The 121,896-nt window shown below is 39.0% G+C and overlaps 2 protein-coding genes across 4 annotated transcripts; one reads left to right on the top strand and one right to left on the bottom strand.

The window, feature by feature from the left end:
• Positions 1-1,001: 1,001 nt before the first annotated feature.
• Positions 1,002-76,370, top strand: KIDINS220 (kinase D interacting substrate 220). Of its 3 annotated transcripts, XM_053938516.1 has the most exons (30): positions 1,002-1,062; positions 8,171-8,324; positions 12,632-12,730; positions 14,139-14,237; positions 15,674-15,772; positions 16,709-16,810; positions 17,240-17,338; positions 18,257-18,454; positions 20,068-20,166; positions 22,440-22,538; positions 23,202-23,300; positions 24,342-24,519; positions 25,038-25,202; positions 26,572-26,751; positions 27,101-27,266; positions 28,163-28,314; positions 30,698-30,987; positions 34,701-34,841; positions 35,453-35,696; positions 35,864-35,952; positions 36,923-37,067; positions 38,653-38,815; positions 53,679-53,857; positions 56,933-57,159; positions 61,306-61,416; positions 62,261-62,317; positions 68,606-68,746; positions 70,515-70,613; positions 71,467-71,715; positions 73,975-76,370. In XM_053938516.1, the coding sequence occupies exons 2-30, from the start codon at positions 8,217-8,219 to the stop codon at positions 75,241-75,243; spliced, it is 5,346 nt and encodes a 1,781-aa protein (XP_053794491.1). In that variant the 5' UTR covers positions 1,002-1,062; positions 8,171-8,216; the 3' UTR covers positions 75,244-76,370. The 3 variants fall into 3 exon arrangements, with proteins under 3 accessions (XP_053794491.1, XP_053794492.1, XP_053794493.1); XM_053938517.1 differs by lacking the exon at positions 62,261-62,317; XM_053938518.1 differs by lacking the exons at positions 61,306-61,416; positions 62,261-62,317.
• A 20,649-nt stretch (positions 76,371-97,019) lies between these two features.
• Positions 97,020-99,077, bottom strand: ID2 (inhibitor of DNA binding 2). The gene is made up of 3 exons (XM_053939632.1): positions 98,640-99,077; positions 98,335-98,399; positions 97,020-97,663 (listed from the first exon to the last, which is right to left on the bottom strand). Exons 1-2 carry the CDS (start codon positions 98,985-98,987, stop codon positions 98,343-98,345), a joined length of 405 nt encoding a protein of 134 aa, XP_053795607.1. The 5' UTR covers positions 98,988-99,077; the 3' UTR covers positions 97,020-97,663; positions 98,335-98,342.
• Positions 99,078-121,896: the final 22,819 nt, after the last annotated feature.

The following is a 121,896-nucleotide window of genomic DNA, read 5'->3' as shown; positions in this document are numbered from 1 at the left end:
TGCATGAAAATTACAACCCAGCCATAAAGGAGAAGCTGCACTTGGGAGGTTATGGACACAGCTTCTATGAATAAACCACAGAAACATAAAATATTCTGAGTTGGAAGGGACCCGTCGGAATTATCAAGTCCAACTCCTGGCCATGCACAGTACAACCCCAAGAGTCACACCATGGACCTCAGAGCATTGTCCAAACGCTTCTTGAACTCTGTCAGCCTTGGTGCTGACAAGTTCCCTGGAGAGCTGGTTCCAGTGCCAACCACCTTCTGTGTGAAGAATCTTTTTCAAACATTCAGCCTCAACCTCCCGACTCAGCTTGTTGTTATTCTCTTAGGTCCTGTCACTAGTCACCACAGAGAAGAGAAAGATCAGTGCCTGCCCCTCCTCTTTCCCACACGTGGAAGTTGTAACTGCAATGAGCCCTCTCCTCACTCTCTTCGACTGACTGAATAAGACAAGTGACCTCAGCCACTCCTCGTATTTCCTCGGCTCAAGGCCCTTCACACAATCTTCTTTGCCCTTCTTTGGACGCTCTCTAACAGCTCAATGTCTTTCTTATATTGTGGTGCCCAAAACTGCCCCCAGGGCTCAAGGTGAGGTCCCTTTCCACGGCGCTGCTTTCCAGCCTCTCGTTCCCCAGTCCGTCCGTACAGCAGGCACCAATTGTTTACTACCCTGTCCCCCCTTCTCTTCTATCAGAAAGCAGCCGGGAGTGACTGCGGGCTCTCCAGGGCGGTGCCATCCTCTGGGCTGCCCAGCGCTGCGCTCCGGCTCAGCCATGCCCACTGTGCGCCGCCCCGCGCCGGGCCGGCGGTGCCGCGGCGCTCCCGGGCAGGGCAGTGCCCGCGCCCGCTGTTGCCGCCGCCCGCGGCGATGGGCGCGGCCGGAGCCGGGCGGAGCCGCCCCGCGCGTCACGGCCCGGGCGGGCGGAGTGCAGTGGCGGAAGATGGCGGGCGCCGCCGGGCCCAGCTGAGCAGCGCTCGGGGCCGCCGCCTCCCTCCGTGTCAGGCTCCTGCTGGGCCCGGGCAGCCGCCGCAGGGGCCGAGTCCGCCCGCCTGTGGGGTGAGTAGCGGCGGGAGGGCGGGGGCACGGGCCGGCCGCGGAAGGGCAGGGGAAGGGCACGGGCTGTGGGGGAGGCGGCGCTCCCGCTGCCAAACAAAGGCCGCCGCGGGGCCGCTCCCGGCGGGGTCCCGGGGAAGCGCTGGGCTCGGGCGGTTCATGGCCGCCGTGGCTCGCGGGCCCGGTCCCCTCACGCCCCGGTCCCCTCCGTGCAGGGCCGCTGGTCGGGAGCGGCGGCGCGCCCGCTCCGCTCTGCCCTGCACTGGGCATCCCGGGGCTCCGGCGGCGACGTGTGCGGGGGGGACCGGGCTCGGTGTGCGGGTGTCGGGGGCACCGCCCCATGGGTGAAGCGTCCCGCGGGTGCGCGGGCATGGCTTGGGGTCCCTGTCACCCCTGTCCTGGGGTGGAGGAGCCTCTTGTACCGTCTTTCTTTCTTGTTGACTCGGAAAGGTAGATAAGGGTTCGACTCGTCAGGAAAGTTTTTGGCGTCTAGTTTCGAAGGTAAAGAATAACAGAACGACTGAGGATGGGAGGGACCTCCCCAGGTCATAGGGTCCAGTCCTTCTCCTCGGATGGGGACAGCAAGAGTGGATCTCCCGGACCGAGGGAGTGCTGGGGGTGTTTGGCCTGGAAGAGAAGGAGGCTTGGGGGTGACAGTATCACTCTCTACAACTACCTGAAAGGAGGTTGTAGCCAAGTGGGAATCAGCCTCTTCTCCCAGGTAACAAGTGATAGGACAAGAGAATGTAGCCTCAAGCTATGGGGAAGGACGTTTAGCTTGGATATTAGGAACAATTTCTTCTCAGAAGGAATGGTTAAACATTGCAGTGGGCTGCCCAGGGAGATGCTGGAGTCACTGACCCTGGAGGTGGTTAAGGAAAGACCGCTTAGTGCCATGGTCTAGGTGACATAATGGTGTTCAATCGCAGGTTAGACTCAGTCATTTCTCAGAGGTCCTTTCCAGCTTAATTGATTCTGTGTTTCAGTTTCTGTCCATTGCCTCAGGTCCTGCCAGAGGACATCACTGGAAGAGTAGCAAAATGTCTTAAAGGTAGTGGGGACTTTGCCACTTTGCATATATGCTTAAAAAATTGGTTGGAAAAGTGATTTCCTCTCTATAACTTTTGGTAAAGGATTAATGGTGGAATAATGCAGTAATATGTCTTTTGCTGGAATAGTGTTTGAGTTGTTAACTGATTAATTACCTGACATCCCCCCCCCCCGCATTAAATAGTAAAGAAATGGACAGAAAAACAGAAGATCTTTTTCTGAGATCAGAACGTGTAAGAAAACCCATCTTTTTGTCTACTGCATAGGCATCTATTCTTTGTTCTGCCACAGTGTTTATTTAAAATAAATTGGTTATTAGGTAATTAATATCTGCTTGAAATTGTGTGACCACAGTTTATGAAATGGTGCCATGTTAGTTTAAAGTTCTACATCACACTGTTCACTCTTTTTAAGTGGAAGCACTCCAAAAGTTAGATTTTTTTTGTCATATAACATGTGTCTGTGACTAACAAACCCTTGATTTTATGATACAGAGAAACGTGTTGGCCATATGAGAATGTAAGATGACATTGCAGACTTTCTTGTGCTTTTGTATATTTTGTACAGGTTTTGACAATTGGTTTGTGTTGGTTGGTATACTTTTAAGAAACCCCTTAATATTGGTAACTTTCTGATTGCTTTCTTTTATCTGATGTATTTAAAACCTGAAATAGTGATTTGTAGGACTGAGCACTTTGTATTTTGTTTAGGAAGTGAATTTTGTCTTAGAATTCAGATGTTCTTAGCAATATATTACTGTTTATTGACCATATTTAAATTTTGTCTCGAAGGTGGACAGATTTCTCTGATAAAGCATAAATCCTGATGTCAGCTACTTCACACATTATTTTAACTGATTTTTTTAACCAGGGTGGAACATAGACATGTCTGATACTTGCTATCATCTGAAAACCAGCCCTGCATTTTAAATATAGATTTACATTTTTCCAGTCTTTTATATGTAATCCCCAGCCTCTTTTGTTTTATTAAAACTAACAAAAAATCCATCACTACAATATTTGGAAATGGTTGTTGCCTTGAATGCATAAGGTAGAAAAGAAGGATTTGTGTATTTCCAATTTCCCCTACTTCTTACTGTGTGCAGTTTTGATGGTTACAGTAGAGACCTCCTTTTGTGCAATTTTTTTTAGTTATATTGGTTTGAGGTTTCAAGAGAAGAATGTCTGTGTGTCTAACTGTAGTTCACTTTTTGTGTCTTTTGATATTTTAGAGATACCCAATTTTGTTCTTTGTGATAAAGTAACAAAAAATAAGGTAATTAAAAAAAATCTTCTCACCTGGATAACAGAAATATGGTTAAGAGAAGTAGAATAAATATTCCCAGATAAATAGGGAAAAGCAGAAATGCAGCATAAGGTCATTAGTCATACTGGAATTTCAGACACTGGAGAAGTGTGGGTGTAGACTACTTATGGAAACTTAGATTTGTTATTTCTCTCTGTCTCTGGATACCAGAAATTAATATTTTTAGAGACTCATTTCAGCTGTTCTGAAAATTTCTTCTTTAAACAGAATCCTGATTGACTCAGTCCCAATAGAAAGAATATTTTAAGATATTTGCCACTTCGTGTGATGCCTGACTTTTGATTTGTTCATGTGTAGGAAGTACATCAGTTTAGGAAGGGATTACAATAAGGTGTCATAATGGCTGGGCAATGCTTGTTTTAGTAAGATTCTGTGTGCTATAAGTAAAGGTGATGTTTCAGCATGTTTTTAATTTCTTTATGCCATCATAAAGCATAAAAACATGTGAGAATATGAAACTGGCTTATGTTAGTCTTCTATAATAAATTTCAAGTGTACAATTCTTATGTTTCACCTTTTTTAAATTTTAATTTGAAATGATGGCACTTCCAGTTCTTAAGGGTGAAATGCTGTGCATTTACACATTTGAGTTGTACGTGCTCAGATTTCAGCAGCATAGTAATTATTTCCTTTTATAGTTAGCTGAAAGATCTGCCACAGTGTTGCATGTTGGGAAGGTGGCTTTTGTGTCTGGAAAAGGAAGGAGGCATTAAAAAGTAGGCAACAGTTTTTTCATTGTATGATGAAAAGTATGAATTTAATGTCATTACTATCTTGACTTTTTTATTTTTTTGTTTTCAGTAGGTATTCTCAATAATGCTAGAGTTGTTGACCAGTTTTGATATTTATTCATAGAAGGTTGCTGTTTGCACAATAAAAAAAGACATGCAGAAAATGTATGTAAAAATTGTGATAGTTGGAAAATTTAGTAATATTTCTTATATAGTTAGGAACTCATAAGAGGTTCCGAGAATACATAAAATAGCTGCAGATTTGGGTTATCAGGACCTCTGCTGTCAATACTAGTGTTGTTGAGAGAAACTGGTTTTTTTAAACTGACAAAATTTTTGCAGTCTTTCCAAAACAGTGATAATGTTTGTCTGCTTCAGCTCAGGATGCAAGAGCCTTACAAAACCAGGTTAATCCCTGTGCAAACATTGCCTTCACCTGAGCATTTGTGCACTTTATATGATTTCATAGTTCTTGGTGTGTTGTTAGTTTCGTAAAATAGCAGGATTTGCTGCCCAAGGGCATTGTGAGATTTCCAAATTTGAAAGTTTGGATGAAAAGCAGGTTTTTTGAACTCACTTAGGTGGGAGAGAAAAAAAAAAAAAAACAGCATTAATCTTTATTGGAAAGGGGATTGGTTTCCACATAGAATCCTGGTTTTAATTGAAATTTTTGTTATAGGTTGTGAAAATATTTCTGCTGTGTCAAAGAAACAAAATGTATTAATTGAGCAATTAAGGACCATTTATGTATGGGATGTTCTTGAATGATACTGGTTTTGCACTTTTATTTATAAAATTTGGCAGGGATGAAGTTCTCATCCTTTAATTTGGTCAAGGGTAAGTCTTAGAGTTTTCTTTTTATTCCAGGGTTGTTTGAAAACTGTATGAATATATATTTCAGGAGCTTTTTTCATTAGAGGGACCAGAGTAGAATTACTTCTATAGCCAGAGACTGTTCCTCAGAGTCTTGCTTCAGTTTTTATGATTATTTAAAAGAAATCTGAAGCATTGGAAGAAATCACACTTTAGTGAACAGCACCCCTTTGAGTACAATGCCTAATTTTCATAAAATAATAGTATACATTTTATTTAATAAAAAGGTGGACTGTGACTGTATTCAGCTGATGTTGAGTTGGTGTCCTGAGTGTATCATGAACAGACCCAGTCTGGCTTATTTTGGGCATGTTCTTTGTTCTTGTTGGGGAAGAAATAAAGCAAAGTTTCCAAAAACCTTAATACCACTATTTTTTTATTTATCTTTTTTTCTGGAGTGGTGGGTAGAGTTTTGTTTGTTTGGTGATGGTTGTCCCTAAACTGTGCTTTCCTAATGCCCTCCAGTGATGTTAATCTTTAGGATGCTCCAAGAAGCTTGCCTAAAAAAGGGAAAATAAAAGCATGAGGATATAAATGCATAATTATAGTATTTGATCTTGTGATTCTTGTTTTTATAAAATAGACTATTATTAATTCTAAGAAGGGGATGTTATGTGACAGTGAAACATAGGGGACAGGAAATATTAGTATTCTTGGACATGTTTCACCGGTGCCAATCTTTTATGATTTATAAAAGTAACATTACCATGGAGTTTACAAACACATCTCTAGACGTGTTCATTGGCATCAGGTGTTTTGCTGTCAGTTAGAGGTTTAAGCTGTCCCTAAGGATTCAGCTCTGCGTGAAGGCAGAAGCTGCACTGTTGCCAACTGGGATTTCTGAAGCAAGCAGGATGCTTATCTACAGTGCAGCAGGGCTGCCTCTGCCTTTTGGAGATATGCCCACAGGGAACATCAAGTGAGGAATCTTACTTTGAGGAAACAGCAATGCTGAATACTTTCCTTCTTTCCACACTAGCTAAGAATTAATTGGTGAAGTTTTGATGGCAACTGCAGAGTATAAATCATTTGGTGAGACATTTTTAGTCATGTTTTGGGGATGTTCTTAATGCAGTTCTCAGTTTAGTATTTGGTATGGAAAATAGCATGGGGATTGATGGTACAGCTACAGGAGAAAAGCTGGGAGATAGCGCAGAAAAAGCAAAAAATGCCTGTGATAGCAGTGGAGGTAGCAGCAAATGACATTTTGTGGATTTCTGTTGTCATATATAAAAAATAAGGGAGGAATACAGGTGTATGTGAATATCTAATGTCATTTTAAGTGCTTGAGAATATCTGAGACACCTGCATAGGGCTATAAGATGCTGCTGAAGGCTGTAAGGGAGGAGGGTTGTCCTGGACTGGCAGCTGGATGCCAGGCAAGATGCTAATTTTCCTGGTATTTTTAGTGTCTGGAATGGCAGTAAGAGCCAGTGTGTCCACACTGAGTCAGTAAAATTGCCATTTCTTTTCAAAGCTTTCATATTTTGGATGGATTAGTGGGTTTTCTGTTTTTAAGTTGCAACCTCTCAATTGGCTCTTCCTCCTACTGAAAAAAAAATGGAGACAAACATATACCACCACTGTTGTGCTGCTCACTCCCATTGATGGTAATTTAACTGTACAGTAAACGTGACAGACCTTTTGTGTTCTTAGTTTATTTATAGCTTTCTTGTGGGATAGACAGTTTATTTATAGCTTTCTTGTGGGACAGACAAAACTGCTACTGGGCTTTATGTATCAAATCTAGATTTTTTTTTTTTTTTACTGGTTTTAGGTGTGGATTTTAGTGTCTGTAGTTTCTTTTGCCACTAGACATTCATGTGCACCTGAATTTCATTTGCATGTACAGAGAGCTGCTGTGATCTTACCTGAGTATTAACTGGCCTTATTTTAAACAAGACATTTCTGTATGTGGGTCATCTGATGGTTGCAGTGCTCGAGATGAGCTCAGGTAGTATCTAACATACCCTGACAACAGCATGTATAACTATATTTACTTAACTTGGTAAAGGAGAAACTATGGTATTACAGACTATGTAAGCAATTTAAAGTGGAGCTGGATTATTTGATTTAAATTTCCAAATCTAGACTAACTTCTCTGTGCTAAGCACAGTGAAGTTCTTGCTGACTTCCTCTCATCTCTTTTTTTCCACTTCAGTTGGAAGCACAGAAAAATTCATTGTCTGCTTTGATTTGAGAATAAAAGTAAGAATATTTGCCTGGGAAAGCCACTAGTCTTTGGCTTTTCCCTGGGAGAGAATAGCCTAAGAGGTAGGCTTTAGTTAACACTAAACTGGAAGTTTTCCTCTGCTGTTACAAGAAAAAACCAGAGAGCATGATCATGTCAGCCACTGGTAAGGAGAAAGGTGTGAAGGGGTGGTGGAGTCTTGTATTTAGCCCCATGACCTATTCTGCATCCAGTGAAACTTAATTTTGGTGCAGTGAGTGACTCAGCTTTTGTCACTACGTGTGTATATTGGGCACAGCTGTTTAGGAAGTCTGAAATGGTTCTTAGTGGTCTGCCTCAAGAAAGAAAAACCTGCTGTCTTGCATATTAGAGGTTAAAAACATAATCAGTTAACAGAAGCCATGTTATGTTTGACTGTCGAGTTAACAACATGCCATCACATGCAGGCATGTCTGCATAAAGTTGGTGATAACTGATTTAGTAAATTGTGTTTCTCAGAGTTCCATATGGCTGCAGTTTAGATAACATCACTTTATTTTGTAATGCTGATTAGTCTCAATGCTCTGATTATACACATCAAGGATAAGGGTTATATTGTAAATAATTAGTATATATAAAATATGTAACATATACAGATATTCCTATAATGTTGTATATAAATATATACATTCCATATATGCATTCCATTTATTTAGACAACATATAACAGTAAGAATAATTTCTGTAATTTTCTAAGAACTAGGGAGAGTTAAGACTTTCCATGGAAATGTAGTGCCTTTTAATGCATATCTCCAAAGTGTTTTGTTGGGGAGAATGGCAGACATGGTGTTTGTACCCAGCCAATAACTTATTAGCATATACAATTCATGCTTTCTAATGTCAAATGTCATAGCTGTTACTTATGCTTTGCTGTTTTTTCTTTTTCTTTCCTGAAACACAGGTAAGCTTTCTTTGTTATCTAGCAGCCCTTTAAATAGTGTGTGAAGATGGCGAGTCTGATGAGTCAGAGTCTGTTGACCTACGTAGAAGAAGGAAATGTTCCTGCTCTGAAGGCACTTCTTGAGAAATGTAGGGATGTTGATGAGAGAAATGAGGTAAGATGATTTTTGAAAAGGTCAGTTTCACATTGCAGCTTATTAGTTACAGAATGAATAATTAGTGGGATCACACTGGTTATTTAATATACAAATTTCAGTTTTGTTTTGAAGTGATTGCTTACCTTTGCATAACCTGAACACTGTGTCTTCAGTCTCTGACAGCACCTCAAGCATCTTTCATAGTATTTGCTTTCTAGAGTGTTCTTCTGAGCTGGAGAATGCAGCTCTATCCTTACTTTGTGAATAGAGTTTATACCTGTATTTCTGTGGCTAAGAATTGTTTCTTAGTTCACAGATCCAACTGCGTAAGCCCTGTTCATGTTGTGTTGAAACCTGGTATGATGATAACCCTTGCCTCACATCATCATGCTTTTCAGTCAAGAGATACTTTGTTATAGAATCCAAATAAGAGCATGTATTGCAATTTACATGAGCATATGCTCATCTAGATGAAAAAAATAGGCATCCAAGAGGTAAGTCTAGAGTTTACCAGGAGTACAAAGTCTTGATACATAGTAGGGAGTTTATATGACAATTATTCAGAATCTGTTATTTTGATCACTATTACAAAACTGCATAAGATGGAAAAAGTATTTTTTGGAAGGAAGTCCAACAGCATATATTACTCAACCCAAAAAGCATCATGCAAATGTGAAAACAATGTGCAGAATTGAGCCTTACTGTAGTTATTAGATCTGGTTTCAATTAAGACAGTTTTCTTTCATTGTTGGCACATTCATTCTGTGCTGTGTATGCACATATGCTGAGGTATTTCAGATGGGAGAATTTTTAAGTTTCAGAGCATACACATGAACCTCACCACCTGGCATGCAGCATATCTGAGAAAGGGAATGTCTGTTTCCTCTGCCGGCAGTTCCTTTCAACAACATGGCTGAAATCAGACATATCCTGTTGATTTTATCAAGTGTCACTGCCTTCACCTTCTTTTCTAAATTTTTATTCACTTATTGGTGGGACTAAATGTAGTCCTGGGTCTCATTAACTGCATTTTTTGCAGAGATCATTTCCCTGATACCTGTTGTTTTCAGTATTCTTGTCTGTTGCATTGGAGAAGGTCATTTCTGCAGACAGACGTGTGTGGTTTGCATCAGTTTCAAACCCGTTGTGGGGATGCTCTGTATGTATAAAGATAGGAGTTTTGTTTAAATGATAGCTCTTCCTTGGAATTCAGTGGCTTTGAGTGCAGTTCAGTTTCCAGTTTTGGACCTGCCAAGGCAACTTTTCTTCTTGGGTAAAAAGAAAATACCAAAAGGAGAGTGTCTTTGGAGATCTAAAAAGATTTCTGGAAAGCTAAGGTTTGCTAATGCCAGGACCTCCCAGGCTGCAGTGACTTGTGACTTGGTTGGATCACCCACATTATTACCAACCCTTTGTACCAACCCTTTTTATCTTGACTGTGGTCAGTTGCCAGAAAAGCTGTGATGTCCCAGTCAGTATGGATGGCTTTATTGCATTAACACTGTCAGCTTCAGTTAAGTGGGGCAAGTCTCAGCCTATCTGCTTTTTCTCTGCACATCCTTCCGCTTGTGTGATTTTTTCTCTCTCATACCAGGCACATGAATTAACAGCTAATGATAGATTCTTGCTTTGTGTGATGCAGTTTGATCCTAACAGCCTCCACTTTCCCTTGATGTGCCTTTCTTTCTGCTCTTGGTACTGAAGGAGCTTCTGCATGTTCAGTTCTGAATCTTCTGTTCTCTCATGGGCTACGAGAGCACTAATCTGTAAGGTGACACTACTAATTGATTTCCCTGAAAAGATGCAGGTGTGCTCCTTTATAATTTGGTTATTCCAATACTTACACTGAGCTGTGATGTACAGATAGACAGTACTTGATGTGTGTGTGAGAAATATGGGCTTTTAGTTGTTGTGGGGTTTCTAGACTCTTGGACAACTTTAGAGACTTAATCTGGAGGTCACCGCTATAGTAATTATCTTTTGTTTCTGTGTTGGTGAAATCTTTATGATGGTTGCTAAAACATTATAACTTTATACTTACGTTTGAGAGTCTTCTAACAAAAAGGGAAGGATGTTTTCAGTATCCCTATAGAAAATTTTACATCTCAGAAAACTAAAGCCATTTTGCAGCTGTATGACACTTTTTACAGAAGGGAATAATTTTACCATCCACAGCCTCTTCTTATCCAGACGTACTTTTATTTGGAATGTATTATCCTTTTGTGTTACCCACTTGTGGAAGACAATCAGACTGATAACAATAGTAACTGTTCAGAAGGAGGTGAGAAGAATGGTCAGGCTAAAATAGCGAGTTTCATTTGTTTTACTAAAGCACTGCTTGGAAGGGATCCCTGGAGATTATCTAGTTCTGTGTCCTGAGCTGGGTTGGTTGGAGCCAGCTGGAATTGCCTGTGTCTGGTGCAGGGCAGTCCCAGCCTCTCTTCACAAAGATTCAGTGCAGGTCCCTCTGAACATCCCAACCAGACACCTGTACTCAGTGCAGTAAGGTTCCTGTCTGCCCAGCCTGTCAGTGCTCTCTGGATAGCAGCACAAGCCTCAGGTGCACCAGCCACTCCTCCCAACTTTGTCCAGGCTGCGAGGGTGCTGCGGGTGCACTCTGTGCCATTGCCCCAGTCCTTCATGAAAGGGTTAAGTAGGATCCCAATATTGATTCTCTGCACTGGTGAGTGCCCTCCAGCTGGACTTTGTACTGTTGATCCCAGTGCTCTGAGCCCAGCACTGCAGCCAGTTTCAATCCACCTCACTGTCCATTTGTCTAGCTTGTACTTCATTAGTGTCCCTGGTTATTGTGGGAGACAGTGTTGAAATCCTTGCTAGCTATGGCATAAACTATGTCTCAGCTCTGCATCCACTGCCCAGTGTCATCTCAGAAGGGAGAGTGGTCAGTCAGGATTTCTGAAATCACTTGGCATGTGTATTCCCAACTTATTAGCTTGCATATCTTAAAGAGCAGAAGTTATGACTGTTTTCTTCTCCAAAGAGAGCTGTTCTTTTCTAAAAAGTAGCATTTTATTTTCTCTTGATTTTTTGAGCATTTTAATTCCTTTTTTTTTTTGACCAGACCTAAAACTACTTCTTGTTCATACAAAATATACTTTAGGATCTAGAAGCAATGGTGTCCTTTTGAATGTATATAATGTACAGTTATACCAACATAAACTTACATGAAGGCATTATTTTTCTTTGTGAAAAATTACCTTATAAATGTAGTTACATAAGGAACAGCTGATGGGCCAGAAAGCATTTTGAAAGAATCCATGCAATTCTGTGATTCTGTGTGTGTAAAGAGCAGAAAGAGTCATCAAGTATCTTTAGTAATTGTATTATTAAGAGTTTCAATTATAGAGATTAGTGATATTACTGCATTCTGATACTGCACTGATTTTTATTCTTTCCAGGGAAATTGCTGGTGTATAGCTCCTAACATGTAGCTTTTACATTATTAAGAAACCAGTTAATTTCAGTTTTCTGTATGGTGGAGAGGAAAAACAGAAGCGAGGTCAGGAAAAATTATCTTAATTTTTTAAACTTGTAATTAATAAATTTAATGTAAAATTTAGCAAGTTGTACTTTTCAGCTTACAGAACAATTGTATCTCAGAAATTTGCTGACACAAAAGTAGGCTGATGGAAGGGTGACAGATTCTAACTGACTTTTAAAATACTTCTGAAGGAAAATAAACCAGCTTTTCTATCTTTCATCTTCCCTGAGATGAGACTGTCTGCTAAGAACCCATATTGAAGAGGACAGGAGTGATGTCTGTATTTCCTGTGCTGTGAGATAAAAGTGGGGTATATAACCTGACTGTTTTTTCCAAGGCTTTAGCAACTGTTCTTCTGAATCAGTGTGCATGTTTTAATGGCCATTGTGGTTCCTAAGGTAGATATATTTCTTTATTAATTTTTTTACAATGTGAATGAGTTACTCCAAGTTGTAGAGATATAACCCGTACTGGAGATGTCTTCAGTGAGGAAATAATTCAAAAAGGTAGATACTTAATAATGTAAGTTTGTTTTTGTAATAATGTAAGTTTTTTTTTTTTTTTAGTAGCCCTTTTTAATGTCTGAAATGTTTGGAGTTTTTTGTGTTTGTTTTTTAATCTCCTATGGGATTTAATACCATAGTCTCCATTTTTATTGTAAGTTTGCGGTGTGGTTTCAACACCACTCCTTCCTACTACTTCTCAGTGGCAATTAAAAATGGAAACAACGTTGCTCTATAGTTTCTGGGTTTTTAATGTGTGGGTATGTGTGTCATTGTTATCATTTCCCAATGCATCTGTTTTCCTGTCACTTTGATTTCAGAATGGCCAGACTCCACTTATGTTGGCTGCTGAGCAAGGCAATTTAGAAATTGTCCAGGAGCTTCTCAAGAAGGGAGCTAATTGCAACTTAGAAGATGCAGTAAGTATTAGTGTTTTATGTGATGGCACCTTACAGTGGAAGAACGAGAAATTTCAAGGGGCAGGTGAAGAGAGAGAATTTAGGTTACTGTTGAGCTCAGGGGGGAAAAAAGCAGGTGAAAAACGATGACATATAAGAGAAATTTTATACAAAATTGCTTGGCTTTTGTATTCTCTGAGCCCTCATGAAGAGTAGGGATATTCCTCAGATGTTTAAAACATCTTGATCTCTGCTGAATTTGCTGGTGTTTCTTCTGGGAAATCAGAATAGAGAAATACAGCATCAAAGATGAGGTCCAAGTCATTTTGCTCATCTCAGTGTTGTTGAGGTATGTCAGTGGGTTGAATTTTTGTTTATTTGTTTGGGGTTTTTAAATTTGGTTTGGGGTTTTTAAATTTGGTTTTGGTGTTTTTCCAGTAAATACCTAGAGAGAATTTAGGTTAAAGGATTATTTCAGATAATCCCTCTCTGCCCAAACAGTGGCAGAGAGGGGTTTCAAATTTATGAATTGTCTTTGTGCCTCAGCAAAGGAAGTTGACTCCAGATGAAAGGTGCCCAAAAGGGATGCATAGAACAGAGATATTGTTAGAAAGTTTTGAAAGGTCTGTATATTCCAGTGAAGAGTGATAACCCAGAAAAGGATATCACTTGTTTTTTTTTTCTTTTGTACTTAGTTTAACTGTAGTGGTATGGACATCCAGGAAAGGTCTTCTGTGGAATCTGTCACCTTAAAAATTCCAAAACAACCAAAACTACCAACCAACCAAGTCTGTATTGTTTTGAGACATTTTATTACAGTTGCTATAAATGCCACAATTTCTGTACTTCTAGGAAGGACAGCTACCTTATAAACTGTTGCTCATCCACACCTGGATGAGCTTTGAGCAGTGGGGGAAAAATAAGCATAATGCAAAGGGAAATGTATCTTCTTGAAGTGATCAGAAGTGTGAAAAGCTGTGATCGAGCTTACCTTGCATATCTGAATATGTCCCTTGAGTGCTGTCACACACTATATGTTGAGACTCACTGCCACTGTTTTCTGTGGTCTTGGTTAGCATCTCGTTCCCTCTCAGCAGTTTTTAATACCTTGACCTCATTTTCTAATCCTTTGTAGGTGCTGCTTCCTCTATATATTTATTAAGATAACCTACAGTGAACTGAGGAGTGGAAAGGGCTAGATATTGGGTAGGTTAGCACATAACTGGAGAGGAGATTTAGAGTAGTTGCTCTATATATCCATGTGTATAACTGGCACACTGTGGGTTTATTAGTACTTTTTTTTTTTTTAAGAACAGCTATTTTAAAGCTATTTATGCATTTCTGGTTGTGGATTAAAAATTTTAAAAACAAGGTTACTTGTATTGAAATATTGAATATTACTTTACAACATTTTTTCCTTTTTATCTAGGATAACTGGACAGCTCTTATTTCAGCAGCTAAAGAAGGACATGCAGCTATTGTAGCAGAGCTACTCAATTATAATGTCAGTTTGGAGCATCGGGATTTGGTATGTGTTGGCTTAGTGTAAAAATAAAATAGAAAAACAGTTTTGTGAGTTGGAGATTTTCAATTCCATAAAACTAAGGAAAGATATTTCATTTTTACATTATGTTACCAGTGCTGCTGAAATTAAAAAGAATATGTAGTTAAATATTTCTTCTTACACCTGTCAAATGATTGCTTTAGTGTTAATAATGGCAGCTGGTTTACTAGGGCTGCTATTCTCCCATTCATTTGCTTTGGATAAAAGCTAAACTGAAGAACAGTTTGATTTTTGGGTGTGTTTTGGGTGGTGAGAGTTTTTTGCAGGAGGAGGGTTGGTTTGTGGTTTTTTTTTTGTTGTTGTTGGAGGTTTTTTTGGGTGGCAGTGGTTTTTTGTTTTTTTTTTTTTTAAAGTATTGTGGTAAAATAAACATTATCTTTCCCAGAAGATACCTGTCTGCATTTACTTTTACTCTGGGCAGCTGTGATTGTTCATACAACAGTCCTTGTTTTCAGTCTCCTAACACTTGCTTTTATTCATCTTGCTAAATTTTTATATGGCAAAGTGGGCACTACAGTCCAGCCCATCTAAAGAGTTATATAAGCTGCTGACTTATGAGTCTAAGGTGAGATGGCCCGGAAGAGCTATAAACTGTCCCCATTGACAGGAGATGGAATTAGGTACCTGCAAGGACTGATTTTGTTCTCCTTAAGTTTAAATGTGGAGTGAGTTCAAGTGCTTCCTTTAATTGGAGTTCCACTCTGTCTGAAAGCTAAGGCATCTTCACTAATCGAGATTTTTTTGTTTAACGTTAAGCAGATTCACATGGCCAAGTGCTTGATTTCTAGACCTCTGCCAGTCAAAGGCATCTTTCACATCTCCAAAAGTGTGTTATAAATAAATAAAAAAACCCTGTGCTTACAGTTATTGGAGGCATACTGTTATTTTAAAATAATAGTTGTTTACCTGACCTGTCAAATGCCTTAGGCAGTGAAACCTCATTGTCTCCTAGCTTACAAACTTAAATGAACACACCAGTGTAGTTTGAAATTAATTGCTCTTATTACTCTCTGATACAGAAATCAAAAGTAAACTTACCAAGTTAATTGATTTTGAATCTAGACTTTGTTTTAAGATAGTAGTGTGTTTCTTGGTTTGTTTTTTTTTTTATTTAATCCAGTGGTTGGATTTGTATGCATTTGAAATTTGAATTCAGTGTTCAGCAACATTGAGAACATGATGTTTTCCCAAGTTTTGCATATAACAGGAAATTAGTACTTCCATACAGGAGCTTATTATTTATTCTGAATAAATAGGATTACAACATTGTATGGTCAGTCCTTAACTATATTTTGAATTTGCAGAATTGTCTTAGGACAAATACAGAATGAAATAAAAGTAATTAGTTACATTTCTAAGTATTTTTCAGTTTTTACAATTCTTTGAATTGTGTTTGCTAGGGAGGATGGACTGCCCTGATGTGGGCATCATACAAAGGCCGTACTGAAGTGGCTAAACTGCTGCTTGAGAAGGGAGCAAATCCAAACATCACAGGCATGGTAAGATTTAGTCTTAAACATCTCCTCCTCCCAAGTGTTTAAGTCTTGAGTTGTATGCTCGTCTTATTATCTTGATCGAACATTTTGCATTTTTTGCAGTATGACATTTTTTACTCTACTTTATAAAGGGCTTGCTTTAATAACCTGTGTGATTCCCACTGGCTTTTTTAATAACTTTGAATTTTTTTAAATTGAAGCAAATGGGTGTATAGCTTATACTAAGATTCAGATTATCAGGAGAGGAAATAATAGAAAAGATAAGTAGTGTATCTAATGTTGCTTGTGTAACAACTGCCATTTTTCTGCATCTGTAGAAGTGAATGGAGTAGCTAATGTGTGCAGTGTAGAAACCATAATTTGCTTTAATTGTTTCATAATAGTTTAGATTATATGAACATATACCATTTCATGTTGGAGAATAAAAAAACCCCTAAGATTCTGAGATTTAGTTAATTTGTAAGTGTTTTCTACAAAAGTGTAGGTTCTGAACAGTTTGTTTATACTAACAGTTCTCTGCTGTTTGAGGCAATGAACAATGAAGGAAGAAGCCCAGTGGCCAGAACAACCTTTGTGGTGGTTGATTTTCTCTGGTTTATATATGCAGTGTCTGTGTGCATGGCACAACTCCTCTGCCGTCCTGATTCCTTAGGGCTATTACATAGCTGTCTGTTGCTTCCTTTCTACCTTACAACTGTTCCTATTAGGATGAGGATGTGAATTTACAAACCTTGTTTAAAGAGTAATAAATCAAAACTGGTTTAAACAGTGGACATCTTCCTAGATATCCTCTAAGTAATATACTTGATAACAATTGTTGAAAATGTAGTTGGATTTCTTTCTGTATATTCATTCTTCTGTGGGTTTAACTTGTTTTGTTGATGTAAAATAATGAAAATACATAATACTATAATTATTTATTTGTTTTTTAATTCTAAGCAATACAGTGTTTATCCAATTATTTGGGCAGCAGGACGTGGCCACTCAGATATAGTCCATCTCTTACTGCAGCATGGAGCTAAAGTGAACTGCTCTGACAAAGTAAGTTATACCTATATAACACTTAATTTCTGTAATGTCTGATGAATTTCTTGTGAAAGGAAATCTATGAGTTCTTGATTAGAAAAAAACTTGCTGTTATATTTTACCCATGAGATGAGAATTAGCGTGCTAGAGTAAGTTATGCTTGAAAGAGGTTTTTCCATAGTATGCTCAAGATGGTTGTGAACATATTTCTATTTTCAGAGCTATTGGAAACCTTGCTATCCTAGGTTGTATAGAAAAATTATTCTTAGAGCTGTCTACAAAAGAAAAAATTGAAGTGACTTTTCAAATGCTTGTTCAAAAGACCAAAAGACCAAATTATACTTTTGTAAAAACTAAAGCAATGAAGTATAGGATAAATGGTAGATTGTATGGGATACTAAATACAGAAAGCAATATGATAAAATGTTGTGAATGTTTTTTCAGTATGGAACCACCCCACTGGTTTGGGCAGCAAGGAAAGGGCATTTGGAGTGTGTGAAATACCTGCTGCAGATGGGAGCTGATGTTGACCAAGAAGGAGCTGTAAGTAACTGCATTTTCCAGTGATAAGTACATCTGTGTGTCCCGTTTGGTTTTTTTTATAAAACAAATACCAAGAAATACATGAGACAAGATGAAATGTTGGTGTTGGAGTGTTTTGCTTTCCAGCTATTTGCAGATTGCATATGAGAGTTACTGAAACTTCTTTGTGCCTTTTAATAAAACTGTGATGTAACTAGGGAGTTGTATTGACAGTGTACACACCAGTATGTTAAGTGTAAATTTTAATGACTATAAATTAATTTAGGTAATTGTTATCTGAAAGTTAATGCTATCAGAATTCATTCAGTATCCATGCCTGATACATCAAATGTCTTATTCCTCAGTGCCATTTGAAAAGTAAATCAAACACAAATCATCTTTTGAAAATAATAATGTTGATGCAACTTTTCAGAAATTGAATTTTTTCAGAAGTTTCAGCTGCGTATTGTTTATAAATAAAGTATTGTTTTTAAAATTGTTTTTTACATTACATTTAAATTGCTTGTTAAAAAAAACAAAGTCCATTTTAAGTTAAGTGGAAGATTGGAAAAACTTTTGGTATTCATATGATTATTTCTGAAGTTCTTAAAAAATCCTCTTTGTGAACAGTATTGGTAGACCTGGGTGCTTTGATAACACTATGTTTCCATAGGACAAGAAAATTATCATATGTGTGGAATTCAGGAGATAGAATAAACTGGTCCAAGCTTTACTTTTTGCATTTGAAGTGTGTACTAATGCTCTTTGTTTATTTCTTTGTTTTTAAAAAGTGTGATTTTTGGTGCACTTTAAATCACAAAACTGAAGTAGCATTTGGATGATTGAGTGACGTCAGTGAGTGTTCTCTTATTTGAACTGCTGATGTAACAATGATTGATATATCCACTGTACAATAAAATCTTTTGGTTTTATTTAAAGAATTCTATGACTGCACTTATTGTAGCAGTGAAGGGTGGCTATACTGACTCAGTAAAAGAAATACTGAAAAGGAACCCAAATGTAAACCTAACAGATAAAGATGGCAATACAGCTTTGATGATTGCATCAAAGGAGGGACATACTGAAATTGTGCAGGATCTTCTTGATGCTGGAACTTACGTGAACATTCCTGACAGAGTGAGTCAATTTTCATCATAATTATAATTTTTTATATATATAGTTTATGTTTAAGTACCAGTATATGCAGATTTGTAAATATGTGATTTTTCTGGCTTTCTAATTTTTCTGCCATCTAGGGGTATTTTTGTGTATTGCTCTTTTACAAGTACGTTAAGTGGTAAATGTTGCTTTGTGACGGTAAAGGATAAACAATACTGCCCACAATGTGAATCTGCTTGCTGGCAGCTCAGGATTTTATTTGGTTACTCATACAGGTGCTTTGGACTGTCTGCAGTGCCCTCTTGATAGGGAGGTGTTTCTGAAGTGTCAGAGACAGGTCAAGCACTGCAGCCTTGAGGCTGTAGTTGGTTAGATACCTAAACTTAGACGTCTCTATCAGGGTCAGTGACTTAGTTCAGAGAGGTAATATGTTTTTGATGCTGCTTAAGTTGGATTGCATGGGGTTGCAGAAAATAGAGGAAAACTTCCTAATACTTGCTTCATAAATCTAAAATGATTTTTGGATGCATTTTCCTGTATTTCAAATGTCAGTGCATTTCTTAGATGGCAGTGTACTGAGCTACAATCATGTCACAACAAATTTGACCTCAGGCACATATGAAAGCAAACTTAAAATATTTAAGAAAATACATTGCAATCCCTCTTAACACCTCTTTTGCCACAATTTTCTACATCAGTCTACATTTCTGTGCTTTCAGGAAGGAGAAATTACAACTTTCAGCACAGCTGACTGCGTTCCAAAAACACACCAAACAATGAGTACTCTTAGTTTCAGATGCTAGAGTAGGTTTTGATAAAGAAAGTTTCTTGGTTTGCAGCGAAGTATGTAATGACTGATTGATGGGGCATTTCCTACTGCTGAGTTCTCTGAGTTCCACACCTGTGATTTTGCTATACTTTCATTTATTTTTCTTGTTTCATCCTAAAAGGAATACTAGGCAGTTTCAGGAGTAAAAGGTAATTTCTGAAATTCTGGCATGTCCTTAAGTGTGTTAAAATCAGAAGCGTTAAGCACAACTGTATAACTTGTTTTATATATATGCAACTCCATTTACCACACCAAAATAGTTTTTATTTTGATCTGAGATGAAATCAGCCTTTTTCTTTTTTTCTTTATAATAGCATAGTGTATGTAAACAAGATAGCAGTCAAATATGCAGAAAAAAAACCCCCATAAATTTATTTAAAATTCTTGAGGAGCTTTTGTCAGCTGTGAAACATCTCAGAGAGACAGACAATATTCTTGTTCGATTGTAAGTAGGTTATTACTATGAGTGTTTGGTCTTCCTGGTTGGCTTTTTTCATATTTATTGTTAATTTATGCTGGGTTTTTTAAGATAGTGATTTACGCTAGACCTATTTATGGAATGTTTATTTTCCTGAAAAAATTGAATAATTGAAAAAAAATAAAGTCAAGAATTTTTTCTATTATATACCCATTTTTTCAGAGATAGTTCTATTTTCTGTATCTTTCTTTTTTAAAATGAGTGGAGATTTCTTAATGTAAATAGGTATCGTGCATATTTGGAAGCTATAATTCATTCTCTATTGCACTTCTTGTTGGTAAATAATGTTAATTCATGTTCAATATTATTTCACAATTTTTTTAGAGTGGAGATACAGTGTTGATTGGGGCTGTTAGAGGTGGTCACGTTGAAATTGTGAGGGCCCTGCTCCATAAATACGCTGATATAGATATCAGAGGTCAGGTAAGTACAACAATGTAAATGTTACAGTACTTCTTAAATAGGATGTGAACTTTATACCAAACAATTATACTGTGTTCCTGAAAAATGAGCTTTAAAGTTTGCTCTGTCTACTCTGTAGGAAATTCAAATTCTATCAAGCAGTAAAATACATCATGTTGCTGTGCAGGTTATAAAATATAAGATACATGTAATTGTAATGGCTTGTTAAGCACAGTTTTTTCACTTAATTGCATAATGGTTGAAAAGTAAAAGATGTAAACTGAACTTCATCTGCACTACTGAACAATTTAGAATAATGACATACTTTAAAAGATGCAATATAATGATTTTAATCATATTTTAAGTAGAATATCAATGAAATTTTATGCACCAGAGATTATATCTGTTGTCAGAGTAATTCGGTCACTGTGCTTGGTTGGTTCATCTCCACCAATTTTCTGTGTTGCTTTCTGTTAAAAAAATTGTTAGTGATTTCCATGTTTTCTACCTACCCCTTGTTTCTTTTTTGTCCTTTGATTAAGGTATTAGTTTTACTCTTCTACTGGAAGCTCTCTCATTCAGCATGGTACTTGTTTTTGTTACATTCAACTTGCTTTCTTTTGCTTGAAGCTATTCAAATCACTCTGCTTTGTTGGCACATGGGTTCTGCCAAGTTGGTACATGAAATTAACTAGTCACTGAGAGCTGCAAAGGTTCAGTGCCTGTTGCTGCTGCAGAGTGTCTCTGAGAAGCCAACAAGTTTATATTCTCAAAAAAAAGTAGCATTTGGATCTCTTCCTCTAACCTGACATTGGCAACCTGTGTGTCTTGGCTTCTGGCTGTGACATGGGTTTGAAAATCTGAAGCTTTTCAACATCTCGCTATGACTGAAGCAAAACAGAAACAGCAGGAGGGTGCAATGTCTTTGGTAGCAGGGAAGCTTGTGACTTCTGGCAGTGTGAGGTTGCTTGAGTGGCAATTTGCAGTGGTTGATCTAGAGAATACTTCTGTGGCCTTACAGGCGGCACAGCAGGAGTCACTATCATCAGAGCAACAATTTTGGCTCTGCGCTTCAGATCATAGTTTAGGACTAGCAGTATCAAAATTGGAGATGAATGCTCCTTCCCTGTTGGGAGCAACTTCCCTGCTGTTCGGCACTGCAGCACCTGCGTGCTGGCCTGTTCTGGGGAGATCTGTTGACTGCCCAAATTCGTGATGTTTCAGGAATATTGCTGAGTCTTGACCCAGCCTTCCAGTGATCGTGTTCCTTGCTGATCATTCATTGATATGGTTGCTAGCCGGCGGATGCCTTCAGCAGAAAGAACATGACTAAAAGGCCCTTGACACTGGGTATTGGGGCAGGTGAGGGCTCAGGTGGTGTTTCCCTCAACTCTTCAGGGAGGGGGAAGAACCCAGCTGGAGCACCTGGCTGTGTAGCTGATTTACAGCTCAGGCTGATGTCTTGGAAGCCAGCTCACTGAAGGACAGAGAAGATGAAACTCAAGTGATTGGAGAGGAAAGAAATCTTAGTGACTGGGCTTAAACTGTTGAGAAAGGTTTTAAACTCAGTTTGCTGTGAAGCCCATGAGTGGAAGAGAAAGAACTGCAAATGAAAGAAGCAGGCAAGATAGAAGGCTGCAAGGGACACTTTGACATTCCTGCTTAGAAGCTGGTGTGTGTTCAGAGGCTATTCTTAAATGTCTCTACACAAATATGCATCAAACAGAAAGAGTCACAGTGCAGTCACTAGGCTACAGAAAGATTGACTTTCTGGGGTAGCACACATCACTGGGGGGAAAAAAAGATGAGAGAAGCAGATTTGTGGCTGTGAACCTTCCCCTAAGTTTACTGATAAAATGTCTGCCTGATCAGCATTCTGGAACTTTGTGTTGACTTTCTTGTCCATCTACTTTTACAGCTTCCCAGCTTCCACAGCCTCTGAAAAAAAGTTGGTTTATTTCATTAGATAATTTCTATATTTGAGTTAGAACTGAATATTTACATGCAGTTTCAGAAACTTTTTCAAGACAGGTTGAGTCCACTTGGATTGTTAAAGCTCTTAATATATTTCGCACAGGTTTTCAAAATAGATTTATATTCCCTAGCCAAATTTGCATCCTCTGCTCTAAATTCTTCTGTTGTGCCAATTAGATTTACTGAACTTTCCCTTTGCCTTTAAAAATTGCTGTATTATATGCAATTTTCAGTATATAGCGGTTGTACATTAAATACTGTTTTTGAAATTAATCCAACTAAATGAAAATACTGTTTGTGTTTAATACTGTTTTTTTTAGGACAATAAAACTGCCTTATATTGGGCAGTTGAGAAGGGAAATGCTACAATGGTGAGGGATATCTTGCAATGCAACCCTGATACTGAGACATGTACCAAGGTAACAATTAGAATTTTAATTGAATTGCTTTTTTTAACATCTGTTCTTTTCTCAGCTCTTGTGTGATGTGAAGATCATACCACATTCAGTTTTTGTGAAGTGTTGGTACCTTGAACACTTAAATTTTTTTTGTGAAATAAGGCTTCTCAGCAATAGTAGTGTTCCCTCTGTTGATAAATATAATTTGCTGTTAAATAGCAAATAGGGATAGCAGGGGACATGTGGATTCTTTACCTCAGCATCGTTGACATGACCAGGAATAAGGAGTAAAGAGCAGGTGCTACTGGAAACTGAGGAAAGAGGTTTCTGATACTACTAGGCGTGAGTTCAGGCATGTGCAACAGTAAGGAAAAAAATAAGAGAAATAGTTGGCACATCATTGAAATATTTTCAGATATCTTGTATTATATCTGAATTTTGTCTTTCTCTATTTGACACTGTTATTGACAGAAATGTATTTTGTTCTTTGATTCTAGTCAATCTGGAAAACTGGGTCTGGGATACTTTTTCACAGACATAGGTGCTAAAGTGTTGTTGCTTGCACAGTAGCACATTTAATTATCTTAATTTTTTTTTGTTTTAATTTGTTACCCAATCATTGTTTTTTCTTCTTGGTTTTGGGGGTATGGAGATCTTTATATTAGTTCTACTTTTCCATTTTAGGATGGAGAAACACCACTTATAAAGGCAACCAAGATGAGAAATATTGAAATAGTAGAGCTTCTTCTGGATAAAGGAGCTAAGGTCTCTGCTGTAGACAAGGTAAAGAATATTTGTTTGTTTACTTTAGTATATTTAATCATTTTAGTTTTGCAGCAGGATTTTGGAGAGAGCTGTCGAACTTAATACAGAATGCTAATACAGAAGCAGAATGACAATTTCCCATATGCTTAAATAGATAATTAAATTAAATAGACTAATTAAATAGACAATAAGACTTAAATGCTTAGTCTCATATGTTTAATAATTCAATAGATAAGAACACTTAAGTGTATATTTGTTTCCACCATTAGTATATTGTTGGGTTTTGGTTTGCTCTTAATTACTTGAAAAAAGAATCCAGGCGAGGAATAAAACTTCAACAGATAAAACAGCTAATTCTTAGTACACTTGAAGAAGACCAAAGAGAATGGTTGTAATTTGTCACTAATGTTAGTTTTTGATTAATAGACATTAAACTAAAGGATGCCAAGGACAAATACAGCTGGTTATTGCTGTCTTCTTATGAATTACCTACTTTGACTGCAAACCTCTTAAATACAGGAACATTTATTTGGTGCTTTTTTAATCTCTTATTTAGGGTGAATAAGTAATTATATTGATTTGATGCAATAAGAAAGCTTTTTCTGGGAAGTTTTTGGGGAAGTCTGAGCAGACATTGAAACAATTCTAACAAACACTAGCTCTTGTTCCAAACAAGTCTCCTGTTTTTCCCTGAGTTTGCCTGGAGACATCTGTTTCTACACAGGATGTCAGGATGTAGACATCCTGAGTTTGCCTGTAGACATTTGTTTCTACACAGAGACTACAGTTTTCATGAACTTCAGGATATTAATAAGCATTTAAGAAAGAAGGCAGTGTCTGAGGTTTAGCATTCTAAGATCTGCTTTTTCACATGTCTTCTCTGAAACATTTGTAATGCTTTTTCAAGGGGAAAAATGCTTGCTGTAAGGCACTGATGCTTTTGAAAGTGCCCTAAGATTTATTTCAAGGAAATAATGCTTCTGAAGTGTTGAACATATAGTCTGTCTATAATCTTAGGAATTCATGTTAGATATTACTAGCTTTATTACTTAATTGCAGAAAGGAGATACTCCACTTCACATTGCTATTCGTGGAAGAAGCCGTAAACTTGCTGAATTACTCTTAAGAAATCCAAAAGATGGTCGATTGCTTTATAGACCCAACAAGACAGGAGAAACTCCTTACAATATTGACTGTAGTCACCAGAAGAGTATTTTAACACAGATATTTGGTGCCAGTAAGTATAAGTATTTTTTTGTAAATCACTCGTATATTGATGATCCAGTTTATTCAATTATGTATTGAAAGGTGACTACCGATTTTTTAATGTTTTAATGTTGCACCTAACTGGAAGGCTTAAAAATAATCAGTTGGGGGAAAACCCCATCACTCTAAAAGTGTGGCAAAGGTAAAATAACCTTTTATTTTGACTTTAGATGTTGGATGCTACATGACTTCTGTTGATCATTTTGTTTTTATTTTGATCTTGCTTGTGTGGGAATTACTTTCTTTGACATCCTCTAGTTTGGGGTTTTGAATCTTGTAGTAGACTTTAATAGTTGTGATAATTATATATAATTTATGTGGATGATTTAAAATTCCTTTGAACAGGAATGTACAAAGAATAACAGCTGTTATATGGCAGGAGTATATATACAAATATGGGTGAACATGTAATTACTTTATGTATGAAAATTGTTATACTGAAGAGCTTTCTTAGAGCAAAGTTGTGTAGCACAAGTACTTGTGTTGCAGGACACTTGTCTCCCACTGAATCTGATGGTGACATGCTGGGCTATGATCTGTACAGCAGCGCTTTGGCTGATATTCTGAGTGAACCAACCATGCAGCCACCCATCTGTGTAGGCTTGTATGCACAGTGGGGAAGTGGAAAATCTTTCCTGCTTAAGAAACTGGAAGGTAAAAGCTTGATTTAGTCTTTTCAGTACTTACAATCTATCTATGAAAAGCATCACATTGGAGTTACTAGTTTTTGTGAGGGTCCCTGTAAAGTTGTACCTGGTCTCTGTTTCTGTGATGAAAGGATTTAAATTTTACTGTGGTCAGTTCATCCATAGATTGTTTTGTTCATTATACAATGTCAAGACAGCCTTTCAGTGCATCTGTCTATTTTTCTGTGAATTTCCTGCACCAGCGAATCTACCCTTTAGGTACTGCAGAAAGTCTGGCTGCCAAAATATGCCTTGCTGGGCTTGTATGTGTATCAGATCAGGTTCAGACCTCTTCTGCTGCAGCATTTATTTATTGTGCATCCTATGTGTCTTTTTCTTTTTAATGCTTAAGAACAATTATCAGGCTATTAATATTTTATTCTCTGTAGTGTATGTTCTTTGCATCTAGTTTTCTTCCCCTTTCCTGTTTCTTATTTTGAGTTTTTTTGAACTTCCTGAAATGACCGAGGAAAGCAAATGTGGTACATGAAATGAATCAATATTTTTCCTGGTGGATATAGGCATCTTATTTAGTTTTAGCATTTTCTTATGAAGGGTGGTTTTCTGAGATGTTTCAATATAATTCAAAATAGTTCTACCAAATCTTGGTGTTTCTTACTTTCTGTGATTTCTCTATTAGCCAAAATGGCATCTCTGCATTCATTTTTTTCACCTGCTGTTCCATGTCATAAACAAAAAGCGTATGTATTTTGACTGTGATATTTGTTGCTGATGAGCTCTTACATTTCTAAAACACTTTCTCAGTGTTTTCTTCCTGTTCCTCATTCCTGTTTTTATTCTGGACAGTGTGTCTATTATTACATATCCCGTAGAGCCAAGATAAGTTCCTTCAGGAATTCCTGTTTTAGTAAATAAAAATCAACAAAGAGAAATAATACTACAGCTTTCACATTATACTCTTATATCTGACTGTTTGAGGAACACAGTCCATGTTTCAGTGATGGAGATTTTGGGGGTTGGCTGAGGTTTTTTGACAGATATGGTGGATTTATTTTTCTTAGTGTCATAAAATACATTTTACACTTTTGCAGAAGGATTGGAAATGGCATGACTTTTAATATGCTTTCAAAAGTAGAAAATCTGCAGCAAGGAGTCTGGGTATTGTGTATTTAAATATTGTATGAAATATTTTCATTCATTGCACAGATGAGAACTTAAGGTTTTGTACTGATGTTTGAAGAAGAATTCAAGTATCATTGTCTTTTTTTTGATCAATAATTGGGATAAGTTATACAGTCGGATGAAAAAGTTCTTTTCAAAATGATCTGTTCTTTAGTGACTTAATATGTTAACTTATCTTTGTGTTTTTGTTTTAGATGAAATGAAAACTTTTGCAGGACAACAGATTGAACCTCTGTTTCAGTTCTCCTGGCTTGTTGTATTCCTCACGCTTTTGCTGTGTGGAGGTTTGGGTTTATTGCTTGCTTTCACTGTGGACGCAAAGCTTGGAATAGCAGTGTCACTCAGCTTATTAGCTGCTCTCTACATTTTCTTTAGTAAGTCTTACATGGAATTCATTAAGGTTTTTATCTATTTTTGGGATTAAATATTGCTTTGTAGATATGCTTTGCCATTCAGAAAAAATACTAAATGGTTGTGTAGACAATATGGCCCCTTCGGACCTTTTGTTTTGTGTGTAATTTGTGAGAGGGCATTCTTGAGAACAAAGAAGGATTTTGTTTATTAATTTCATTGTGTTACTCTTACCTTCTCATTTTTAGCCTAACTGCTGAAAGTTTATAACTTCTTTTACAGAACTCCATACTTTATTTGTTCAAACTTTGTGATTTTTTCAGCTGTCAATGTTGACTAAATTAAAACCATGATATCTTTTTAATATTTTAGCTGTAATTTACTTTGGTGGCCGGAGAGAAGGGGAGAGATGGAACTGGGCCTGGGTGTTAAGTACAAGGTTGGCAAGACATGTTGGATATTTAGAGTTGCTTCTCAAACTCATGTTTGTGAACCCACCAGAACTACCAGAGCAAACCACTAAAGCTTTACCTGTCAGGTTAGCTATTTCATTTATTTACTCTTGAATAAATCAGTTGGGCTCACTCTGATACTTCTCAAACTGTGCGTATTAATGTGCGCGTTTAGCTTCATATGAAAAGTTATTGAGATTCTTGTTAGAAAAACAGTAGCTCTAGAAGATCATAAACTTTTCAGTGTGAAGAAGATAGGAGTGTTTTCAAGGAAAACTATCTGCCAAAGTTGGTGAAAGTGCTTTTTAGAATTAGGGGTTTTGGCTATTGTACTAATGAAAATTCATACCAGATAAAATAAGAATTTATGTATGTTGTATATTATCTATGTTTAATGCTTGTTCCATTGATTGCTTCTGCTAAGGTTTGGGGTTTTTTTCCTCCCTGTAAGTAGAGCATCAGACTGTTCAAAGATTCTAGTTTACCTGAAAACAAGAAAATTTATGCTGTGTGTTTGAAAATTTAATTTACTTCTATTGCTTAAAGACTTATATTTTAGCCTCTTGGTGCTTTTATGTGATCTATTGTTTCTGTATTTTTTCTAATCCTCTATAAATATTTGAAAATAGATCAGAATGCAGTTTTGAAAATATTTGTCAGTATTATGGTTTGGCATCATAAAGATATTTTCATGTTTTTACTGTCATCTGAGGTACTATTAGTTATGTGACAATTTTTATCTTTTAAAGAAATCAGTAGTATAGGAAATCAGTTTAGTATAGGAAGTGGGGCAAAGAAGAGGTTGATAAATGGGGAAGTAGTTAAATTCCATGTAGATTTTAAAAAAAATTAAAGTATTTTACATTTTGTACCACTTAAAAAAACTTTTAACTACAGAGATGCAGCAAGACTTTTGTTTTAGTTGCCAGAAAATATTTAAAGTTTTCTGAAGTATACAAAATACATGTTTTTTCTCTTTCAGATTTTTGTTTACAGACTACAATAGACTGTCCAGTGTAGGTGGAGAGACTTCACTGGCTGAGATGATTGCTACCCTCTCTGATGCATGTGAAAGGGAATTTGGTTTCCTAGCAACAAGGCTATTTCGAGTTTTCAAGACAGAAGATACACAAGGTTGTTGGTTTTTTTTTTACCTGAATGACAATTCCAATTATTGCATTTCAGTGCACTGTTACCAGGGCTTGTGTTTTTTTGCATTATAAGCTCTTTTTAGAAACTGTTGTAGCCATGCAGAAATTTGTAGAGAAGGGGAAACTCTTTGTTTGGAAGAGAAAAAATGCCCCATTTTATTTGCTAATCTTGATTTTATTAATATAATAAAGGAATATCTCCTGTGAAGTATGGTTTTTGAGAAATGTCAATGGAAATGTATATGTATATTACATCCTTATAGATGCAGCATATTTCCATAGCAATTAAGTCTATGTGTCTGAGTCAGATAAAGGGAAATGTACGTTTTTGTGTATTGCTATGAGAGGTTTGTTTAGTTTATTAGATTTTAATTTAGAGCTTTTATGAGTGGCCACTACTTATTATTGGAAATAATAAAAGTATAGGACATGTTGATCCAATCCTATAAATTGCTGTGATTAGTACTAGTAAGATGGGATGAAATGTACCTTGATCCTACAAGCTTTTTCATTCTGTTTCATCTGTAGGTTTCTAGAAAAAGAAATACGCAGAGTAGAGTATGATATTGTGAAGGAGTACTAGAGCTTAACTTTCAATTAATTGAGGATTTATTTGTACTTTAAGTTTAGTATGTGTCAGTTATTTCTCATTTCTTTTTGTCCACAAATTGAGGAATCTGTCACCTCTTACAAAGGTGTTTAGTCTCTTAGGTGTTTCGAAATATTTAGATTCTTGTGTCCTGCAGAGGCTGGAAATAACACAGTATGTTTGCTATGTTCAGCTGTGTGCTGAACACAACTTATTCCTCATCGTTCTTTTTCAAATTCACTAAGTGTTCTTTATGAAAGAGATGTGTGGATTTTTTCACTCTTCTTTTCCATGTTAGGTTCTGCAGTTCCTCTCCTTAATCTCAGTGAAACAGCTTTCATGATGCTGTAATCTCTCCTGAAGTTGTCTTGGGAATGGCTGTCTTCTTGTGATTATTTGCAGTAATCATATTTTCCCTTTCATTTGTAATTTTGTATTCACTTGTATTATTTGCTCTGTTGCCTTCCTGTGCTGTGTCTAATTATTTAATTGATTTTTAAAATATATTTTATCTATTTGATGATTTTGCACATTCTCTCCCTTTCTTGAGTTGTTTACAGGTCCAGGGTCATAGGTTTATTACCTCTAGATGTTCACAGAAATTCCATAGAGGTTTATTTTTAGCCTTCTGTATCTTAATTTTTGTTATGTCTGTAAACTTGCAGACACACCTCTTTCAATTGTCATGTCATTGTTCATGATATTTAAGTGTCTCTCTAATCCAGTTCTGTCTCTTTCTAGTAAGAGGATGCTTACATTTCTGCTTATGTCTAGAACTGAATCTAATTATATCTGAGCCATTCCCCTTCATTTCTTCTCTCTCACTTCTGTCATTATGCATTTCTGTTGCTTTGTCCTGCAGCACAATCCAGTGAGTCACTTATGTCAGCAATGTGACAAACCTTTGCAGCTCATACCTTGGTACAGAGAATGGTATGGGCCACATATAAACCTTGGGTATTTTTTCTACTTAGCATATTAAAAATTTTATTTTCCCGCTGCAGTTCAAATACTGATGTTTAGCTGTCATAATTTTACTTTAGATCATTGCTATTCTGTTCTTTGTTATCAACAAATGTGTCCAGAAGATAGCAATCTTCTAGATGTACCACTGGATCTGTATAGGTCCTAAAGGCAGAGACTGCTGCTTTGGAAAATGCTGTTTCTTTGGTCACTGATTTAACTGTATTAAGCTCCAACTGCAGTATTTGGTTCTTTCTTATCAGTGCACTTGAATTCAGGAGCTCTGTACTCTCCTGTGAGGCCCTTGTGAACTGCCCAAACCATATTTGCTGCAGTTTTCCTGTTCATGTGTGTTTTAGCATGCAAGAAAGGATGGCCTGAGGTTGCAGCTTGCAACTTTGGTTTAGTTCTTCAATGGTACTATTACTATTAGGTTATGTAAGTAACAGGTTCCAGTTTAAAACTGAGTAGTTCCTGTACTGTTGTCCTACAATTTATTTACATAAATAGACTTTACAAAGAGATGCTACAAAAGGGGTGATAGCACTGATACAAAATTGTCAATTCTATCTAGTGTGGATTTCTTGAAATGATGGAAATAAACTAAAGATTAAAGGAATATCTCTGCTTCGTAATTTCCAAGAATTTTGGCAAATAATAGATTTTTTTCTCCACTGGTTTCTGACTAGGTGGTAACACTGCAGTAAGCTTTTGTGCCAGTTAGTGTTTTATGAGATGTATGCAAGTTAATAGATTTTGCACTCACCTGTCATTACATTGTACATTAATTCTAACAGCAATACTTGTTTCCTAGGTAAAAAGAAATGGAAGAAAACTTGCTGCCTCCCATCCTTTGTGATTTTCCTGTTCATCTTGTCTTGCGTTGTTTCTGCGATCACCCTGTTGGCGATTTTTAATGTGGAGTCAGCCAACATGACAGTGAATGTTATTCTCATAACAGTGACCTGTATTGTTGGTTTGGCCTTTTTCTTGAATTGCCGCACATGGTGGCAGGTGATGGACTCAGTTTTGAATTCTCAGAGAAAACGTCTTCACAGTGCTGCCTCCAAGCTTCACAAGTTGAAAAGTGAGGGGTTCATGAAGGTGAGAGTTTATATGAATTGGACCTTAAAAGGAATGAAACAAACCCCCAAACATGGAGCATTATTAAATTGGGGCACCATTAATTTAATCAGGCCAAGTCTCACAACAGGAGAATGAGACTTGGTGAGTTTTTACTGAATGGAACACTTCTGTGCCAGTGGTAATTGTGCTTAGCATGTGAAATCCATCTGCTTGACGAATGTTGCATTTGGGGTTCCCGTTTTCAGATTTAGTTTTTGCTGGGAAGAAGATACTTAGAAAACAATTCTCAGTTACCATTATTTCGTAAAAGCTTACTTTAGATCATAAGATGAGAAAGAATAACTTTGAGAATCTTCTAAAGGTGTAAAAACAAGCCTAACTTTGTCTACAAGACCTCTTTGCCAAGAAAGGAATTATAGCACTGAAAGGGCATTCCAAAACACTCTATGTATTTAATGAAAAATGGTAGAAAAAACTATTGTTTCGCTGGCCTGTATCTATAAACTGATAATATACTCTTAGACTGTCATCAGATAATGCTATATGCTCCTATTTGAAAGTGAAATGTAGCGTCATGATTGTTAACTTTGTAGATTACAGCCAATGTGTTGTATAAAAATCTGTTGCACAAATACTTTTCATACGGTCATAGAATAGTTTGAGTTGAAAGGGACCTTTTAAAGGTCAGCCAGTGCAGCCTGACCTTGAATGTTTCCAAGGATGGGCATCCACAATTTCTCTGGGCAATCTGTACCAGTGTTTTACCATCTCATTTTAAACAAACTTCTTTCTTATATCTAACCTAAATTGACTATCTTTCAGTTTTTAAAACCATTCCCCCTTGTCCTCTTGCAAAAGGCCCTGCTAAAAAGTTTGTCTTACTGTTAACTTACAGGCCTCTTTAGGTACTAGAAAGCCACAATAAACATCTCCCCAGAATCTTATCATCTTCAGGCTCAATAATCCAAATTCTCTCAGCCTTTGATCACAGCAGAGGTGCTCCATCCCTCTAATCATCTTTGTGGCCTCCTCTGGACTTGCTCCAATACATTGGCGTCATTCCTGTGCTGAGAGGAGTGGAGAACTGGATGCAGGACTGCAAGTGGCGTCTCACTAGAGTGGAGCAGAGAGACAGAATCCCCTCCCTCACCTGCTGCCCACACTGCCTTTGATGCAGCCCAGGACATGTTTGGCTTTCTGGGCTGCAAGGACACATGGCTGGGTCATGTCCAGCCTCTCACCCAGAGCATCCCCCAAGTCCTTCTTGGCAGAGCTCCTCTGCATCTCTTCATCCCCCAGCCTGGATTGATACCGGGGATTCAGTACACAGGTGCAGGACCTTGCACTTGGCCTTGTTGAACCTCATGAACCCCCTTCTTGAGCTTGTCCAGGTCCCTCTGGATGGCATCCCATCCCTCAGGTGTCTCAACTGCAGCACTTACCTTGGTGTCATCTGCAAACTTGTTGAGGATGCATTTGATCCCTTCATTCATGTCATTAATGCAGATATTAAATAACACTGGTCCCAGTGTGGACCTCTGAGAGACAGCACTTATCACTGATGTTCGTTGGGACACTGAGCCATTGACCTTTGTTATTTTATGCATCTCTTGACAAGCTGGGTTCCAGCTGTGCCTTGGCCTTCCTCACCACATCCCATCACCATCCCTATACTCTTCCTAGCACACCTGTGTTTGCTTCCACTGCCTGTGCATTTACTTCTTGGTCTTTGGTTTGACCAGCAGGTCTCTACTCAGTGCAGCCAGCTTTTAGTCTTCCTTGCCAATTTTCTTGTAGCTGGGGATTACAGGCTTTTGTGTTCCATGGAAAGCATCCTTAAAAGATCTGCTGGCTGTGTTGTCCCTGTGAGCAGTTTTTCAGGGGATCTGGTCTCTTTGAAGAGCTAAAAGTTCACTTTCCTAAAATGCAGTGTGCTGAATTTACTTCTTACCTGATCCATATCCCTCAGGACTGCAAACTCCACCAGTGTGTGATCACTGCAGCCCAGGCTGCCTCCAAGCTTGACATCCCCAGTTAGCTCACTTACACTAATGACCATCAGGTCCAGTGTTGCTCCCCTTCTGGTAGGGCTTGTCTATTACCTAGCTGAATTCCAGCAATCTCCTGGATTGCTGACAGCTCCTGGGGCTACATTTCCAGTTGTTGGGGTCATCTAAGTTCCCCAGGAGGATGCAAGCCCATGAACATGATGCCTCCTGTAGCTGGGACACAAAGCCTTTGTCAGTGGGCCCCCCTTGATCAGACCTGTTACAGACACAAAACCCAAGGTGTCATTTATTGGTCTGGTCCTCACAAATTTTTATGCACTGGCTGCTTTTCAGAGGCATCTCTTTGTGATCACTCCATCTCTTGATGTAGAGGGCAACCTCTCCTCCCCTCCTTCCTCTCTTGTCCCATTTGAACAGCCTGCAGCCATCAATAGTTGCACTCCAGTCACAGGATTCATCCACCAAGTTTCTGGAATGGCAGCTAGGTCACAGCTTTCTAGCAGCACGGTGGCTTCCAGCCCCTCCTGTTAGTTGCCCAGTCTGTGTGCACTGAGGAAGAGGCACCTGAGCTGGGCTGTCAGCTGTGTCACCTTCTTAGAGGAACACCCTTTAATTCCTTTGAAGTATTTCAGTGGTGTTTCCCTGTTGGCTTCTGTTACCTCAGGACCCTCTGCCTCATCTCCATAAGACTTCCAAGTGTGCTCCAGTGTGGCCAGCACATCTCAGATGAGGGCCTTCACTAGCCCTGCATCCCTCTTACCTTGGTGTGTCATACCACAGTTTGTTGTGGGCAAGCCTGATATTATCCTCCTCCCTTGTCATATCTTGTTTAAAGCTGTGTCAATTAACCCTGCTGGCTCCTAGTCAAAGGCTCTCTTTGCCCTTTGAGAAAAGTGAATCCCTTCTGATGCCAGCATGCCTAGTGCCATGTTTTTGCAGCACAGAAGACCTGATTGTGTCTTGGTACTGTGTTTCTTGACAGTTGTTTGTTGAGCAGTATTTATCTGACATAGCTTCAGCCTTTAGGAGTTAGGTTCACCCTTTGCCATCAAAGGAGAGAAGTAGGTATTTCAGGAGAGTTGTTCATCTCATGTTTTATGTCATCTTATTGTGCACATTCTAATGAATCTACTGGTTAAGAGATCAGATTTTAATGTCTACCTGTTATCTGCTGAAGTTAGGAAAGGCAAATTCCACCTTTGTTTCTATGTTATGGTTTCTTGTTACATGTGTAACAATGTTGAAAAGCTTAACAAATCTTCAGACTGCATATCTTGAATAGCAATGACTGAATATTAGAGTAATGGCATAATGTGCTTGGCTGGAAGGCAGATAGAAAATCTTGCTGTACATTTTATGCAGAGCAATGTTTGAGGACTAGCTGAAGCTACAAATGCTCTTTTACTTACTTCTGAAATAATGCTTTACTGTGTATAAATATTATTTTCTTAAATAGCATTGTAATGGATTTTAAACAAGGATAGTTTGTTATATCAAAGCGGATTATATGTTTCTGCTGTACATCTTTGTTCAAATGGGATATTAATATGTTGGAAGTGACATTAGGACTTTTCACTTTGAATATTCGTAAGTTTATTCTTGTAATCTTACTGAAGTATTTTTGGGACAAATAGCAATCTGCAAAAGGAAATACATGTATTTTTATCAGTTTTAAGTATTATAGACGTGTCTTTTCCTTCTTTATTTTTTTCTTTTTTATAGGTTTTGAAATGTGAAGTGGAACTGATGGCCAAAATGGCAAAAACCATTGACAGCTTCACTCAGAATCAGACAAGGCTTGTTGTAATTATTGATGGACTGGATGCTTGTGAGCAGGACAAGGTTTTACAGATGCTTGATACTGTGAGTTGGATCATTTTATAAAGATAACCTCTGGATTATATGCATGATCTCTTCCACAAATGAGCTCAGATACATACAGTTATTGTGTGTTTTCTGTAGAAAGAAAGCTATGTTCTGGTAATTAATATTTCTGTACATTGGCATAGCTATAATGCTAAGATTGATGACTTTTAAAAATTGAAAATAGAATTGTTAGTACTTTTGAAAAGGTTTGAAAGAATCAAATATAAACCATGGAAAATAATTATTCTGTTGAAACAAACTTAAAATGTTTGGAGAGTTTTTCATATTTTTACCACTGAAGTACTTTAGATGAAAAATACTTAAATGCTAAGTATTTCTGGGGAACTGGAACATTGCATGATACATCCTTGGTGATGACTTCCACTGCAATTCTGCTGTTAAATTGTTGAGTGTGCTTATTTCTAGCTGTGGATAAGTTGCTAATGTGAGATACCTCATATAGAAGAAGCTGACATCTCCATACATCTCTTGGCCTCTCAGGTTTATTGCTTGAACAGAATGAATACAAAATGTTGAGCCAAATGTTCAAATGATCTGCAGCTGCAGTTAGTTGTTATTAACAAGGTTTACTGTCTACTTTCTTACAGGTGCGAGTCTTGTTTTCAAAAGGCCCGTTCATTGCAATTTTTGCAAGTGACCCACACATTATTATAAAGGCAATTAACCAGAATCTGAACAGTGTTCTACGTGATTCAAACATAAATGGCCATGATTACATGCGCAATATTGTCCATTTGCCCGTTTTTCTGAACAGCCGAGGGCTCAGTAACGCAAAAAAGCTGATGGTGGCTTCAACAACCAATGGGGATATTCCTTATGCAGATAATGCTGGTAAGGTTCTGCAGGAGGGTGATATGAACATTACAAATCCAGTGATCCAAAATCTGTGTTTTGGAAGAAATTGTTTAAATATTAGATAGATCATTAGTATTATTTTTATAGGTCAGTCAAATGTATACAACTGGAGAAAATACCTACCTTTGTTTTCCTTTCCACAGGATTGCATGAAGAGGTTGACAGGAGAGTTTCTCAGAACAGTCTTGGAGACATGACCAAGCTTGGTAGCAAAACTGCTCTCAACAGGAGGGTGAGAAGGATTTTTAGTCTAAATAGAGATAATGGTAAAACCCTTTTTCTTTTCTGTTTTTTTTTTCTTTGACATTTTCAGTCATATCAACTTGGAAGACTTATCAAACCATTCTTATGAATTTTTTATAAATGATTCGTGTAAGAAAAGTCCATTCTTACATCAGTAGATTGATGCTGTGTCGAAGAGGAAGAAGTTTGCTTGGTCATCAAAGTAATCCTTTCCACAAAAAATTAAATACAGCTCTCTCTGAATGCTGAGATGATACAGCAGGTCTGGTAGGAGCTATAGTCTGGGTGTGTATTTTGATTTTTTTTTTCTTTTTGTGTAAGCCTGGCATCAGTTGCAGGATGTTGCAACAAGAGACAGTAATTGAGTTAATCAAAGAAATATTAAGTACTAGACTTGTACTGCAGTGTCTACCACATTTTTTTCCTGCTTTTTCTCTTCTGTCATAATTACATAAAATCACAAACTGGTTGAATAAAAGGTATCTAGAAAGTTGTGAAAAGCAACACAGAGTCTGAGGATACTGAGATTTTTGAGCTGCCTTTGGTAGAGACTTTGGGAGTTTTGTAGCAGAGGAACCTGATGGTCACTTTAATCTTTACATGTAGTTAGTAAATGGATGGTAATTAACTCTTTGGAGAGATGGTAGGAAGCAATGATGAAAATACTGAAAGTAGTAATCTTTTTAGAAAATACTTTGCTATGTCACTCGATTTTGCCCTCTCAGAATTGATGTGGAAATAAAATGTCTCTTACCACTTCTTGGCTTCTGTGGAAATAATGTTTAGCTTTTACACAGGTAAATCAGAATTAAATTCTTGTACGTTTGATATTACCTGTGAGCTTCACAGACTTGCTCACAAAGACTCTAATTTGATTATCAAATAAAATTGAAGTATTTGAAATACACAAAAGCTTTTGATACTAATCAGTATTCCTTGGGTTTTTGTTTCATTATCAGGATACTTACCGAAGGCGCCAGATGCAGAGGACCATTACCCGCCAAATGTCATTTGATTTGACCAAGCTGTTGGTAACAGAGGATTGGTTCAGTGATATCAGCCCTCAGACCATGAGGAGGTTGCTAAATATTGTTTCAGTAACGGGTAAGCATGACATGCTGGTGTGCAGTAGACTGAATTGTGTTTTGGCTGCTTGTAGTTACACTCAGACTTTGAAATGTGTAAACTAAATTGAACAAGTCAGTCCATGTGTTGCTTTTGAAAGTCCTTCTGAAGCAAACTCTTCCAGAATGTAAGAAAAAAATTATTGACCATTCTGTGTGGAATTCGGAAGATATGTAATATTTGTTGTTTCATTGACTTCAGTTGGGAGGCAAATGATTCTAGTCTGCATTTTTAGGAAATTTTGTATTTTTTGATTTTGAAATGGGATAAGAAAATTACATTTTTCAATTTCATAATACTGTGGTGTGAACAAAGATTGTAGTAATGACATGTGAGAAGGTAAGTTCTGAGGGGAAAACCAAATATATATCCTGTTCATTTTTGCTATGAGGATTTGTAGTTGTTTTTCCCTAAATGATTGTGTGAGGCTGATGAAAGCATTTTCTCACCTGTTTTTCTTCAGTAAAACACAGTCAAGACATTGGTATCTCTGAAGTCTAAAAAGAAATAACTGGAAAAGGGCTTACAGAGCTTTAATAAAAATGTGTTTCATGTAGTAAATTAATGAGGAGTGATTATTTAGTGTCTTTCCTATTACAGACACTAGAAGGCACTGGGTAGCCCTACAGCTACCCAGAGCAAAGAAATTGAGTTACTTTTCACACTGTGTATAGTTAAGAGCATAAATCTGCAACCGACGTCAAATTCTGGGCTAATAAGTGTGCTCTCTTAACTTGTTACTGCAATTTGTAGCATGTAACCTGTCTTGTTTTGGCAAACTATAGTACAGTTATGAAAGTATAATAAAATCACAAAATGTTAGATGTAAAATCAAACTAAAAAAAAGACCTTGCAAGAACACTTTTAGTGTAGTATAATCTGTGGTTAGGCATGATGATTTCATAAACAGCTTTATGAACAGAGCCTTCAGGCTGTAGGTTACATGTAATTACAGATATTAATAAAGGACTTACAGAAAATTTGCTGAAACTTCAAATGCCTAAATTGTAGCATTAACTTTTTCTGATTTTTAAAATAATCTTATTTGTAATTTATACCTTGTCTTACTAACTTAAAACGGTCTTTTTCATAGCTTTGAATTTTATTGTATTGGCTATTGAAGTTGGCAGTTGTATGCTTAATTTGTTTTGACCACTTTTCACATGCCAGTGCATAGAAAATCTGTCAGAGTATTAGCATGAAATTCTGTGTTTAGATGGAGAAATTAATGCTGTGTGAAATTCTTTATTGAATTTGGTTGAAGTAAGTTAAGGTTCACCAGTAGCAGGATGATAGTAATTAGTTTAAACTGGGACTGAAGTTGACAGTTTTGGAGAGTTTCATATTTTGACCAGTATTTGCAAGGATTTTTATTAGACCGTAAAATTATATTTTTAGGTGCAGCTTGCAGTAATTTTGAATTTACTGAGCTAAAATGTAATAGCAGGAAGTTCACAGATCCGATAATAACAAAGTAACATAGTTGTTACTTTAAGGGGAAAAAATGTATCTTTCAAAAGGGAGAAAAAAATGGTCTATGTTTTCTCCTTCCTTGTTCTTTTAGGTCGTTTATTGAGAGCCAATCAAATCACATTCAACTGGGACAGACTGGCAAGTTGGATCAATCTCACAGAGCAGTGGCCATATAGAACATCATGGCTCATCCTGCATCTTGAAGAGACTGAAGGTGTTCCAGATCACCTGACTTTAAAAACCATCTATGAGAGGTAGTCATTATTCTGGTAATAGTGTGCAATTTCAGTGATTAAAATAGAGATAATTATTAATGATCACTAGAAAAACATGGCTTTCAAACATTTATCAGATTGTAATCTAAAATTCCCACAATCTTACCCTCTTCTGCTGACTTCTGAAAACTTCTAAGTGAGTTTCATTGCTATTTGATGCACCATGTATGAATGAGTGCTTTGTATTTAAACCACAGAGAACTGTACAGGTATTCTTTCACAGGCAGCTAACTGTACTTTTGTCTCTTGATATCCTTTTCATCTTTACCTTGGCCAAGCTACAAGTTGGGTATTTTTTCCACCTCTTTGTTAATCTGAAATAAGCTCAGCAGAAACTGGCCCTACTGATAAAAATCTTTGAAGGTTTTGTGCTTAGCAGGTATGCTATAGCAATGCCATGTGCTGCAGTTAGGGATGTGAAAAAGAAGCATGACTTTCTCCATTTCTGCTACAATTTGCTTTCCAACAGCGCTGTCTAGGTATTGCTACTGAGAACAAATTGCCCTGTGTTGCCAGTGAACATCTCTCTCCAGAATCCTCTGCTTGTAAGAAAGGATTTGTGGGTTGTGACCTGATGACAGTGGGAGGAACGGAAGAGAGAGATATGACTGAGAGTGGGGCCTATAGAAGAAAATCAGAATCTGAGAATCAGAGTCAGGGAGAAGAAAGAAAGGTTTGATTTGGATAAAATATAATTGAGATCAGATGAAAAGAACAGCTGAGGTAAAGAGAGAAGATGGTGACTGATTGAACAAGTTACCAGAAAATCTAGAGATTTTGCAGGGTCCAGGGAAATGAATTTGGAGAGAAAATACTGGAAGTGTGCTCTGCAGTGAAAGGCAAGGAGTAGGAGATGATCTGTGTAAGGGTCTGGGGTGGGCTGAGAATGGTTGAAGTGTTGAGAATGGAATTAGGATTGTTTGAGAAAGATTGAATGAGTTGTATTAGGAAAGAAAAGTTGAAGTGCTGTTAGGATCTGAACACAGCAATCTCAGAAGGCAGAGGGATAAGGGTAGATTGGGCATGATGAGGCTGAGGATTGAAGACAGATGAAGAGAGCGAGTAGTAGACTGAAGTAGCTGACTGGCTTTAAGCTGGAAGATGGTTTTAGAAATACCTGACTTCACTGGTAAATTAAGTGCATGATTAGAAAACACTCTCCTCTAGAGTGTGAATGCAGTTTTTGAGTTTTGCATTTCCTCTGTGAGTATAATATATACCTGTGAAATCAAAGGTAAAGCACAGGGAACCCATCTTTCCACTGTGCGTTCACACAATTAGCGTCACAAATGTTTATGTGATCAGCTAAGTACAGAAATTCAGAATCATCAGGATTTCCCTTTCCTGTCATGCTTTTCATTCAAACTTCTCTTTATTTAGATTTCTGTATAGCATGTTTCACAATTTTACATTTTCAGTATTTACCCAATGAACTCATTACAGTTTTCTGATTATTGGCATCCAGAGTAATAAATCACTTCGGGGTGATTGACGTCCAAAGCTGTCTTCAAGACATAACAATGTTTGTCTTCTGATAAACCAGAGGAGGTATTAGAGACCTGATTTATTTTCATAAATGGATGCTAGTAATTCCAGTATTCATGGATGTTAAATCCTAGTAAACCAACATAAATAAAAGGACATTCACAAATGAATATGAGTGACTTGATTGGGTTCTGGATTGTTTGTTGTTAGCACAAACACTTGAGCTGTTGATGCTTAGTGCTAGCTGGAGCATGTCATGGTTTATTAGTTCAGGTGTGGAGGAGATTCATGAGTGCTGCTGTGTTGTACCTCTTGCTGTGCAGGTTGTTTGGAAGTGATATAGCTACTTGAGTAGACTGCTAGTTCATAACTGACAATTACAAGTGTGTCTGTAGTTTTTTAGTATTTAAAACCAGAGTATATAATGGGAAGAAACAGTGAAGAACCCTGTACAAGGTATTGGAAAAGGCAAGGTGATAATCATCTTTTAAGGAAAGCTGTTTGTATTCTATCTGCAATACCAGAAAAAAAAGGAAAAGGAAAACAAACCAATATTCAGAATTTTCTCTTGAGCAAAAAAATAGCAACAGGATTATTTGATATGAAAATGATAAAGCTAAAAGACTTAGTTTCTTTAGCTTCTTAACAATTAAAGAAAAAAGTTTTCTAACAATAATGTTGCTGAGTGCTCAGGAAGAGAATTGATGTCCCTCAGTCCCTTCTGTTGAACCGGTGTAAGGAACTAAATATATAATTCTCCTGAAGTATTGACAAAGCTGAGGTCTCATCTCTCTGGTGATTTGGGTGATCATCTTTACCATATGCTGAATGTGAAAAGGTCTGTGAACTCTTCTCTGGGATTATTTAGATCTCTAAAAATTCTGTTTTATCCAAAGTAATCCTTTCAGTGTCATTACTATTTTTTTTATCTACAACTGTTTAAAGTAACTTGACTCAAATAACTGTTTCACTATAATTTCAAAGTTAGTTCCTCTTTTAAAACTTCAGTTTCAGTTTTCTAAGTTTTATTAGTTTATAGAGCAGCTTTCCCATTTGGAGTATCATAAATAGATACTAGATCTTGGTAATTATGTAGCTTGTTCCTGTACTGAGTTTGTTACTTGTTCTCTGCTTTTATTCTTCAAGGGTTTTTTTAATGTTTTGATATTTTACATCATAATTAAGAATATAGTTTTTCAAGTATTGAATAGATTTTTTTCAAACTACTTTTTATTGTGACGCTGCAGTTTTAGGGTTGCTGCTTGGACATCTCTTTGCTGAAAGGAATCTTGTAGGTTCTAATGTTAAATGTAAGAGTTTCACAGTTGATCGCGTTCCCTGTGTAAAGAGAATCCTTTGATATTACAGTTGCTTTTCCAAATTTTAAAATATCATGTATTAAAAAGCTTTTGAGTCACCAGGATTCCCTTGCAGTGAGAACTCTCCATTGCCTTCCCCTCCACTGCAGACAGTGTGGAGCAGAGGGTGACCACACTGGACTGACCAGTTACAGCTCCCTTCAGTGGAGGAGTAGATGATCCGGTGTGTTTGGTGTGTTCACTGGGGGTGCAACAGGGGCAGTTAATCCCGTGCTGCCCTACAGCTGTGCCCTCCCTCCTGGGGCGGGCTGTCCCCAGCTGTGTCCCCCGGGGCGGGCTGTCCCCAGCTGTGTCCCCGAGGTGGGCTGTCCCCAGCTGTGTCCCCGAGGCGGGCTGTCCCCAGCTGTGTCCCCCGAGGTGGGCTGTCCCCAGCTGTGTCCCCGAGGTGGGCTGTCCCCAGCTGTGTCCCCGAGGTGGGCTGTCCCCAGCTGTGTCCCCCGGGGCGGGCTGTCCCCAGCTGTGTCCCCCGGGGCGGGCTGTCCCCAGCTGTGTCCCCCGGCAGCCCTGGCGCCGCTGGGATTGTGCAGCACGGCGCGGTGCCGGCAGGTGGCGCTCCCGGCTCGGCACAGCCGCGGGGAGCGCTGGCGCCCGCGCCTTGGCTTTCAGTGTTTCCAGGAGAAAGCGATACCTTCACAACATACAAATCATACAGGAAAACGAAAAGAATCGGGTAGTCAAGCACTAAGAAGCAAAAGAATAAATACAGTCTTTAGTTAATTCCCCTCTATGCAGGCACAATGACATATGATTTACATGATTATATGCTATTTTGCCTCCATGAGATTCCCATCTTGTAATGTCCAGAATTTAATTTTGCAAACTTAAGTAAAGGAGAGGGCCATTTTCTGCCACATTGCAGTGCTATCTGTTGGAGTTTAATGCAACAGCTAAAGTAAGACTGTGAAACGCTGTTCCACAGCTATTAGTCAGTGTTTGTGTGATGCTGGACTAATCACCTCTATAGTACCTTTCAATTGGATAATATTTGTGCCTCTGTGGGGAGGTGGTGTACAGCTTATGGTTCTGTAGGCTGATATTGCTAAGTACTCAGTGTTCAGAGCTATATCTGGAGCTACTGGGAGCTCTGCTTTCACTTGGTGGAGTATTCTGAAAAAAATGGATACCTTAATTTGGTAACTAAATAAGTATACCTGTATCTCTGTGTTTCAATTTGTCATTAAAAATAAAGCTAACTAATATATTCTTATTATGAAGGCGTGTTGGGGAAAGTAAATTTGTCTTTTTCTATAGATACTGTGAAGAATATCGAAGACTAAATTGATGTATGAAACCAGGTTTGTCAGGAGAAGTGTATCTTTCCTGTTTCATACTATGCAGAGATGAAAAACCTACTGAATATCATATTGGGAACTTTCTTCCAGGGTCTATAACAAAAAACCCAACAAACAGAAAAACCACCCTTGCAAAAAACCCCACCAAAACCAAAAGAACACAGACTTCCCCCCTGCCCCAAAACAATAACCAAAAACAACAACAATGAGAACAACAACAACAACAACAAAAAAACCCTAAAAAAAAAAACCAAAAAAAAAAAACAACAAAAAAAAAAAAACAACCAAACACAAACCACAAAACCAATTAGGAAACCACAAAAAAACCCAACCCAAAACTGAACTACCCCCTCCCCCCAACTCTCTAAAGAAAATTAGGCTTCAGTTTGTGACACAGGCACACCTCTGTGAAGAACCTTTATGAGCTGGAGTCACTTAAAATCTCTTATAGTAACAGGTAGAGACTCTATGCTCTCAATCTTTTTTAGAGGGGAACAAGCCCATGCTTTGTCACTGTGGCAAATTTTGAAAAGAAAATGCTTTGTTGGCTTTCAGTTTATATGCTCAAAAAATATATCTTTACTCTTTTTACTTCCGTAAAGTGACCTGCTGTATCATCTCTATCTCATCTTCTATCCTCTCATTTCAGCCTCTCTCTACTTGTCTAGTTGGTCTTGCTTTCCATCTGGTATATTTATTAGTAGTAATATTTACTCCTTCAGGTAATGTGTTGCCTTTTCTCATCGTCAGGATTTTCATGTAGTCTCTCTCGTTACCAGGTTAAGCTCTTAATTCTGATTTTTCACTCCTTCCTTCCCCTTTTGTGTTTAGGTTCTTTGGTGGTCAATCTCACTGTTGTCATTACCCATCTCTCCATACTGGTCTAACTTAATTATCTTTGCCATTTTATTTATAACTGTGACATAGAGTTAATATTTCTCTACATTTATGTTGTGCTGCATTCTCTTCTATATTACTGTAAAGAGTTGATTTTGTGTAATGTCAAAGTGGTTTGCAGAAGTTGCAAAAGGCAAATTTTTAAAGCTCTGAAGTGAAATAAAATATGTGGGCTTTCTGCAAATAAATTTCTTAGAGAATTAAGTTGTCAGATTAAAGCAAGTTTTAGTTGAATGTTTGCAACTGAGACTTCTCAGACTTGTAAATTAGCCAGCTATGGGAATGCGCTCTCTTGTGAAGGCAAGTAAAGCATCCATGACACCAGAATAAATGACAGTGTCAGATCTAAATAAATGATATCTTGGGAAAAGTCACTGTGGCTTTTGTAGAAAAAAGATACAGTTCAAGAAACTGAATTCTCAACAGATTCAACAGAACATAGGAAGAAGACGAGGAAGTATTTTGAAATCTAAGACATTTTAAGCAAGATCTTAATCTAGAAACATCTAAATATATTAAAATCTAAGATAATAACAGGCACGATTGCCCCAGGAAAACAAAAGAAGGAAGCAAAAGATAAGAGTATCTGTCTTGTGAGAAACTTGCAGGTGAGATTTCCAAAGATAATTCTTGTGCTATTTGACATAGCTGTGAATGGTCTGACAGAGGGAGGAAATGCCATGTGGGCATATAACCAGGATAACTGTTTTACAGAGGGTTGTGGAAGTAGCTGTGAGTAAGTTGCAGATTGAGTTATTGTGGATATAAGTATCATACCCTACTGGGGAAAATAATCTCATCTATAATCCTGCTAACGCAGTGATGGGCAGTAAATCTGCAGTAAGGAAAGGAATTAATAAATTGTTGCTGATTTCTCTGATTTTCTCTTTGTACCCTATTTATCATGGCAGAAATCAAAGCCCGCAGTACTTTGTCAATTGGAAAATGTTCCTAGAAATCATTAAAGTAATTGTGTAACTTTCTTGCCTGTCCTTCTGGAGGCTTTTGTCCTTCCAGAGGCATTAGGGAGAGTTTCTGTATTTATGAGCTAACCATTTCTTTTCTAGATATGGCAGATTTACCAGTCTGCCACTTAGAGCTACTAGTAGCTGGACTGTAAGATTTATACAATTGAAAGTGAAATTTCAGGCATGCATATGCCTCTTGAGTTCAAGAATGTCTTGTATGGCATTTCAGAAAATGATTGTAAATTTCTAGACACTTGAAAAACTATGAACAGTCTGAATTTTTACCCCTGAAGGTCCTGTGAAATCAATGGTTCTGTTGTGAATGCACAGAATTGCTAAAGCAAAGCCTACCTTGCACCTAGAACCTATTCAGTCAGTAACTGAAGCCCTTACAGAGCCAAGTAAAGGACAAAAAAAAATGTGGTTTGAGCATGTTTGCAGCAGGAGGATAAAATGAGGTTCAGCACAAAGCACAGCAGCAAAGGTTACTTTAATTCTAAGATAAATGTGTCTAAATTAGTTATACCAAGTGCTGGGACAGGATGTGTGACAAGTTGCAGGAACCTTCTGGTGCTGTTGAACAAGATGTGTTGTCCAGGCAGGCAAGAAAAGGCGACTATAGGAAAGTCCAGTTGACCTTTGGAAAGAAAATGGCAAGGAATGCACTGCAGGCTTCCAGAGCAATTTAATGATCTGCCTGTTAGAGAGGGCCCTTTGGAAAGAAAAAAGTCAGTATGAAGTTGATGACAATCCATGAGAATTTCCTCATGGATACCAGACATAGGTAGAACATTCACCCAGGCATTAGGCAGATGTGTGGTAAATATTGTCCTCTCTCTTACAGCGTCTTTCTGAATAAAATTCTAGCTGAACCTGCTGAAACTGTGAGAAGTATAAGGCTGGTGTATCTGAGGAGATAGTCCTAAGAGAGAGCATGAGATCAGTGCTTAAAGATTCTGGGGAGGGGAGGGTGCTTGTCCCCCAGGACTGAATATACAATTTATTTAATGCTACAGAATTCAGGTATTCACACAACCTTCTGTTCAGGTGTTTCCTACTGGCTGCTTTGGATGTTAATCTGCTTTTTGTCATGGCGTGATGTCATGAGGGACAGTCCTACCTGTCATTCTTTGCCTGAACTTTGACCAAACTGGGGTGTTAAGACATGGGCTTTGAGCAAACAGGAATATTAAGACAGAACTTTCTGATTTTTTATAAGGATATTTGCAAATAGCTGATGGTCCCTAAATTCCTGTGACTATTTTTATATATTTATTAAAAATATTAGAACAGAAGAGCTTGGCTCAGGATAGAAGAAGAAACTTATGAGCCATCTGTTCAGATTATGATCTCCACCCTTCCTTAATCTCCTTGAAAATATGCTTTCTGGGAAGCTGAGGGAAACTATGGAAATCAAGAACTGTTTGATTTTGAAAAAAAGAGATTTCTCAGGACAAGAAAATGGTTATACTTTCCTCAGAGTTGTAGGTAACCATTATTTAAAACTTAGCAACATGTAATTCATCCATCACTTGGGCTTAATTTAACCTCTGTGATAAAGTCTTTGTGCACATATGTGTGCATGCCTACCTATGATGGATGGCAAATTGGATGGTAGTACCACATGCCAAGGCAGAACACACCAAATTTAGAGGAACGGTATAACAGCTTTCTTCAATTCAGCATCTTTTCCTTTTCCTTTTCCTTTTCCTTTTCCTTTTCCTTTTCCTTTTCCTTTTCCTTTTCCTTTTCCTTTTCCTTTTCCTTTTCCTTTTCCTTTTCCTTTTCCTTTTCCTTTTCCTTTTCCTTTTCCTTTTCCTTTTCCTTTTCCTTTTCCTTTTCCTTTTCCTTTTCCTTTTCCTTTTCCTTTTCCTTTTCCTTTTCCTTTTCCTTTTCCTTTTCCTTTTCCCTTTCCCTTTCCATTTTCTTGGGGGTAGTGGGGGGGTTGCAGGGATGAAGGGAGCCAAAGGATCTAAGTGAGCCATAGCTCATTATTACTTTCATTTTAATGTTTTTGCAACTGTTACAGCATTCCAAGGGATGAATTGTAGAATATACATGCTTTGTCTAATTTATCAATAGTAGAAGGATTTATTTTTTCTTAGTTCTTTCAGTTCAAGTCTAGTTTCAGCACTGGTATATGATTTTGCTTGGGTTTTTTCCAGTCTTTACTGAAGTTACCCCTTCTTGAAATCAACCACAGAATGTTTTCTCTTTTATTTTTTTTTCCTTTTTTTTTGAAATTAAACTGGTAGAAACAAATTTAGTTATAAGTGAAACAGTTCGTTATTATAGATTTGGAGTTCTATAACATGGTTTCACTGGTGCCATGTTTTCCTGATAGATTCAGATCTCTTGTGTAATACACCCATGGTAATCAAATTAAGAAATCACTTAGTCAGGTTAAAACATTTTTCTGTTTCATGTACGATGGAATATTTCTCCTTGATTGTTTACTACTTCAATTTAAGAAAGTATATTTATAGCATACTAAAAATATCACCATGATATAAATGATATGAAATTATTTTATTAAAGAATTTGATTTCATAAAAAAATAGTATTCTGTAGCACTAGTAGTAAAATTTATTTTTCTCCATATAAAGGCTCATTTATTTTTATAGCAATTTGATGACACATCTGCTTGCTTTATTCAGCTGAAAAGAAAATGTTGGTTCTTGGTGTTTTGTAAAATTGCTTTGTTAAATTATTTTCAAAATCGTTCAACTTTTAACAAATGACATTTGATACTAACATTGGAAAGCAATTTCAGCTAATTAAGTAGATCCTTCTATAAACCATTGGAACATTAAGATGACAAACTGTTCATTCAGGATTATTTTAATTGGTACAATTATTGTAATTTTGTTGCAATTATGTGTTGAGCTAAAAGCTTTTGTTTAAATCATTTGAGGTTTTTTTGTTAATATACATAAGTAAGAAGAAAAGAAGTAAAATAAAAATGGAAGATAAGCATTATCTGTTTACTTTTTCATTACAGTGCTTTAGACAAATATCTATTGAATTATTATTTTAGAAAAGTATGTTATATGCTTTCAGCAATTCTGTAGAAATTTTAAATGTTAAAATTGAGTAAGATCCTTGAAATGTAACTTTTCTGGAAGGTTATTATGTTAATTCCAGTTTTGACACTGTTTAAATACCTTTTAAGAAAAAGGGTGAAATGAACTTCTGAGGGATTTGTGAGTAGCTTAATGCCTATTGATGTATTAATTTAAGAAGTGTAGCTATTTAGTGATTACAGAAATTAAAAATGAAAAAGCCGTGGAAGGTGCCACATTCATCACTCTGATGATAATGTTCTCTGCAATCATCTTTGCCCAGGCCATGTTTAAATAAATCACTTCCTTTAAGTAGACAATTTAGTATTGTAGACCTCACAGTGAGGCATTACTTCTAAAATATTTAACCTGCTTTTTGTTTTTCTGTTTCCTTTTATTGCCTCTTACTTAAAATGCAGGGCATGTAAAAGTTATTATGTTTCTTACTGTGCTAATAGTGTGGTCTCAGTGTTAAAAGGCAGTGTAACAGTTGAGTAGTAGGTGGTTGATGCCCACCTTTTTTAAAATTCTTTTGCCTTTTGTAATTCAAATAGCACTGCAAAGCTGTGAATGAATCCGGGCATTTGTAACTGCTTTAACACTTTATTTTAATCATAAAGTATGCCAGAGAGTTGTTCAAAGAACTGAACTTTTTAATATGGTTCAGTGACAGTGTGTCATACTGGGTGTGGGAGATTAGTTTAATAAATATCAATCTTTTAAGCATCAGAATTTTTTTTTGTTTGTTTGTTTGTTTTTTCTGAAATAATGAAAAGCAGGAACACTGAGGAGAGGTGGTTTATCTGCTGGTACTTGAATTGAATAGAGTCAGTTCTGCAAAGCAAGCTTTCCTGAATACCTATGGTAATAGGAGTTTTTAAATAGCTATTGCATCTGTTCAGTGAAGTCTCTTGTGCTTAATATGCGCTGAGGAGACTTGAATTTTTGTCTACATAGATATGTCAAACTATAGCTTTCTCTTTTTTTGGTCTTTATAAAGATAAAGCATTTGTTCCCTTATGTTATATTATTGAGTGTGTGATGACTTTTTATTCCTGTCTTTGTACGAATGGGCGTATAAGTGAATGTTCTTTTTCAGTGTCCAAGTGACCTGTCGCAGTTTTCAGTTTGAGAGAATATTTGTAGCACAGTTGCTGATACTTTGCTAGTACTGCAAAGTTCCTGGAGCGATTTGTGTGAGAGGTTTTAACACTGTCATTATATTGACCAGACATAAGAGGAGTAGGATAAGTAAGTTCAGTGCAAAGCATAGGATTTGATTATTAGGAATTAGAGATCAGACATCTAATTAGCAGACTGTTAAGCATCAAAATTTCATATTGCATTCCATTGCAGCCAAGATTTTCTAGTTTTGTGTTTCTCAGTATCAAACATGTAGAAATTTTTTTTTCTCATTTTTAAAGACAAATTATGTCATTATTTTAAGCAACATTTTTGACTTGTACTGTCTTGAGAGGAAAAAATTTAAAAGCCCATGATAGATAAAACATGGCATGCCTTCATGCTCATGCCTTCTGTTGCTCTATTATTTAATAGCAATTAATTAAGTAATTTGCTTTTTATGGAGTGAGAAAGTTAAATTACTCTTGTCCATGCAGTTGCTTGCTCCTGTGAAACACATGAGGAAAAAAAACTAGGTGTGCAAAGATCAATTTGAAGCATCTCTTTGTTTTTACCTTCGGGGAGAGAGGTTTGGAAAGAGAAGAGAGAACAGCCCTTCATGCTATGAGGGCTTGTAAAGAAGTCAACTTCCCACCAGTGTGGGAACAGCAGGGTTCTGCTCCATGAGCGAGGGTGAGCTGGGAGCTGAGGAGGGCTGCAAGGCAGGCACGGCCCTGTGAGCAAGGGCCCTCAGTAGCCAAATGGGCAGAGCGGAGCAGGTTCAGTGACAGTACCCAGGGACAGCAAACAGCCCTGTGGTGTGTAGCCACAAGGCACAGGTCAAGGCAGGATGTTAAGCCACTGGTAAAGGTCAAGACCAAAGGTACACAGATGTAGCTCGGAGGAGGACCGAGGGCAGAGGTCTGAGCTTAAAAGCTGTTCTTAGCTCAGGCAGGAGAGCTCTGCAGTGAGGCTCCTCACAGCTCTTGTCACCACAGCCTGGTTACTCAGCTACACTGTGTCAGAGCCAGCCTTGAGCACCTGCCCCAAAACCTCTGGCTGGGGGAAGAGGTGGCTAAATCCTGTTGGCATATTCCAGGGCCGGACTTAACCAGTGGCATAGGCAACATGGGCACCTCCAGTGCAGCCTCCAGTGTGGATGAAGGTGTTTGATTTTGGCTGTTGCCATTTTGCCACCACCTAGCAGGCTAGTGAAGGAGGTGGTCAATAGGTGCAACAGCTTAGCACCTTCCTCTGAGCTATGCTGGCAACATTCAGTGCTGGACACACTGTCAGACCATGGTTGGTTATTTTCTAAGTCAGTCATGGAAGTATAAGGTGAACATAATTAGAACAAATAGGAATCTAATTTGCAGAATGAAAGATAACATGATGTGCCTCTGTGTACTTGTACTAAATTGTCTGTATTTGAGGAAAAAGCCAGGAATAATTCATCATTGTTGCAGTGTAACTTACTCCAGAATGAAAACAGTTCTTAATTTCAGCTGCTTATGGGAAAGCAATGTGAAGAGTAGTGGAATTAATTTTTAAGGTTCACTTCAATCAATGAAATTTTTTGTTTTAGCTTCATTCCTTCTAAATTCAAGTAGTTTCTCCTGGAAACAGACAGTCTGTAACACTGACACTTTCTGATGTTTCTGATTTAAATAATACTTCTTTTGCCTCAGGAATCTAGCCCCAAAATGAAAAAAGTGTGTTCACAGTGCTTTATTTTTAGCTCTGCATGCTTGTATTTTAGAAAAAGTAACTTCTAAAGTGCTTTAAATGCTAACCTTTTATTTTTTTATCTGAGAAGTGCAGGCACGTATGGTTTTTGTGGCTCTTTGCCAAAAGATTATCATTTACATAAATATTTCTTTCAAAGGCATAGTTTAAGACATTGAGCTCAGGAGGTTAGAATAGAGACTTCAATCTGCACACCAGCAGTGGGCTATTGGCTTCTGAACAGTAGCTTTGTTCATCGTATTCAGAACACTGTTCGCATTCAGACTTAAGTAGAGCTGGCATTAAAAATCAGCTAATTTGTTTCATGTGATTCATCAGCTGTGTGTTTTATTTAAATCTATGTCACATTCTCTTTTGGCTTTTTATTTTGTAGATTGAAGTGTTGAAGTAGGCCACTCTTTAACTCTTTAGTTCCTGACTTGAAAAGTGACTTAATTTTTACTTTTTCAGCATTGAACTCCTGTCTAAAATACTAACAGTCAATATCTGTAACAAATATATATAACTAAAGTGTACATTAAGGATCTTGGCTTTTTTTACAATCTGATGTTTGATTTAAAACATACACATTTACAGTCAGTTTAATTGTAGTTTTATATAAGGCTCAACAGAATAGCATAAGGTAGTAGCTAAATATTAGTGTAAAAGAGGCATTTCTCAGATTCAGTGGAGTATACAGGTTTTACTTTGATACTGCCAGTGTTCTTTTTTTTTTTTTTTTTTTTTGGTCCTTCACTCCTTGAGGTTAGGACTTCTTTTAGCTTATACTTGATTTCTTTAAACTCTGCCAGAGAATGAACTGTTCCCATTATTTGAAATTGTAACCTTTGAGTGTCTTCTCACAGAATAACCACCTTTTATTCTCTTAAGGCTGGAGTCTCTGAAGTCTTACGTACATTGAGCTTTCTTAAAGTGGATAATCCAGCTGCCATCTGGACAATGTCTCATCACAACTTGTTCTGCAGAACCTTTGTTAGAATAGGCTACACTTGCTTTTATGCTTTATATTTGCTACATTTTTCCTGTGCTATAAAGTAACCTTTCACTGTGAATGAAGTTATTCACAGACACTGTTTATGATAGCATGGTATGGCAGTATCCTCCATCTGTTAGGTACACGGTCCATTGTTTTCTGGTAACATTTATAGGAATTTGTTAATTCTACTCTTAGTAGAATGGCTAGAATGTCGTAAAAGATCAGATTGAAAGATTTAACGCGGCTGAAATACATTTTTAATGCAATGGAGTTGCACTTACTTCAAGCATGTAGCATTGATTCTCAATTCTTTTATTTTTCTTAACATTAAATGCTAAGTATTCTGTGTAAATCTGCCACTTTTGCCTCTGGAATAATCCCATGGTGCATAAAATTCTATTTTCTGTGGAGGATTTAAAAATAAAGATAAAAAAAGATTGTTGCTTTTAAAAAGCAGACAAATTGTGAAATAGGGTAAGATTGTTCGGCTAATGGTAGACTTAGTTCATTAGCTCTATTAAAAATACAATTCAATTACAACCAGTTGGGGGTTGCTTTTAAATGTTAAGTTTTTTTTTCCTTTTTGAAGACACAATGTAAGTGTAAATTTATTTAATGTAAGAAATCCCTGGTGTACTGATGATTTACTAAGTGTGCATGAGTCTCCTGCCTCCCTTCCCATCCATGCATCAGTACACTCATTTCCCCCATGACAGCACTGGTAGTTGCCTTAACTCTTCTAATTGTCCAGTAGTTGGAGAAAACACTTTAACTTTCTTTGTTCTATGCTACCTTCTTCTTTTAAGCAAGTTACAGCAGTTCACAGAGTGGCCAACATATCTATGCTGTTCCCCTTTATCATGGAGTTGTAGTCTTAACATGTCTTTGAAAAGAGCCATTAAAGATCATAATTAATTTTGTATTTATATAAAGTTTTTTTTATTTTTTCTCCTCATATTTTTTTCTATTTTTACTTTATGTACAGTGTGGTTACTTCCCTGGTATCCATATAGAGTGGTGTCACAGTCACTTTATAGCCATTACTATAACTGTATTCACTATTCTCAGTGCATTCTTTCACTGTTTACATTTTTATTATGCTGGGTGTGAGTACTTTTTCATTTTAGTAATCTTTAATTTAGATTATCATTTCTCATTTGATATTAGATACCAGTACTATGAGATGAAACATCAAGAAAGATAGGTCCATCTGACCAACAGTGTCAGCCTGCATCACTTGCTTGGTAGAAGCTTTTCATAAACTTCCACAAGACTAACATTTAATCCTTCTTGTTCCTTCCTGAAACTCCCCTTTATACTAGTGCTCACAAAACCCCCACTGTTGCTTGACAATAGTCATAATGCATGAACAGTTCCTTACATTGATCATGTCTCATGGTTTTGTTGTTTTCATTTGTGGCTTTTTCTTAGAAGGTGAAATGCTTGAAAGCTGCTGGTTGTTTTCCCACTTTTTACAATGAATGCACAGTTAGATTTTGATCAGCTTCTAAGATGCCTGTTTCTGTTACAAAAAGTTAGTTTAAAAATGAGATTGTTTTTTCCATGGAATTTCTGAATTGGGTATAGGAATGCGAATAGATGTTTGGGTTAAAGTTCACAAATGTTAACTTCCCCTTACTTGGGATTTGACATTACTCATGTATGGCTTCTTAGACATTTCTCTGAAGCATACCATTAGATCAGATTGTTCAGCAGTTTGAGGTTTTTCGCATATTAGAAAACGTTACATTGATCTTTCTGCAGACAGCACAGCTTTTTATGGGTTCTCTTATTTTTCAGAGAGCAGGGAGAATAGTTGCAAGTGTGCTAGTATTTCACCCTAGAGTATCACTTTGTAAACTGAAGTCATACTCTAATAAATATGGTTTATGATGTATCTAATTTCACTCCCCAGAATTTCAAAGAATATTCCTACAACTAAAGATGTTGAACCTCTACTGGAAATTGATGCAGATATACGGAATTTTGAAGTATTTTTATCCTCACGAACACCTGTCCTTGTTGCACGTGATGTAAGAACCTTTTTGCCTTGTACAGTGAACTTGGATCCCAAGCTACGAGAAATCATTGCAGGTGAGTGTGCTTTCAAGTAAATGGAAAATGACAAATCTATTATTTATTTTAAGTAGAGCTACTTGGCATGTCACATAGAACACTCATTTGTTCATCAAGTCATACCTTCAGATTGTCTGATTTGACTTCAGTAAGAGGGCATTCAGTTTTGCTTAATAGTTTTGCTGTAACAGCCAGACCATCCTGGACTAAAACTTTTCTTTTGGAGGGCGAAGTCCACTGTTGTTGCTTTGCAGAGCACTTTAGGAGATGGAGGAAACCAATACACACAACTATATTTTAGTAGAAGAGATGCAAGTTGACTTCAGATCTTTGTTAACAATTATGAGAGTACGTGTAAAACCCTGTAGAAATTAAGTCAGTGAAACAAAGTCTTCTCCAGGCTGAAGAACCCCAACTATGTCAGCCTTTCCTCCTAGGGGAGTTGTTCCTTAGAGTCTTATAATGGCTTAGGTAGGAAGGGACCTTAAAAATTATCTAGTTCCAACCCCCCTGCGATGTGCAGGGATACCTTTCACTAGATCAGGTTTTTCAGAACCCCATCCAACCTGGTCTTTGAACACTTCCAGTGCTGGGGCATCCATAAGTTCTCTGGTCAACCTGCTCCAGTACCTCACCACCTTCATGGTAAAGAATTCTAAACCTACTATCAGTTTGAAGTCATTCCCCCTTGTCCTGTCACTGCATATCCCTGTAAAGAGTCTTTTTCCACCTGTCTTGTAGGCTCTCTCGAGGTGTTGAAGGCTGCAATTAAGTCACCCCAAAGCTTTCTCTCTGAAAAATCCCAATTCTCTCAGCCTTTCCTCATAGTAGAGGTGCTCCATCCCTCAGTCAACTCCATCCATCAGTCAACTTTGGCCTTGTCTGGACTTGTTCAAATACATTGATGTCCTTCTTGTTCTGGGGATCCCAGAGCTGGATGCAGCACTGCAGGTGGCAGAATTCCTCCTTCACCTGCTGCCCACAATGCTTTGGATGCAGCCCAGGACACGTTTGGCTTTCTGAGCTACAAGGGCACATGGCTGGGTCGAGTCCAGCCTTTCACCCACCAGCACCCCCAAGACCTTTTCAGCAGGGCTCCTCTGCATCTGTTCATCCCCCAGCCTGGATTGTTACTGAGAGTTGACTAAACCCAGGTGATCTTACTAAACCTCATGTGATTGCCATATGTCCCCTTCTTGAGCTTGTCCAGGTCCCTCTGGATAGCATCCCATCCCTCAGGTGTGTCAACTGCAGCACTCAGCATGGCGTCATCTACAGACTGGCTGAGGATGCACTCATCCCTTCATTCATGTTGTTAATACAGATACTAAATAATGCTGGTCCCAGTATTGACCTGATGGACACCAGTATTCACTGATGTCTGTCGGGACTCTGAGCCATTGACCTTTACCTTTTGTCCACACCCAATTTCCTCTCTGTGTAACAGTCTACCCATCAAATATATCTCCAATGTAGAGAGAAGGATATTGGGGGGGGACTACATGAAAAGCTTTGTAGAAGTCCAGAAAAATGATATCTCTAGCCCTTCCCTTGTCCACTGATGCAGTCACTCCATCACAGGGTTGGTCAGGCAGGACTTCCCTGTGGTGAAGCTGTTGCTAGGTCTCTTGAATCACCTCTGTCCTCCACACGGAGGTAAAACTTCTTAGTAAAACTTAGTAAAACTTCTCCGAGGATCTGGTCTATGATCTTCAGAGGCACAGAGGTGAGGCTGACAGGTCACTAGTTCCTGGGGGCCTCCTTTCTACTGTTTTTAAGAATTTGCAATCTGTCCATCTCTTGATGTAGAGGGCAACCTCTCCTCCCCTCCTTCCTCTCTTGTCCCATTTGAACAGCCTGCAGCCATCAATAGTTGCACTCCAGTCACAGGATTCATCCACCAAGTTTCTGGAATGACAGCTAGGTCACAGCTTTCTAGCAGCACGGTGGCTTCCAGCCCCTCCTGTTAGTTGCCCAGTCTGTGCACTGAGGTAGAGGCACCTGAGCTGGGCTGTCAGCTGTGTCACCTTCTTAGAGGAACACCCTTTAATTCCTTTGAAGTATTTCAGTGGTGTTTCCCTGTTGGCTTCTGTTACCTCAGGAGTTCCTGGCTGATCTCCAAAAGACTTCCAGTGGAGAAATTGTTGCTGATGTCCAATATGAATGTCCCCTGGTACAGTTGCCTTTTGCCTGTTGTGGGGAGAATACAGAGTCCCCTGGATCTTGGCTTTTTTCTGGTGGCTGTTCTGTTTCAGGGAGGACCGAGCATGATTCCAGCAGTCTCTGTCCTCTGACTGTCTCATGCTTCTTAATCTTTCTGCTTCCTTACTTAATTCTGCCACCAGGCTGGACCAGGGTTGTCTGCCTGGTCATGTCTCACACAGCTGTTGTCTCTACTACCATGCAACACTGGTGACAGGCTCTGCCCCACCCCCAGCCTGAGACCTGGACAGGAGCTCTGTCTGTGTTGTCACATCCTTTCTGGTGAGTGCAGAGAACTATGTGTTTGTGCCTTATCTTATGTGGATGCCATATCTGAGCTCCTTCCAAGAGGATGATGACCACCAAGAGGGCTCACCTCTTGGGTAGGGTGACTGCATCCTTCCTGCGCCCTGGCCACACAAGCTACCTTGTCACACTCCCTGAGCTAGGCTTGCTGGGGACCTTTGTTTCTTTGGCAACTCCTAGGTCTCTGTAGCACCTGCTGTGAGAGCACTGACAGCCCCTGGTGGATCAGAAGAGGCCCCTGGATGCTGGGATTTGTCACTCTGCCATGGTACAGACCAGCCTTGGAGCAGCTTCTCTTGGAGAATGACTGTTAGGTTCCTTTATGCCACGTTTAAAAAAAATCTAATGTTTAGAGAGAATTAATATGCTATATAAGTTTATGTGATAAACCATCCTAACTTTCCTAAAGCCTCCTGTGTAGATGTGATCATCAAGAGAAATCAACCAAATCCAGCTGAAATTTGACCTTCTTGATGAGTTCTGATTGGAGTTAAATGTACAAAAATGTACGGTAGTGAATTGGCAAACAAATAAAAAATTTCTCAAATACTTCCAGCAAAATAATATTACGAATTTATTTTTCAGATGTTCGTGCTGCAAGAGATCAGATGAATATTGGAGGACTTCCTTATCCCACCTTGCCTTTACATGAGGCACCTGCCAGAGCAACATCTCTGTTCAGTCAGCCTTCCTCAGCTTGCTCTTCTACAACCTCTTTCAACGGGCCTTTCAATAGTGGAGTTTTATCCCCCCAGCCTCACAGCAGTTACTATAGCGGTATGACAGGACCTCAGCATCCCTTTTACAATCGGGTAAATAATCGAGATCCAGTTAACATTCTTCTGATTTAGTCTGGTAATACTGCAGATGTCATCTATTAAATATTAAAATACCCATGCAAGTTTTATTTAGGAGTGGAGAAAAGTCCAAAAGCTGACAAATTTTGCAGTAATGTTTAGTCACTGTTGTTTGGGGAAGAAGCATGGTAAATGGCATCAGAACAACAAATTACAAAGAAGAAAAAATAATTTTGAGACACTGCTCGTTTGTAGGATATTGCAGGGGTTTTTTTATTTGGTGGGGTTTTTTTGTTTGTTTTTGTTTTGTTGGGTTTTTTTGGGGGGGTAAACTGTGCTCAGTTGTTCACATGCTCACAGATGTTGGGAGGGATCCCATCTTTTTTTGGTTACTTTTGTTAAAACATACAGAAACTTAAGTGGGGAGATAGATTATAAGAATGTATGTCTGTCTTCCCTGTTGTCTCTTTTTAAAGTTATTCTGATCTTTTGAAGTTATTATGATCTTTTCCCTAAGCTGGTGTTGTACTCATTTAAAGGAATTAACATGAATTGCATAAAACTTACATTTTGAGCTATTTGTGGGCTCAGAAAACATAGTCCTGGGAGTGGCTCACATGAAAATTGAATGAAGTGCTTTACTGTATAGTTGAAGAGAGTCTAAACTTTCTAGTTTTGTGGGATGTGTTCAGTATTTTTAAACTTCATTTTTCACTTTTTTTTTTCTGTAGTACTATCATGAAAAAAACCCAGAGAGCTGATATAAGTCATAGCATTCTTCTATATACAGATATACAGGAAATAGCCTCAGCATTAAGTAAATTTGATTGTAGATAAACATATAACTTATTAAGGTGAAAAGTAAATTGAGTTATTCCTAAATCAGTGTTTGTTAACCAAGGCAAAAAAGTATATATATATATGTAGGCCAGAACCTTTAAAGTTATCTGTTCTAAAATGATTCTTATATACCTTCAAGACAGTGACAGTATGCTGTTTTGTTGAAAATAACGTAAAATAGCATATAGTTTGAAGTAGTCCAACACTGATAAATGCTTGACACATGAATATTTGTGTTGATACTAACTCAGCTTAGTCCAAGTAGCTGCTTTGTTGGAAGACCTGTTTTTGTTTGTTTTGCCCTGTTTTGTGTTACTGTACATGACAAGGTTTAAAGTCAGGGGTGATAAACTGTTGAAACCTGTATGGGGATTTCTGGCATTAGAGAAACAATTACTGGTGAGTCATAAGCTGTTTTTACAAAGAGTTTATTTGTTCATTTTTGTTAAGGCTTACAGACGTGCTTACTTTTTTGCCTGCTGAAGACTAAAATACTTCAATTTGGCCTTTTTTCACTGGAATTTTATACTACCCTTCTAAAGTATAATTGTTTTTAGTGTGTCACTTAATAAATACTGTCAGAGAACTGTATTCATTACTCTGGACTCATGAAGGTACTGTAATGAACACCACATACTGAGATAAGTGATGAAAAGATTTTAAAAGTAGAAAATTCATCCTGAAAAACTGTTTCCTTCCACTCAATCATATTTCATTTCTCAGGTTTTTGTAGAAGTGGTATTTAAAAAAACAAATAGAACTGAAGAATAGACTCTCCCCAGTAGAAGTTTCCAAGAGAGATCTTGGATACTGGATGACACAGCACAACAGATTCAAATACTTCTGTGGAAATAGCTGGATTTTATTCAAAAACACCCTCAGTCCTGGGGACATGTGCCATATTCTGACCAGCCAATGGTTCTGTTTTCTGTCCTGTTGTCTTTAAGCATTAATTTATGCTTAAGAAAAACCCCCTTGAGCTGTTGGGGAAAAGACTTTATTTTTGGAAAATACAGGGGTTTTTTATTTTGTATGTATTCTTTTCTCTTTAGATTTTCCTATGTTATGGACCATGAACTTCCAGTGATGTAATCTATTAATTTTTGGTTTAAACCCCAGTTCTCTCTCTGGTTAGCTGTAAAGGGAAGATTATGGTCCCATTTAGAAGCTCATCAATATAGCACTATGGCTCTCAGTATAGGGCTAAGCTGGACATGTACTGTTTACCACTGTCTAACAGCCTGGCTGAAAGCTGAATTCAAGTTCAGCTTCTCAAAATTGCTGCTCTCATGGATCATTGTGGAGATGATGTTTCTAACAGGGAAGGTCAGAGCAGTAGGCAAGTTTAATTGGGATTTCCTGGGTGGGAGCAAGAAATTATGGTATGTGAATACGTTTTGGTTTTTTTTTTTTACAAAGAGGAGAAAATTCTTTGGTATTTTGAAAAAATGGCGTTTTGCTACATCCATTAAGCTTTGTAGGCTATCTGCAGACTTAAAGAGCAACTGTGCACTGGTTTATGCCCAATATATATTTATATTGATCTCATGTTTTCATGATACCTGTATTGTGGTTCAAATGAAGATTGAGTCTGAAGTGCTTGGCCTGTAATGGAGAATTAATCCCACAATTGGGAAACAGTGGAGTAGCTGAAATGGGCCCAGGGGTTGATTAGAAGCTATGAGAGGATTGTGGGATAATTGTCTCAGTGGACAGAGTTTTTCCATTGCTTTGTAGTCTGATATCATGCAATGAGCAAACTCCCTGTGTATTTCAGAGAAGAGGTTCTGCAGTGAGAGCTGGGCACTTGAATGCAGTTTGATTGTTAAGCATTTCATGCTTGGGGGTTTTCCACATGGCTTAAGCTTTTAGTGGAACACTGAGGCATTAAATTATTCTGTGGTATTTTCTGGAAATTAATCTTGCTTCAAAAAAAAAGTTCACATTAATTGTAGAATGTGCCTTATGACAGTGGAATAGTTTTAATTCAGTGAACTTTCCTGCATCATTCTATACTAGCCAAAAAATGTAAGGCAAAAGCTAGGTAACCAAACTTCCCCATTTAGACGAATGGTTACAATGAATATTGTGTAACTTCGTATGTTGGAAGAGCATATGAAATTTTTGTGGTATTTGTGTGAAAGTGCTCAGAATCTACCTCTAGCAGCTAAAAATATGGAACCATTTTTACTTTCCATAAAGTGCTTGAAGTTGTAGCATATGCTGCCTACATAAATGATATACTGAGAAATTAAACTTGAATTTCTCAGTTCATTTAGAGCTGCTTCTGAATACAAAAGTTTTTAAGTCCTTATTGGCAAATCTAAATATTTCAACAAATTTTACTCCTTCCTCATAGATTATCCCTTTAGTCATAGAATTATTTACTCTATACTAAATTTGGTGTTGTAGACTAATCAGAATCTTGTCATGTGCAGAAACACAAATCAGATAATATGTTCTCTTGTGAAGTATCTGGATAATACAATTTGGAAAATGCTACACATAGAAACATCAGAAATCAGTAATACAGCCATTGTTTTGAGATTTCTTTTAGGTTTTTATGGTGTTTTGTTGGTTTTTAGTTTGTTTCTTTTTTTGAGGGGTGGGTAGTTGTATTAAGAACTGGGCAATGAGTTGAAAGCAATGAGTGCTGTAATTCTGCTTTTCCTGAAGTCTAAATTAACACTGTCCCTTGAAATGGTATTTGTATTGAACAACATGCATTAATGTGTTTCCAGCAAAACAAAGTTCCAGTACTGTCTGCTATAAGCATCTGTTCATATGTTTACAAAATCTAGTGTTTGTGGAAGCCCCCAGGTTGGGTGCCACAAATATGGGAAGTTCTAGTGATGCTATTATGTATCCCACTTACTGTTTATTTGGTACAATTGTCTTGGCTATTGACAATTGACTCAAAGTTTTGATGATTCTTAGTTGATAAAGTCAGAGAGTGAAATTGTCAGAATTATTGTTAAATTATCCTTTTCCCATATTGAAAGCAGATGTTAGAGTGTAGCTACCAAAACCATTCTGATTCTGTTCCTCCAGAAAACTATACCAGAGCAGCAATTGGCTCGGAGGAAAAAAAGGGGGTCATTTGCTGAGTGATTTTGAAGAATTCACTCCAGACCTTTTGATTGAATTCTGTTCAATGGTTCAATGCAAAAGTAAAGAAAGCTATTAGTAATTGCTCTTTTTTACTTTATGAAACTCAACTAGAGGATGTGTTTTGTTGTAATGATTTTTATTTTATTATTATTACATTTTGATTTGTGTAATTGTTTGTCCCTTTTTTGTTACACCTTTTTTTTTCCATAGCCATTCTTTGCCCCATATCTTTACATGCCAAGGTATTACCCTGGCAGTTCTCATCTCATCTCACGTCCACCACTAAAAACGAGTTTGTCCAGAGATCAGAACAATGGCCTAGTAAGTATTTTGAAGGGTAATTCAAATATTAACATAGACAATAAATATAGTGAGTAATGAAATTGAAGGTTATTAATGATGATTCTCTGTTAGACAAGTATAAACTTTATATTATAAATATTTTAAGCAAAGGTGTTACTAACATGTAATGTAAATGTATTTTGTTTTATCTTTAGAAATTCCTTACAGAGGAGGAGAATCACATATGATACTGGCAAAAAATATATTAATGAAAATGCCAACTGTACTATAGTGCCAAAATAGATGTAATGATATAAGAAAATGAGTGCTACTTGTAAATTTATGTTCAATTTTTTAATAATATGTCACAAGTTCTTTGTATCCTGAGAAGATAAAATTACATCCCTTAATGTTGTAAAAAATGCTAGAAACTGGAAGATCAAATTTAAATGTTAAAAGAAATATTTTTAGTATTTTAGTAAAACAAAATACATTTTATCTTAAGTGTTTTTGCAAGTACATATAATTCAGTTTTACCTATTAGAAGGGCAAAACTAGCAGACTTTCCTAGCTTCTCATAGAATAATAAATTTCCTATTTACAATTATTTATTTTACTGACAGATGGCTGTTCAAATGGAATTATGAACTAAGGAAAGATAAAAAAGTAAAAGCCTCACTTATTGGTTGCTTTAATTATAGGGTATTGATACAATGAGCAAGGCTGTTAAGAGGTGTTAAAAGCTTTTAACACTTAAAGAAAACAAATGTGTTTCTATTGAATTATGTATTATTATGAGATCATTCTCATTCACTGTTTACTTCATAATTTTTGTTGAGCCCTTGATCATTTTACCCAAACCATAATATTTTGTTGTTGTTAGGATGTTATCAAGGAGGATGCTGATGAGGGGCTTCCTTCACCCACAGACCCCTCAATGGTAAACGAGTAGTCATGTGGTGTGGAAATTTTAGCATCTCATTGCTTTTTCAGCAGTAATGAGTCTGCATTAATCATAACTGCAGTTCACTAACACTGCATCAGTGGCTTTGGTGGGCAAATAGAGTAGTTGAAAACTAATGTAGTTCGTGAATGAATTTAAAAGCTAATATTTCACTTGTAAGATGTACTCTATTTTCCCCTGTAGTTTTCCCCTTTTCTTTCTCAGTAGCTGTGGTGAGCTTTCAGTAAAGTGTCGTGGTAGCTGAGCAGAGTGTAGAATGACAGCTGGTCATTCACTGCTTAAGTTCTAGAAGTAATTGTGTTTTTCTGCTTCAGTCAACTCTCTTGTCCGAACCCTACTTGTTTAGTTGGTGACATAAAGCTATTGCAGGTAACATAGTATAAGGCAGCTTTGATAGAAATGGAAAAATAAAACATTGCTGGTCATAAGCTTATTTTTGAGTCAGAATGTTAACAGTTACCTTTTCTATGACTTGTTTTGTTTTATCCTAAGTATTCATACTTAGGTAGAAGTTTTAACTCTAATTATGGTAATCGTGACTTATACCAAAACAAAGAGTTTAATGTGACTGTCACGATTCTCTTAATATTTGCTGCCAATAGTTGTTGGCAAGAGTTATAGTTTGATTGCATTTACTTTTTCTTTTAGTAAATAGTTGCAAAAATGTCTTTCTACTGTTGTGCAATGAAAAAACAAACCCCACACAGATTCCAAACTCTGTTTAACTGTACGTAACTTTCACTGAGAAGCCATGTATGTGCAGTGCAATGGAAAAGGTATGCTACATTTCTCTCTCCCAAGTCTGTTTTTACCTTGTGTGAAGGGATGACTTTGGAGTAATTTTTCCTTTGGAAATGCCATCCTTGTCTTTGATTCCTTATCTCATTCTTTTCCAAGACCTTTGAGACTTGTCAGTGTAAGGAAAATTAAGGACTTTGTCAAAAGTATTAGTGTGATGGCTGAGGAGTGTGTGTCTCCCTGATTGTGACAAGGGGCACAAGCCAGGAAAAGTGGGATTTAGTCTTGAGGCAAAGTAGTGAATGAGTTCCAGCAGCAGAACTCAAACTGGATGTCTCTGCTGCTTGCTGCTGAGTGTGTATCTTAACACACATTGAGGTGCAGCTTCAAACAGCCGTTTAAAAGATTCCTTTAAGTTAAGTAACCTACTGCCTCTAAGTAAGAAAATACAGGAATTAAAACATTAGAAAGAAACTTCCTTTGAGATAATGATAATGGAAGATTTTGTTAGATCTGTTTATTAATTTAATTTATACTATTGTGAGTCTGTAATGCAGCGTATCAGATCATATACTTTTCTAAGACTTAGCACTATTTAACCTACCTAAATAGGTGTAAATCTAAAACTTTGAATTTTTTTTAAAGTCTCTTGGGAAGTTGACAAGAAGGTTGTTAGTCAGGATATGATATGCACTGTCTTAGCAGGGTTTTATCTACTCTAAATCCACTTCTTTTGTCAACTTTATTGAATTTTCTATGAAACGAAACTATTATATTTGTGTTACGTGCTACAATTATCTGTAGATGATGGGTACAGTAATTTCATCCAGCTATTTAGGTAGCTCTTAATTGATGGGTCGTTGCTACTGTATAAGTGATCCAACTTATTAAATGGTTTGATGCACGCAAAGTAATTAAATAAAGTAAAAAAACCTACACAAAGTAGTTAATGAACACCAAGATGTGTAATTGGTTTGGTGATTGAAAACAAGAGGAGCATGTAGAATCAAAATTGTCTTTCATGCTAAACTGGCAAGGAGCCAGAAATGTTGCAACTCCTGTGTAAAATAGAGAATAATCATTGTTTTGAATGCTTGAGTCATAACAGGGCAAAAAAAAAAAGGATTACTCAGGAGTATAATTTTTTTTTCATAGAGATCATAATTTCTGCTTATTGCATGAGTTGACGGAACTGTGTGGAGGCTGTTACATGATCTAGTTATGGGTCTGCTGTTGTTATCAGTCTGATGTTGGAGTGACCAAGTTCTGAAATTCCAGACCATCATCTTTAGTCTCATAATATCTGTGTAAGTCTAGGTTAGCTCAGTAAAAATCAGGAATATTTTGAGTATAGTCACCCTGTATCAAGCATTTTACTTTAGCCACCTTCTATACTTAGATTCTGTTGCTGATGATAAAACTTGTCTATCTCAGACCACAGTTTACTGTTCTTTGCTGAGTGGATCAAAACATAGATGTCAAACTGGTAAGCTGACCAAATATCATCTATTTAGTTGTATCAGCATGAAGGTGCATTGCAAATTTTAGGTTATCAGCTTGAATCACTAATGAAAATAGTCTTAAGATGCCGTCCTTTGTCATCTGTGATGGAGACAAACATGCATTTCTGCTGGCTTTACTGTACAAATGATTATTTCTGAATAACTGCAAAAACTTCTAGAGTGCCCTTTTGAAGAGTTTGTAGATGGATTGCAGTGTTACCAGTTATAAAATGGTAACATGGAATGGTTCACAGAATCCCCTTTTATGTTAGAAATCAAACTAGCATTAGCAGTGCTTATCTGTCGTAAACTTGATTTTGTGCTGTAGTTTGCAATGTTAATTTTGACTTCTTTTTCTAAGAAGTAGCTTGTTCCAATAAAATTACTTTGTTTAAATACATTTTTTCATACTGCACTGAATATATAATCCATTAAGATGTAGTATTATGTGTGCTTTGACTGCGGACTAACATGGCCCAGAGCATGTAGTATAGATAAACATAGAGTACTTCTTAAGAAACTGAAGTACTTTTGAAAAGTTTGAGCATGAATGAAAATGTATGGCATAGGAGTTTTCTTACAGATTTTCCAGTGCTTTTGTGTAGCATTTTTGTGCTTTGAATATTTGTGCTTATAAGAAATAACTTCTCTATTCTGTGGGTGGTGCTGATTTGTTTTGGAGACTTTTGGGGGCGAGGGGTGGGGGCAAAGGGCATTGGTAGATTTGGTTAGAAAGAAGTTTGAAAAGTTGTTTGAGGTACATTGGTAGTATGTGATCTTGAGATGGCAGGAGAATGTTCCATTAAAAGGAGGATTTTCTGTCAGAAACATAATCTAAAACCTTTATGCAAAATGGAATATAGCAAGTGGTTTTTTTACAAATGCAGAACAGAATAGTCTGCTCATAAAAATAGTATTTGTATAGCATATCCTAAATGTATATTTTGGAGACCTATTTTAAAAGTTTCATTATATTCTGAAAATATCCTGTGTCTGCCCTAACCCTGATTTCTTGTTTACTTCAAAGCATGTTCTCTGTATGTTCAACCTTTGTGATGTCACTTTAAGCTGTTGTTTCTTTAATTCTGTTTTGTCCTTTTCTCAAAGCTGTGTAAGTCTGAGTTAAACAAAAACAGACAGGTACAGCCACTTTCTGTGAATTCTCATTCACTTGTTTCAGAGTCATTCCAGAAGCTATCATACTGGTGCTTCATGCTGGGCTGTCTGTAAACTAATGCTCATTACTAGCCTTGAGGTTTGTTTTGACAAGCTGCTTTTAGCTTTTGCATGGCAAATACTTTTCCGACTAATGTTCTCTAAGCATCTCTTAACAAAACCACTAAGGCTGAAAAATGTGTCAGTTTAAGTACAGTTTTAATTCACTTACATGATGACAATATCCCTAAAGCTATTACATTACTTATTCTTCAGAGAGTGCTTTTCATAAAGAATGATTTGGATTAATGTGCATCTATTTCAAACAGTTCACACTTCAACAAAAATAGTCTAAATATTTCAGCTTTTATGTATCTTTTTTATACACTGAAAGCAAAGTTTCTAAACTAGGTCTTAATGCATGCAGAAAGAATTGCTTGTCCTTGATTGTTAGAAAAATATTTTGATCTGAATGAGAATCTGTTAAATTAGAAGTGTTTAAAACTTTTCTTCATTTATTTCTGGGTATATCATAGATAATGTATTTAATAGATTCTGAGAACAAAGGCAATTGCTAATACATGTTGATTTGGGACCATTTATTTTAGTGGTGCCACAAAGTAATTTTGGCTAAAATAGTTTCTTTTATTTTAATTGATAAGCCTTCTTTCAAAAAATAATTAAGATTTGAATTAACTTAGTATCTTGTCTTTGTTGATGTATTGTCTAACTCATGCCAATAGTAAATATTGTGTTTTATGAGGAAATAATGGATAAAGCTGGTATTCTGAAGAATAACCCACAGTGATTTCTTAAAGAGAAAAGTTAAAGATATTAATAAAAGAAGTATATGATAAATAGATTATGGGTGAAGCTTCATTCTGTCATTTTCATAATTTTGATGATTGGCTTATATCCTTGACATGATTTTAGATGTGCTAAAAATCAGACTAAATTAAGACCTAAAATTTGTTCTTTAGATGCCTATATAATAACTAATAAGGTATTATAGGCACCTAATTATCAAGACATTGCAGTATCTGAAAAGTAGCTAGCATGTCCTCTAAAGCAATACCAAACCCTAGTTTAAGTGCCTAGACTGGAGTGGAATTAAAGTGTTTAAATTTTCTGCAGTAATTTAAGTAGATTGCCTTCCCAGAAAATGGGATAGATCTTTTGTTTGTTTATTATTAAACACATCAGTTGACGTGACATTAAAAAAAATAGGAATGGTTAAAGAAACAAAGATTTGTGCTCCAGCTATTTCCAGGCAAGTGTGTGAACTGCCAAGTTCAAATTCCCTACAATCCCCCAGTAGTGATCCCAAATGAAGCTGATAGTTACACACTTTAAAGTCCATTTCAAGGACATCTGGTGGAGAACTTTGGGGCAATTACATGTAATATTACCTAAACTTTGAAACTCAGAGTAGCTTGGGTCAGGAGTGTGCCTAGCTCCCCAGATCAGGATATCTTTGATAAGAGTAAGTCAGAACTCTGAGGTAGTAGATAATGGGGTTTTGGATTGCTGCCTTGGAATTACTAGTTGAATAAATTCTTTGTAAATATCCTGGTTTAGATAATTCAGATAAGGTTAATGGCATTCTCTGTGATAACTCGGTTTTCATAAGCAATATATTGGGGTCTAGTAATTTAATAATTTATCTAGTAATTTATATTAATTCTGAAAAATTAGACACAACATAATTAAATGAAAATGGGAGACAATATTACGGCTCCAAAACCAGTCTTCATTGGTAATTTAAGGAATATAATAGAACTTGATCAACTGGATAGTCAAAATGCACTTTTACATCCCAGGGTTTGTGCATGTGATGATGATCCCTGAAGCTTAGAAGCTGTCTTGTATCCTCCAAAATGAGCTGTTTGGTGCACAGTCTACAATGCTGCACCCAAATCTTCACGTTAGGAAAAAAGGGAAGGTGCAACCTCCCTCACGAGAGCATACAAATATTTTTTAACTGATAGAACTGATTCTGATTTTGCTTTTAGGAATTTGGAATCACTAGTGTAACTGCATAGGTTCCCATCCAGGGGGAATGTGGGTTTTTTTAAAGAACATACTGCCTTAATATACTGTCTACCTGCAGATGCATTTGTTTTAGTTTTCCACACTTTCTTTGGAATTCCCAGAAGCTAGCAACATTAACAGGACAACTCTTGTGTTACAGAGCTGAATTATAAATAATTTCTACCTGAATCTTGCCCAAATTCGGGGTACATGAAGCATCCTCATAGTATCTTGTATTTGCAGTGCTGCTGTTTCAGTACTGTTCAGCCCCTTGGCTGATCTTGCATAAATAGAGCTGAAGGAATCTCTGGAAAATGAACAGATATTGTTAAAATTTTTGTTAAAATTAATCCGAGTAGTTATATTTGTTTTGAGTGTCTTTGAGTTTTAAGTCATCTTTGTCTGATAATAAACCAGGAGATTTTAAGACAGAAAAATCTAAGTTGTATCTGCATTATTTGAGAAAATAAAAAAAATCCCAAAACCAAACTAACTACTAAAGTTAGAGGAAAACTTGTGAGTGAAACTTCATTGTAAATTGATTAACCTGTACTTAATATTTCTGATTTTTATGTTTCTTTACTTAAAATTATGTAAGAAGGTTATTTTGTCACAAAGGCAGGACTCAAGGTTTTTTTCTCCTATAAATACATATAATTAATGTTTCCCAATATATAGATATTCTGATAGTAATTAAAAATGCCTGTGCATTCTTATTCTCATCTCTTAATTTTGAAATATAGTTGAACACAGCTTGATTTGTGTTAGTGTGTATTGTGAATTTCTGGGTGTACTGAGTACTGGAACAAGTCTTATGGGCATATTTTCTCACTTACAGGGAGCAGGCACAGGGTCAGCCACAGGAGTATCCCATGTATCTCTGAGCACAATGAGTGTGGAAGCTGTGTGTGAGAAGCTAAAGCAGATAGATGGTCTCGACCAGAGCATGCTACCTCAGTACTCTGCAACTATAAAAAAGGTATCAGCTGAATTTCATTAATGTGTTTAGTTCCTAAACATGGAGATACACAAGGAGAGGAAAATATTGTTACCTCTTTTCTTGAAAATGTTTATTTAAACACATCAGATGTTAAAATAACATCCTACGTTCTGTGCGTGACAAGTTTGGAGGACATTTTAATACAAGCATTCATTTTTCAGAGAAAATGCTCTCTGTTGAAAAGGACAAACACTCAGAAATATAAATGCTGATGAGACTGGTTATTCTGAGAAAAGAAGCAAGAAAATTTTTTTCAGAATTGCCACGTTTAATGAAAAAACAAAAAGGGTTGCAAATGTGTTCTATATCTAGGTAGCAGTATCCCTTACTTTTTCCTCTGTGAAAAATTGGCACATCTCTCCTGTTGTAAATGAATGGTGAAGATGGTTCAATTTCTTTATCACAGTCCACATTTATTTGCTTCAGAAAAAGGTCACTGAATATTTTTCTGTCTCTCCTCTTTTCTGTGATTACATTAACACTGAATTGTTTTTTGCTCTTTTTTTTCACCATTGTGTGTGCTCTTTTTTACAAAGAAAGAAGGGAAAAATATGAAGGTTGTCATTAGTGTTTTTGCTGAGCTCAATTTGTCCTGGAACCTATAGTATCTTAAATAATATGGAAGGATTTGATTCAGGGATTAAGAGACAGGTTTATCATAGGAAGCTTCAGCAAAGTTACTCAAAACAAGAAGTAGGATGTTAGATTGCAGATCATTAAGTGAAGCTGCAAAAAATTTTAGTTGCTTCTTTTCTCCAGAGTGAAAGAAGGATGTGCTCATCAGTTATCTCTGATGAGATTCCTCTTACTTCTATTCTTGCATTTCTTACAAGGGATATAATGTAAAAAAGAAGGAAGAAAGTGGCTCAGCCTGGTCTTTTTCCTGGTTTGACTAAGACCATCTGCTGGGATATGGGTACAAAACCATTGAGATCCCTCAGTGTAAGCCGAGCTCTCAACTTGGGTCTTCCATTTTCTGGCTGCTCTTCTAAGACATGATTCCTCTTTTACGTTCTGTCCATACACTGATATATGGTATAAAGAGAAATACCTGTCATTGTTATGTAATGGAAATGGTTCTGTGTTGAATTTGGAGGTTTTGGAAGTTAAGCACTATATAAACATGCCCAGTGTGAGGAATCACCTTCCTAGAATATAGATCTTGTTTAAGCACTTCTGTGTTGATCTCTGATTGATGATGAACATTAGAAAGAAGTCTAATCTTCTATCCCTGGGAATTTCTGATGATGGGAGGAATGTAAGCCTGTTTTATGCAGAGAGGGAACTTAATGGAGGTAGTACTTGATCTTAGATTCCTCAAGGCAGGGGTCAGATGCTGCCTGGGACTTCATTGTCTGATTATCTTCAAATGCTTGGGTGTCTGCCGTCCATTTCTGTTCTGAGTTGGAGAAATGTAAGCAGATCAATGTGGCTTATTGTCCCTGAAATTTTCCACCACTTATGTGTTGTTTCCTTATGTCTGTATGTAGGACACTATCATATTGCCTTTTTAATACACATTTTTAATGGGTTTAATATTTCCATAGGTGTTTCTTGTCCATCAGCAATCATCACTAAATAGACTTCTATAAAAACATATGGTTTTATATAGAATTGGACTTAATAGTGACTTCAGGAAATTTCACTAGTAGTCTGCATCCAGCTTTACCTCTACCTTTTTAGTCTGTTACTGCCATGACATAATTCTTGTATCCATAATTTACATTATTTAGTTTTATTTTTTTAGGCAAATATAAATGGCCGTGTCTTGGCTCAGTGCAACATTGATGAATTGAAAAAAGAAATGAATATGAATTTTGGTGACTGGCACCTATTCAGGAGCATGGTAAGATTTTCTGTTCAGTGTTCAGATCATCATAAATTAGGCTTTTTCAATATTAGTCTTTCTTTCTTTCTGATTGCTTCCTTATTTTCATCATCTTTAAGTTTGTAAGTATTGTCTTAAAGCATGAATGCATCTGCTGTTTTGTTACTTTGTCTTTTTGTCTTAAGCAGTAATGAGTAACTGTTTGCTTATGAATTTGCATCCTTATTGATTGTGAACTCTGAAGTTTTACCTCCTTTTTTTGTGGGATCTTTTTTCCATGTATGGGTTCCTTTTGAAATTTGCTTATTTTAATGAAATGGTCAGAACTTAACTATTTTTTAAATCTCTGTCTGACTGTTGAAGTTAGTCAAGGAATTCAAAGTATGTGTTAATAATAAGTGCAAGGAATTGGGCAGCCAGGCTGTTACAGTGAGGGTTATGCATGACAGAGAACTGAGTTTTCTCTTAAGTATTTTTAGATATTGTCAGTTTTCTTCTTGAAATAACAGTGTGTCTCTCAACTGTAAGTCAGTCTTGAAAACACCAAGAATTACATGATGAGATATATTGTTAGATACAAAGTGTTTGGTTTTGTTTTAATATCTGTAATTTGTCACTTACTAGTTTTACAAGAATTGAAGTATTTTTGTGGCATGTGGGTTCTTTCAAGGGTTTGCGCAGTATTAAGAATAATTTGTATATACAAAAGAATTATCAAGTGATTTTTCTACTTTTTCATGGTCAAAACTGCATATACAGTTAACACTTTTACAGCTGTGAATTCCTCATTCCTATTTTTAATAGAATTCTTGTTTATCAATTTCTTCTATTTATGTAATTACATTTAAACTGTCTCTCTTTGCATGTTAAGATACTTGAAATGAGAAATTCAGAAAATCAGGCTGCTCAGGAAGATCCTCGTGGAGCAACGGAGCATGGTACAACTGCGATTCCTCACACTGACCTTACTCGCCGTGCTGGCCATAGCACCGAGCTGCCTCACACTGAGCTGACAAGTCTTGCTGGTCAAGCTCCCTACACACTGAACTTCAGCTTTGAAGAACTCAATACAATTGGTCTTGATGAAGCTCCTCCACGCCATAGTAACTTAAGTTGGCAGGTATTTAATAGAGAAATGTATTCTGCATGCTTACCTGTATGGAAAAGAAGCTTTTTTCCAGGCTTGCTGTAGACAAGTCAAGAAATAAGTCTCTAGGTTAGTTCAGATGCTTTCAGTTCTCAGTCTTGGCACAGTGTAGTTCTGCAGAGATGTAAAACTCTAACCATACCCTGAGTTGAAGTCTTTAATTTTTGCCGACTGAAAACTATTCATCTATTCCAGTAATCACTCTTCATGACAAAAAAACTGAAGCTATCATGCTTTTCTCATCTAGCCTAGGGTGGTGTCTTCCAAGGCTTCTGTATTTTTGTATTATTATTCAGGCTTTGTGTATGAAATATTTTAGCTATGTGCTAACCAGAGGTTAGCCCATTCAACAAATATATTTGTTAGGCTTTTGAAAATAAGACAGTGCTCCATGACATTAGAACCTTTTCCTTACAACATATAACCTGTTCATAGATTGCAGAACTGATATGTGTTGCAGCGCATTTGGGGGGACCCTGCGGGGTGTCCCCGGGGGGCCCCCTAAGCTGCGAGTTTGCTGGTAGCAGCAGGCAGGCAAGGAGACTCCACACGGCTTCTGAGGGTGCTCATTAGATCAGGGTTTATTGGGGTCCTACCCCTGGGAGGCAGCATGGTTTTGGGGGGGGGAAGGGGAGGGGGAGAGAGGGGCCGAGAGAGCACCGGCCAGGAGAGCCGGCTCAGAGAGAGAGCCCCCTTCCCCCGGCACACTTAACAGGGAGATTCAAAGTAGGCGCGGAATAAGACTGGACCAATGGGATTACAGACACATGATACTTCAGAGGGGATTACAGGCTTGGAATTAACCATACATTTTTGAGGGGTGAGACAGAGCATACCATTTAACTAAAATATAACACCACAGACATCCTTCTCCAACTGTGGTTTCTGCCATAGGTTGTCATCAGTTTTCTCCTGCATCTTAGGAGATCACGTGAAGTGTAGTCAGTTGGTGGCTAAGTAGTAGTTAGAATTAAAAAAAAAAAAAAAAAGAAACAGCAAACCCAGTGGGGTGAGCCCTTTTCATCTCTAAAAGTAAATTATAAAATCTTGAAGGTGCAACACAATAAAAAGACACCCCAAATTCCTAACTGTAGGTGATGCTTTCAATGATCACCATTGTGAAACTGGGTTTGGGATGTATATTCCAGATATAGATTTCTATCCCAGATACTTCTGAGTGTGTGCATGCATGTCTGTGTATGTTTGTAGGATGCAATTACCCTTACTGCCCATTTCCATGGAGTATCAATGTATGTTTTTTCTAGACCAAATTGGCATTACACACATTTGATGTATTTGAATAAACAGTGCTTCTGATGCCTATATAGTTATCTGAAGTTGAATCAAAGGAATGAGAAAGGTGGTTTGTCCTTAAGAAAACATTAGAATTCACCTGTTAGAATTTTTTAAGTCAATACTGACTTGTATTGCAGCTTCTTTGTTGTGGTGAATTGACCCTGGCTGGATGCCAGGTGCCCACCAGAGTTTTTTTATCACTGCCCTCCTCAGCTGGACAGAGGAGAAGAAATATAATGGAAGGCTTGTGGGACAAGATAAGGGCAGGGAGAGATCACTCACCAGGGAACATCATTGGCAAAACACTTGGGAAAATTAGTTTAATTTGTTACCAATGATATCAGAGTAGGATAGTGAGAAATAAAACCAAATTCTAAAAGCAGACATGGAGGCAAAGAGGGTTATATTTGTCAGAAAACTGATTTTTCTGAAAACAGATATGTGCAATGGAATTTTGCCAGGATATATTGAAGTATGTATGGTGGAGCTCTTTTAAAGATGTTTTTGAGATATGTTCAACATTTAGATGAATTCTTGCTGTCTTTCTAATATGAAATGCAAATTTTGTAAATGTATGAAATGTATTAGAAAAGCCCATCTTGACATACAAATCCAGTTTTCATAATTATATGCTCAAAAAAGTTTGTCTCAAATGCACTGGATACAAATTCTTGTTTTGTGGAAATTTTCCATTATGGGAACCAACAATCAGAATATATTCTAAGTTTATTTTGTGTGTGTGATTCCATATATATGTTTATAGTAAGATTATTTTAATTATAGTGTTTACAATTTCACTTGCATAATCTTATTTGCAGCAATGAAAAGAATAACTTAAAGTAGGTATTTAATGCTCTGAGTTATTTCATGTAAGATCGATAAAAGTAAAAATACGTAGTTCATTTACAGTTATCTTTTTCTCTTTTTTTTTTCCAGTCACAAACTCGTAGAACTCCAAGTCTTTCAAGTCTTAACTCTCAAGATTCTAGTATTGAAATATCAAAGCTTACAGACAAGGTGCAGGCAGAGTACAGAGATGCATACAGAGAGTATATTGCTCAAATGTCACAGTTAGAAGGAGGTGCCAATTCTACCACAGTAAGTGGGAGGTCCTCCCCTCATAGCTCAAGTGCTTTCTATATGGGCCAGAGCACATCAGCGGGCTCCCTGCACTCCAGTGCAGAACAGGAAAAAGGAAAAGATGGTGAACAGAAACAAGATGATGGAAGAAAGTCCTTTTTACTGAAGAGAAATGATGTTGATTACAGTACTTCAGGTGTTTCTACTAATGATGCATCTCCTTTGGATCCTATTACTGAAGAAGATGAAAAATCTGATCAATCTGGTTCCAAGCTTCTGCCAGGAAAGAAGTCTTTGGAAAGACCAAGTATTTTCCAGGCTGCAGATTTAAAGCTTAAGGGAGTTACTCTCCGATATCAGAAACTTCCCAGTGATGAAGATGAGTCAGGAACTGAAGAATCAGATAATACTCCACTTCTTAAAGAAGGTAAAGATAAGAAAACAGATATCAAAATAGAGAAGCAGCCCAAATCTCCAGAACATGGTTCTGAACCTATTAGAACCTTCATCAAAGCAAAGGAGTATTTGACAGATGCCCTTTTGGATAAGAAAGATTCATCTGACTCTGGTGTAAGATCCAACGAAAGTTCTCCAAATCATTCCCTCCACAATGAAGGAGCAGATGATTCACAGCTTGAAAAGGCAAATCTCATTGAGCTTGAAGATGACAGTCACAGTGCAAAAAGAGGAATTCCACACAGCCTTAGTGGCCTTCAAGATCCAGCTGAGGTTCGCATGTCTATTTGCTCAGAAGATAAGAAAAGCCCTTCTGAAAGCAGCCTGATAGCAAGTAGCCCCGAAGAGAGCTGGCCAGCCTGCCAGAAAGTCTATAATTTAAACAGAACCCCTAGTACAGTCACCTTAAATAACAACAGTGCTCCAAGCAATCGAGCTAATCAAAATTTTGAAGAAATACAAGGTATCAGAGATCCATCTCAAATTATCCTGCACCCTGGCTCAGGTTCCAATTCAACTGCAGTTCAGAATGAGAACCTGAAGACCGCTGCTCACAAGCGAGGCCAGCGTTCAAGTTATACCAGGCTTTCAAAAGATTCATCAGAGCTCCACACCGTTGCAGCCTCAGAGGGGGCTGGTTTTGGAGAAGAGAGAGAGAGTATCCTGTGAAAAGCAGCCAGGTTGAAAAGAATATGCTCATGAATTGCAGCTTGGAATTCTTTGTCAGTCTGTGGTTACATTAATCTTCGTAGTTCAAGCTTTTAATATTTTAAAAGAAGGCCTAGATTATTTTCAGTCATTTTCTCTGAAAGGAGGAGTAATTTTTACCAGAAGCAAACTACTTCAGACCTTCCCCACATGTAAAAGCAGTAGTTGTCAGCATGGAAAATCAGTTCTTCATTAAAACACTGTGCAAAGGTTTGGTCAGGGGCAGATTTTACAGAAGTATGGTTTAATTATGAAAAGTACAATATGATTTTGCTTTTCTCTTGGGATATATCTTACTTATCCCATCTAAACATTCCATTAATTCTCCATATCTGCAAGTAAAGTTAATGCCGTCCATCCTTGCCATTTGATGTTCAAGATGCCAAAACATTGAATAGCACAACCTTACCAAGCTTTGCATTAATTTATGAATTAATGTGTGCAACATAAATTACATATGTTGAAATTTGAGTGTTAAGGTACTTGTTTGGCTATATTTATGCTTTTGCTCTCTGTATGTTCAGTAGTTACTGTTGAATTTGTGAACTTTGGGGTAGGGTGGTGATAAGGTTTGTAAGGAATGTTGTCTTGATGTGTCTATGGAATTGGCAGTTATTTATAAGGTAATACCTTATCATTGACTTAGTGGATCCATTATTTATTATAGGTACACAGTTTTGCAGTCATTCAATAGATGGTCTCTGTAGATGCAACCACCAGATTAAAATATTGTAAGGATAAAGTATGAATATGATGATTTATGATTTACGAATTTATGAAGCATTTGTGGCTGTGTGTGGTTTTTCCTTGGTACAGTGTTTATCATTTGGTTATGGAAAGAAAAATAAGCAATGTTTGCCATTTTAAAACTAATGCATACCTTTTGGAATCTTGTCAAAGCTGTTCTCCAGCTTCTTTATTTCTGAAGTACAGTGTTTGAAGATTTTTTTTAATCATCTAAGTAATGTACCTGAATGATGTTATAGCAAATACTTGTACTGTCCAGTGAAATCTGCATGGTTTTGAGGAAGAATTGTTCAAGCTAGAGTCTGCTAATAGAAAGAAAATAAAAAATAAATTGGCATGTTGGGCTTGTGTCCAAATTTCTTTTTATTTGCAGTACTTTGTTTCTTCACTTGATAAAAATGTTAAATCCATGTTGTTATGGGTTAAAGTACTACACAGATTCAATTATTTAATATGCATTAAAACAATATACTTTTTACTATAATACTAAATAAATACAAAAATTCATTTGATAAATGAAATTACCAAAACAGACATTTCTAAATATGTGCTGTGAGCTACAGAGAAGTGGACACCTCTCACTAGTCCAGAGCAGTATTCTTGGCAGTCATATGTGCTGGTGACTCTGCACAGCTTTGCTTATATCCCAGTACATCTCCAACCAGATGCTTCCCAAGGGGCCTTGTGGTCTTGGCCTTTGTTTTCCAAATCAAGAGGATGCATTTCTATGCCAGAGTCAACAGAAATGTTTCTGCCTTTATCTAGGCTCTCTTATTTTTTCAGTCCGTGGATGTCTTGTAGGACTGGAGATGTGAACTGTACATTTCTGGATTTGGTGGGTATGTTATTTGGTTGAATTAAAATGTACTCATCAGAGCGTTACAGAAGTACTGGTAACTTGTGTGCACTATTAGATTAATAGTTCAGCCAAAAAGCCTCCCAAAACAAAGTATGAAGCCCCCAAAGCCTGTGTAGCTTCGTAAGACTGCCAAATCTTTGGGAACAGTTTTTTGGGTTGGGTTCTTTATCTTAAAAATAAGAGTATATTTCTCTGCTCTCAGACATTTTTGGGATATAAAAGCTTTTGACAGAAAGATACTTATAATCATTGTTTTGTAAGAGAAGTCAAGAGACATATAGTATTGATAAAATATACAAATTATTTGGAATAATTTTATCTTAAGTCCTCTAAGTAGATGAATGACATTGTCATATGGTTTTGAGGTATTTCTCTTACTGGAAGTTTTATCCCTCAAGTCTTCATAAAATACTATCATTGTGATGAAAGAGGTGGTTGAGTAGAAAACATTTTAGTGTTTCTGTCTTGTGTTCACTAATACCAGTGGAATTGCTTACCATCACTAGGAAGCAATAGTTATAAGAAAGTGTCTGTGTAAGATGGCACAGGACTTAATGCAATTCTCCCTTTGGGTATGTTGATCCATGCCACACATGGGATGTGGGTACCTAAAGTCATTTCATTTCCAAACAGTGGTTCATTCCAGTTTCATGGACTGCTTTAACTGCGTTATGTAGTAATGCAGGCTGTAGTTTATTTCATCAAATGTGTTCATGGACTTTTTATTTAATGCCTTCCTAGCAAAGTTCCTAGAATTGGGAAATACAAATACTTCATAGCCAGTTTAAGAACATCATGCCATAAAAGCTGGCTTTTAACAGGACAGTAAACATGACTGACTCTCAGAATCTACTTGCATAAAAATAACTAGAGAGAGTGAATTTTTCTTCAAAGTTTTTTTATACAGGTGTTCATAAGCTAACAGAAAAAAACTGTGGTAGTATGATAAAGGGAGAGAGGAGAAAACAAAGAAGGGAATGGAATACTTAATACAACAGAGTAGTAAGTGTCCTTTAGCACATAACAGAAATATATGTTAGTTATTGTAAATGTTTAATGTTTTTTTTTTCACATGTAGAATATAATGGAATAGCATTTGCAAGAATTAAAAATACACTGCAGTTTCCTAGATGAAACTTGGTTTTTTTTCTCTACCGCAGTTTCTATGGCTACTTGCTTGCATAGTTGCACAATTTTTTGAGTTAAGAAACTATAAACAATTTCCAGTGTTGAAATATTTAATGTTAGCTCTGTGACTTGTGGGAATCATGGAACCCAAGAGTTCCATGGAAAATGGAAATGAATGAAAAGTATAAAACAATAAGACAACTGCAAACTTATTTCTGATGCTCACCACTTTCCAGAACTCTTGTAATGATAGTTTATGTATCCACTCTAATTTTGGATGGCTGAACGTACAGGAACTTGAAACCATGACTACTTTGTCTAACTGAATCTTAAGAGCACAGTTTGGCTTGTCCTCATGTTATGATGCCTGGATAGGATTGCATGGTAGGGTGAAAATAAACCACTTTTGGAAGGAAAAATTGGATGCAAGTAACATTCCAGGTTTTATATGAGACTCTTGTGGCCATTTGCCAGCCTTTTCCAGGATTGCAGTTTCTGAGGAAGTGAGAGAGGGAAGTTCTTACATTTCACTTGTAAAACTTGCAACAAAATGATGGTCTGGTAAAATTCTTGGAGATGTGGGAAAAAAGTTTCCATTATGTGCCTGTCCTGGTCACTCTGGAATATCTGATCACCCTGTGTGACTTTGCCCACAAAGCAGAATAGGCATGGGATATTGGTAACTTTTATTTTCAAATACTGTTACATTTTTTGGTTTCTTCCCCTTTTTTTTATGTAATCTTTGGAAAATTTTCCTGAGACACTTAGCATGGGTTTATACAAAATGCTGAAAATGGGTGGTTTCTTTTGTGGTCTGGGACTCAACTGTTCACTTCTGTCAACAGAATCCACAAAACCTCTTTTTCACATGTGCAGCTCTCATGGGAAGCTTTCTGCTGTAAGAATATGGGAAGTTCTCTGTACGGCTACAGGATAACACAAGCAGAGGAGACACAGTTCAGCATGTTGCACCCTGTGGCCTTGACCATTTTGATCAGCTTTATCATCTGTTACAGGTGTGTTTAAGTTTCTAAACACATTACTAAGAAATTGCCAAAGAAAAATAATACCTGAATATTTGAGGTCTCATAAATGAAAACTACAATACTGGTAAAATAGAAGTGTTCATACCAGTTAGTGAATTTTAGACACACAAGAGAAAAACACTGTAGTAATTGGTGTGAGATAAAGACTGCTTTTGGGATTTTGGTCTCTTCTGTGCTGTCTAGGAGTTGTAGTGAGGAGGACTTAGAGCAAAATTCCAATTCCAATTAAGCAGAGAAGACTGGAAATGTGCTAAACTTACATGCTGTTTTCTGGTAGCCCTTGTGCATTGGATTTTCTAGATTTCAATTATCTTTTTTAAAGCCTGTGTCATTAGATTAAGGCCAGGGTGGGCAAAATTTTTATTTAGAATCTTTCTCCTTGAGAATACAGAACAGTTTTATAAGTTTGACATATTCTCACAGGTTTCTGAATTTTAACAAACAGGAAAAAAAAGGGAAAATGGGTCCTAAAAAAATTCATAGTATAAATAATATCACACCATGTTTCCAAGCTTTGAATCTAACATTTATATTTTCATGTGTGGGTCTGACTCCTGTGATATGCTTAATATTTTGGTTAAGTTTTGGTTTAGAAGTTTATGCCTTGTTTTCCATTAAGTAAGACTCAGAGCTACAGGGCTCTTAGTGATGGTTTATGCAGGCACAAGTGATTGTAGTTCTTAAAGAAGACTGATACTGACAACACCAAATGTTTGGGCCTTTAAAAACATTAACAGGTGATGTTCTTGCCCCCAGATTGTTGTGATGACAGTGGATAAACTTCTAAAGGAAATTCTGTTGGCCAATCTCCTTCTCTTAGTTTATCGTTATCTTTGGGTCACCTTCTAAGGGGAAGGAAAAAGAATTCCCTGAGATATTTTAGAAGAAAAAAGTCTTTTAGAGGAAAGAAAAGACAGGTGAGAGATTGTGTGACATTTTATATAGCAAAAGATTACAACTGAGAGTGCTACAACCCCTCCAGAAAGTCAAGGGTAATGTAGGTTCTTGTTAATGGATGCCTTGGGGCAGCTTAGAGTAAAAGTACACTGAATGGCTGGTGTTTCTAAATGTCTGTAGGGTTTATTGCAGAACAGTTTGGTTGCAGTGGAAAGCAGGTATGTAGCAATTTTGATTATTATTGTCTATATTAATATGACAATATACACTTCGAAAACTTATAAGGAAGGGACAAGTGTCGAAAATTCTCACCAACAAAAGGCATCCTTACACCAGTAGGTAGTTACAATTACGATGTCTGTTGGTCAAAGTGGTGGTTGCAGACCATCAGGAGGTGGGGGAAGTCATACAGCACCCCCTAAAGCACTACATCTGTTGAGTTTTCATCAACTCAGGTTCAGGTGAGAATGGGAACACCCAGGTACCTCTCCTGGGGTGGGGAGTTTCACACGGGATGATGATTGTGGATTAAGGTTGTGGTTCATGGGACGCTTTGGAAGCCTTTGACACCCTCTAAGAGCTTAGAGCTGTCTATGTCAGCCCAGTAGAGTCCATTATGGCCCTTTAGCAGAGAGGAAAACCTTCAGGCTGAGTGTGAATGTCCCAGTTCTTCCCCGGCAAGGGAGCTACCACAGCTGAGTTCACTTTAGTAAGGACACGAAGACATTTCCCGAACCTCAGGGTCAGGGTTTGCCTCTTTCGTTATCTTGTTCAACACCAGCTGTATGGGCGTGCTCACCCTCTGCACCTGGGCGGGTACTTTGCACATCGCCCGCTTGCCCCGGAATCTTTGAGCTATCAGCATTCCAGTATCTCTCCAGCATCTTGTGGATACATTCTTCTCCCAGACCTGGGATGAATGGACAATAGCACCCCTTTATCTTATCTCAAGTGCCTGTCACTTTCCACACTCCAGTCAGTAGGCATAATCGGGGTGGGGTGAGGTGCTGTGCTGGTCTCAGATGAACAGCTTCTTTGCAGTTTGCTAGAGTGGGCAGAAGTCCTGTGATGATTCTTACAGTGTTTAAGCCATTAACCATTTCAGTCTCTCACAGAGAGTTGGTGTATATTTCTTTTAAAGATGAGATTCCAGCAAGAGATCATACTTCTTGTTATGTGAATTCTCAGAGCTGCCATTACACAGCACAGTGTTCAGGGTTCTTTCATGTTTCAGGTCTGAGTGCTGAAATTGCATATCCTTGTTGCTTTTTACAGAAGTAACCTGGATTGCAGAATTATCTTTGTGAGTAAACCAGAGTGTCTGTGTATCTTTACTGGAGTACAATAAGTTTATTGTTTATGAAAGAGAAGGGGAGGAAAGGAATGTTAGTGGTCCATTATAAGATTTTTCTTTGTGTCCAGGATTTCTCATGGTAGAAAACAAAAGGAAAAGTTTGAATAGTTTATACATGTCCCTGGAACCTAGAAATAAAAACAAAGGCATAAAATATTGACTGTGGGGAACAGTTAAACTAAAATGGAAATTTTGTGATGCCTTACTGCCTTGCCTCACTAATTAAACCACAGGGAAGCAATCAGCAGAGATTTAACTCTTTTTGTTTTGAATATTTCTTCTGAAATAATGTGATGGTTTGTGCTTGGCTAAAAGCAATACATATTCTTGAATATGTTTACATATTGCAGTAGTGTCAAATCTTCCTCATTTGTTATAGTACTTTCGAGAGGCAGCAAAACTTTCCTAGATTCATTTCGGACACCAAAAATCCTTTCCCACCTCAGCAGTGGTAGAATATAGAATTATATGTATTTTTTAGGAGAGTCCTGAGCTTTCATCTGCCAATCAAAATGGACTTTTGTTGAGAGACCACCTTTATTTTACATTCATTGAAACAGTAAGAAGTCCTGAAATCGAAACTGAAGATTCCTATCAAGTTGACTTTTTCTCATTAGCCAGCTTTTTTTTTTTTTTTCCCCATCCTCCTTACATTCCCTGACTATAAACCTTGCAACCTGTTTATGGTCCTCTCCTTTTGGCAAAACCTAAGACTCTAGCTTTGAATTATTCTAGCTTTAGGCATGCCAGTCATTTGGGACTGGGTATATATATTGCTGGACATGCTCCTGTCCTGTCTTGCCCCCACTCCCTGTGTTCAGTGCATGAGAACATCGTGAACTTGGAACTGTTTCAGTTCTGCCTCAACACCTGACTGGTAGCTGGAGCTTTGTTTGCTGACAGTGTGACTTACCTTCCCAAACTTTTTCATGATAACCTCGTAACTGCTGTACTCTGCAATTTTTTCCACTTCAGCAATGGCAGAAAATGCTGTTGTACTGCAGTGCTGGTGTTTTTTGCTTGGATGAGGATATATAATTGGTGGGTTTTTTTACCTTAGAAAGGTTTTACAGCCTAGGTAGGCTTTAAGTTCTACAATCAATTCTTCTTTCACTTATCTCCATCTTCTTCCTCAAGTCCCGGAAAATTCACAGGATATATCCACAGTCCCCAAAGCTGGTTTTAAAATACATTCTATTTGATATCTTTATTGTGGATGGTATTGTAGACACATCTAAAAAAATGCACTAATTTATATCTGCCAATGGAAAAAAACCTTTGAACTTTTATTTTGTGGGGGAAATCTGCTTCTTTGTTTCCTTGCATATGTTCCTGGTAAATAATCAGGCAATGATTGCTCATATGATAAGGACAGTTGTCAGCTCATCTACATTCTAAGTAGTCTGTTAAGATTCTAGAAGAACTTTATAGTTGCACTCGGGAAGGGTTAATACTCCTTTTGGTTCTCTAACTTATGCTTGATGATGCAGGTCTGAGTGGTACTGCAAATAGTGTTATGTGCAGGACATTTTAGCACTTGCTTTCAAGTAATCTGAAGAATCTGAAAGGTTCTACATTTGTTTAAAGACTCTAGAGTCAACCTTTAGTGTTCAAATATCTTTACTCCGAAAGACAAAAAGAAATCTTGATTTTTTTTTTTTTCATTTTCTATTAAAGACAAATCCTCAAACCATAAGCCTATTTAACCTCAGGACATATTTACACCTTTGGAATATAAAGGAGGGTTTAGGGGTTTTGTTGTTCCAGGATGCCTTCTGGTCTTAATTTTCAACATCATCTTTTCAGTAGCTTCTTTCAAGGTGTGACGAGAAACCATGAATAATTTCCTCTGTTTTCACCATCTGTGCTACCTTCTGCCTCTTTTCCATCTGATGACAGACTAGCTCAGCTTCATCAGATCTTTTTATATGCTAATATGAACCAGAGTCTTTAATTTTGTTGTCCATGGCTACAGTGTTCAGTAATTTTTATTTTTTATTTTTTGTCTTCACATCAAATTCCAGGTCTCTTTTTACAGTAATTTCTTTAAGCACCTGGTGATGCTTCTCAAAACTGAGATCCATAGAACTAATTTATCTGCATAGACCCATTACTCTCAAGCAAAAATACAATGGTGATTCATCCTAGATTTGCAAGGGAAGGTATTTATGCTTAAAATTCAAATTCAGGAAAGTAGTCCCACTTCTGTAATTTTCCAGTATAGGAAAGGGACAGTTATTTTATTCTCATCCTTGAAATTATTTGGACTTTCAGAAAAAATTCAGATTACTTTTGATGGGACTAGTTGTCTTTTAGCAGAGACCTGCCTCTGCTCATCTGAGATGGACCATGACTCTTTTGCTTGAGTAACTGGCTTCTAAAACATAAGATCAGTTGTCTCAGGTTCTGTCAACTACTTTATGGTTCTTCAATTTTTGTGGTTTTTTTTTTTTTTGTATGTGTGTTTGTTTGTTTGTTTTGGGGTTTGTTTGTTTGTTTGTTTCAGGGATGGTAGATGAAAATAAAGAAAAAAATCACCTATATTTAAATAGCCCCTGGTGTTCAGGGGAGGGTAGAAACCTATCAGAGTTTTTTCTCTTCAGGAGTCTTTTCAGGCAGTGGAAAGTTGGACAGAGTAGTTAGACAGTCATCCTCCTACTGTGAGGAGCTCCTTTCTAGTCTTTCTGGGAAAATACCATTCAGTTTGTTGTGGGTTTTCTGTTTTTTTGTTGGTTTTCTGTTTTGTTTTGTTTTGGTGGGGGTGTTTTATATGTATCTGTCAGTAACAAATCTCAAAATAACATCTCTATCTGATCTTGGATCTGATAAAGATTTACCTATTCTAGTCCACTCACCCTTTCTATTTCAGGGTGAATACTGGTTGTCTGTCAGGGTTAGGGTACTGATGCTCCTGTACTTTGAGAGAGATCCTTATCAAAAGCATAACGGGCTCTATGAGAGAATGCACTAAAAAGCCTTCTGTTTCTTCTCTCTTGGCTGAGTGTCCAGACTCTGGACTTTCTGTTGGAGCTAAAGAAGCTCAAACATCCTGTTGTCTGCTCCACATTCACTTGGCAGCATTACCTTGGTGCACCAGCCACACATGTTCAATTCAGTATTCTCAAAGGTTCTCTAGGTTGAATTAAATTGTTTCCAGCATGGAAGACCAACACAAACAAACCAAGTAATGATCAGGGCTAGGACTGCAGGACAGAACCTCAGTGGAGTTAACAGCATTGGCATTCATGATCATGTCTCTTCAGATTGTAACCTCGTTTGGAGAGCAGGTGAAATTCACACTTAGGATTGTCACTGCCACTGTCACTTTTTTAGATAAAGTGAAGTCCTATAGCTTTCCCCCTTCCCAAGCAATTCTCTTTTAACTAGGGAATGTAGTTTTATGTAGCCTCTCATTCCTAGACCATTCTTTCACGATCAGGATGATAAGAGGGGGTGATTTTGTCTTCACAGGATCAAGTTTGGACCATGTTAGTAGCAAAGCAACTCTATCTGTAAAGGCTGCTAAACAGGATAATGATTTATGACACGTCTAGAGTGGAACTTGCCCAGAGTTGTGCAATTCATCAGAACTCTGGCAACCCTTGAAAGTCTCCACTGCAGATGGTTGTGAAGCTCTTCTCTGCTGAGAGCAGAGCCAACGAGCTTTGAGCTGATATTCAGCAAGAGTTATGGCATCACACAGGAATCTGGGGGTTGCTGCTGAGCTTCTAAGATTGATCTGTGACTCAACTGATTGATTTGAGTCTTAAAATGAGGACTGTGACACCTCTTTCCAGGTCACTGAGAGTAATGCACAGAGATGTTTAAATATACATTTAAAATGGAGAAAGAAAATATTCATAGGTTGCACCCAAGGGCAAGTCTTTCTGAGAACTCTGAGTTCTGTAGTGGAGCCAGGGCTGAGATGACACAGCACCTGTATCTAAAGTATGTGTGAGGATGTGGTGTGAACACACGCCGTGGGTAGTGCAAAGGTTGAAAATTCTTAACTGCCTGGGAACATGTGCAATTACAATATAAATATGCAAATGAACAACACTTCTAAGAAAGTAAATCACAGCTAAATAAGAGAGATTTGAGGGAAAAAATTACTGAGGATAGTCATTAAAATCTTCCACATTGATGCTATGTAGCAGTGAAATGTATTCAATTCAGATATCTTAGAATTATCTGTATTTGAAAATTCTGAAGAAAATAACTTCAAAATTCATTCACGTTTAGCTGTTGTAAGACCATGTTTTTAATTCTTTCTGAAAAGAAACAAGCTGAAACAGAAAAAAAAAAAACAAGATAAATTGACTCCACATAACTGTTTGACTTGTATATTTTTCTTCTCTCCAATTATCTTATGAATGTAAATTATTATGGGGATTTCTGAAATACTAAGAAATCAATAATTATTTTAAAGATCCCAAAAACTTTTGAGATCAGTAGTGAGGGGTTCTGAACACTTAGACCTTTCTAGCATACCAAGAGTTTTTTTTGTCCAGATAGTAACTTAAGCATACTTGTTTTTCTTTCAGTGTGCTTTCTGTTGAAATTATGGATCCAGTCAAAATAATCTATAAACTATGATCCATTTTCTTGGAGAAATTGAGAGATAGCTGTATCATGGAGATACAGCTACTGGAAGATAGGAGAGGAGTATCTGGAATTATATTCAAGCCAAAAAGGGAGGGCCTGGGGAACTATCTTTACTTTGACATCTGGAAGAACTTTATTTATCAAGCTTTTATTATTCATCAGGTGTTTAGACTGCAAGTTTGAAAGTTAATATTAAGTTTTCAGGAATGACCCTTATCAAATTGCTCCAATTTCCTCCTGTGTCTGAGTAACCAACCTGCAGAAGATGGATACAGCAGATGTGATATATTTGACTGCAGTAAGACTTGCATCATTGAAGCTTAAGCAAATCATGCAATGGAGTGAAAGCTGGAAAAGGTAAACCTGGAGTGATCATCAGTTATCTTATGTCAAAGTAGGGTCATGCGGGGGTCTGGTCCATTTTTGTTCAGTACCTCAATTAATTAGCAATATTATTTGTGGAATCTCAGAGTTTGTTATTGTCTGAACCTGCCTTATCTCAAAGGACAGAATTATTGATATACAGAAGACTGTAAATTAACATGATGCCGTTCAGTAGAGGCAAGTATAAAGTATTGCACTTACAAAAGTGAAATCAAATCCACAAATATAAAATTGATAATAAACCACTGCAGAGAACAATACAGAGAAATACTGCAGAGAACAATAGGGTTTTAGTGTGGCTACTAAACCAGTAGTAAGCTAAGAAGATATATAATACTGTGGAAGTGTGGAAGTGAAAGGGAAGAAGGGAAATGTCTGATGGGTGAATTAATAGCAGTATTATCCAATCCAGGAGAGGTATGTCCTGCTGCTGAATGTATACTGTGTTCAGACCTGAGCAACTTTAATAAGCAATGGAGGAGAATGGCAAAAACATATAGAAAACATGACTTTACAGGTATGTAATATTGGAAGAGTTGGATTTAGAGGAAGGTTGAATGGACATGATTTCTTCAGATGTAAAATATTGTTACAAAAAGATTACAAGCTTCATCAATGAAGCACAAAGTAATCAGCTTCTAATTTGTGGTGGAAATCCCTCCCAAGTATTCTGAAAATAAAAGCTTTCTACTAAAGTAATATCAGTGACGCTAAATTGTGGAATTTCATTCACTGGGAGTGTTTGAGAGTAATGTAAATGAACAGATCATAAGATGACCTCCTGCCACTCTGGTTTGCACTTCTTGATTTTACATTGCCAAACACACAGAAATTTGTTTCAAACCTCAGCTGCCACTGTGTTCAGCACTGATGGGACTCCCAAAGGAAAAACAGCATATGCCAAACTATATGTGTTCCTGGGCAATTCACTGATGAAGTAGGCCTCAATGTAAATACCCATGAAAGAGGAAAAGTTACCAAATTTCCCCTTGGAGCAAGTCCATGAGTAGAAGTTCAAATGCAGAAGGTCCCACTTTGAATTAGAAAGAGCCAGGCAACACAAAGATAGCAATAACCCAGACTGTTCCAGTTGTATGGGATACAGTAGCTGCCAGTTCAAATGGAGAAGCAAACCAGTATCTTTTGCATATCAGATTAATAGCTCCTTGTTCATGCACTTGATGGTCAGACAAGCAGTCACAGGTATGACTCGTGTTTTGCACAGTGACCTCATGCCCAGCCTACTGTCATGTTGGGTGTTTGCATTTATGTTACAATGTTACTAACATTGACAATTAAATGTATGGCTCTTGGAAGAATTTAAGTACTTGACATAAAATCCTGTTACCTGATTTGCATTCAGGCCAAAGAAATTGCTTTAACTTCACCCAGAGATCTGTGGCTGCCCAGTGTTTATGCTTTCTCCCTGGTTCTTTTTTCTTGGTGATTTAAACAAACCCCGGGCTCAAACCTACATTAATGCTTCCAACGGGGTAAGGGCCATTCTTTGGCCTATTGCAATGGAATCTCTCCTGTTGATACTGATACTGATACTCTGTAAAACATAATGCTACTCTGGGAGGGCTTCTGGGCCATGTAACTCCCAAGTTGTGACTGGCAATTGTTCGAGTGTGTGGCAGGCACAATTTCACTTGATAAATGACCAATTTTAGTGCCCAAGATGCTCCCATTGGTAGTATTACAAAGGTAGCCCAGCATGAGACACGCTAGTTCATAAGAATTCCTGAGAGGGAGAATGATATTTTCCATTTTTACAGATGGTTAGAAACATGAAGGAGTGAAATGACTTGCAGAGGTCGCATACAAAGTCTGTGGGAAATTTGGGCTAAGAGCTATGTCTTATAGCTCCCAGTTCAAAGTCTTAACCACAAGATCGTATTTCCCCCCACATCAGTGAAGCCCTGTTTCATCACCTTCAACAGCTGATAAATTACTGGTTTGAGCTGCTTAAATGCCAGAACTTTGAAGGGAAAGGTAAGAAGTTTTTGTGGCTTATAAGTGTTTTCATGGACATCTTAAATCATTCACCAACTCTATAAGAATCTAATGAAATTAACTCTCTTTCCTGAATTGTAATTAGGTGCTTAAGAAAGCTGTGAAAGCCATCAGCTGATAAAAAAAAAAATTAAAAGTACATATCAGCAATAGTTCAAAGACTAAGAGATAGTGAACTAATACTTCTAAAACTTGAAATTTATTACAAAGCTCTTTTTTTTTTCTCTCCAGAAAACAGAAGAATGTCTATAAATATCTCTTCAGCAAAACATTCAGTTGCTTAGAGGCATCTATCTCTGAAGATCTTTTTGGAAGTGTGCTTCTTTTGAGACCTTTTTCTGTGATGGTTACATCAAATTGCCACACAGTAACCTTACATTTACCTTTAGGTCCCATGTGACAGTGTCTCAAAGATAAGGACAGATATCCAGTAATTGATTATGTCACGTAATAATTCCAAGTATACCTCCACTGAAGCCCTTAGGCATTTATTTTTGGGTATGTCTATGTTTCAGTCTGATGCTTTTAGGTCAGCTCATGCAGATGATGAAGATGACTGAAAAAGCTGGAGCATCAGGAGCAGTCAGGTTGCAAAGATTAAGGTGTCAGTACAGCCTTGTGTATTCTCCATGGCTGTCTTCTACACTGAAATCTGTACTGGACAATCTTCTTTGGTGTTGGTGCCCAACTTAAGAGAATGAAAGTTTGCTTAGGTCTTGCTCACATACTGCAGTCATGCTTCCCACTTGTACTACAGAGGTAGCATTTTTCAGGATTGGAAAAATGCTGGATCACCTCAGGACAATATCCACTCCCTCTCTAGCCTTTGAGTTACTGCATGAATTAATGCCCTCAAAGATAGCACTTACAGAGCAGTTTTTCCTTTATAAGCCTGAAATTTGTATATCAAAAGGACCTGCCGTTTTTGTTTCTTAGTGAATGACTTGCATTGGAAAATCTGATTGATGAAGAAATTTAGGTCACAGAACTCTTGGTTTTAGTGTCAGTCCTCCTTTCCTCTGTCGTTTACTAAACTCTGTTCACCATGTCTATTATTTTTGACACAATCATAGTCCTTTTGATCCTTTGCTGCATATAGTTCTGAAGGAGAAACCCCCACTTTTTATTCCTAATGTAAACAATATTTTAAAAATGTTCCTCATTACTTATTTACATATTTATTGGTAGCCCCCTGAAATCATATGTGAGGTTATAAATGTTATAAATACATGGGATTTAATAAGAAATAACACTAACTAATAAACCCCAACATGGAATAAAAAAAAAAAAAGTTCTCAAAGCTGACCTACTTTTTCGTTCTCCTTGCTTTTAGTGAATTACATGCTTCCTATGATAATATTTTATTGTTACTTTATGCTTGGCAGGAATTATGTTACTGAAGGTGATTCATTCATAATTTTCCTAGCAAATGAACCTGCAAAAGGAAGTTTTAAAGAAATACTTTTACAGTTAATTATCTTATTTTCCCCTAGTAAATGTTAAATTTAGTCTGTTATGGGAGGTATCGTTATCAAGGATTAAAGTCCCTTATTTTCCATAGGTTATGCAGTGTGAATAATATCTAAAATGGAAAAAAAAAAAAAAAAAGGAAATAATTTATATTCTGATGGAGGTGCAAAACTGGCTGGAACTAGCATTTTATATTTGTAAATACTGTGGAATTTGAAAAGGGATTTTTAGCCCTTTCTTAAAACTCTTCAGAGAGGCTAAAGAATAAATCTGTCCACCCCCTTCCTGAGTTCACAAGACAAGTAAGTTTTACATACTTTTGTTCTAATAACTCTGCTTTCTTTCTTGTAGAATTTGTGACTGCATTCACTTTCTACACTGCAAATACACTTTCTTCTGTTCTGCCTCTTTCTTACATGGACACTACTTATTTACCTCCTTTGTGTATTCCATGTTTTCATTACCTGTGATTCCTTGCATAAAACCTACTTTTCTTCCCTTCCTCTGGCACAATAATTTTCTTCAGAATTTTCTTGTGTGTGTGTGTACATGATAGCACTTATTCGTTTTGTTCTGCGTATCCTTCTTGTCTCATTCTTCCACTTGTAGTCACATTTCCATTGTTTTGTGGCAGGGTGTTGTCACATCATATTTTTCAGTGGAAGACAATAAATCCTGAAGTACCTGCTTTGTTTTCTCACTTTGATGCCTGGCTTCTGAGTTTCTTTTTCTATTTGAAAAATTTTGGTTATTTTTGGGCTCATAACTAACAAATCTGCTTCCTTCCTGTCATAGTCCAGGAAATTTCTGCCTTTGGGTGTCTCTCCAGGAGTGCTCCCTTTCCCCTTACAAGTACTCTTCAGTCACATTACTTTTATCTTTTCAGAAAATCCTGTTTACCTCAAAGCCCTGTAAAATAGAAATAAAAATAATAGTAAGTATTCAAAACTGCCAGAAAAACAACACACCATTAAATATTAGTGACACTCTGTCAGATATTCAGATTAGGAAAATTGTTTTCATGCTATCAGTAAACTGCTAATTGCATGTTGGATGTGGTGTGTACATAACACACAGTTTTTATGTATATGTTTACTACAAGGGTCCAAACTTCTACCCTTTTCAACTCTAAGCATAGCTTTTTCTTCTAAATTAAACTTTTAAACTTAGATAGGTGCATGAATTAAAGTAAATCAGTCAAAAAATCAAATCTCCAAGGAACTCTTAACATTTGAATGACTGAGGAATCTGATTTACAGTGGAATTTAGAATTTAGTTTTATAGGCATTGTGATGTCTTGATACTTACAGGATGAGGTCCAACCAACACTTCCAGCTTTTCCTGAAAGAGTGGTAAGTACAACGCTGTGATAATGAAAGCAAAATGGCAATTAGTAAAGATGAGTAAAAAATATGTCCACATGTGCAGCACCTTCATATCTGCTGGGTGAAAATACCTATGTGCTGGAAACCAGCTTTCTAAAAAGAGCTGGACTGAATTTATAGATTTGGCATGTGATTTACTCAGCCTTCTAACTGTTACATTTTTTGAAAAGTACTAATGGGAGATTTACTTAAAGCATTTTACACAAGCTTTTTTAAACTCAAAGAGACAAATCCTTAGCAGTGGCACTGTATTCTCATATACATATGGGGAGAAGTACAAAAGCACTGGGAAGATACTTTTCCAAGAAGTTGTGAAATGTAGCTATGTAGCTTGACCAGTCTTCCTGAAATTGCCTGCCCATCACTTTATTCCTGTATATATTAACTCACATAGACACTGAATCTGAATTTAAAAACCACTTACGTGTTCATATTCTTAGTTTGTTTTTATTTCTTGAGGTTTGGGTGGGGTTTTTTTGTTTCTTTTTTTTGTTTTTGTTTGGGTTTTTTGGGGGGGTGTTTGTGGGGTTGTTTTGTTTTGTTTTGTTTACTCTGGTTCTTGAAGCAAATCTCTTCTACCCTAATGAATGGAAAATAAGTATCTCTAGTAGTTAACCTCCTGCATAACAATGTCCGTGAGAAACATTTCCTCCCAGTTCCACTGAGGTGTCTGTGTGTCTTTCTGATGCTGTAGGAGACTGTTTTTTCTAGAGGCATTAATGTGTTACAGCTGGGTGTGAAGCTACTGGTCTGAACAAGGCAGAAATCTCAGCAGCAGCATCTGGTGTTGAGCACCAGTTCTTCTCTATTCTCTGCTCTCTACATTGGTTTACAGCAGACTGTCATCACATTCCTTCTCTTCAAGTACTGCACAGATTTCTAAAAGGTCACAAAGAGCTTGTGGATGGGCAATGAGGTTGACAGAAAATATGGCTGAAGGACACTCTCAGAGGTTTTCTAAGACACTGAATTTCCCTGGGGTGCTGGTATCTGATGCAGCCAACCCAGGTCAGTTCTGTGGGGTGCCTGAGTGAGAGGGTCCACTGGGATGGAGGTTGGGCTCTCTACTCCAGGTGAAAGAAACTTGCGCAAGACTGAAAACACAACTCCAACCTCATTGTTTTTTAAAAGACAGATACACTGCTTTGATCTTTTACAGTCTAATGTGCAGGAAATACTTAGTCTTATGTTACTTCAGTCCTCCCTTTTTCTTCCTGCCTCTCTCTCCCCCTTCAGAGCACTACGTCTCTTCTCAGGACAAGAGAAAAATGGGGTGACAGGTGTAACTCCCATAGGATATGCAAGTTCTGTATTGAGAAACAGTGCATCAAAGCAATCCTCCATGCCAAAAAATATGAGGAAAGCTGTTCTGGGAGCATGTGACATGCTGAGATTACATGGAGGAAGTACCACCCAAAGCTGATCTTGCACTCATCCATCAGCATCAGATACTGCAGCTGTTAGCAAGAGGTGGGCTTCAGTGAAGCAATATTGCTGGTCCTGTGTCTGCTCAGATGCAAGATGGTAAGTATCCAAATAATTTGTTCTCTTCCAAATGAAAGAGAAATTCAGCAGGTTTACAGTCCAGTTCTTATAAAGAGAAGAAGAAAAAAAAAAAAAAACCACAAACAACTGTGTGTGAGCTTTTGAAGTTCTGCCATCAGTAGTAAAACTTAAGAGCTGTTTCAGGCTGTTAGTTTTAAGGAGAAATACCTGATCTATTCATAAAACTGTTAGTCACAGACAGGGTGTAATTTGTGGTGATACTTACTAGAAATTATAGAAACGTACTCTTTTTGGCAAGTAATGCAGTTAGTTTAATTGTTTCAAATCTGGATAGGCCTTGTTGCTTCACATAATGTCATTTTATCCATTCATTGTGTTCTTGTGAAATAGAAAGTAAAGTGCTATCTTCTAGGGCAGGTAACAGCAGTAAGTCCACTGGAGACCTTCCTGTGCAATTAATTTTTCTCAGTTTGGCCCTATTTATAGTTTTTGTCCAGTGCAGTAACTGCCTTTTTAAAATATTTTTTATTCAAGACAAGCAATCAGCTGAAATATAAATTCCTCTCAGTTACCATGAGTGACTCCAAAAGTAATTGTATTTGTTTGTTTCATCCTTTGCTTTCTCCTTCAATTTACCTTAGCTAGTGGCTCACACAATCAGTGGCTGTTGCAATATCAGCTTGTTTTATTGAAATACTGTTTGCATTTGGCTCCTACACTTTAGAATTATGATAACTTAATGGCTGTTCTAGAGAGGAATATGGTAATGCAGGTAAAACAAATTTGATTTCAAAGATCCAACATTTTCATTTATCTGTAGAATCAGAAAATACTGATCCTTTTGCAAGTAGTAGTTTTACAGAGTACATTTGTGAAAACCTTTTTCTGTACAAAATTCAATGCCAGTGTTTTCTTTTGTCATGCAACAGTTGCATTCTGCTATCCCTCTTCTTTGCAGCTGCATAAATCCTTTCTTGTAAGTAAGCAAGGGCAGTGGTAAACACAGAAAGAGATTCTTACCCACAGCTAATTCTCATTAGCAAATAATAATTTTATCCCTTTCCAATATTGCATTAATTGATCCAGATTGCACAGTGCTTTATGGAAGAATCCTTAGCACACACTAGACTGTTTAGAGAACATGTTTTACTTTCCAGAGTCAAACACAAATTAGTTCTATCAAATGGTGCTTTTCTCATTGCGTTAGGAGCAAAATGTTTGGTGTTTCAAAGCAGTGTTCTCTGCAGGTTTTTACAAACCGTGTCATTCGCTGGGAATGAAGTCCGCAGCTATCAGAGCTGAGCTCGCTGAAGCACCAGAGTTCCCCGGAGCACGCAGAGAAGGCGCTGCAGGCAGCGGGGGCGGGCGGCGCCGGGAGCGCGGTGCCGTGCGCGGCCGGCCCGGAGGGTGGCACTGGCCCTCCACGCACCGCCCGGCCCCGCGCCGCGGGACGCGGCCCCAAGGTGCGTCCTGCCCGCGCTCCGAGGCAGCGCCCTCGGTCACGTTTTTGTCAAAATATTGGCACCGGTTCTGCAAGCGGCTCCCGAATGGTTTCGGTGCGATAGACACAATGCTGTTTGCCCGGGGGTGAGTAAACAAACCCCAGCCTGCTCTCTGCGTTTCCCTTACCTGGAGACGGGCTAGAGGGACTCCTACCGCCCGTGGGTGTGAGCCTGCCGATTTCTGACTGGGATAAGACTGGGAGATGGGCCATGTGTAATTAAGGGCGATACGCAAGAAAGGCCAGGCTTTGAAACCTCTCTTCTAGATGAGAGAATCCTCTTGTATCTCTGTTTCCCCCCCACCCCGGCATGGAATTGTCTGTAGGTGTATTTGCAACTTTCATGCATAGCCTATTCAAACAAATTGCAAAGTTTAAATATGATTGTCACTAAAACAATTTTGCTGTCACATACTTGACTGCAGGTCGTCTTGATCTGTTGTGTTGAACTACTCAGTTAACAGGACTATGGACAACAACTTTGTACAGAGACAGTAAACGGGCCAGGGAAAATGGTGAAAGCGTCACAGATTTTTCTGATTCGTTCTGGAGGGACAATGACAGTGGTATAGAATAAAGAAAACCCACATCTTCAAGGAAACTTAGAGAATTAATGTTAAAAATTAACAATATTGGGCACTCAACTTTGACCTTGCTGTTTATCTTTGAATGACAAAATCTTAAGAATTGGAACAGAGTGAATCTCTAAGGGAGGACCTAGTTTAAGCCCCCAGTTCTGATCATAGAGCATTGTCAAGTCGAGGAATTAGTTAATTCTGAAAGAGGAAAAATGTTTTCCTTTCTTAATTTACATTTTTAAAAACATGTTTGTTTGTTTTCCTGCTCAGCCCCCCACGCCTTGTAAATTGTGAATCTCTATTTTGGCTGTGCATGATAAGGAAATCGGTTTCATTCTACAAGTGTGTTAATCATCCTGTAGCTTAAAAATATCAAAGTATAAACGCCGTAGTTTCTAAAGGGGTTGATCTTAAAATAATTACAGTGATCTGACCGTTGCAGCTCTTTAATTTTATAAAATGAACTGTGGATTTAAAGTGACTTACTGTTGTTTCACCCCAAAACGAGCAGCAGAGTGAAAAAGTTTTGACGGTGAAAATTGGTGGCAATTGCATTGGATTGTTACTGGTTTAGAAGATCTCAATATTCTGATTACAACCCCGAATGTGCTGCTGTTAAGAGTTGGGTAAAATACACATACAAAAAAAGAGTATTTTAGGGACTGAGGCGTGCTGATTTGCGGTAATGAAGTATTTCACTACTGGGCTGTCAGGGTTAAACGTTGCTTGCACGAAGCTGGAACAAGCCCTGCGCTCCGGGCGCTGAGACAGTAGCGAGGTTTGGCCACAGGAGGCACAGCCGGTGTGCGCTGCACGGAGCTTCCCCTAGTCCCTCCGGGGCTGGGCATAGGGAGATGCAGATCAGCTCTGGGCCGTGTCCTTCTCTCCCCATCCCCCGGCCCGTCCCAACTTTTGCTGACCCTTCTTGTCTTCTGATTGCATTGGTCCTCTGAGAGGACGCGCTTCTGCTTGGGCAGGGCAGCGTCAGTATTAAGAGATCAGAGCTGGCTTTCTCCCAGCCTACGTGAATGGATTTGGTGTCAAGGGCAAGGAAAGGCAGCTGCTGCTGCCCCAGAGCACCACCCACCCACCTGTTCGCGAGGGAAAGTGTTACTGGCCCCAGGTGAGGCTCCTGCCTTTCACACTAAGAGTCCCCGGAGCACAGAAACCCTAAACACGCTCCCTCAGGCCCAAAGCGCAGCGCCTGCCACAGCTGTACTTACCCTAAGCACCAGTGAAGTTTTTTTCTTTCATATTACAAGTGACTCTCTTAAATTCCAGGCAGGACTCACAATTTAACTTCTCATTTCAGGGAAGTTTATGCCTGCGCTTAAATTAGAATGTCATCTGATAAGGCACAGTTCCCACAACCACTGTCTTATGACAACACATATTTAATGAACAGTGGCTCCATAGGGTACAGTAAGTGTCCCTGGAATAATAAGGGATATTGCATCGCTTCTGAGAGCAAAAGAGAAAGAAGAAATAAACCGTTTCTGGCTTTCAGGAATTTAGATTCCTATTTCAAACTTAATTTAATTCTTATGGAGACAGTCCCTATAGGAGCAGCCAAAGTTTAATCAGTAACACAACAGCGATTTAAGTCAATTCTCAGTATCTTAGTCATATGGAGAAGCTGCTGCAACTGATTAGAAAGCCCATTTCATTGAAATATTGCATGGAAGCATGAAAATTCCAGTGTGGAAAGGCAACAGTCACTTCATCATTTTAGATCCCATGTTAACGCATCACCAACTCTCACATTCAAAGCCTTTTTAGAGAAATTTAATAGTTGGGGCACTAATAACCACACACAACCCTTAATTCTGAGTGATTATTCCAAGCACAAATTAACAGATCTGGGCCATTACTACCCCAACTGAATCATTCAGAGGGGTGGGAGGGAAGAAAAAAGGCAATTCTCTATGGGAATGCCTCAGGATTAACTGCTTTTGTACATTTCCAAGCACTTTTGTCAATAGCATCCCTTGTGTAATAAATTCCTTTTCTCGTTCCTTTCACACTGTTTACAGGCAGATGACTTAGAAGATTGCAATATACACTCAAATAAGATTTTCCAAGTTACAAGAATTATTCACTTCAGGTAATTTTATTCTTTATAGTCTCTACATATTTGAATTTTTACTTGATAAATTCATAACAATGTATAAGTACTTAAAAAACAAAACAAAACAAAAAAAAAAAAAACAACACAAATCAAAGCAAACAGTTGGTCCCCAAAGAATAAAGCAAGCAATCAGTTCAATAAACACACTTGATTTATTTTGTATAAAAAGGGTTAAGTTTACAACTAAACTTTTATAAAAAGTTTAGCATGATTAAGTACATCATTACACTTTTTGCAGAAATGTATATTTCTGCCACTATACAAGAAAACTCTAATTAAAGAGTTCACAAGGTTTCACTCATATATATATATTTATATATAAATATATACACAGCATTCAGTCCTAGGTTTGTGTCAAAAAGGTAATTTCTGACCACAGACTTTCCTAAAAAACTGAACACTGGATCCTTCCGGTACTCACGCTCCACCTTTGGAAAAAAAGGCAAAGTCTGCTTTAAAATGGGCAACTCCTTGTGAGATTTTTGTTTCGCTCCCCACGTTGGGAATAGTATATAAAGGAAGCCTTCCAACTAGGGAAAGGGTATTTAAGAGTCTCTTCATAAATAACTAGGTTCAGTCCAAGTTGAAAAGTGGGGTGGGGATAAAGATCAATCTTGATTTATTCTTCTTTATTCATTTTAAAAGTTCCTTTTACTTGAACGTGGATTTTCCCCTCCAGATACAGCTGAAAAATAAATTCAGCACCTCAAAAAAGAAAAAAAATCCTGTAGACATTTTCTTGTGCAAAAGAAAAAAAAAATCTCATCAGTGGAACACCTGCAAGAGATTGAAAAGAGGCATATTTAGGAGAATGCTAACAGGGCAGAGATCCGGACAGACTGGCGCCAGAGAGGAAGCCACAGTTTGAACATTTAACCAAACACTCAGAGATTGGGCAAACCCTGGCGTCCAGATGCAACACATACAAGCTCACACACTCGCTCTCAAGAGCACAAATTGAACATAAAAATAACATACACTCCAGGGAAAGGCTAGAAAGAGGATTCTCAGTCCAATCTTTATTTAGATCTCTGTAAACGCAATGTTCAGAGGCGCCAGTCTGCCTCTTAGAGCAATTATTTGATTAAAAGCAGCCACTTATTTAACTGATAGTGCAGACAATCCCACATCACAGAATTCAAGGAATTGTGCCAAGATTCCCAACTTAATCAGTCACTTTGGCCCAGGAAGTTAAGGCTCCAAGAACAGATAAGAATTTGAATTAAGCAGCGAACAAGATCAGAAGAGCCTGTGCTGCTGGGTGAACCTTAGCGACACACACACTCTTAGGACCTCAAGACTCAGTTATTAGTCTCATTTCTTACTGATTACAAAAGCGTCTCCTAATCAACTTTTAGGACCTATTTTTAGCATTTGCCATCACGCCTCCCATTCCCCGGGGAGACAGTTTTTACCCGAAGTTTAGGAAAAAAGCGCACTGCACTCACCGTTTGATTCAGCCACAAAGTGCTTTGCTGTCACTTGACATGAGCTCTGAGGGGAACTCGGACGCCTGCGAGAGAACAAGAGCAGGGTAAGGGCGAGGTGGCAGAGCACTCACAGGGAGGCCGGAGCGGATTGTCCCGGCTCCCGCAGCGCTTCCCCCGCGGCGCGTCCGAGTCCAGCCCCGCCGCAGGAGAGGGAGCGCACCGCGGGCGCTGTCACCCGCCACCCGCGCCGGGGACACCGCCAGCGCCGCCCGAGCTCCCGACGCAGGCTCGGCGGCGAGCCGGGGCGCGGGGGAGGCACTTACCTGTAGCGAGAGGATGCTGATGTCTGTGTTGAGGGTGGTCAGAGGAGTTCTGGAGGAAGGGTTCTGCCCGGGTCTCTGGTGGTGCAGGCTGACGATGCTGGGGTGCGAGTCCAAGGCGATCTGCAGGTCCAGGATGTAATCGATGACGTGCTGCAAGATTTCCATCTTGCTCACTTTCTTGTTCTGCGGGATGCTGGGCACCAGCTCCTTCAGCTTGGAGTAGCAGTCGTTCATATTGTACAGCAGGCTCATGGGGTCATCCACGGGGGTCTTGCTCCGGGAGATGCCCAGGTTGTGCTCTGAGAGGCCGGTTTTCCTGACGGACCGCACCGGGCTGAAGGCTTTCATGCTAGCAGGCGGGCGAACGGGCGGAGAGCGCGGTTCTGGCGTGCGGGCTGGAGCCTGCGGAGCGCTGCGCTGCCGCTCTGGCGCTGCCGGAGCTCGCACTGAGGGGCAGCGCTGCGCGGCCGCTCTTATACGGCGGCCGCCGCCGGGCCCGGCCCGCGCTCGCTGCCATTGGCGGCCGCCGGCACGTCCATCACGGCGGGGCGCCCTCACTGGTGGGGCCTTCCGCCAGGGCAGCCAATGGCGGCGGGGGGCGTGGCCGCGCGCACAGCTGAGGGAGTAAATAGTGCGCGGGGCTGCGCGGGGCTTGGGGCGGCAGCGCCGCGTTCCTGCCCGGCCCCCAGACACCCCCCCTGTGCCCCCAGACACCCCCCGTGCCCCCTGGCACCCCTCCGTGCCCGCTCCCTGCCCTCCGCCGCACCCCGATCTCTGCACGGCCTCGCACCGGTGTGCGGGGCTGGCGGCGCCGCGCCAGGAGCGCAGTGCGGGATGCGCAGGTCCCGCTGCAGCGAGGGGTGGCGAGGGCTGAGCCCTCCCCAGGTCACCGTGAATTGGAGCATCCCGGCGGTGTTTGCACGTCCCCACTTAGCACACGGCAGCGAAAGTCAGTGGCCGGGTTTGCAGCCAGCGCTGTAGGCTGCGGCTGTAAGCAGGAATGAAATAAACCATGATTAAAGATCAAACAAGCCTTTAAATCCCACTGCAACTTTCTGTCCTGATGAGAACGGGACATTGAGCACCCCACCAGCCAGGCAGGCGTCACTCTAGCGCCCTGCTTCCTGAGAACAGGGCTACTTCAGATGATGCTATTAATTGGAGATCATTAAGCAAATCTGCATATTGGAAGCGTATTTACATGTATTACCCTTGAAAGGCTGCTCATCTGCGCCCTATCAGTGCTCGTGACACAGTACTGCCATTAATTATGCATAGATTGTTTCTGGTGACAAATGCAAATGCTTACTACACGCTGTACTTTTAGCAGCTTTTGGTTGCAGCCAATGAAACATCTTCCAGAAACATTCCAGAGGAAAAAGTTTTGGGACTTTTCTGTTTTGTTTTGTTGTGCTGGAGAAATGACTTTGATTTTTTTTTTAATTTTAAGTTTAGCTCCATTTTATTTTCCTATATTTTGCTTATGCTACCGGCTGTATAACAAACGAACACAGCTTTCACCTTCCATTCCACACACTACCTAAGGAAAGTTCAACTTACAAAAGCGTGAACGTATATACACAACTAATATAAATGAAATTCTGCCCAAATCGCAGCAATTTTCTAATACTAAAACCACACAGATGCCTAAAGCGCGTTAATGTTCATTGCAAACAAAACCGTAGTAAACGCATACATCCATAAAACCAGTGAGGATTGTGCTGCCAATCATAAATATTAAAAGCAGACAAATACTGGATTTATCTGCTCGGTTGTTGCATAGCTACACGAAGGGGGTCGGGGCTGTGAGAGAGGAACATTGCGGACACTTGGAGACAAAGCTGCGAAGAGCCACATCAGGTTTTTTTTTTCCAATTAACGTGGCATTCCTGAGCTGGTGGTTGGTTATTCTTTTAACCGGGCACTTCGGTGACTGTCACACCAGGGTGTTTGCCCCGGGGCTGTTCTCCGGGGGGAACTGGAGGCGGTGCTGAGGCTGATCGGAACACAATTCAACGCGTTTTGAAACGCGAAGGGTGAAAGTGAATCTCGACATTCAATCTGATAGGAAGACAAGTACACTGTTCATGTGCTGTTACAGAGAGTAAACAATAATAAAAACCACCCTGCCACTTAACGACTCACTCAAATTCACGACTTAGGGCGACTTCAACCCTTACATTTCTTAAGATACCAATTGGTGGTGGAACTTGACCAGCGGCCACAGGTTTTGGTCCTGCAACATACTTGCGTTTCTGTCTAATGAAGAAGGCACCAGTGGAAGAAATGTGGAGTGGTTTGGTTGTAATAATATAGCCAACGTAAATATGTTCATGCTTCTCCCATCACTGTTTGTCGTTCTTGGACAGCGCAGCAGCACCGGCCGGCCGGGCGCTGCAGAGGACCCCGTATTATTGCTCTCGGTTTTCCACTCCAAAGGCTTAGCACGCTTTTTGGAACACCGGGAAGTTGTGTGGAGAGGCTAACCTGGCTATTTTTTCTGTCATCAAATGACTGTCATATGCGCTTTCTGCAAGCAAAATAGAGCCCGCGAGCAGCCAGGCTCCGCTTCCCCCAGGAGAGCGGCTGAAGAGTCTTTCCCTAACATTACATTCCCTCAATTCTGCTGTTTTACCACAGAAAGCTTTGGCAGTGGCTCGCTAGCTTTGGGAGCTCCTGCGCTCGGGCCCCACGAGCGGTGTCGCACCCGCGGCGGTCCCCGCTGCCCGGCGAGCCGGGGGGGACTGCGGGGCGGGTGGGGGGAGCCCGAAACCACCGGGGAGGGGACTGCGAGCTGCTCCTCGGGGGCTTTTCCAGGCCCCGTCCCAGGCAGCTCCGAGTGCCCCGGGAGCCGTGCGTCCACCCCTTAGTTTTCAGCCGGGACTTTTACAGCCGGTTGCCAGCTCCGAACCGCCGCCACTCGAAGCCACGCACAAAGCGCCGCTTTCGCCTCCGCGCCCCCGGGATCACGAACCCGGGGCTGCGCTCGGCGGGCGCGCGGGTCCCCCCCGCCCGGCGCCAGCCCGCGGCGGCGCTGGGTGCGCGGAGCGGCGGCGGGAGCGCGGCCGCCCCGGGGCGCCGTTCCCCCCCGCGCCCCCGTGCCCCGCCCCGCGCCCGGGGCCGGCCCGGACTGCGCGGCGCCAGCCCCGTGACATCAGCCCCTCGCCGCCGCCCCCCCCGCCCGCGCCGCCCGGGCCCGGCGGCGCCGCTCAGGCGGCTGCCATGGCGACCGGGGCTGCGCCCGCGGCGGCGGCCCGGCCTCGCTTCCCCCTCCCGGGCGCACCTGCAGCGGGGGCCGCCGCCGGACGCCTCTCCATGCCGCGGGGGGAGGACGAGGGAATGTGGGAAGGCGGGGGGGGGGGCGCCCGCAGAAAGGAGAGAGGAAAGAGTAAAACGGGCAAAATCGCGGATGGACGAGGGGGGGGGGGGAAAGGTGCCGGCGCCGCTCGCTCCCCCAGCCCGGCTGCCCTGCGGGGCCAGGTTGCCGCGACCCGGGCGCGAAGGAGCGGGCCGCGCTTCCCAGGCTCCGATGTGGGGTAGAGAGCGGGGGGTACGGTCCTGCCGCACCCCTTCCCCTCCCTCCCCCTCCATGCTAAAAAAGTGTATTTTCATGGTTGTTTTGAAGGCTCTCTATTCTTTCGCCTCTGAAGGTCGTCTCAGCCCAGCCCCGGAGCCACAAAGTCACCCCCGGCCAGGCTCCCTCCGGTGTGTGTGCGGGGCGCGGGGCTCCGGGCAGAACCTGCGGGGCTGCCACCCCCCTTGGGGACCGGCGCGTTCCTCCGCGGCCCTGTCCCCTGCCTCTAATGAAATCTATCTAAAACATCCAGTAATAATGTAAATAGCTTTAATTGTCGCGTATTTAAGCCATCAAACCAGACCAAAAAAAAAAAAATAAATCTGTTAAAATTGGCCCGGTTCCAAGTCATTGACACCATCCAGCCTGTCCAAGCGGGGTGTCCAAGTATGTTTTGATACAGGAGTTTTCAATGTACCAGGTAAATATCTCGCTAAACCCGGCCGCTTTTAACTACCCGCTCCCTTTTGTTTGCCTCACGTTTCAAATTCATTCAAAGAAAAGTTGTAGAAGTTTGGGGGTTGGCTTTTTTTTTTCTTTCTTTCTTTTGAGCGGGAGAGAGAGTAATGCATGCAAAATATTTAGTTACAACTTCTGCGAAAGGCACCGATCTGTAACAGCATTTTCTACTTTCACAAAGGATTTTCCTGTTACTTTTGTTCCGGTCACAAAATTAAAAAAAAAAAAAAAAAAAGGAGAAAAAAAAAAAAAAAAAAAAAAAAAAAACTTGGGGGAGAGATAAGGTCTGGAAAACAATCTGGAATTGCCAGGCTGTTGGTGGGAGCTCTGCGGGGCTGGCGTCAGGAAGTCTGCGCCGCCTTCTATTACTGTTGATCCAGCTTTGTGCAGCTGCACTCAGTACAATTAGCTTGTAGAAACAATCCTGCTGTAGGCAGCCTCTTCCCTTCAAAGTGCTTTTCTATACTGATCCCCTCACATCATGATGCTGGAAATCAAGTCACAAGCCGACCACTGTTTGGCCAACATCATCTGTGGGAATTCATTAACCTCCATCCCAGAGATGCAACAAGAGATTGTTTGTCCAGAACTAAACTTACAGCTTAATATGATGTAGCCCATACAGGGAAAAACCTGTGTCCCCATTTTTTCTTTTTTTTTTTTTTTTTTTTTTTTGTCCATAACAAGAAACACATTGTGCAGCTTTTTCTACTTTTTTTCTTTTTTTCTTCAGGGGGTGGGGAATGTAGCTGAAACCAGGCATCAGCCAGCTCCTTTTAAAACTTTGCCATCAAACTGTTTTTTGGTTCATCGGGCTGCAGTTTCCATAGAAGCAACTTATCCCCGCGATCATCTTGTCGGGTGTACTTCGCAAGCTCATTTCCCGTCTGAGCTTGCTCCGCTGCTCTCGGATGCTGCAGCTGACACATTTCCTCCCCGTGCACTTTGCACCCACCTCATCCTTGCCCAGATGCTCGGGGCTGATTGTGCCTAAAAGGGGGTTTCAGCACACTCCACAGCTGCCTTGGGGGAAGGGACCTTTTTAATTTTTTTTTTTTTAAATTTTTTTTTTTTCCTTCTACTTTTCCCTGTTTCCCACTCCTCGCCATGCCGGCAGCAGCCCTCCCCGTGCCCCCGTCCCCAGCGCTGCAGACCCGGCTGGCAGGGGCGCGGCTGCGGCCACTGTCCCACGCCTCGCGCGTGTCGTGCGTGTGCTGCCGTGTGCGGCCGCAGTCGGTGTCACCCGGCCCCGGCCCCGGCCCGGCGGAGCGCGGCTGCCGTGCGTGGGACAGCGCTGCTGTGCCCCCCGGCCGGGGAGCGGGGCCCCGGCGCTCTCCGTCTGCAGGGGCAGTCCCGGAGCGGCAGCAGCAGGGTGACATCTCCCTGCTCCCGCGGCGCTCTGCGAACAGCTGTGCTGTTGGGAGCAGGAGTCCTGCTTCCCGCACCCCGTGCTGCCCCTGGCAGAGCTCTCGCGTCCCGCTCTGCCCGCAGCGTCTCTCGGGCAGTGGGGCTGGCACCACAGCTCCCTCGCCTCCAGGTCCTTCACTGGGCACGAGAATGCCCTGCCCACCGTTTCCATCCACCCGGCTCCGAACCCCTCCGGGTGCCGCTTCAAGGAACCTATGGATACACCTTCTCTGAGACCCATTTCCAAACTCCATTCTCTTCTGGGCCATATTTGCAAATGCCACAGATCCGCCACCTTCTAAGATCTCTTTTCCTCCTTCCTCATTGTGTTTTTGAATAATGTTGCTTTCGCATAGTATCATTCTCTTCATTCCCTCTTTTAAGCATCCCTGATCTGCTGCTGTTAATCCCAGGCCGTGTATTGTTGGGATGCTTTGGAAGTGTTTTGGCAAAACATAAATGTTTTTTCATTCTTTTGAGACATCTCCGTTTTGGCTAGAAGTGTTGGACTATAGGAAGGGCAGGCCTTTGTTTGGATTCTGTTTCGACATGTGTATCATTTTATGATCATATTCCTAAATTGCTGCTGTGCAGTAAAATTACTTACTCAAACTTTATTTTCCAACACCACTCTGCAAAGAGGGTGTTTCCATTTGAATTGCATTGTTTTGATGCAACATTTATATCAAATCCAAATTCGGATGCTTTAGTTCTACTATTTATTTCTGGTTTGTAGGATTTCTCTCGTAAGTAGGACCAGTGCCCTGAAGGCTTTGCTCTATAAACTGCTGTCTGCAAAGGGCTATTGCTTACCTGATTCGACTCGAAGAAAATTGCTGTGAAATCTTTCTGAGAGCAGCATCTCTCTGGCATAGTAAGTTCTACTGGTATAAGGTGTATTAGATCCATGAACTTTTATGTTTTTACTCAAAGCCAAATAAATTTCTGTTTAAAAATCTTTAAATATTTTATTAATGCAACATCTATGTTTTAATTAAGTTACACATCGTCCTCTATAAGTCCTTATAGTGAACCATTTAGCTGGCTCTCTAACAGCATGGTTGTTCTAAAATCTGGGATCAAGCAAGTACACTTATTACTGCATGGCTTATATAGCAGATGGTTTTCATCTAGTGTAACTTTTCTAGTGATACCTTTAAATTAATGTAGGTCTAAAATGTTGCAGATTTTGCACTCCCCACCAATTCTCTGGAAAATCTATTCAGGATAGAAAAGGGAGAAGGGGCCAGGCAGGAGATTACTGACAGTACCTCACATGCAATAAGGAATAAAACAAGGAGTAAAAAATGGGCTTATTCATTTGTGAATTATCTGGCTAACTGGTCCAGCTCTTCTCAGTCTCCCACTTCGGCCCAATTTTGATCTTTAGGTACAGGCCTGTGGGAATAAGATCACAAAACGCGTATTTACATAGTATGCTCTGTGTGTTTTGTTTTTCCTCAATAATAATAATAATGTTTCATGAACACAGAGGAGAAATTGAGTCTGTACTGTAACTGGCATCTAATTGTTGGTCAATCTGGTCTTCCTGTTGTTTTCAGGGAGAATACCTCAGTTCCATGTTGGAAAGCTTTCTATTATTAATCAGGCAGTACTAACTTAACTTTTCAAAAACTATTGTTATAGGTTATGTCAACACAGGACCCACAACACAACATTCTCAGTCTTTTTTAATTAATGTGCAGAAAAAGAAAATTGTATGGTCAGGAAAGCCTAATTCCACGCAGGGTTTGGGTACTGGAAGTGCAGTTTAACGAAATATGTGCATCACATCCCAAACGCATGTGCACCCTCATGAGTGCTGTTGAACCATGTGAGTTCTAGTGAAGTTTCCTAGGCTGTTAAAACTTTGCTTCTTTATTGGCCCAGAATGAGCATTATCTAGGTTAAGCTGACTTTCTCAGTGACTGTCGCCTACATAAACCCACCTGGGACACACAAAATAGGTATGTGCCTAAATCTCTGGAGAGGCCTGGTCCAGGAGGTGTGTGCAAGATCATGGTTAAATGCACACTGACAGCATGGAGCTTAGCACAAGGCGCAGCAGCTGGAGCTGCTGGAAAGTTCAGGGGCAAAGAAGGAAAGGAACTGCTGCTTTCTCATAAGCAATTTTTCTCATGAGAGCACTTGTCCTGGAAGTGAGTGATGCAGATTCAATGTTCTCCTCATCAGAGGTGATATAAACTCCCTCCTGCTTGCAAAGCAACCTAACGATAAGGCTAAGGTGGAGGACACCCACCCATCCTGTTCAAGCTTGCCACAGTAAAGAAACAGATGCAAATTTCAGAGGGCCAGAGGCATTATAAACAAGAGGGAGCCTAACACTATAGCTCAGGGGTAAAGGCATCTCCTGGATGGCAAGAAGCCTGAAGTCTGGGCCTGCTGGCCTGGCAGACTCACCCATTCTTGAGGGTGAGGTTCATCTCACCTTATCTTAGCTATTTAGAGGTTTTATGTCTCATCTCTCTATAGACAGTGGGAAGAGAGAGCAAGAGACACCTGCAGAGAGTGATTCATTCTGTGCCCATCTGACACCTCTCTCAGGATGGAGTGAATCTCCTCGCTGGGGGCCGTTGCTCACCATCAGTTCTCAGCAGGAGCCAGACAACCAATTTCAGCCAGAAGCCTGACTTATAGATGTCAAGTGAGGTGGATTCCACTGTGGATGACTAATTTTTCTGATTCATCATACCCAAATTTAGCCTTTAAAATTTGGGTATGTAGTCAAAGTTAGTTGAGTTCTGTCTCTGTATCGTGGTCATTCCTTCCACTGGAAGGCTGGTCATGGGTAGCTGGGGTGAAGTGTCTTGGGATGAAAAGTATTGCTGAGCCTGTAGAGCCTAAAGGCCATGTGTGTTCCTAGTCTGTGCTTGTGGATCCTGGTGCTGGCTGTCTGAAATGTAAGTATGGAACTATAACATGTCATTTTGTGCACTTCTTTTGAGGATGGTCTAACTGACTTGAGGCACTACGTACTACTTCTAAAAGAGGAGCTAGATGTGTAAAATATGCATAAAAATTGTTTGAAGATATTACAGGGCTACAGTTGGGATTTTCAGAAAGCTGAAAGTCTCTGTATTTAAATCAAAGAAAGTGAAGTGCTATGGAAAATGGACTAAGTGTATACTGCATTTTATGCACTTGAATACCCAGAAAAATCTGTCTCTAACTTCTAAAACTGGAGGTTGGATGCCTTTAAAAATATCACCTTTAATACTAGCTCTGAAGAGATGAGCCTGTAGTTCTCAGTTTCAGAAATCTATAGTTTTTTCATTTTTGATATGTGGAATAGTGCTGTGGTGTACTGCAGCATAAACCCCAACTATGTACTTAATTGTTTCATCAGAGATCAGCGAAAGGTCACCCAGCTTTCTTATCAAATTACTGGAGTGCAAGTGTTTTCTGTGCTGGTCTGAGTTTGGTGCACACATATTCTTTGCAAATGGATGATTCCAGGGAAAGACAATTTTAGTTAAAGGTCACCAAAGGCTTATTGTCCAGTAATTTTGCAAATTTTAGATTGTCGAAACAATTGTGGAAAATAAGTGTCCAGTTTGGCAAAATTACAGTAATATGTTCTCCTGATGGGTTTTTAGCTATGAATACAATTGGAGATGATGCCACCACATTGTTCATGTCATTCCATAAAGCTGAATGCCTTCAACTATTCCAAAACACATGGTTGAGAAATCCTTCTACTTCTTTAATCAAAATATGGAAGATACATGTCTAAATTTGGCAACATAAAAACATTTTGGAATGGATTAAAATGAAATTATTTAAGGCCTCAAGCTATTTACAGCAGAGACAAGAGATCTTGTTGAAATACTTTGAGCCAGAACAAAACAGCTCATTTATACCTTGCATCTCAGCTGTTCTCCATTGAATAATCAGAATTTGGACTTTTAGCAGTTTCTTTTTTTCCTGCCTTATCACTCTGTTTGTTTTCACTTCATTAGTAATAGTTTTGTATTCCTTATTCCCTTTCACAGGTCTCTTGGTTCTGGAGCTGAGATTCACCTCACTTGATTTATGGCATGTGTCTGGTTGATGTCTGCATCTAAGCCTGTCTTTAAAGACTCAGTTTACAGACAATTGAGAAACTAATTTATTCTGTGATGACTTATATCTACCTACTGCAGAAGTCTAAACGCCTAACTCTGTCCTTGATACTCTTGATTTCTGGGTCCATCTGTCCTTAGCCCAGACAGCATATGGTTTAACTGGACACCCTGGCCTTGATGTGGATATCCCATGTCAGGGTTGGTTCTCAGACTTTCTTGACAATTCTCCACATTTTTTTTTTCTTTTTTTTTTTTTCTTTTTGGTTGTGTGTGACTTCGCACATTTGACAGCATTGAGAAGAATGAGCAGTGGCTAAGAGACTTAGACCAAGAAGCTTTTCAGCTTTTCTGAGTGTCGTTTGGTGGAGTGCTGGGGTTTTAGAGTCCACAATGTGTAGCCTCTAGGCTAGATGCTCACAGTTGTAAGTTTTGTGCATTTCTGCCTGTTGTTAGCTGTGTAATCTACGCCAGCAGGGCTGTGTATTCCTTTGTGGCATAGATGGGACTTCCATGGTGAGGGATTGCTTCCTGTGGAAGCCTTACCTCAACTGTTGTAGAAAGAAGGAAGATGCTCCTTAAAACAGCTGAATTGTGTTCTGGAGGACTTAATGCATGTCTCTGCCACAAAGATTTTTATGTGCAATGATGGACAAGTCACTTAAAGCTGACCTGTGTCAGGAGACTGTTTATCACATGGGAAGTCCTTAATCCAATGGGAATTGTCCTTAAAGATCTAAGTTATGATGAAAACACCGCTTGAAGTAACAGGTCCCATCGATCACAAGTTTGGCAGCCAGAACTAGAGTCAGTAGCCAGTACATTTTCTGACCAGCTGCTTCACATATTACCATTGGTTTACAGATAACAGCTTATTTTTTCTCTTTTAAAATTTTTTTCTTTTTTTTCCCCCTTTTTTATTTTCTTGTTCTTAAAAAGGGAATATCCCTTTTGAGGGTAGTACAGAATATATTCTAATAAATGTGGGAAAAGATTCTGGGGTGGCAGAAGTAATAATTGTAATAAGGGGCATTCTGGTGTCCTTTCCAGTGCCCATAGAGAGATTCCACCTCCTCCTCTCCAGCTGGGAAATCACAAGGTGGTGCAGTGACTGTAAGGTGACTGCCAGAGACCAAAGAAAGTGCCAGTCACAGCTGGATGAGGACTTGGAGCAGGAACAAGGAGGTCTAAGGATTAAAGGGGAAGGGGAGAATTTGTTTCAAATTTCTTCATCAATTTAGATTTCTTTCATTTGAAATGTCAAGCTAAAATAAGCAACACTATTCAGAAAGCGAATTCTTCTGAAGAAGTTTCTTGTGTTTCTATCTCCTGTTAGGACAACCTGTGAGTTGTAATGTGGTGATTTTAGCCCTAGTTGAATCAGTTTCCTAGGTTATGGGAGACATAGGTTCTAGGTTGATCCAGTGAGGTTCTTATAATCATCAGATAAGAAACACTCCAGAAGTGGTCATTTGGGACTTTCAGCTGGTGCAATGGAAACTCTAAACTGCAGTCTGATCTGGGAAGAATGGGATATGAAGCCTTGGTTTTTGACAGGCCTTGTAAGCATCAGACTACTTCGAATTTCCTGAGAAAATGTTCAGGAGAATAATTTGGTTTTCTTCTGAAGTGTGATTTTATTTCTCTTTATGTGAGCTTCTGCTTTGTTTTCAGAAGTGCTTTTATAGATTCTATTAAGAAAAAATTTTATGGGAAAGTTTTTGGTAATTTTTTTATTGACTGGGTGTTGTTTTTTTTTTTTGCTGTAATGCACATGCTCCTTTTTTAAAGCTGACAAAGGCATAGCTAATCTGGGGACATGATACTCTCTGCTTTGTACTGAGAGCAGCAACACACCTTGCAGAAGGTTTTAAGGAGCAGTCTGGAGTATGCCAATTTCTCTCTTTTCTGCTATTTTGGTAGTGTTTTGTGGAGTGAAGCACATGTATATAAGCTGCAAATGTACATTCCTGTATAGAATAAGCAGGCTGTCTGTGTGAATCAGCTGTTATGGGGGTGGCTGTGGGTAAGACATAAAACAGGCAGTGGAAACTCCTTTGATGGAGACTCAGTAGTCTTCATGCTTTACACCTTTGGGGCCTGATGCAAATCCAGTGAGACTTTCCAGAGAGAAAGACTCCCTGTCAGGTCACAGCTTTGAATTCAGCTTCAGGTGTGTTTGTGAATGTGTATGTGGGATGTGGCTGTTTTTTGGCTAGTGTAACAGGTGCCTGTGAGAGCGGAGAGGGAATTTGTTTCACTGCTCTGGGTTGGCAAGTGAATTTTATCTAAAGCTTGTCACTTGCACATAGCCAGCCTGCTCACGTTCTAAATAGATTCTGCCCTCAGATTGTAAAGAACAAGATAATAACATTATGTTATGTACTTGAGAGCTAAATTATTTTAAAAGTCTGAAATTAGCAGATGAGGAGGAATTTATTTGCCAAATACATTTCAGAAGCAGCTTGGGAAACCTGTCAGAGCCCATCTTTAAGTGCTTAACTAGTGGCTGTTCAACTTAATAGCTCTGAAGAGTGCTTGCAGTATGAGGGAGACCAAAACAAAATCCCAGAATGCGGGGAATTTTCTTCCAAACAACAAAAAATGCCATCAATTCACAAACCAGATGGTTAAAGAGGAAAACCTGCATCTACAACCACTAACTTCACCTAACATCCTTTGTGCTCCAGGCAAAAAAACCCTTGCTCTTTTTTTGGACTCTTTATCCGCTCTTTCCAGCTCTGTTAACTGCATAGCTGAACTTGACCTTTGCTCTGGTAGTGATGCTGGCCTGTACCACACACTTGTCCTTTTACCGCACAGATATCTTCACACTCTCCTGTGTCCTATCCTCCACGTGTGGGACAAAGGTCTGGAAAATTCTTTCCAGCCACTCGCCTTCAAATCACTCCTTAAGATGCACTCCACCCCTCATGTCTGTGGGGCTTTGCTGACAGTAGCTGGGCAGAGTGGAAGTTAAATTGTTTTCTAGGCAGTCTGTGTGAAAACATGCTCGTGTTTTTCCTACTGCAGATCTGCTGTCAACCCCTTTCCTGCTGGGGATGACAAGGCCATGATGCCATTTTAGTAACCATCAGCTGTCATTGGAAGCTGACATAGACAGGAGCAGCTCTTGGCTCTGCTGGTTGTTACCTTCTCTCTCCTTCACTCTCAACAGCCACTGTGCTGCTTCCATCCTTCCTGGCTCTCACACATCTGCAAATTCAGCTCCTGTGCCTGGCCGAGGGACTAGGGCAGAGTCTACCCTTTCAGGCTTTATTAGCACATCTTGGCTGTAAGCATCAAAGATCTCTTTTGGGGAGGTGACTTTCTTGCATATGAAGCCACAGATCTTAATCCTTCAGAGTGACAGAAAGGCTTCCCTCCTAGTTGACATTACTTGCCCAACTCCATATGGAAGGGGAAGGTATCCTAGCTAATCAGAGATTCAGACAGGCAATTCTTCAAATTGTTTTAGGGTTTTTAATTAATAGTGTATGCTCCAGCATAATGTGGCAGAGAGCCAGTATCAGTCATCTGACAATAGCTTCACCATCTATCAATAATGAGGGAATTCCTCTCATAAGCTCCAGAAGCTTCTGTATGGGTGAGATTGCTGTTTGCAAAGCATCCTGCAACATTCAGCCTTGCAGGTCTGCTGATTTTTAAATTATATAAACAAAACCCTGTAAAATCCACATAGCCCAAAGACAGTGACTTCTGTTTGTACTGTCCAGATCACAGATGCTGAGCGTGAATGCATGAGCAGTCCTTTTGTATGGTGTTTGACACTTTCTGCGCTGTCTGCACTGTTTTTTAATATACAGAATCCCTGATTCTCCACTGCCTTGCACCCTGTCTATTCATTCTCACCCCTGTGAAGTGAGGGTAAAACACTATCAAAACAAAATGGTACCATTTTGCATGTTTTCCACTCAGTTTGTTCAGGTGTAAATAACGACAGAAAGAACGGGGCAGAGCAGAACCTGACCCACAGTCTGTCTCTCAGTGCGTCAGGGGTCTTGAAGTGGGGGGGATGACAGAACAAACACAAGCTGTTACCTTGCCATTTTTGCTAATGTTTTAAAACCAGGCAGCTTGTGAGGATGACAGATGCAAAAGTCAGGCAGTACTTCGTTCCTGTAATCCTCACGTGATGTATTTCCCTAGAGCAATGGAAGAGTTACCTGTGGTGTGGATGGGTGCTGGTATAGGAGCAGGGCTGTCAGTGAGAGTCATCTTTCTGAGTTGTTCAGCTGCTCCACTTAGTACTGGAGAAAGAAAAATCCTTCTTACTTTTTGCTCTTTGCTGAGTTACCTTGGCTTTTATAAACGTTTGTGAATGGAGAGAGAGCTCTTCAAGCTGTGGTAAACCTGCTACTTTGTCTCTTGGGCTCTGGACATGAACAGCATTCACATCTTTTTAACTTTTAACATTTTTTTCACTGTAGTGACAGAAAACTGTACTCATCCTAACTGCCTTTCCATCATCCTCTAATACTGCCTTTACACAGCTCTGCAAGTAAACATCCACATCTTCTTCCAGAAAAGGGTCTCTCTTTTCCCTTCCCATCTTTCTCTTTGTGCAAATCCCAGCACTGACACCTTCCTTGCTTTCCCGAACAACACATTAGACCATCCTAGACCATTATGTTTTTACCAGAGCACAGAATTTAAGTATATTTATGATTTGTTCATAAGATATCGCTATTACCCCTTGTGATATAACATACTTCGCCATTAATGAAGGAAAAATAATGTGGTATTGCACACAAAAAAAAAAAAAAAATCCACCCTCCCTTAAAAAAAGACCCAAATAATCAAAAAATATATATAGATGCATACTGGCAAGATCTGAATTGAATGAATGTTGCATGGGTTGTTTTAGTAGGTAGGAATAATGAGCAGAAGTTAGAGTCTCTTTGAAACCAGAACAGTAAATATTTTTGCTTATCATCAATTGAAATCTCAGCCTTACCATTGCATTAGCATTTCCACACATTTTTAGAAACAGAGTGAATTTTCATGACTCATTTGAGTGCTCTTTAACTATTTGTATGCAAATGTGACTCAAACTTTCTCACAGTCACGTGCTTCACCCTCCTGTTGGAGTTCATGCACAAATGAGAGTGGTGGTGTTCCTTTTCCTTATAAACCTTACCTTTCCTAGACAGTCCTGTGCCTTTCTCGCATTTGTGATAGCATTTGAAGAAACACTTGTTCCTATATCTTCAGAGTTGCTTTAAAATTGAAAGACTCAAAAAGAAAAATAAAAAAACCACTCTGTATCAAAAGCATTTTGTTAAAATGTTGTGTTCTCACATTTAAATATGAGAGGTTAGGAAAGGAGTGCACGTATACTCCTAACTTTCAGAAAAAATATGCAAGTTCTGGCTTGAGAACAAGCATGAGAAAGTTCAGCTGAAAGGTATCCATTGATGTATGCAGAGACTTAGAATGAAATTGCCATCTCAACCACAGCTAGAATGAACACAGCTGATGAATAAATGTACATTGTCCAGATGTGGACAATGCAGAATGCAGAAAAGCAGTAAACTGAGTAAATATCAGATTAAGAATTAGCCTTCATTGTGAGGAGTCAATTCCAATGAGAAACAGAACTGGGGAGCTTTTTTTCCCCAAATCAGTTGAGGTATGTTTCTAACTAGAAGAAATGCTGCCTAATCTGTCACTGCTGTCCTGTTTGAGGCTCATCAGCAACAGCCTGCTGCATATAACATACAGTTCAAAGGCTGCCTTGATATATGAGTATCTGTGACAAGGTTGTAGGCTTTTGCTGTAGCCCAGCAAATTTGGTTTGCAGTTTTTGTCTGCTTTTCCAGAATGCACCTTTCACTTCTCCATAAACATCCATAAGACCTTCTGTAGCAACATCCCTTGCACTGCAATCACACGGGGTATCTCTTGTCAGTGCTAGGAAGTATGTTTTTATATTTCCATCTCTCACAAAGTCCAAATGACTAAAATGGAGTCTTGCAGAGTTGCTCATTCAGGAGCAGGATTTTGAAATTCAGATGAGACACATCACAGCATCACAGAATGGGTCAGGTTGGAAGGGACCACAGTGGGTCATCTGTTCCAACCTCCCTGGGTCATCTGTTCCAACCTCCATGCTCCTGCAGAGTCATCCCAGAGCACATTGGACAGATTTTTGTCCAGATAGTTCTTGAATATCTCTGGTGAGGGAGACTCCACAGCCTCTCTGGGCAGCCTGTTTGGTCACTTGCACAGAAAGGTTGTTCTTCCTCATATTCAGGTGGAACGTCCTGTACATCTGTTTCTGCCAGGTGCCTTCTTGTTGGCAGCACTGAGGAGAGCCTGCTTGCATCTTTGCACCTCAAATGACACCAGTTGTAGTCAATGAACATCCAATAAATAAGCTCAGTCTCTAGGGAGTGTCAAACCAGAGTCCCCAACTATGCCTCTGAGTCAGTTCCATGGCTCAGCAGTCACTGACCATTAACTTAAAAATTGACACTGACAGGTAAACACTGAAACTGTTTCTCTTATTCCAGCAGCTAATTTCCAGCCTATATAATTGTGATTTTTTTGCTATACTATGCCTTTCCAGAGTGGCCTGCTCACACAGCACAGGGATGGAGGCCAGTGCATACTCACCTGTGCCCCTGCTCCAGTGCTGTGTAACACCCTGAAGGTTCTCAGATGCTTTGCTTATTGAAATATTTTCTCTGTTTTTTTCTGTTTATGATGTTTGTGCCATTAGTAAGCAGCCCTCCACAGGTACCTGGGCTCTGCTATGGCTCCAGTTACCATGGCTAAATAACCTAAATGCAAATAAACTCAAATGTCTTGTTGACACACCTCTGACTGAACTCACTGATCAGTTGGTGATCACCTAAAGTTTCTAAATTGACATGAAATTAAGCAAGCTGCAAAAGTTGTAAACAAACTGTAAAGAAAAGAAAGTAGGAACTTGGTACTTGCTCTGGCTGCAAGTTCCAGACTGATGCATAACCTGCCAACATGAAGTTCACTGCAGGATCAGTTCTTATGAAGGATACATTCCTTCCTTTCTTAATGCCAGCATCATTAGTAGTGCAGGTATATAGATCTCTTAAATTAATAGTGCAACAGATTGTTCCTGCTGCACTTAACAAGCAGTGCAATATAACAGCCCTGAGCTAAAAGATTCTCAAGTTTGTGAACTTCAAAGCAAACTTTGCTTCTTTTTAAAGAGTCTTACAAACAACTAAGCACATTTTTTCCCACCTCATCTTAAAAGAAATTACAGAAGAATATATACAGCAGGCCTGTAATTCCTGCCAGTCCTTCATCTTGATTTTCTTGGCATATCAGCAAGGAATCTGGATGCTGAAATTTACTGTTAATGAGTACCTTATTTTATGGATGTGTTATTTTTCTGTGCCCTGATGCTTATCTGAACTGTTCATGCTCTTATGGAGGGCCAAAAAAGAGACCTAGAAGATAAATGCAGAAGTAACCAGTGAAATATCTTACTACTTTGCTGTTTAATTTTTAGTTTGGGTAGTATGGGTGGTCTTTAGTTGAACTAAATTTCTGTGTCTGTGGATTATAATCCTACAAATTATCTGCAATCTTAATTTCAAGGGTTTTCTGTGGTTTGTGATGGATTAAATGTAGAGGCAGCAATTATTAGGGAGCTGTGAAAAGCAAAAATGTAAAGAAGTGACAAGGATAGCAGCCATTCCAGAATGGAACAGATGAGGGGGAAGCTGAAAATACTTGCCCAGAAATGAAAAAAAGCCCCAAGCCCCACCCCTATTGAAAATAGTGAGATAAAAATTAGAAACGTACACTTACCATTGATTTTCAAGAATCTCTAAGTGACTGTTGTTGGAAGCTGAACTAAAACTAAGGGAGGTGAAAAGTCTAAGGACCCTCTGATGGGAGAGTATAAGAATGTGTTTGCCCATTGAAAGAAAAAGGCAAAGATATCTGCTGGTTTTATCAGAACAGAGTGGAATGCTGTGAGCTATGGAGAAAAAAAAAAATCAGTGTTTTTATCATGTTGTGGTCCTAAACTTATAAATGTGATTAATATGATGTTTTACATTCTGTAAATAGGGTGTTTATACTTAGGAAAATTTTGAAGACTGAAGACTCTGAAATGTCTTTCCTCATTCCTCCACTGGAAACAGCAGCATAGTCTCCTCTGTATCCTGGGCTTTTGTGCCTCAAAACCCAGTTACTTCTAGCTGGGAAAACCTGTAGTCTCCCCAGGTGACCTGTCCCTGCATTCACTGGCTGTGCATTTCTTTCTTACTCCTCAGTATGAGAAGCAGATTCTTGCCCAGCTGTGCTAGTTTCTGTCCTGCCTTGCTTGATTTCCTGCACACTGGGATTGAGAGCTCTCTTATTATGAGAAAGATGGCTTTAAATAGCTGTCAGTTCTGTTTAGCTCCTGTGTCCTTAAGGCCAGTTATCCAGGGGATCTCATTCACCAACTCCTTAAACAGCTGGAAGTTCACTCTTGCAAACTTCAGGGTCTTGACTTTGCTTCTCACCAGGCTAGAGCTGGTCACCACAGCTCAGCCTGCCTCCAGTCTTAATTCCTTATGTGAACTCATCCACATTGGTGAGTACCAGGTCCAGTAATGCCTTATCTCTGGTTGCCTTGTCTAACACCTGGACTAGGAAGTTGTCCTCTACACACTCCAGGAGTCTCCTGCACTGCTTGCAGCCAGCACTGCTTGCTTTCCCAGCAGATGTCCAGGTGGTTAAAATCACCCACCAGGATGAGAACTTGCAAGTGCAACAGTTCCTGTATGTGAAGCAAAAAAGCCTTGTCAATAAGCTACTGATCAGGTGGTCTAGAGTAGACGCCCATCGCCAGGTGTCCTTTGTTGATCCTGTCCTAGATTTTTACCCACAAGCTCTCAGCCTGTTCATGGCTGTTACTCAGAGGCAGCTCTTCACAATCTATCCCCTTCTTAACATAGGGTGCAAACCCCCTGGACCCCCTTCCCAGCCTGTCTCTTCTGCAAGGCTTGTGGGCCTCAGTTGCCATGCTTTAGTCAAACATGACAACTCATCCCACCACGTTTCTGTGAGAGCAATTAGGTTATAGTTCTCTAATTGCACCATGGTTTCCAACTCATCCTGTTTGTTACCCATGCTGCATGCATTAGTGTAACTGAGCTGTTGATCTCTTCATCTTTAGAGAGGAGCCCTCTCCAATTCCTTTGGGATTATTTTTGGTGTTTGCTCTAGGGCTGTTTTTTCCTGGTTCCTTACTGACACCTGGTAGAGCATCCCCTTCCCCACTGAATCTAGTTTAAAGCCCTGGCTAATAAGTCCCACCAACTTGCTCCCCAAAACACTTGTACCTCACTTGAGCAAGTGTGCCCCATCTACTGTTGACAAGCCCAGTCTCTCAAAGGCATGTCCCAGATCAGAGAATCCAAAGCTCTGAGCATGGCACCAATCTTATGGCCAGTCCTTCACCCTGTGCACTTGTTTCACTCCGCCTGGTGCCTCAGATCCTTTCAATATCTTTCGGAGGGACATGAAGTCACTTCTGATATTTTGGAATCTGTTGCAGCTTCAATGGATCCTATGTGAATCCTCAGCTTTTGCCAGGCTTGGAGGCCTCTTTTGTGACATCCCAAATGCAGGCCCCTGGGTTGGCAGCAAACCTCTGTGTTAAGGCAGCCTCTCTTCTGAATGGCTAGTAAAGCTGTTCTTCATGTTGGAGATTTTTTCCCAGCTCATTAGTATAACTGGAATTAACTGATTATCTTGCTGCGTCAAATCCCTGAGTAGATGTGAAGTAGATGCTGTTTCATCCAGGGTGGGATGCACTGAACAAGGCTGCAAAAGATTCTGCTTTCTACAAACTCCTGTAGTTCTTATTGCAACAAAATTATGTCTTCATTTGCTTTCATTTATTACAAATCTAATAAATATAATTGAGGAGCAAAGGGAATTTTTTCCTGTCTCGTGTAGTGTCACTGAATCAAACAGCCTGTACCCATACAGAAGCTGCAGTGGAAAGCAGTGTTACAGGCATGCAAGAAGGAGCTAGAATGCAGGCTTTCACCTGCAAGTCTTGGCTGAGGAGACAGATTTACCTCTTCAGTTTCTCCTTATCTTCTGGCAGTTAGAGCAATCGAGAGCAGGGCTGAGCAGCTCTGACCAAGGAATGAACACCATTCTGACCAGGTGCAAGTGTCCCATTTCAAACCAGCAGTCTTTTCCCTCCATCACCATTACCTCTGGCATACATCTCCACAGGTAAGTGGCAGGCAAGAAGATACTACATCAAAATCTCAGAATATTGAGTGCAGTAATTTTGTAAATACATTGTGTGTTGTTTGTATGCTGGGTTAAAAGACTTTCAAGCATGATTGCATTGTTCTTCATAGTAGCCTCTAGGAAGAAGCAAGTGGGGGAGATGCATAATACCTAATAGATAAACAATCCTTTTGCAAATATTGTGAAGGCAATTGCAACACAATGCCATACATCCATGCCCCAGGCTACTTTGAAACAGCTATTTGTGAATAAAGAGATCTAAAGTGCACTGAATAGTTAAAAAGCTCTTTCCAAGAAAGGATGAGATCAGTTGTCAGTAGGTGTCCAAACATAGAGAATGGCCAACTTCTTTAGCATTTGTCCTCAGAGACAGAGCAAGTGCATCTTCCTCACCAGCACTGGGGATTTGTGTCCCCTCCCCCTGCCCTCCACTGCTCTCCAAGGGGCCAGTCAACACCTCAGCTCTCTGCTATGCAGGACAGCTTGGCTTTAACCAGCTTGGAAACTCTGCTGCCTGGAAAGGAGGAGACATGCTGTGCTGTGGAGACAGCGTGTGTGATTTCTTGAGGATACTGATAACATTTCCTCTTCATAACTGCCTGGTGCCAAAGAGAAACAGAAAATCTTGGTAGAAACCATCCTTTTGGTGTGTGAGGCTGCTACAGCAGGATTTACTAACCAGGACTTGAAACTTGCCTGGGCGTTGCTCTCAGTTCCACATTTTTCCTGCAGCAGTTGTTGCATCAAGGCCCAGTATCACTTCACAAGAAGGCGTCCTGTCTGATTTCAGAGGGACCAGAGAGGCCTGTAGGTAGAGTGGTATTTGTCTTTGCTCTGTGTGCCCTCTGTCAGCAGTCAGCATTGTGTTAGGTGTTAGGAACTTTAGTTAACTTGAAAGGCAAAGCATGAACAAATGGAGTGGGCTGACTCTGACTCAGCAGCTGGTTTTCATGGATAGGTAAAACAAATTTATTGTGTAAGGGGTATTTTTTTGCATAATCTACTATAGAAGTTCCATATGTTTTTCTTGTGCCGTGTTTCTTTGCAGATGTTATTTAATCTTAATTTCTTTCTATTTTTATGCAAGCAGCAAGTTTTTTTCCCCCAATTGCCAGAAGTATTTTAAGGATGTTGATCATGTTCATCAAATGCTTCTTTACTCTTACTGGGGCTATTGGCATTTATCCCAGGTCAGGCTTGGGTGCACCCTGGGTAGTGTTTCTGAGTAACTGTGCTGGTGGAGCTGTCACTCTAGCCCTCTGGAGTTACAAGCAGAGAGGAAATATCTTCAGACTTGGACCCTTGTGTTTTTAAACATCACAGACTTAAAGATGTCAGGATTAAAGATGTTTGTTTGGCTAATCTCTCTAATAATGAGTTAATTCACCCATAAGGAGCATATGTGTTCTACCAGTACTTTTTGTTGCTTCTTTTTGACTTAGTAACATACATTTCAAGGATCATGATGGTGCACCTCACTGCAGTAAGCACAGACAAGGATACTTTTTCCCAGGAACTAATCCAGCACAGATGCTGTCAGTGACTATATGTGGTCTCTGATATCCAGTTGGAGCCCCCCCATAAAACAACCATTAATTGTCACTCACTGATAAAGTGTATCTTCTGATGCTGGAGACACTACAATTTTTGTGTCAGATGAAAATAAGATAGCTCTCAGTTTCTGCTTCGAAGCAGTTCCTTGTTCTCTGTGACTTGGTCTTATGCTCCATCTACTTTTAGATGGCTTTACATTGAATTGCAGATCTCTGGTTGATGCCAGTTTTGGCAGAGTGTGGCAGTCATTGCTTCAGTAGAATGAACACTAAGCTCTAGAGTGGTGGCTGAATGACATTCAAAAGATGTAAAAAAGAACTTTGCACTAGTTGGGTCAGACCAGTGTCCAGCTGCCCAGGTGTTGTGTCTCTAAAAGCAGAAACAGGAAATGTTACTTAGGGAGACCATACTAGCCTGGTCACTTTCTGCAATTCATTCTTCTTCACTTCCCTCCCACACCTGGAGTGGTTGTGTTAGGGATGTTAGACTGTAGCCCTGCTTAACTCTTTCAGCATCTGCTTATGGACTCGTGGTCCATCAAGTTATCTCATTTTTTAATGATCCTACACTTGCAGTTTCCCTCCTCACCCTTCTGCATCAGCAGGCTCCAGAAGTTCAGTAGATGCCTTAGAAAGAAGTGCTTTTACCTCTTTTAAATCAATCACTTACTGATTTCAAGTGACCCCTAGTTATAGAATTGCAAAAGTTGTTGAAGACTTCTGCTTTGTCATTCTAGAAACCTTACTTATATTTCACTCTCAGCTAGCTCCTCATTAAATTGGAACTCTAATCTTTTTTAGTCACTTATTTCTTCTTAGAGCAACTGTTCTATCCCTTTGATAGTTTTAGTTGTCCTTGTCTGCACATGGAGTAACTCTGCCATGTCTGCCTTGAGGTGCTGGGACCAGCACTGTAAGAGTAGTTGGGAGGGATACCACAGACAGTTTCTCTAAGAAGAGTCTTTAGTCACTTGTCCCATGCCCCACTGTCTGTCTGTAAGCCATACTGCTTCTCTCTGGCTGAGGCACTTGCATGGATGTTAAGCTGGGGTGCAGAAGGGGAATTGTGTGTACTTTATCTTTCTGCATCTTTCTGCTTTCCAATCCCAAACACCAGAATTTATGAGGACAGTGCTAACTCATACAGAAAAATAATGTCAGCATACATGCAGACCAGAAGTGAAACATATCTCACAACCATCTCACAAACCTACACTAACTGTAAGTAACAGACTAATCTCTTCAGTCAGCACATGGCTAACCTTGGGCACACATACACATCTGTAATGATACCCATTTGATAGATCATATTTGTTCAAGTACATTATTGCTACATGTAAGACATACTTTTCCAATAAAGCTACCTTGTGTTTTCATATCAAGGCAGTATCTACATACTTATTGAAGATGAAATATTGCAGAAATAAACTTTCTCATATTTATTCCTTAAAAAAATCTTAAACCATCGCTGTTAAAGCAAAGCTCATACATATGATGAAGGAAACTTTTAGAACACAGTTGCCATTAATGCAAACTATCTTTAGCAATTTTTTGTATTGGTGGATTTACCATTTTGTGGTCAAACAATTTTTCATTCTGGGATGTTTCTGAAGCGACTTTCTGATAGAAATAAAAAAAAAAAGTTCATCTTGTACATCAATAGTTTGTACAGCTCTATTGCAGAAAAATAAATATAGTAGATATAAATTAAAAGGGTATGAAACAATCTGAGCTGGGAAGAGTGCAAGTTTATTTCCTTGGTTGTGTAGGGGTCTTGTTAACCAGTACGTAATGCATAGTCATGTAATAAAACATGCTAGACATTAAAAGGCAAAAATCCAGTTCACAGATGTTGTAATGTTATGAGATAATTTTAGGGAGTGAATGGGGTGAAAAGGCTGGAT

The sequence above is a fragment of the Vidua chalybeata genome, chromosome 3, assembly GCF_026979565.1.
Source record: "Vidua chalybeata isolate OUT-0048 chromosome 3, bVidCha1 merged haplotype, whole genome shotgun sequence".
Classification (NCBI taxonomy): domain Eukaryota; kingdom Metazoa; phylum Chordata; class Aves; order Passeriformes; family Viduidae; genus Vidua; species Vidua chalybeata.
The sequence above is the reverse complement of the archived record's forward strand: the minus strand, read 5'-3'. Positions and strand labels throughout refer to the sequence as shown.

Coding starts and splice junctions, on each gene's coding strand:
- KIDINS220 (XM_053938516.1), top strand. CDS start 8,217: ATGGCGAGTCTGATGAGTCAGAGTCTGTTGACCTACGTAGAAGAAGGA. Junction 18,455..20,067: donor ACGTGAACATTCCTGACAGA/GTGAGTCAATTT, acceptor CAATTTTTTTAG/AGTGGAGATACAGTGTTGAT. Junction 70,614..71,466: donor GGCACCTATTCAGGAGCATG/GTAAGATTTTCT, acceptor TTGCATGTTAAG/ATACTTGAAATGAGAAATTC.
- ID2 (XM_053939632.1), bottom strand. CDS start 98,987: ATGAAAGCCTTCAGCCCGGTGCGGTCCGTCAGGAAAACCGGCCTCTCA. Junction 98,400..98,639: donor TCAGCATCCTCTCGCTACAG/GTAAGTGCCTCC, acceptor GTTCTCTCGCAG/GCGTCCGAGTTCCCCTCAGA.